Below are 130,525 nucleotides of genomic sequence, written 5' to 3' on the forward strand. Positions count from 1 at the left end.
ATAACAATATCTTCCAGACAATACTGTTGTGAGAATTAAAGGAGAGAGGCCCACACAGGTGGGCTGAGCTGGAATTGCAAGTTTCTAGTTGTAGCAGCTCTGTCTTGTAGAAATACAATGTGAGCCACAGACAGAACTGAACATTTCCTGGTAGCCATATTAGAAACATCAAAAGGAACGGGTGAAATTAATTCTAAAAATGTTTTTAGAAACAAAAAAGAAAGAAAGTTTTAAAAAATTTTCCCACCAAGTCTTTAAGATCGGTATGTTATATACTTCCAGAACATCTCGTTTTGGACCAGGTGCAATTCATGTGTTCAGTAACCACAAGAGGCTGGAGGCTGCCTGGTTGCGAAGCATAGTTCTGGAGAGTATAGGAAGCCACGCTAGAAGGAGACTTCGATTTCAACTCTTCCCTTCCCAAGTCTGAATCTTTTAAAAATGCAAAATCGAGCTATGAAAAGCATCTTTCAAATTCACTTTCCTCTCTTTGAAATGTCTTTTTTTCCAAGTACTGGGTTCCTTGGCTGACACAAAGGAAGGCATTGGGCTCTGGGTGAGCCTGGATGTGGGATGTAGATTATTTCTTTTTGTCTGTGACCAGCAGTTCTAGCAGGAGAGTACTTTCTAATTTTGGAATAATGGAAACCACTTATTAAGTGTCCGGTACAGTGCTAAGTAATTTACGAGTATTGCTTTATTTAATCCTCACAAGGACCCCGTGAAATGCGTTCTATTATGCTGTTTTTACAAATGGAAAATAGGGGCTCAGAGAAGCTAAGTAACTTGCCTGAAGTCACACAGCAGGGAAATGGTAGGGAAACTCGATCTCCTTGAATTTGATGTCAGCATCTAAACTGATGAGCTTTTATGCCATTCTTCATCATTAGCAAATTGCAGAGTTTAGGATTCAAATTCACCTCTGACTCCCAAGTTGATCCATTAAACTACTCTGAAGCCGCAGTTTTCTCAATTTAAAAGGGAATAATAGTCATCACTTTGCAGGGTGATTTTGAGGATTAAATGAACTAATTTATTTGCAAATCTGTCCTAGAAATGGAAGTGCTTTGTCTCACTATGGGAGTTCTAGTTCTGGGCTTGTACTAGAGGCTCACAATCTGGTTACCATAAATTTTTGTATCCTTTACTGACAGTCCCAGGAAGTGTGACCCCAGCGCTTGGCACAAAAGGCCAAGAAGTTAGAAAACCTGCGATGAGACCATGGCCCTGCACCTCCCTATGTGATTATGGAATGCAGTGAGCCCTAGGCTCAGGAGTCAGGGCGCTCATGTTCCAGGAGGGGTTTTTCTCTGAAAGGGTGAGAATCTTTTGGCAAGTCACTTCTCTGGAAACAATGGGAACGGGACCAGAGGGGATCTGAATTCTTTCCCAACTCTGCAGAGCAGAGGACTGCGCCATGCTGCACATGGGCGTGCGTAAACACACACACACACACACACACACACACAGAGTTTAAAGGCCCAGCACAACAGCCATGTGACTGCAAATGCGGGGGAGCTGTGTTCCCCAGTGGGCGGAAAACGCAGGGGTGGCCTTATTATGAATGAATATCGAGCAAAAACCACAGGGTTGAGGCTTCAGAGAGAAGTCACTATGGTGACCAAAGCAGAGAAAACGAGTACGGGCTCCAAAAGCCCTCCAAGGTCTCTTTCCTTTCATTCCAGAACTCTGCCCGGCTCCCTGCTCCGCGGGCTTGGCTATGTTAAGTGCCTCAAGGTCAAGGAACAAAGAGAGGAAGACAACTAAATTGGCTTGTCTATTCCCTTCTTCGTCAGCATCCACCGACCAGGGTGGAGTGGGCTAAGACTGGAAGGAATTCAGATTTGGAAGCGGGAGCCAACTCTCACCAGGCCAGCGGAGAGGAGGGGCGCGAGGGTGCGGAGAGGAGGGGCGCGAGGGTGGGGGGGGGGTCACCCCAGAACGTTCGCTGACGGGTGGGGCGGGGTCGGGAGCGGCACCACCTCCAATTCAGTGCCCCCAACACCCCGGCCTCCGCTTCCGGAGGATTCCTTATGAATCATTTACACTAGACTCTTGAAAAATTCTTCTGGGACTTGTTTCTCGCCTTCAAGCAGCAAAGACTTCAGAGTAAAATATGATGTGCTGTGACCCAAAGGAGAATGGTAACTGCAGGCTGGTGAAGCCACTGGGTTCTGGAATGTGGACTCTCTTATCCCTCCTCCCCCATTAGATCCTGGGCAACGCACTGGGGCCTGCTGTTCTGCACACCGTGTCCAGCGATTCCGTGTTTGGAATCTTCCCATTACAAGACTACCTAGGCCCTATTTTATTCACTTAGTTTTGTATTTATTTGTTAAGTAAGGATTGAAACATTTCTTTTTTCTTTTTTTTTTTTTTTAAAGATTTTATTTATTTATTTGACAGAGATCACAAGTAGGCAGAGAGGCAGACAGAGAGGGAGGGGGAAGCAGACACCCTGCCAAGCAGAGAGCCCCATGTGGGACTCCATCCCAGGACCCTGAGATCATGACCTGAGCCTAAGGCAGTGGCTTAACCCACTGAGACACCCAGGCACTCGGGATTGAAACATTTCTGAAATACCTGGTCCTTATAAAAAAATGAGAAAATTGGGATAACTGGGACATGCAGATGAACGAAAAAAAAACCAAAAAAACAAAACCCACAGGGATTCTACCCCCTAGAAATAACTGTTCACTTAGGCCATTTGCTTAAGAATTGTACAAATAGGGACGCCTGGGTGGCTCAGTTGGTTGGACGACTGCCTTCGGCTCAGGGCGTGATCCTGGAGTCCCGGGATCGAGTCCCACATCAGGCTCCCAGCTCCATGGGGAGTCTGCTTCGCTCTCTGACCTTCTCCTCGCTCATGCTCTCTCTCACTGTCTCTCTCTCTCAAATAAATAAATAAAAATTCTTATAAAAAAAAAAAAAAGAATTGTACAAATATTTTTTGGAAGCTGCTATATGCCGGGCATGGTGATCCACGAGGGAGGTCCAGTGATACACAAGACAGACATCACACGGTTTTTTTATTTTGTTTTTTGTTTTCTACGTATAGCTATACACACATTCCTTCCTAAAAAAATCTTGGCTGTTTTTAAAACAAACAAATACAAATAAAACAGAAGGAATTTGGCATAAAAAAGAACCAATGCATAGAACTGTATTTGCATGTGTAGTCAGAGAAAAGGCCAGGGGTAAACTCTGGAATAGCCGTTTGGAAGTTTCAATAAATGCTAAGGTTAGTGCCTAGTCCCTGCTTCCGGCTCTGAATTTCTATCAGATGCACCAAATGACTTCCATGCTCCCATCGGGGGCCTCTAGAGCTCTGGGAGGGATAATAAGACCTGTTACCACCTCACCGACATGATCTGATTTAATGTAACCTTCACAGCAACTGTTTGAGGGAGAGATGATAATTATCATGCCTATGTTACAGATGAGGAAACGGAGACGGAAACTGTCATGACACAGCCGCAATTCTGTCAAAATGATCATGGGGTGGGGGCTTTTTCAAGGTTGGCTCTCATATTATATGTGCCTCTTTAGCTGAGTTTTCACCTGTTTTTCAGAAAGCTTCACTTGAGGTTATCAGACCAAACTATAGTCTTCCCAGAGAAAACACAGGGGCTCTTTGTAATCAATGTGCAAAATACTGCTTTCTGATACCTGTTCTTTTTAATTACTATTCTTTTTTATTTTTTTTTTAATAATCTCTACACCCAGTGTAGGACTCAAACTCACAATCCCGAGACCAAGAGTAGCATGGCTTCTCCTGTTGAGCCCGCCAGGTGCCCCATCTGATACCTATTCCTACTAGCTACTATTCCTATTACTAGCTGTGAGGCCTTGGACAATTTACTTAACCTCGCTGTGCCTTAGTTTCCTAATCTGTAATGGTGATAATTATGGAATGTCCCTCATAAGGGTATAATACAGTTTAGTTGATTTAATGCCTGATAGGAAGTAAGGACATGATAAAGATTCAGTATCATTATGTGGATAAGCACTGTTCTAAGGAAGCTATAACATGAAGTCTTTATAAGAGTCTGATAGTCTAAGAGCCACCATATTTGAAGCAGTGCAAGAACCCAAATGAGAGAAATGTCAAGTAAAAAAATGTTCGTAGAATTTTTTTGAGATTGTAGGAATAATCAGGGGTGTTTAGAATCGAAGGTCAGGTTTAACCTGTGGGTTTTGAACTAGAAAACTGGACAAAAAGTGCACGTCGATATGCCATTTATCCAAGGATCTGATCCCAGGGGATGGTGAAGGAAACAGAAAAAATAGCCAAGAGATCAAAGTTGCCAAGAGCACATTCTTTGGAGACTGACAGGGCTAGTTCCCATCCTAATCCCAGTTTCCAGCTTTGGAAGCTTTCTTTGACTTCTCTGAGGCTCCCTTTCCTTTGGGGTTGTTGTGAGGATCAATGTTCATTTCTGCAAGACACATGGCATGAAATCTGGCCAACTATTATGGCTTGCCTAGGACCGTACCACTTTGAATGATGAATGTCCTACATTCCAGAAACCCCTTCAGCCCCAGGCAAACTGGAATGGTCAACCTAGAACCATTCCCTCCAAAGTAGTGTCCTTTGAAGTCTATTTTTAAGGAATTTGGTGACCGGGCAGCTGTTGAAAGTATACAAAGAAGGGAGGGGGCGCATGTGAAAAAACAGCAGAGGAAATGTCTCAGGACGGTGCCTACCTTTGCTGTGCTTTGATAGAAGAAAAGTCAGAGAGAAATGGAGCTAACCTTTGATCGTCCCCCTGCTCATCTGGCTGTGGTCTCTGTCTTGTGCAGAGTAGGTAATTACTAAATGGTTAACTCAATGATGGCTTTCCCTATAGGAACTGTTCTCCATATTAGGATCGACCTTTGTAATAGGAGGGCTTCTCCCACTTGCCTGTCCGAGGTGTGGATCTGTTACTGAGGGGGCAGATGGTATGAGATGTAAAACATCCACATAGAACAAGAAGATTTAATAGAGTCTGTGGATGAGTGTGTGGGTGTGGGGGAAGATTTAGGGAAACATCTCAAATATTTTTCCTTTCCATTTTTTTAAACCTTTAAAAAATGGTTTTTTTACCACATAATTAGTGCCAGTAATCCCCGCCTCTTGGAACTCATGCCCTATATAATATTCTCTCCTTGTGGTTGGGCTGGACCTGGTGACTTACTTTTTATTATTATTTTTTAAAAGATTTTATTTATTTATTTGACAGAAAGACAGCAAGAGAGGGAACACAAGCAGGGGTGGGTGGGAGAGGAAGAAGCAGGCTCCCTGCTGAGCAGGGAGCCCGACTCGGGGCTCAGTCCCAGGACTCTGGGATCATGACCCACTGAGCCATCCAGGTGTCCTGGTGACTTATTTCTGAATAGAATTTAGCACAAGTGATGGCCTCTTCTGAGATTGGGATATCAAAGATTGTGATTTCTCTCCTGCTTGCTCCAATTCTCTCTGACTTTTCTTATATGCTTGCTCTGATGAAGCAAGTCCTATGTGGCAAAGAGGTGAGGGCAACCTCTGGCTAACAGCAACCGAGGAATGGAATCCTGCCAAGAATCACGTGAGTTTTGAAGTGGGCCCTTCCCTAGTCAAGCTTTCAGGTGAGACTGCAGCCCCTGCTGGCATGTTGATTACAGTTTTGAGAGAGACCCTAAACAAAGGATCCAGCTAAGCTATGCCTGAATTTTTGCCCACAGACACTGTGATAAAGGTATTTTGTGTCAGACACTAGCAGTAATAGGTAACTAATAAATCTGTATACAGAAAATCACATATAAGTTCATGGCTTGATGAAATTTTATAAGCTGGACATACCTATGTAGCCAATAATAGGTAGATGAAGGAATTGAAAATTATCAATATCTTAGAAAACCCCACTCATATTACCTTTCAGTCATTGGCTGAAATGTCTCTCTTCTCTGGTGAAGAATAACCTCTCTCCTGACTTCTGCCAGCAAAAATTTGTTTTGCTTATTTTGGTACTCTATGTAAATGGGATCACACAATATGTAAAATAGCTTCTAGCAGATTCTCAGAGAGATCCCTTCTTTTTTTTTTTTTTTTTTAAGATTTTATTTATTTATTTAACAGAGAGAGAGAGAGAGATATCACAAGTAGGCAGAGATACAGGCAGAGAGAGAGGGGGAAGCAGGCTCCCTGCTGAGCAGAGAACTTGATGTGGGACTTGATCCCAGGACCCTGAGATCATGACCTGAGCCGAGGGTTAACCCCAGATAGATCCCTTCTTACATTGAGAACCATTGAGACACAAGGAGAGAGAGCCAATTACTGACATGTTTGTCAGTAGATATCCATTGAGGTCTTGATCTGAGAGTAGGTGATCTGATTTTAGAAGAGAAATATTGGGCACTGGATAGAAATCATCCTAAAAGGATGAATGGTTCGCTTAGCCACCGTGGCTTTGCAGCCATGTGCTGTGAGTTTGTTTCTTTTGCCCTGAGTCTCTGCTCCCCATGTTATTTTTTGTCTATAATTTGATTTCCTGAGAGAGTGGGCCCAGAAAAAAAAATAACCACAATTAGCCATATTTAAACCTCTCCATGAACTAACCCCCCGTTGTTTGGGTTTTATGTAGTCTTTCACAAAGTTGGTTATTGGGAGTCGGAGCCCTGAAATGTGATCAACACCAGATGGAATAAGACTGAATTTCTAGGGGTGCTCGGCTAGCTCAGTCCAAAGAGCATTCAACTCTTGATCTCAGTGTTGTGAGGTTGAGCCCCACACTGAGTATAGAGATAACTAAAGAAAGTAAATAAAACTGAAAAAAAAAAAAAAAAAGACTGGGGCACCTTGGTGGCTCAGTCGGTTAAGTGTCTGCCTTTGGCTCAGATCATGATTCCAGGGTCCTTGGATTGAGCCCCGCATCGTGTTCCCTGCTAAACTGGGAGCCTGCCTCTCTCACTTCTCCCTGCCTGTGCTTGCTCTTGCTATCTCTGTCACTATCTCTGTCTCTTTCTCTCTAATAAATAGATAAAATATGAAAAAAAAAAGGACTGAATTTCTAGATCTAGTTGTTAACAGTGATGGAGATGTGCGTACTATGATTTAGGTTCTATGTTAAGCACTTTATGTACTTATATAACTTAAAAACAAACACACCCTTATGTAGTTATTATTATATCTTATATATTTTATATAATATAATATAATATATTTTAGATATTTTATAAATGAGGAAGCAGTTTAGCCAACTAGCCCAAGATCATGCCCGGGTCATACAGCTCATCAGAGGCCAACTGGGGAGTCACATACAGGTTCATTCACTTCCATTCTGAGTTTCTAACTGTGAAACTGTAGTACCCCCACAGAGATCAAGATCAAAGTCTGCTTGTGACAGTGAGGATCCACTTGAGTAGTCAGTTGTATTCCTTATCACTGCCATTTATCTATCCACCCATCTGTCCATCCATTCAGTGATCTGTCCAATCAACCAATTATCCATCTGTTACAGTCTGAATGTTTGTGTACCTCCAAAATTCATATGTTGAAATCCTAAACCCTCAAAATGATAATATTAAGAGATGGGGGGTGTCTTTGGACGGTGATTAGGTCATGAGGGTGGGGTCCTCCTCATGAATGAGATTAATGTCCTAGAAGAGGTCAAAGAGAGCTCCCTTGTCCCCTCCTGCCATGTGAGTATTCCAAAAGTCTGCAACCTGGAAGAGGGCCGTCACCCAGACCATAGGGGACACCCTGATCTTGTACTCCCAGCCCCCAGAATTGTAAGAAATACATTTCGGTTGTTTTTAAGCCTGTTCTGTTGTTTATAATAGCCAGTCTGTGGCATTTTGTTCTAGCAGGCTGACTGGACTAAGACACCATCCAACCTTCCAAACATCTACCCAACCCTCCATCCATTCATCTAGCCGTCCATCTAGTCCCAAATAGCATGTGGCCATCCATTCCACAAATACCAAGGGCTTCTTCTATGCTGATTCTGTGCCAGGAAGAGGCTGAATGCAGGGGTGACTAAAGTACAACAGCACATGTAAAAGTTAGGTTCCCTCTAGACTTGAAACTCCCTGAGGGTAGAATCTCTTGTTTTTATATCTGCAGTACATAAAATATGATTTGGCTCCTGTCTTCTTTTCCAAACCTGTTTCACCTTCCTATCTTCTTGCACACTCCTCTTCAACCCAACTAGTGTCATTCCGTTTCTGGAATAAGCAAAGCCCTCTTTTGCCTCAGGACTTTAGCAATTGCTGTTCCTTTTGACCCAAATATTCGCCCAACAATGTCAATAACTGGTTCCTTCCTATCCTTTGCATTTGATTTTTTATTTTATTTTAAAAAATATTTTATTTATTTATTTGACAGAGAGAGAGAGAGAGCGAGCCAGAGAGCACAAGCTGGGGTGGGGTATGGCAGAAGGAGAAGAAGCAGCAGATGCAGACTCGATCCCAGGACCCTGGAATCATGACCTGAGCCAGAGGCAGATGCTTAACTGACTGAGCCATCCAGACACCCCTATCCTTTGTATTTTACCTAAAATATCTTATCCTCAGAGGATAAGACACCTTTTCTGATCACCTTACCTAAAGAAGACACCCTCTGCTCCTTTGCTAGCAAGAACTGCTTATCACCCCATCCTGTTTATTTCCTTTATGGTATTTGTCACAGTCTGTAATCATCTTATTTATTCATTGCTAGTTTTCTAACTCCTTAATTAAAAAATAAGCTCTAGGAGGCCAGCCACTAAGTTTCTCATGTCCTTTCTGCATGCTTCTGGCCTGGCTAGCCAGTAACTAACTGACACATAGTAGGCCCTCAACATTTATTTGTTGAATAAATGGATGAAAGATGCATGACCAGATCTTTCCAATATTAGCAAGCTTGAAGAATAGTAGAAAACAAATCTGAAAGACAGAGAAGGAACAGAGAAGGCCTTGAAAGACAAGTAGAAGGGGTTATACTTGAAGTGAACATAGTGACCCAGGAGAGGCTCTTCAGTTGCAGAGTGAAAATGGTGATTTAGAAGGAGGACTTGGTATGCTGCAATTTGCCATAAATCCTTAATTTAAGTGATTCACTGCAGTCTTGCAATAAATTACTGCCAGAGTTAATCAGGGCCCAGGACCCGAACTATATTTTTTTCCTTCTGAGAATTATACAGTGTGGGAACTCAGCATAGCTCTAGGAGTTTCATAGAACTATATATAATATTTAATTAATTGACTATGGTGAATTATAGAGCAAGTGATCACGGTGAAAGCCCTGTAAGGTGAGATCCATCTCTGTTTACTGCAGGGATCTGGCCTGCAGGAGATAAATTATTTGTTCAATGATTGAGTGAGTGGAATAGTCACACACTTGGCAGAGTTGGGTTAGGTAGGATCTGCTGCTAGCTGTGTGACCTCTGAGAAGACCTTTAACCTGGCTAAGGGTCATTTTTCTCATCTGAAATAGAAGGAGAAGACTTAACTCACAGGATTTTTAAATGAGAGCTTATGGGAAAATCTTGGACAAAGTGGACACTCAATAATTCAATTTTCTTCCAGTACGTTGGAGTTGCTAAACCTGCAGTGGCTAGGATTTCCTATTGGCTTTTCCCAAGAGTCCCATGGCTTGAAATAATCAGAACATATGGTGATACTTAGCTTTTGCCATTTTCAGTCCGTTCAATGTAAACCTGAAATTCTGTCTCTGAAATTTACTAGCTGACAGCGGGCACCCTCTTTGTGCTTCAGTTTCTTTATCTGTAAAATGAGTATAATAATATTACCTGTCTCCTAGGAATAGCATAAGGATTAAGGGAGATGCTCTACTAAGGGTTTGTACTAAGCCCTCATACAGAGAAGGTGCTCAATAAATGTTAACTATATTATTTAGAATTTCATTTCTGTTCTTATCTCTTCTGAAGAATAGGCTGATTCTGACGTGTATTCTGAAATAAATGGGTTCAGTAGATTCTTCTGGACATAACAAATCAAGAGACTCAAATTGGGAAGGGAAGTAGGAGCATCAGGACATTGAAGAGAAAAGCTTTTTGAACCTGTGGCATAAAAGAGGCCAGGAAAGGAAAGGGCTTAAACAAGGAACCAGGTGCGTCCACTTTCCAGTCAATTTGGAGAGCAAACAATATTCACATGTAACTCCAGTGCCTCAGGACTGCTGTCTGGGGCGTTCCTCAGCTTGATACAGTATGCATGGTGGCCCTCCTCGTTCCATTAGCATTTTCCTACTTTGAAATAAGTAAGTGCATTGTTCCTAGAAAGTGGATAGAAGTCAAGGAAAACTCTCTTCGTGTGGGGGCTGGAGTGTCTATCACGAGGTTATAGAGAATGTCTTGCACATCATTCTATCCCCAGCACCTAGCACAGTGCCTAGCCTAGTAGGCGCTCAAAACAGTGTGGGCAATTATTTTCAAACTTTAGTTGGCCTTCTCAAAGAAGCCTGTGGTACCCACACACGGCCGCAAGCAGGTCCGTGCCTAGAAATAACATTTATTCTAAGGGACCTCCGCGCAGGGATTCTTGGGAAGCGGCTCCCCTCCCGCGTTCCCTTGTTACTCCTCCCCTCGGTCGCCTTTGAAAGAACTGGCACGCCACATGATTTTCTCCTTTACCCCACCTCTGAAAGCCTGACTGATAATGGGCAAGAGCGTAGGCCAACCGTAAAACTTTATTTCCTCTTCCAGCCAATAGAAAGAGGCGATAAGTATATGGCTTCGCTTTTGTGACTTCCCCCGTTCCCTCACTCCTCCTCTAAGATTCAACATTTGACAATTCATCCGGCCAATGAGAAGTTCCTACTCTGTATGGGAGGGAGGGACTGACTGGGTGATAGACGCCCCCATCTGGCCAATGGTGTGTCACAAGTGTGGGAGGGGTGTAGAACGGAACCAATGGCGCGGTGCCAATAACGAGCATCAGGGAAAGGGCGGGACGAAACTATTCAAGGGAGGGAGGGGAAGGCCCAGGGAACCAAGCAGCGTTGCCGCTGCCGCTGCACCCCGAGCTGGAGGAGGGAGAAGCCAGGAAGAAAATGGCGGCCGTGGCTGCAGAGGCGGCAGCGACTGCAGCGTCCCCCGGGGAGGGGGGCGCCGGCGAGGCCGAGCCGGAGATGGAGCCCATCCCCGGCAGCGAGGCCGGCACTGACCCCCTCCCGGTCACCGCAACGGAAGCATCTGTGCCGGACGGCGAGGCCGACGGGCAGCAGTCTTCTCCTCAGGCCGACGAGCCGCCGCTCCCGCCGCCACCGCCACCGCCGGGGGAGCTCGCCCGCAGCCCGGAGGCGGCGGGGCCGGAGCTGGAGGCTGAGGAGAAGCTGCCTGCCCGGGTGGCGGAGCCGGCGGCAGCCGCGCCTCAGGAAAGACCCGACCTTCCACCTTCCCCTGCACCGCCGCCCGAGCAGCCCCCAGCTCCCGAGGAGCGCCAGGAACCGCCGCTGCCCCAGCCCGCAGCCCCGGCGCTCGTGCCGCCGGCGGGCGGGGACTCCGCCGTGTCGCAGCTGATTCCCGGCTCCGAGGTGCGGGTCACGCTGGACCACATCATTGAGGACGCGCTCGTCGTGTCGTTCCGTCTAGGGGAGAAGCTCTTCTCTGGGGTCCTTATGGATCTGTCCAAAAGGTACCGCGCCAGCCCCCAGCACGTCCCCTGGCCCCCCTTGGTCCCCAGGGAGGGAGCGAGCTGGCGAGCCAGGACGGCCCCTGCACCCCGGGCTCTCGCCGCCTGCAAGCCCTCGGGTCCCGTGCGGCGCGGGGCGCGCGCTTCTCGTGGGGGCAGGCGCGCGAGACCGGGAGAGGGCGGTCTCCGCCCCAGGTGCGCGCGGGTGAAGGCAGGTGTGTTACCAGGTGGGGGGCGCGGGTGCCTGACCCGCTGGCAGAGCGCAGCCCACACCCCCGGGCTCTTTCCGCGACCTGGCCCTGGAGCACCCACTCCGGTGGCCTGGTGGGTTAATGCAAAATGCAGTACTTTTGCCGAGAACCTGGTACTGGGCGGGGGACACTGCTTGCTCGCGAGGCACTTTTTTTTCGTGAATTCACCTTTAGCGGGGTTGGAGAAAGGGGTGTGTGCATTTGGGTTCCCAAAAGGTTAACTGTCACCAAAAGGTAACTGTAACCAAAAGGTTAACTGTCACATGGGGGAAGAGTATTTGTTAGAAGTGAACCTCTTAACTGTTACTGTTAGCACTAATTACGCTTAGGTGACTGCTGTAGGGAAGCACAGTTGGCTAATTAAAATGATAGTTTTAAGATTTTCTTACCCTTTAGTATTAGGATGATGTGATATAGGAATGTTCAAATATTGATTTCTGGTACTGTAGATAGAGTTTATGTAAAAGGGCAAGAAGGTGCAATTCACCCCCAAGCCTTTGGCTTAGCACATTTTCATCTTTGATTTAAAATGTTTGTGGGCATTGGTTTAAACAGGTTAAAAAAAAAGGTGTTCTAAGTCTAGAGTTAAGTTAACCTTTTTATTCTCTTCTTTTGCAGATATGAAGTGCAGAGACTCCCATTCACGGCTCTCCATTCTGTTTCCTGCAACAGCACACACTCTGATGGGTATCTCACCTGTTTGGAAATGGCTTACTTTAATATGTTTTATTTTTTCTTTTATTTTAAGAATTTTATTTATTTGAGAGAGAGCGAGAATGCGATCATGAGCAGGGAGAGGGGCAGAGGAATAAGCAGACTCCTCCCCTCCGAGCAGGGAGGCTGGGGATGGGATCGATCCCAGCTCCCTGAGATCAAGACCTGAGCCGAAAGGCAGACGCTTAAGCACTGAGCCATTCAGATGCCCAGTATATTTTATTTTTACCTCTTGTCCTCGCATAAGGACACCGTCGTCTTTTTCACATTTGGGGGGGAAAATTTGAAATACATATGGAAGGCAGTTACGGGGCAGGAGAGACCATGAAAAAAATAAATACAAGTTGAATTAGGATGTTTGGGCAGGGAAATGATGGGAGACTTTATAATTCTTTTTTTTTTTTTTTTTTTTTTAAGATTTTATTTATTCGAGAGAGAGCGGGGTTGGGTGAAGGGACAGAGGGAGAGAAGAATATCCAAAGAGACTCCTAGTGGGGAGGTGTGTCTTCCCTTCTCCCCCACAGCAGGGCTTGATCTCAGGACCCATGAGATCATGAAACCCAGAGTGGATGCTTAAGCGACTGAGCTATCCAGGCGCCCCACTTCTTTAATTTTTTTTTTAAATTTTAGAGCAAGTGTGAAGTGGGGGAGAAGGTCAGAAGGAGAGAATCTTAAGCAGACTCCCCGCTGAGTGTGGAGCCCTGTAATGGCTCCATCTCGTGACTCATGATAGCTGAAACCAAGAGTCCTTCCCTTAACCCACAGAGCTAGCCGGGCACCTCTATAATTACTAATGAAATTGTTTAACTCCAGAAATATTTTGTTTTTCTTCTTTTTTTCTTTCTTTGAGAATTTTGGATTAGAACCTTTGCACTTAGGTTTTCATAGTTAGAAAGCAGAATAAGACCAGTGTGCTTTCTACTGATGTATTTAATAGCGAAGGAGAGATAGACTCAGTAGTGTGTATGCTATTGAATCAAACAGAAGTGAAGGCCAGTGATTGTGTGAGAATCTGGATTTCAAATCTGCAAAAGGAAGGTGAAAAAAGGTAAGTTGTTCCTGGAAATGGAATGGATAGTTCTTTCCTCTGTTGAGGTGCTCATTGTGTTGGTGTTTTATTTTTTTTAAAGTTTCTTTAGTAAATTGCAGTTTATTTTTTGAGTTTTGTTCTGCTTTGCTAACTGTGCTGCTTACAGTCAATAATTTCTTAGGTGGAGGGAGCTATTTTTATTTTGAACCTTTTGCATTTTAATGTTTTGAAGTAAAAGGTCTCTGTCATTAAAGTCTTTTTTAAATGGTTGTTAAGGAAACCTTATCAACTTTTTATTCAATAGTATTGAGCACATCTGTGTGTAAGGCACCCTCCTAGTATTTTATTTTATTTTATTTTTTCCTCCTAGTATTTTAAATGTTATGAGTTATAGTCCCTGCCGCTGGAAGCTTATATTTGGGAGGTAACAATAGTGGAATTGGTGAAGAAACAACACACAAAGGTGTTTTTAAAATTAGCATTTGAAGGAATTATTTTTGGACTAATGATGACTAGTTATCTCTTTTTCGTACTACAGTTGGAAAAACAGATCTACCCATATTTTGTAATCTGCTGTTTACCTTCATTGTGTACTTGATGTACAGTTTTGGGGTTAAATGATCCAGGAGATCCTCTTTATAGATTCTGCCATGACTATAGTAATCAGCTGCTTTAAAAACCGTTTTTATCCTATATGAATTGGCCATTTAATGAAACCTTTGGGTAAAAATAACAAGGGCTCCTATTATGTACCAGACATTGTACCACTTGCTTTAGTCTTTATAACCGTGGTGATATTTTTCATTTATATAGGAGGAAAATGAGGTTCATTTAAATCGGCCAATTATTGAGCTTATAAATGGCAAAGTAAGGATTCAAATGTAGGTTGATCTGATTCTAAAGCCTATACTTTTTCTCCTTTCTCTCTCTCTTTTTAAAAAAAATATTTTTATAATTTATTTGACAGAGATCACAAGTAGGCAGAGAGGCAGGCAGAGAGAGAGAGAGAGAGAGCGGGAAGCAGGCTCCCTGCAGAGCAGAGGGCCCGATGTGGGGCTCGATCGCAGGACCCTGAGATCATGACCCGAGCCGAAGGCAGAAGGCTTAACTCACTGAGCCACCCAGGCGCCCCCTTTTTCTCCTTTCATATTAGAAAGTTGGGCTGGTAGATTTTCCTTTAAACAGTAAAAAATGGTTATTTCTGAAATTTAGTGCCTATTCTGACTTCAGTAGCTGTATGGGATAATACAAAGGGTACGAGTATTGGAACCAAGCAGATTCTTTAGTCAGGTAATAGCCGTGAGACCGACTGCCCTGGAGAGTCCCCATTTCCTAAGCTGTATATTGCAGAACACATAGCAGTCTCTGAAGTCCTGGTTCTTGCCTATTCAATGAGGTACCCAGGAGAGAATTAACATTTGGGAGACTAAGTGCCTCCTTGTATGTGTATGGTTTTCTTTAGTCTTAAGGAAAAGGGCCAGTTACTACTTTTTTTTAAAAATTATTTTATTCTGACATTATCCATGGTACAGAAATGTCTTTTAAAGTTGGAAGAGTTGTTCACTATGTAGAAAAAAGTGTTTATAAGGGGGTGTGTGTGTGTGTGTGTGTGTGTATATATATATGTTGACCTATATAAATATATGGCTTTGTAAGCATTTGCCATTCTTCACCTTCCTGCCATTGTATTATTTTTTGCCTTATTTTTAGTTATTTGATTGAAGAACACATTTTTGCGGAGATTCTTTTTGTGGAAAAAAGAAACAGGACATATGTAATTAAAAAAAGAAAAAAAAAACAGAAAAGGTGGTAGTACCACTTATTAAATAGTTAGGGTCTGAATTCTAGTGCCAGGCTCTCCAGTTGATACTGTGACTTTGGGCAGATCTTTTTGCCTCTATGTCTCTAGTTCTTATGAGGTGAATTCGTTTGACTTGAGGAGGTTCACAAACCCAAACAAGCAAACAAACTTCATTCCTCAGTTTATAGAAAGTTTATAGAAAGTGAATAGGATGACCAGGTGGTCTGGTTTTCCTGTACCATCCCAGTTTGATTGTTACTCCTTATGTCTTCAAAGCAGCTTGCTTTGGCTACTGTGCAAATGACATGGTCACCCTAAAAATGAAGATACTTGAATATCTGATTAAAAATTGATTTTATAGGATTTACTTGAAAATGAAAACCCTTTGAGGCATTCTTTATTTAAAAAATTTTGGGGGGAAGATTTTATTTTCTTGAGCGAGAGCACAGAGGAAGAGGAAGAAGCAGACTCCTTGCTGAGTGGGGAGCCTGATGCGGAGCTGGATCCCGGGCTCCTGAGATCATGACCTGAGCCAAAGGCAGAGGCTTAACTGACTGAGCCACTTCATTTTTTTAGTTTATTTTGGGCTCCTCCACTGGTGTTTTATACCCAGCTCTCTTAAGGTAGTTTGAATTACCTGCCTACGCCTGAACTCATTAGTAACACTTAATGACAATAATCTAATACGAGCAGATAAAAATAATCAACTAACCCACAAATTCGCTTTGGTTCTTACTCCCTTTTCTTCCTTAACCTTAGGCTTTTGAAATTTTGACATAAGCACATTTGTTTCTTTTAGCATTCTATAATAAGCATTCCTTCAGTTTGTTGTTAACCAGTGGTTGTACCATGATTTTTTTGTTTTTTTTTGTTATGGGAATGAACCTCCATGTATGTATGATCCTTGCTTTGACATTTATCAACTATTAGTCATTCTTGTTTCATCATATGCCCTCCTCCACTGCATAATTTTGAAGCAAATCCTAAACACATTCTTCACCATAAGAATTGTAGTATAGGGCTCTGAAAAAATAAGGATTTTAAAGCCATAATGTACTTCTTTTATTGCAACTAAAATAACAACAGCAGTTCCTTTTTGTCATCCTGTGTCCTGCCGGTCAGTGTTAAAATTTCACAGTATCTCAGAATTAACATTTCAATCAACATCTAAGTTTTAAATTAGGATCCAAGTAAAGTTTAAACATTGCAGTTGGTTGATGAGTTTCATAAATTTTTTATTTGTAGTTCTCTTGCCATTTTGTTTATTTCCTTGAAGTTTGTTAAGCCATAGACTTTGGCAGAATTTCCCACATTTTAGATTTTTTTCAATTGTATCCCATTGGTTGAATTTCTGTTAAGTTTTAAAAATAGTTCTTTTCCTTCAGGAGCAAACTGAAGGGGCAACAACCACAGCCCTCTGAGGGCCTCTTTTGCAAGCCTCTCATCTCTTTATTTTGGGTTAGTAGAAATAATAGAACATCTCTTGCCTGCTTGTATACTCTAGATCTATTCCTTAAACACACATCCAACTTTAATAATTCCAAATATAGAAAAATTTTAACCAGTCAACATTATCTGTGAAGGGTACAAGTCTTCAGCCCTAGTTTCTGAAGAGGCAGTGTCAACTTTCTCAGTCCATACCTAAGGAACAATATTTACTGGGACCTATGGTTTCTAACTACATAGAATGATGATTTCAACTGTTTAGGCCTGTTCTCCAGTATCTTGAAAAGTAGTTCTAAAGCCACTTAGAAATCCTGAAAAATTTCTCTTGAATTCCATTTTTTTGGATCTGAGGTGAATTGAGGAGTCATGAAGTAAATGTTTATGCATAAAAACTTGCGCAGTTTAATTTGTGGTACTTGTTTATTAAAGGTTGTAGCTAGTTCTATTTCAGAATTGACCTTTAACAAATACTTTTTGTGTGTGTCTATGGGGTACGGTTGCATTAAAGAGAAATGAGGTGATTTCTTTAAAAAACTTTAGGTTTCACTAAGTTCGTAAAACAATTTGTAGAGAAGTTACTTGTTTTTTTAAGGAAATATAAACCAAGACAATGATTTTTTTTCTTTACAGAGACCATGAAACGTATGGTGCAATAGCTCTACTTTTGGTGGGAAAAATATACAGCCATTCTGGTGAAGCAGTGAGTAGTGGTATTAGTAGCTTATACTAAGCATCCAGGTCAAGAATTTAGGTCATCAAAGTAGTATGCTTGAATGCTTGTATTGAGTTGTACAATTTTAACACACAATTTTTTTGGTGATTATTCTGCTTATATCCCAAGGTGTTGATAAAGGGTTCCCACAGTAAGATAGCGCAGAGGCAAGTGTCAGTCACTTTCTGACCCAGACAGTTTTAGGACACCCACTACTAAAGCAGTGTGTATGCTATATCGAAAGTGTGCTCTTCCATAGCATGTTGGACTGTGATGATTTTTTTTTTTTTTTTTTTGAGGTGAGGAATTGTTGGACATTGAAAACCTAGTTTGAGTGTAAAGAATCCTGTAACAAACATCATGGTATTAAAAACGGATTTTAAAACTCAATTTATAAACTAGACAACCAAATGTTACAAACACAAACTATGCCAGGCATGTTTTAATGGACTGAGGGCTTCTAATGAGATTAATTTTCAGCCTTTTATGTGTAAGACAGACCATACTTCACTGTGTACTCTTTTAAAGCAGAGTTCTTGATGGAATTAGGTTTAAGCTTCATAAGATTCTGTGGGGGGCTATTAAAAGGTTTATGTAGTTTGTGCTCATCTTCTCTAAAAAATGAAAGATGGTCTAAGTACTTATTTGTGCCTATGAAGTGCATCCTTATTTCTTGATATTTATTGGCCTGTTCTCCCCAAATTCCCAGATTAATTCAGGCACACATTAGCAGCAGAACAGAGCTTGCTCTAGTGGCACATCTTGCAAGAAAGTAAGTGGAGGTTAAGTTACACTTTGGGTGGTTTTAATATAGAATGATTTTGCTAGACACTTTGGGGAGTGTTCCTCTAAACAGATGTGCTTAAGATTTCTGAGCTCCACTGCAGTTTGCAGTTTTAACCAAGATGATTCTGATGCAGGTGATCCTTGTACCATATTTGGAGATAAGTAATTTTTAGGGAGTAGTTTTACCAGAATAGTAGGACCATAAATTTGTTAAACCTGTTTTAAAAGTTATTGGTTAATTTTGATTGGGATATCATTAAAAAGTAAGCAATACGTGGGGGGATGGGCCGCTTGGGTGGCAGATCCAGATCCTTATTATAGAAATGGTAGACTTGCAAGTAGGTTTCTGCAATCTGGTTGCCTGCTAGGAGTTTGGTAGTTCATAACTTTCATCTTTTTCCCTTGGGCCAATTTTAAACAGTTACCTTAGTCTTTACAATAGAATAGCAGTGTTTAGCCTTTTAAAACTCATTCCTCCAATAATGTTTGTTTGATTTTCACTTTCTGTATCTTCCCATCATCTAAGAAGGTTGCCAGTCTTTAATGTAATTAACAATAGCTACTATATAGTTCCTATTCTTAAACTTGGCACTGGGCACTTTTAATACAATGTTTTCAGTTTACTTTCTTGGAACTCCAATAAAGTAAATTCCACCAATCCCATTGCACAGATAAAGACACTGAGGCTCAGAGAGATTAGTAAATTGCCTAAAATTACATATTTTTTTTTTTTTTTTTTTTTTTTATTTATTTGAGAGAGAGAGAGAGTGAGAGAGAATGAGCGAGGAGAAGGTCAGAGGGCGAAGCAGACTCCCCATGGAGCTGGGAGCCTGATGTGGGACTCGATCCCGGGACTCCAGGATCACGCCCTGAGCCGGAGGCAGTCGTCCAACCAACTGTGCCACCCAGGCGTCCCTAAAATTACATATTTTATGTTTATATTAAAATGCATGATTTATGTTTATTTTATATTAAAATACAAGATATTAGTAGATAAAGATGCCCTTTTTGAACAGTATGCAGTTGTCTTATGATTTGAAAACAATCCTGTTCTAATAGATTTCTTTATTTTTACCATTACCATTTAGCTTATGATTTTGATGGAGTGTTACCTTGGTAGGTAGAAATGATAGAAGTCTTTGTTCCTCTCTCAACCAGGCAATAGCTGCTTGCTTTTAAAATATGATTGCCCTGGGACACCTGGGTGGCTCAGTTGGTTAAGCAGCTGCCTTCGGCTCAGGTCATGATCCCAGCGTCCTGGGATCGAGTCCCACATCGGGCTCCTTGCTCAGCAGGGAGCCTGCTTCTCCCTCTGCCTCTGCCTGCCATTCTGTCTGCCTGTGCTCGCTCTCTCCCCCTCTCTCTCTCTGATAAATAAATTTAAAAAAAAAAATAAAAAAAAAATAAAAAATAAAAAAAAAATAAAATATGATTGCCCTTCGGTCGCCCCCTCACCTGTCCCACAACGCATGTTCGTGGGGAACGTGGTACTAAACCATTCGTTGACGACCTGCTTGTCGGGATTTCGTATGTAGCAGAGCAGCTCCCTTGCTGCGATCTATTGAAAGTCACCCCCGGGCACAAGGGTTTGTATAAAAAAAAGAAAAAGAAAAAAGAACAAAAAAAACAAATAAAAAAATATGATTGCCCTTCAGTTTAATTTAGTGAACACTTTGGGCATTTTTGGAAATGGGGTTTCTAATTCATACATGGTTTTGGTATGTTTTGCCTTGGTTGGCCTGGCTCTGGCAACAGTGGAGTCCACTGGTTGAGAAAGGAATCACAAAATGTCAGATTTGAAGCTTGCTGAGCACAAGATCAGCATTTGTTAAGTGCTGGGTTTGGCTGAGTTGGAAAATAATTTTAAAGATTAAAACTAAGTTGTTGAACAGACTGTTTTTGGTAAAATAGGAATAGAGAAATAATTTGAATAAATTTTCTTTAAAAAGTTAGTCTGTTGAGAAGTCATTTAGGCCCCTGTGTGGTGGGTTCCATTAAACACAATATAAAAGAAATATTAAAAGTACTTAGAATTCATAATGGAAATCTAGAAAATGTGAAACTGCTTTTTGGTATCTTGGAGCCAGGACCAAGGGAATTCTGTTGAAGAATTTGCAAACTGATGAGTTGTTTATATTAATAATTAGACGCCGGGACGTCTGGGTGGCTCAGTTGGTTAAGCAGCTGCCTTCGGCTCAGGTCATGATCCCAGCGTCCTGGGATCGAGTCCCACATCGGGCTCCTTGCACGGCAGGGAGCCTGCTTCTCTCTCTGCTTCTGCCTGCTTCTCTGCCTGTGCTCGCTCTCTCTCCCTCTCTCTCTGACAAATAAATAAATAAATAAATAATCTTTAAAAAAAAAATATTTTGCCATGTTGTGGCAATTAGTTTTTTGGATGGTTATTTTTTAAAAAGAATTTACTAGTAAGGAATAATAATTTGAATACCATACAGATGTTATTATTTGTACTTTTCAAAAGACTGAAGTATAAATGTTGTCTCTATCTATAGTTGTCTCCACTTTTTAATTTCCAAACCTAGTTATCCAGGTAAATTTTTAGAGGACTGTTTGAACTTACATGATGGGGAGCTTAAACTCTAAATTATTAGTGTTTAACCCCTTGCCCTCTCTAAAAGCTATTCATGATGTTATAAAAGAGGATTGGATAGACTAAAAAGATGGAGTAAATTTTTATGGTTAAAAAGATGTTATTTAAAATTTTTTATGCAGCCTCACTCCCCCATCAGTTCCTTTTTTTTTTTTTTTAAAAAAGATTTTATTTATTCATTTGTCAGAGAGAGAGACAGACAGAGCGACAGAGGCTGCAGAAGCTGTGGGAGGGAGCAGGCAGATCAGGCTCCCCGATGAGCAAGGAGCCCAATGTGGGACTTGATTCAGGACTGTGGGATCATGACCTGAGCCATAAGCAGCTGCTTAACCGACTGAGCCACCCAGGCATCCGCTCATCAGTTACTTTTAAAAGATATTTCCTGGTATTTTGGGTCAGAATTGGTGCTTTTTTTTTTTTTTTAATAAGATTTTTTATTTATTTGTCAGAGATCAATCAGGCAGACAGGCAAGCAGAGAGAGGGAAGCAGGCTCTCTGCTGAGCAGAGCTCCGATGCAGGGCTTGATCCCAGGACCCTGAGATCGTGACCTGAGCCGAAGGCAGAGGCTTAACCCATTGAGCCACCCTGGCGCCCCGCATATTTTGTTTTTATCTTGATAAAGTTATCCTCCCTACCTTCTTGCACATTTGGGTACCCATAGTTCCTACAAATTGCTCTTATAGTACTTGAAGAGTTTTTAATTAAAAACATCATCCATAGTCACAGTTAATAAAATTGAATACACTTTAACTTTGATAATTACCATATATTGTGCCTACTTACTGTGTACTGGGCCCTAAGATGAGCAATTACGCATTTTTTTTTCTTTAAAGATTTTTAAAATTTAGAGTTCCCAAGTGCCTGTGAGTGGGGGAGGAGCAAAGGGGAAGAGAGAGGCAGAGATTCTGAAGCAGACTTTGCTCTGGGGTGCTGCTTGATCTTTGGACCCTGAGAGCAAGACCTAAGCTGAAACCCAAGACTTGGTGCTTAATAGACTCAGCTGCTCAGGTGCCCCTGTTGATACATATTCTTAATTAATGTAGATGACAATTCTTTGAATTTACTTAACTTCAATTCCAATGTCCAAAAAGCTCTGAAAACTGAACTTTTTACAACTTTTTTGGTGGGGAAACCTAACCTGGCTGAATTTCTGTGAGACTGTTATATCTATATATCCCATTTAGTATGAATGTTTTTTCATTTCATTATTGAAGCGTTAATGTGCTTGATGATAGACTGCTTATTATCTCAGAAACCAGAAAAATTCCAAGTTCTGAAGCCTGTCTGTCTCCATGGGAGAAAGAGCATGTGGACCTGTGAGCTTCTGCACTCCCTTAGTGGGGAAGTGGAGGTGGAGGAGAGGGGTTGAGTCACTTGATGAAATGAAGGGAGGCAATAGTAGCGCAGGAGCAGCAGCAACAGCAAAGAACCTGATGTCTGTGTTAACTGCTTGGATTCATACCCTGGCCCTGCTGCTTACTAGCTGTGTGCTGTTGGGAAGGTCACTTACCCTATCTATAAAATGGGGATAGTACAGATACTTGACTAAAAGGGTTGTGGTCATTAAATGATGTAATGTGAATAAGTATGTACTAAAATACTTCCTGGCACACAGTAAGTGCTGTATGTATTAACTCTTAAGACTTTGAAGAAGTAGCTCCTAAGTGGCAGAATTAATTAATGTCATTTGTTTGACTGGCCACTTAACCTAAGTCCTGTTGCATTGCAGTATAATCTATCTTTAAAAATACCTTGAAATGATTTGTGGAAGCTTTAGGTAATATCTGTGAGGTATAACTTTACCCTTTTAATAAAGAAGGATAACATTTATATTTTACTGGGGAATGAGATAACTAGGAGATGCTTGCATAATGTATGGTACAGAATGTTTCTTAATCTTCTACCCACTAACCCCTTGGGGCAGATGGCTTGTGAGGAAGTTACGGGCTTTGTCCTAAAGAAAAAGTTAGTCTCAGAGAAATTTAGTCGTTAGAGTGTCTCTGCTTCCCATATGCTTTTAAAACATTGACAAGGGTTCACCTTTGAGAATGACACATTTCAAAGTTTGCAAAAGGAAGATAATTTTGTGCTTTTCTTTGCACTTACTAAATGATAGGACCAGGCTAGCATAGCTGAGCTTGTTTTTAACAAAGTGATGAAACACATTTAATTCCATCATTGTATAATCAGAAGCCTTCATTGGTCTCCTTTTAAGAGAGTAGTGTTTTCCATTCACCACACTTTGCATTAACCCTTATTAAGCAGTGCTCTCCCTCGTAACAAACACCCTCTCCAACATGCCTTCTCTTTCTGCCAGATGGATGATCTTTATTTTATTGCTTGTTTAAGCCTCTGAATTCTTACCTGCCTCCTAGAAGGGGAAATCAGGTTACTGACTGGTGATTCCTAATGCATCTGGTCATCAGGTGGTTTTTACCACACCTACTCAGTGTTTCACTTTATTAAACTACTTTTTTAAACCACAGAGATGGTTATTAGCATTCAGAAATGTGGAACCACCCTTTACCACTCCCTGTTTTGCTTTTTCAGTAAATCTACCTGTGCCCTTCTAGGTGTGGTCCTTTCTTGAGAAGCTCTTTGCCTGATCACTAATCCATAGTGATTCCTTTCCCTCTCAAGTCTGTAGTCTCTTTTGGCAACGAGTGTTAAATTTTTTGGTCTTGCTTATTAAGTTGGCTTCTAGGGCTGGGACTTAGTTTTATACCCTCTGAATAATTAACATAGTTGTGTCTGAATATAGATTTTGTACCTAGTGGTACTTGAGGTGTGTTTGCTGGCATTTCTGCTTAAGTAGAACAATTTTTTTTTCAATTTCTTATTTTAAGTAGGCTTCACACCCAGTGGGGCTTGAACTCATGACCCTGAGATTGAAGCCTGTGCTCTACTCACTGAGTCAGCCAGATGCCCCCAAATTTTCTTTTTTATAAACATTCTTTGCTTAAAATGTTTCGGTGGAGTTGAGGTGAACTAAATTTAAGATTATATTTTTTAAAAACTAATTGAAAACCAAAAAAAAAAAAATCCCCCACAAAACTAATACTGAAAACCTCTTTATTTTGAAATTTCATACAGCAGAGAACTCTTAATAAGCTTTATTATTATTTTTTAAAAGATTTTATTTATTTGATAGAGAAAGCACAAGTAGGCAGAGTGGCAGGGAGAGGCAGAAGCAGACTCCGGCTGAGCAGGGAGCCTGATGTGAGGCTTGATCTCAGAACCCTGGAATCTTGACCTGGTCCAAGGCGGTTGCTTAACTGACTGAGCCACCCAGGCACCCTGTAATAAAATAAGCTTTATCTAAATTCACTAATTTTTAGCATTTTGTCATGTTTGCTTTATTGTTCTTTCAATGTATTTTTTTTCTTGAACTATTTTGAGAGTGGGTTGCATACAGCATTCTCTTTTACCCCTTAATACTTGTGCATCTATTTCTTAAGATCAGTATAGTTTTTAAGTGCAAGAAACAGTACTTTTACCTAATTTGCAGCCCATATTTCATTATTTTGTTAGTTTTTCCAATAATGTCCTTTAAAGTTTTTTCTTCCTCCAGTAAATGATCATATATTGCATTCGGTTGCCATAGAATATATGGAATAGGGATTGTTCCTCAGTTTAGGTCTCTGATAATTGCTCATCAGAGGATCAGGTTATACAGGTGATGCAGTATTCTCGGGGTTCCACATCTACTCTCATTGCTGATGTTCACTTAGATTCTCCTTCAGGTCACATTGTTGTCCTGTTTCTCGTCAGTGTAGTTACTGTTATATCCCTTGTACTAATCATTCCTTTACTGTCATGAAAATAAACTGCTTATCATCAGATTTCCCCTCTATGTTAGGTAGATACACAATTGAAATGTTAAAAAAAAATGTAAAAAACACCTACATGTGTCATCTTAATCATTTTTAAAAAAAGACTTATTTTAGAGAGAGACCAGAGGGAGAGGTGGGGTCGTGGGACAGAGAATCTCTAGCCGACACCCTGCTGAGCACAGATCAGTAGTTGGATGCTTAACTGACTGAGCCATCCAGGAAGCACTCCTCCCATCTTAACCATTTTTAAAAGATTTATTTATTTTAAAGAGTGAGGGCGTGCAGGGGAAGGGGCAGTGGGAGAGAAACTTAAGCAGACTCTGCTGAGCTTTGGAGACTGATGTAGGGCTCCATCGTGGGACCCAGAGATCATGAGCTGAGCTGACATCAAGAGTGGGCTGCTTAACCAACTGCACCACCCAGGCACTCCCCCATCTTTCTTTTTTTTCCTTTTTTTTTTTTTTTTTTTAGATTTTATTTGTTTATTTGAGAGAGAAAGAGAGCGTGAGTGGGGAGGGGCAGAGGGAGAAGCAGGCTCCCCGCAGAGTGCAGAGCCCAGCAAGGGGCTCAGCCCTGGGATTCCAGGATCATGACCCTAGCCAAAGACAGACCGCTTAACCAGCTGAGCCACCCAGGTGCCCCAGGGCACCCCCATCTTAAGCATTTTTAAGTGTATAGTTCAGTAACTAGTGTTAAGTACATTCACATTGTGAAACAGATCTCCAGAACTTCTTAATCTTGTAAAACTAAAACTCTAGACCCATTAAAAAAATCTGCATTTCCCCTTATCTCCTAGTCCCTGACAACCACCAAATTCTTCTTTGTCTGATTTTGACTACTTCAGTTATGTTATATAAGTGGAATCATACAGTCTCTTTTTGTTTCTGGCTTACTGCACTTAGCATAATGTTCTCAAGGTTCATCCATGTGTAATGTGACAGGATTTCCATTTTAAGGCAGAGTAATATTTCATTGTATGTACATAACCACATTTTATTTATCCATTTATCTGTTGATGGGTGGCTTGGTTTCCACTTTTTAGGTATTGTGAGAAATGCTGCTGTGAACATGGGTGTGCAAATCTCTCTTGGAGAATGTGTTTTTGATTATAAATGCCCAGAAGTGTGTATACTGGCCTGAATCTTTAATTTTAGGGGGCTTAGACATACACTTTTATTTATGTAAAATTTTGTTTGCAGCTTATTAATTTCACTTGTCCTAAGATTAAGTTTTGACATAATAACCAGTCTCCAGAGATGGCATATGAACCAAAATAAGTTTGCTTTACAGTTTTCCCTCCTTTAGATTTAACCTGTTGTTAATTTAAGGCAGAAGTTATTTCTGAAACAACTGCTTGAATTGAAATGAATCTGGATTATTATTTTTCATGTGGTTAATTGCATTTAAATTTTGCTTACTGTAGATTCTTTAAGAGAACATAATTTTGGGAAGGAAAGCTTTCTTTTAAGTTTTTTGGTTATTGGAGGGAAGTCTGGTCAATGGGGCTGTCGCAACTAACCCTCCGGAATTTTTTGGGTGTCAAATTCTTCAGGACCCGTTTCCTTGCCTAAAATACAATACCTTAGTTTTTTGTTTATTTTTTACTGTAAAATATTTTTACAAGAATTTCCTCTTACAGTTGGAATTTGGCAACCAGAATTTGAAAGAAGAAAGTGAAAATCAGTTGTGCACTATTAAACTATTGTAAACAGGAAGGAAAATATTATAATCCTAGGTCAGAGATAAGGTGATTGAGGTTGCTGGGAAGTGAATGCTGGTAAACAATACATCACCATTTTTTTCTTTTTTCTTTTTTTTTTAATACATCAGCATTAGAAAAAAACTTTCAGCATAAGAGGTAAGAGTTGTTGGTAAACATTTTTTGTTTTGTTTGAAGTATTCCTGTGGAAATGGAATTTTGATAATAGTTTTCACGCCAAGAAGTGTTACCTATTTAAGTATAGGAATAATTGGTAATGCTAGAAATCTTAAGCAAATACCATAATTTTATTAGTGGGTGAATAAAAGCTTAACTTAGTCAAATCTAGAATCATCAATAAAATTCAGACCTAAGTGGAACCTAAATACTAGAAAATATTGTTATCCTTACTATAATTATGTCACTTTTTGAATTCTAGTTTATTAAATACTCTATATTACATTTGTTTCACCTTTATATTAGGTGAGAATCCTTTCTCTCTTTATCTTGCCTTGCACAAAATGGCTGTTAAGCCCCGGTATTCTTCCTCCTCAAAATTTTGGCTATCGCCAGTCCTCCGTTAAGGTAGCTAGTTTTAAAACTTTATTTATTTATTTTTAAGAAGATTTTATTTATTTATTTGACAGAGAGAGATCACAAGTAGACAGAGAGGCAGGCAGAGAGAGAGAGGAGGAAGCAGGCTCCCTGCTGAGCAGAGAGCCTGATGTGGGACTCGATCCCAGGACCCTGAGATCATGACCTGAGCCGAAGGCAGTGGCTTAACCCACTGAGCCACCCAGGCGCCCCTTAAAACTTTATTTTATAGATTCACAGGACTTCGTACCAGAGATCTCTGGTACACTTCACCTGGTTTTCCTCAGAAGGTATCTTTTTTTTTTTTTTTTTTTAAAGATTTTAAAAATTTATTTATTTGACAGAGAGATCACAAGTAGGAAGAGAGCAGGCAGAGAGAGAGAGGGAAACAGGCTCCCCCTTGAGCAGGGAGCCCAATGTGGGGCTTGATCCCAGGACCCTGACATCATGACCTGAGCCGAAGGCAGAGGCTCAACCCAGGCGCCCATATTTATTTTTATTTTTTAAGGGTTTTTTAAAAAATCAATTCATTGTTTTGGTGTTTAAATTTTGAGAGCGAGCTCACGAGCAAGCCAAGTTGGGGTGGGGAGGGGCAGAGGCAGAGGGAGAGAGAATCTCAAGCAAACTCCTGTTGAGTGGGGAGACCAACATGGGCTCAGGCTCAGTTCCACAACCATGAGATAACGACCTGAGCTGAAACCCTAGAGTCAGATGCTTAATGGACAGCTACGCAGGCTCCCCAAAAGATTTTATTTTTACGAAAACTTTTTACCCATTATGGGGCTCAAGCTCACAATGCAGAGATCAAGTCACATCCTCCACTGCCTGAGCCAGCCAGGTTCCCCAGACATTATTTTTAATTAAGTCATAATACCTGAATATTTTTCTTGTAGAATTTTTGGATAGTAGTTAATACTGAAAATAGGTAAGGGTTAGGATGAGTCACTGATAATAAATACCTGCGTGTTGCGTGTAGAAGGGGTGGAGCAAAGAGGACAGATGCTATTGCATCTTACTGCTCAAGTCTTACAGAATTTATGAAAAGTTCTCCTAAAGCTCCAGCAAGGCAGGGACTAGTCAGCCTTTCACCTCTGGAATGATTGAAATACTCCTCTGCTGAGGTTGCCCTTCGGTGAGCATTCACATGAGACATAAATACCTTCACCTTAGGAAAACCTAAAGCAAAATAGATTTTGAGATTTTTTTTTTTAAGAGAACATAGGTTTGTTTTTTTTTTTTTTAAAGATTTTATTTATTTATTTGACAAAGAGAGAGATCACAAGTAGGCAGAGAGGCAGGCACAGAGAGAGAGGGGGAAGCAGGCTTCCTGCTGAGCAGAGAGCCTGATGTGGGGCTCCATCCCAGGACCCTGGGATCATGACCTGAGCCGAAGGCAGAGGCTTTAACCCACTGAGCCACCCAGGCGCCCCAAGAGAAGATAGGTTTTGTTTCTTTTTTATACATAGGCTTCATGCCCAGTGTGGGGCTTGAACTCACCATTCTGAGATCAGTCACATGCTCTACTGACTGGATTAGCCAGCTGCCCAGAGAGGGTGTAGTTTTGTTGCTACTTTATATTCTTATTAAGGTTACAGTTTCATAAATTGATGGTTTTCAAAATTTTGAGCATAGTTACAAATGTATTTTATATATGGATGTGTATATACATGCATATATGAAAGTTTCATTGCAGTTACATATAAATAGATTCTGATTTTTAATTTTATTTATTTATTTTTAAATTTTTATTTATTTATTTGACAGAGATCACAAGTAGGCAGAGAGGCAGGCAGAGAGAGATAGAGGAGGAAGCAGGCTCCCCACTTGAGCAGAGAGCCCGATGCGGGGCTCAATCCCAGAACCCTGAGATCATGACCTGAGCTGCCGATGCGGGGCTCAATCCCAGAACCCTGAGATCATGACCTGAGCTGAAGGCAGAGGCTTTAACCCACTGAGCCACCCAGGTGCCCCTGATTTTTAATTTTTTAAAAAAAAATATTTTATTTATTTATTTGAGAGAGAGACAGTGAGAGAGAGTATGAGCGAGGAGAAGATCAGAGAGAGAAGCAGACTCCCCGTGGAGCTGGGAGCCGGATGTGGGACTCAATCCTGGACTCCAGGATCATGACCTGAGCTGAAAGCAGTCGCTTAACCAACTGAGCCACCCGGGCGCCCTGATTTTTAATGTTTAAATCATAGATGTGAACCTGGAAATTGATTTCGCAGAACGTCTCACCATTAGTTTGAAAACACCATCATAATACTAAGTGTTGTCGATGTTAGGAAGACAGCATGATTACTAAGATGGAGTAGTACATTGATATCCCTTTTCCTCTTAAGGTGATTTAATCTTTCCATTCCTCTGAGAAAGTTGTATTGTTAACATTTTAGAAAAGTAGAAAAATATTTTTCTACTTTTGCCAAATATATACCACCCACAGTTACTAGCTTGGCTTCCTCCCCACCCCCTTTTTGGTGTCTTACTAGGACACAATGAAGTGCCTTCCTATGTTACTTAAAAATGTTTAATGTTTGTATTTTATATGCTTTAGAGGGAAAGGCAAGGAACAAACCCCAGAAGTGAAATTAATGTTTTTAGTAAACTCCTGAGGGAGAGCATAATAGATTCCACAGCTTATTTGGTATAAAGTTCTAAAATAATTGGCTAGCTCATCCTCTTTTTGAGACTATTAATTAAGATAGAGAAATGATCCTAAAGTCTAGTAAATAAGTTTAAAATAAGATCAAATGGGGCTCATAGGTGGCTCAGTTGGTTAAGATTCTGCCTTTGGCTCCAGGGTCCTGGGATCAAGAGGCCCCACCCCCCCAGCAGGGAGCCTGCTTTTTCCCTCTCTCACATCTTGCCTCCCTGCCTACTTCTGCAAGCTCGCTCACTCTCTATTAAATAAATTAAATCTTTTAAGAAAAGTTACAAAAAAGTAAGATTAGATTAATTAAATGAAGTAAATTTTAGTCAAGAAAATGGCTGGCATTTTCCTGTTAACCCTTAGTCGAATCCTTTACGGTAGGAAAAAGTAGTGTTAGCCCATTTTATGCATACAAAAACTGCATCTAGAGACATTTAGTAACCCCATGAATACAAAGTTGGTAAGAACAGGTGTGAAAGTTTACCTCTGACATTAGGGGGATTATAGTTTTAGTTACGCCTAATGCCTAATAAAAGGATGGGCATTTTGTATTCAGCTGTGAATAAATTTTTTTAAATTTTTCATTTTTAATTTTTTTATTTTGCCCCATGTGAAAGTGCAGTGGGGCAAAATAATAGCTTCTTAAGAGTTAGAAATTTGATGCTAGTATCAGTAGTGGTCTCACCTCAGATAAGTTATGTTGTTTAATGGACCTGTATGTGAAAATCCAAAAATCTCACCTCTCTTGTTCATACCGAGAAAAGGCTAAATGCTCAAATTGCCCTGCAGGTAAATAGGAAGCAAACATGTAAGTACCAGACCTAGGCTAGAATAGAAAGCCACTTTGCAGATCTGATGTAGAGAAGAGGGTATCCTTTGTGGACTAGCCCATATTCAAGTCTGTCCCACCCTAGGTAAAAGTTTTTCTCTTCCTTTGTGGCTTATATGTATTTTCTTACAAGCTGTTGGTTTGTGGTCACCAAACTAACAGATGACTTCAGAGAAAGAATAAACATAGATATGAGAAACAGAACTGGTGGTGTTGGCTCTTACTACATCCCTGTCTGAGTTTAGGTGTGTTTATAGCCTTAAAACTTAATGTGAAGATTTCTTTTTTTTTTTTTTTTAAAGATTTTATTTATTTATTTGACAGAGAGAAATCACAAGTATATGGAGAGGCAGGCAGAGAGAGAGAGGGAAGCAGGCTCCTTGCCGAGCAGAGAGCCCGATGCGGGACTCGATCCCAGGACCCCGAGACCATGACCTGAGCCAAAGGCAGCGGCTTAACCCACTGAGCCACCCAGGCGCCCAGTGTGAAGATTTCTTCCCAACAAAGATATGCTGAGCCTTTTGGGGGACATAAGGACATATGCCAGAGAATGAGAACCTAAGATTCATTTATTAGAAAAAGACGTGCAAGAACATTGCATCTTAGGAGTTCTGACCACCTGAAGCCAATCCTTGCTGCCTTAAAGGATTGAGATAGAGAATTGTGTTCACTGCTATTCAGACAGCATCAGATAGTGCTTAAAGTTAACATGTTAACATGCACATGATGAAATTATTTGGTAGTGTGATTTTATTTTAATGTGAAGGAATCAGTGTAGCATTTTAGCTTTAAGATGGTTAACCCGGGAGGATTAAATCACAGTGATTTCTAAGTCTACATGACAAACAAGGTTAAGTTGACCCTTGTTTTATTGAAAACTGAGAATCGTGAAGGTTTGTCTTCTAAATTAGTGCTTTGCAAACTGGGTCTGGACCAGTTTTAAAATCCATGTAATGAGTCTGGCTAGCATTAAAATAAATGAAATAGTAGTAGGGGAAAAGATATCATATATCACATAATATAAGGTTAAACATTTAGTGAAACTTCAGCTTAAGTCTGTGTGTATATGTATATATGCGTGCATGTATACATACATAAATATTACTTGATTACAATATGAAAATATTTTTTTTTTTTTTAAAGATTTTGTTTATTTATTTGACAGACAGAGACCACACATAGGCAGAGAGGCAGGCAGAGAGAGAGAGAGGAGGAAGCAGGCTCCCTGTGGAGCAGAAAGCCCGACGTGGGGCTTGATCCCAGGACCCTGGGATCATGACCTGAGCTGAAGGCAGAGGCTTTAACCCACTGAGCCACCCAGGTGCCCCTGAAAATATTTCTTAATGTGTGATACATTTTTTAAAAAGTTAGCCACAGCTCTGTACCTGTCTGCTCATGTGGTAATTTGGGCATCTGAATTTTTCACATTTTTGTGGTTTTGCGGGAAGGAGGTAGATGAAAGAGTTAGGGAGCAGCTGGTAGCTGGTCTTTGGCTCTTTAGTGATTAAGTGAAGTTGAGATGGGATTTTATTGATTCAGTGTTTTTGGGTAGTTAAGGCTAAATTTGTTTTGTGAAGCTTTTGAAAGCTCTTAGAACCAGAGGGAGTTATGTATGTTGTCCAAAGTCCAGCAAATGTAGTATCAAATGATATAAAATGTTAAACTGTCTGATAGAACACCTTTTGATCTAAGACTGAAAGGTCCATTTTAAATAATATCAGCTCTTCTGGCGCTGCTTAGAACGGTCATTTGATTTCATACTTAAATTTGTAATCTGTTTATACCTAAAATGTAGGACCAATAAAAAATGAGGGGCTTTTGGATTTTGGTGGGGAGGTGGTCAGTAGGTTTTTATTTTTATGTTTTTATTCTTTAGTATGAAATAAGAGTTCGGGAAAGGTCATATGTACAAACACTGAGTATTGTTTCAATTTAAGAAATTAAATCATAGACCTTGAGTTAATGGCTTCTTTTTTTCTTTGATTTCTTTCCAAGGTTTGGGCCCCATGGGATCCCTGTGACAGTGTTTCCCAAAAGGGAATATAAGGAGAAACCTGAAGCCATGCAGCTCCAAAGTAATACATTCCAAGAAGGGACAGAAGTCAAGCGTGAAGTGAATGGTGCTGTTCCCGATGACCCTTCTCGCATCTCGCCTCCCGAGCCAGGCTTGGCTGAAAGCCTGTGGACTTCCAAACCACCGCCTCTCTTCCATGAAGGAGCACCTTACCCTCCCCCTTTGTTTATCAGGGACACCTATAACCAGTCAATACCTCAGCCACCGCCTCGGAAAATTAAGCGACCCAAACGAAAAATGTACAGGGAAGAACCTACTTCAATAATGAATGCTATTAAACTGCGACCCAGGCAAGTCCTGTGTGACAAGTGTAAAACCAGTGTTGTTGCAGAGAAAAAGGAAATTAGAAAAGGTAGTAGTGCAAGTGACTCTTCTAAATACGAAGATAAAAAACGGAGAAACGAAAGTGTAACTACTGTGAACAAAAAACTGAAAACTGACCATAAAGTGGATGGGAAAAACCAAAATGAAAGCCAGAAAAGAAATGCTGTGGTGAAGGTTTCCAATATTGCTCACAGCAGAGGCAGAGTAGTCAAAGTTTCTGCTCAGGCAAATACATCAAAAGCTCAGTTAAGTACTAAAAAAGTGCTCCAGAGTAAGAACATGGATCATGCAAAAGCTCGGGAAGTGTTGAAAATTGCCAAAGAAAAGGCACAAAAGAAGCAAAGTGAAACCTCTACATCCAAAAATGCACATTCAAAAGTCCATTTCACACGTCGCTATCAGAGTCCTAGCTCAGGTTCCCTTCCACCTCGGGTTCGTTTAAAACCACAAAGGTACAGGAATGAAGAAAATGACTCTTCTTTGAAGACGGGACTTGAGAAAATGCGGAGTGGCAAGATGGCACCCAAGCCCCAGTCTCGCTGCACCTCTACCCGCTCAGCAGGTGAGGCCCCTTCAGAAAATCAGAGTCCCTCAAAAGGCCCTGAAGAGGCCAGCAGTGAGGTTCAGGACACAAATGAAGTGCTTGTGCCTGGTGAGCAGGATGAACCACAGACACTGGGCAAAAAGGGCAGCAAAAGCAATCTCTCTGTTTACATGACCCTAAATCAAAAGAAATCTGACTCTTCCAGTGCTTCCGTGTGTAGCATTGATAGCACAGATGATTTGAAATCCTCCAACTCTGAGTGTAGTTCTTCTGAAAGCTTTGATTTTCCTCCAGGCAGTATGCATGCACCTTCCACCTCCTCCACTTCCTCCTCTTCAAAGGAAGAGAAAAAGCTCAGTAATTCCTTGAAAATGAAAGTCTTTTCCAAAAACGTCTCTAAATGCGTCACACCAGATGGCAGGACCATATGTGTAGGGGACATTGTTTGGGCCAAGATCTATGGCTTCCCTTGGTGGCCAGCCCGTATTCTTACTATAACTGTGAGCCGGAAAGATAACGGCCTTTTAGTCCGACAGGAGGCCCGTATTTCATGGTTTGGGTCTCCAACAACCTCTTTTCTTGCTCTTTCGCAACTCTCCCCCTTTTTAGAAAACTTCCAGTCACGCTTTAATAAGAAGAGAAAGGGCCTGTATCGCAAGGCTATCACAGAGGCGGCTAAGGCTGCCAAGCAGCTGACCCCTGAAGTGCGGGCTCTGTTGACACAGTTTGAAACGTGAACATGGACAGTAAGGTAGGCAAGAACCATTGGAAGGCGCCACAGATTTTCTAGTCTAGTCAGGAGTAACTTCTGCGAAATAGCTTGGCCTGATCGGAGAGAGGAATTGTACTCAGTTGGCTGCTTTTTTTTATACTTACCTTAATAGCCATTTTTAATAGACTGAGAAGCTTAAAGAACAAGCAGTCAAATTTTGTCTTAAGGAAGTGAGATTTTAGCAGTATTTTTCAGTTTTGAAGTCAAACCATCCCAAGGCATAGGAGCCATAGCCTCAACTGAAAATGAATTTTTGCAGGGACTGTTAATGGCCATTTGTACCTAGTACTGTGTGTATGTGTGTATATTTATATATATGCACATGTACGTATATGTGTGTATATGCATACATACATATATATAACATAGAGCCTGTCACTGTGTGACACAGGTTGTGTATTTGGGATTGCAGTAAGGGCTGATGAGCTGGGTTGGGGGCTGGGGGTGGGGAATAGTGTGGCTATTTAATGACTACTTGTTTTTTAATTAATGAATACCTAGCCTTTCTATGTGCACAATGGCGCCAGAGTTTGATACCTAGGTGTTTGACAAACTGAGATGCTTGCTGTTCAGTTGCTGACTGTGGAAATAGCCCAGTCTTTGGGGTTAAGACTTTTAAGGCTGACATGGTTTGAATCATCACTCTTGTTTAATGGGGATTTAACAAAAACTTTCAAATTTCTGGTTTGGGAGTTTAGGTAGGTTTGTCTTTGGATATGTAAATAGTTGATTGCTAAATTTGGTCAGATTTCTCCTGACTGGCTGTTCCTAAATTCTTAGGATACGTCCTGATAAATTACACTTTGTGAATTGTCATATGTGTAATTGTTGCATTTTGGATGTACCTAATTTGATAATTTTTAAAAAATATTTCATTTAAGGTATCTGTTTGCAGGTCAGAAAATGAGAAAATGTAATTGTGTAATGCTTTGAAATGTAAAAAAAAAAAAAAGCTGTAAATAAAATCGACTAAATCCAAATTATTTGTGTGTGTTTCTCAAAAAGCTTTGAAAAATTTCAAGATGGTAGAAAGTTACTCTTTGTAATAGTTTATAGAGGAGATGAAAAAAAATCAAACCTTTATTTTCCTATTTGTCCTATCAGAATATATTACCTGACCATAGATAAAATTCAAGTAAGTGATTAATCCATATATTTTGAAAATGAGGTTTTACAGTGTAGAGGTCTGATATGCTTCTAAATTGGAGACCATCCTCCCGCCAATTTCTCATAAATGTGTGGGTTTAATTTTCGTCATGTTTAGCCTTGATACTTCATCACATGGCTCTTTTTTTATATTTGGGTAGTTAAAACCAGTCTCTCTTGCCTGGTCTGCCTCAGGTATCCTTGCTTTTGGGACTAGTAACTTCTATCACTTTTTCTACATGATCCATCTGTCCCTCAGATTGACTTATTTTCCATTTTTAGCTTTTTATTGTTAGTGAAAAATATATCTGATTGCCCGTGGAGGCAAGTTTATCCCAAGATTTTTCAAGTTGTTTTCATATTTTTTTGTGTTTACCTTTTGAATTTTGATAGAATATCAGTTTGACACTTCGGAAACTTGAAAATTTTAAAGAGAGCAACTTTCTGTTGTAATTCTGAGTAATCCAATTTGAAATGTCTTAGTTACCTATGGAATTAAATGAACAGATTAATGGAGATTAAAACCCATAATCTGTCCACTTAAAGTTAACAGGCTTTTATGATTTATGTACTGATTTCTGCAAAAGCAAGTAGAATTTCTTCTGGGGAACTCAGTCAATGCTTTTTGATTATAACTAAACACACAATTGAAAAAAACAATGTTTTTCACTTGAGTAGAACATATTCTTTCCTGCAAACAGAAACAACTATACTATTTTTAAAATTCTTTGATTATAACAGGTTGAAAGATGTTCATGGTGTGACTGAGGGGTTTTAAGGAAGTATCTTAAAAGATTGAGTATTTTTTCAGATTAATGAACTTGTTCAGATATTTCTGAGTTTGAATCTAAGGTTTAGAAAGATTTAAGCAAGGCAGAGCAAAAAGTCACTTAAAATAATGTAACTCCAAGGCTTCATGTAATGATCCAGGTGAGTTTTATCTTAACATAGTGGGTTTGACAGTGGATATCGCTAATAAGTGCTTTGGCAAATGTGCTCTGGTGGCATAAACCAAATTTCATTTGTTTTGGAAGCCCTGGTTGGGGTGGGGTTGGGCGTGGGGATAAAGTCATGATTGTTGAATACAAAAATAACATTCAATTTTATATAGTCCATATCACTAAGGGAAAGGTTGAAGCATAATCATAAATGTGCATGATCTCTAATTAAATCAGCCAAATGATCCCTCCATTTTAAACTGGCATATTTCATCTGATGTTTCAGTAAGGAAAAATTTCAAAGAATTTCTTAATCTTAAAATATACATATTCTAAACACTAATCCAATAGCCGCATATTAGTGTTTTATTAAAATGGAAATTAAAAAAATTTTGAGTATAGTTGACACATGATATTACCTTAATTTCAGATACGCTACATAGTGATCGAACTTCTCTACATAATAATGCCAAATAGAAATTTCTTAAGCAGCTAAATTTATCCAGTATTTATTGCAGATGGAGGAGATAGAGTTGAATTGGCTAGTTGTAGCTATTTTCCTTTAAAGTGGTGAAAGGAGGCATTTATTCTTTGGCGATAACCAAATATGTTTTTATCCATTTGTAGAGAGAAAACTAGGCTTAGGCCAAATATCCAGTGATCTGAAAGGGAAAAAAAAAAAAAAAAAGGATTAGCAAGGGGAGAAACCAAGTGAAAGAGCGAGCTGTAACAGCCAAAGAGGTCTTGATTTCTAGAATTGCTCAGAAATTTAAAGCATCAGTATTTTTCTCTTAGTTTCCCAGAATCTTTTGAATAGAATGCTGACTGTTCATTTGAAAGGGGTATCTTTGACTCATTTTAGATATGGAACTAGATGTAAAAGAGGTCAGTGAGATGGAGAAAGTAAAATTCATAGTCTGGAGCCCATTTGCATGACTTGATATATCCAATGTGGTTTTGATGGGAAATTCTATAAACAGTAATTTGAAATTAGTACTAAGTAGAATAGACAAGAATATAGATATGAAGACAGACTTCAGGCAGTATGAAAGTGCACTAAAATCAAATGTGTATCTTAGTGCCTCTGAGTGTTTAATACAAAATACTGACTTGCACCTTTGTTTTGAGCAGGTTGTATTTAATACTGGTTATGTTGAAGGAAAGATACACATTTGCATTCCTTCACCTACATACAGGATTCCTTTACCTACATACAGGATTCCTTTACATAGAATTGCTGAATTGGGTATTGGAAATACAGGCATCCCTCAGAGATCTCGTGGGTTTGGTTCCAGACCACCACAGTAAAGGGAGTCCTGAATGTTTTGGTTTCCCAGTGCATGTAAAAGTTATATTGCAGTCTCTGTGCAGTAGCACTGAGTTTAAAAAATGACATATATACCTTATTTAAAAAAAAAACTTTACTGCTAAAAAATGCTAACCATCTGAGCTTTCAGTGGGTGCTAATATTTTCCTGGTATGGAGAGTCTTATCTTGATGTTGATGGCTGCTGATGGATCCGGGTAGCTTTTGCTGAGGTTTGGGGTGGCTGTGCAGTTTCTTAAAATAAGATGGTGGTGAAGTTTGCTGGGATCGATTGACTCTGCCTTTCATGAAGTTAGTTTCTTTGGCATGCAGTGTTGTTAGATGGCATTTACCCACAGAGGAACTTCTTTCAAAACTGGTGTCAGTCCTCTCAAACTCTGCCGTTGCTTTTTATCAACAAAGGTGATATAACTTTCTAAATCTAAATTGTTTCAACAATCTTCACAGCATCTTCATCAGGAGTAGATTCCATCTCAAGAAATACTTTCTTTGCTCATCCGTAAGAAGCCGCTCCTCCTCTATTAAAAGTTTTCTCATGAGAGTGCAGCAATTCAGTCCCATCTTCGGGCTTCACTTCCCATTCTAGTTCTCTCGCTGTTTCCACCACATCTGCAGTTACTTCCGCCTCTGAAGTTTTGAACCTTCAATTTGTTTAAAAAAAAAAAAAAGGGGGCCACTATCTGCGAAGCATAGTAAAGTGAAGCACAGTAAAACAAGGTATGCCTCTACCTTAAATCTATAATTTGGATCTAAAATTAGGTTTTTCCCTTTTAAATTGTGAATTTTTCTGTGTTACCAGTTTATTTTTGTTTAGTACTCCTAGCAGAGGAGGGACTGACAGTCTAGAAAAGTTGATCAGATGTTTTGATTCAGGATATTGTTTTGATTTAGGCCCAGTGAAAGCCTCCAATAGGGAATTTGCCAGAGAGATTGAAGACCTTATTTCTAAGTTGGGGCATATTTAGCGTTTGCCTTGACACTGTATTAGCATGGTGGCTGTTAAGACCATCTCTCATTGAAATGCCTGATAATAGGCAGTTCAGAAAGGAAGAGGCTGGTGCCATGCCAATGGCCAGGAGAAAAAACAGTGAAGCTGAATCAGTTACTATTACTTGGTTCTGAGTTAATAGGCTCTTCATATTCTGTATCTACAGTTTGCATATACTCACAGCATGCCTTCACTGGACAGACTATGTAGAATTAAAACTGAAAGCTTTAGGGATGCCTGGGTGGCTCAGTTGGTTTAAGTGTCTGCCTTCAGCTCAGGTCACGATTCTGGGTCCTGGGATCAGGCCCCATGTCGGGCTCCCTGCTCAGTGGGGAGTCTGCTGATCTTCTCTTCCTCTGCCTGCCTGTGCTCTCTACCTGTCAAATAAATAAAAATCTTAAAAAAAAAAAAGCTTTAGCAATTAATATGCTCTTGTGCTGTTTTGAATAAAGGGAATAAAGTAATAGAAAGTTTAAAGTCCTAGTGGTATAGATGCTTTCTGTATTTTCAGTTTGCTGGGATGTTGTGGTGGCTCTACCATGGAGAGTTGACACTAAGATCAGAGAGACAGCTCAGCTCTTTGTTTAATCTTTGCTCAAGAGACTTAATATTTATAGACTCAAGGATTTTTTTTCCTTTCCTTCTGACTTTAGGTGGAAATTTCTTCCTGTCATATTAATAGAACACTAATTTTTTTTGTATTTTAAAAAGTGTTAAGAGCACCTAATACACAATTTAACTATTTCTTTTTTTTTTTTTTTTTAAAGATTTTATTTATTTATTTGAGAGAGAGAGACAGTGAGAGAGAGCATGAGCGAGGAGAAGGTCAGAGAGCGAAGCAGACTCCCCATGGAGCTGGGAGCCTGATGTGGGACTCGATCCCGGGACTCCAGGATCACGCCCTGAGCCGAAGGCAGTCGTCCAACCAACTGAGCCACCCAGGCGTCCCACAATTTAACTATTTCAACTGTTTTTTACAAAGTGTATTGTTCTGTGTCATTAATTAAGTACATTGACATGTTATGCACCTGTCATCCTTCCATCTGTAATTTGGATTTTGATAGAAATCTTTTAAATTTGGGCTGATGGGGTGCCTGGGTGGCTCAGTGGGTTAAGCCTCTGCCTTTGGCTCAGGTTATGATCCCAGGGTCCTGGGATTGAGCCCAGCATCGGGCTCTCTGCTCAGCGGGGAGCCTGCTTCCCTTCCTCCCTCTCTCTGCCTGAGTTTCTGCCTACTTGCGATCTCTGTCAAATAAATAAATAAAATATTTTTAAAAAATTAAAAAAAATAAATTTGGGCTGATATTGTTCTAGAAGGTATTTGGAAGTGAAGTCACAGGAGTGTTTTTCTTGGTGAAGCACTGTGATTGGAACATGCACCTGGGCTGCCTGGCTTCCAGGATTCCTTCATAATCAGCTTGCAGTCCTATGCAATGCTAATGGCACTCCATTTTCTTTCTTTCTTTCTTTTCTTTTTTTTTTTAAAGATTTTATTTATTTATTTGACAGACAGAAATCACAAGTAGGCAGAGAAGCACGCAGAGAGAGAGGAGGAAGCAGGCTCCCTGCTGAGCAGAGAGCCCGATGTGGGACTCGATCCCAGGACCCTGAGATCATGACCTGAGCCGAAGGCAGCAGCTTTAACCCACTGAGCCACCCAGGCACCCTCTTTCTTTTTTTTTTTTTTTAAAGATTTTTTAATTTACTTCGCAGAGAGGGCAGAAGTAGGCAGAGTGACAGGCAGAGGGAGAGGGAGAAGCAGATTCCCTGCTGAGCAGGGAGCTCAATGTGGGCCTTGATCCCAAGACCCTGAGATCATGACCTCCTGAGTTGAAGGCAGACACTTAACAGACTGAGCCACCCAGGCGCCCCATGGCACCCCATTTTTAAGAACTGTAACTGCTTCAACTGCCTCTTGGTAAAATTTTTAGGTGAGTTAGTGTGATTATATTTGCCAATTAAAGTCTCATACAAGTGGATTTTAAGTTAAAACCATCCCCTCCCAGTAACAAAAACAATTGTTTTGGGCAGCTTTATGAACATGGAAACCACTTAAATTACTTTAGTAATGGAATTAATTAGCTTCCAGAACTTACCTACACACCATCATACTTTTTGCCGTATTTTCAAATTTGTGTATTGTTTCTCACTTTTTTCACTTTTTTTTTTTTTTTAAAGATTATTTATTTGAGAGAGAGACAGTGAGAGAGAGCATGAGCGAGGAGAAGGTCAGAGAGAGAAGCAGACTCCCCGTGGGGCTGGGAGCCCGATGTGGGACTTGATCCCAGGACTCCAGGATCATGACCTGAGCCGAAGGCAGTCCAACCAACTGAGCCACCCAGATGTCCCACTTTTTTTACTTTTAATGTCAGTATAGTTAATAGAAAACAAATATTCCTTGACATAAAATTCTAAGATTATCTTTATACGACACTCTGGTAGGAAATGCTAAATTGGTTTTTTTAAAAAAGATTTTATTTATTTATTTGAGAGATTACACAGAGGAGAGAGAAGCTGACTCAGAGCTTGAGCCCAGGACCTGAAACCATGACCTAAACCAAAGGCCAACGCCTGACTGACTGAGGCACCCAGGCATCCCTAAATTTTTTTTTTTTTTTTTTTTAAACTTAGACCACGAGTGTGAAGGGCAGAGGGAGAGGAAAGAGAATCTCAAGCAGACTCCGTGCTGAGCCTGGGGCCCAACTTGGGGCTTGATCTCATGAGCCTGAGATTACAACCTGAGCTGAAACCAAGTCAGAAGCTTGACTGACTGTGCCACACAGGCACGTACCTTAAGTTATTTTTATATCATATCTTTAAACCATCTTGGGATGGATCGTGTTAAATTTTAATGCATCTAATCTCTGGGAAAAAAAAGTAATTGCTTAACCTGAATTTTCTTGTAGATGTATTCTGGCACAAATAAAGTTTGGTTGTGGGAGGTGTATAGGAAAAGAAACATAGACTCAAAAATTATAAGGACTTATCAGAATGCTGAGTTTCTGAGTCAGATTCTCATTTTTCCACTGAATAAATTAGATGGCTTATAATACCTTGTTGTCTAACTTATGGGTCTTCTCCTTTTGGACACTTTTATTTGTGCAGCAGTTTCTTAAAACTTAGATGTTGAAAAAGATAAGTTAAAAAATACCTGGTCTTAACTTGGTTTATTTATTTTTTAAAAAGATTTATGTGTTTATTTGTCAGAGCACAAGTAGGGGAGTGGCAGGCAGAGGGTTCCCTTTGAGCAGGGAGACCAATGTGGGACTCCATCCTAGGAACCTGAGATCATGACCTGAGCTGAAGGCAGAATTTTAGCTGACTGAGCTACCCAGGCGCCCCTTAAAACTTGGTTTAAATGTGAATTAAAATGTTCTTCAAATTCCTGATAGTTCTGTAAGGCCTCATTAAGAATGAAAACACAGCCATATTTTAAATATGGAATCTTCCCTATATCATAAAAATGTAACAGCTTCTTTCTATTGACTTAGAAATCTAAGTCTTAATCAGAAATTATGATTTAAAGCTCAATTTTTTCTACCCTAGGGCCTTTATCTAGAAGGAAAACCACATATGCCACAGCTAAAGCTGTTCCTATCACACTTTTCCCCTTTTCATTTAAACTACAAACTTATAATGTGTGTCAAATTTTAGCAAAGGCATTTTAAAAAGAAATGTGTAAGATAACTTTGTAACTTGCAGTGTCCCTCATTAGTTCTCTCCAGCAAAGTTTCACTTAAAAGTTACTTTCTGAAAAAAAGAGGGTGCCTGGATGGCTCAGTCAGTTAAGTGTCTGCCTTGGCTCAGGTCATAATCTCAGCATCCTGGAATTGAGCCCTGCCTCAGGCAGCCTGCTCAGCAGGGAACCTGCTTCTCCCCCACCCTCTACTGTCCCCCCACCCCCCCATTTGTACTCTCTCCCTGTGTCAAATATATTCTTTTTTTTTTTTTTTAAAGATTTTATTTATTTATTTGACAGAGATCACAAGTAGGCAGAGAGGCAGGCAGAGAGAGAGGAGGAAGCAGGCTTCCCTGCTGAGCAGAGAGCCTGATGCGGGGCTCGATACCAAGACCCCAAGATCAAGACCTGAGCCGAAGGCAGAGGCTTAACCCTCTGAGCCACCCAGGCGCCCCTTTCAAATATATTCTTGTTGTTGTTGTTGTTTTTTTAAAGATTTATTTATTTATTTGACAGAGATCACAGGTAGGCAGAGAGGCAGGCAGAGAGAGGGGGGAAAGCAGGCTCCCCGCTGAGCAGAGAGCCCAACTCGGGGCTCCATCCCAGGACCCTGGGATCATGACCTGAGCTGAAGGCTCGCTGAGCCACCCAGGCACCCCAATTCTTTAAAAAAAAAAAAAAAAAAAAAAGCTACTGAAAGAGCCTAGAAGGGATATAATTTTTCCCTAGTAAAACAAAGTTTTTTGCTTGCCTCGGGAGAATGTTTTTGGAGGAATGTCAAGGTTCTCCTGTTGAGTGTAAAATGCAGAAATGGATACTTAGGAGTATATAACTTGCCAGTGACCAGCAAGTACTCCATACCAGGCTTTTATTGAACAAAGAATTTTTTTTTTTTTTTTAAAGATTTTGTTTTTAAGCAATCTACACCCAATGTGGGGCTCAAAACGCATAGCCCTGAGATCAAGAGTTGCATGCTCTATCGACTGAGCCAGCCAGGCGCCTTGAGCAAAGAATCATTCTTTCTCACTTTTTAGGTACGTGGTTGAAAGTACAGGACAGGGTCTTGAGCCAGATTTCTTCCTAGATTCAAGGGAAGATTTGGATCTGTGTCTTACAAGCTAGCTGTGTGATCTTGGGTTACTTCAATGTCATCCTCTGTGATATGGGGAAAATAATAGTAGCTTGTAAGGTAATTGTGAGAACTTAAATATTTAAAGCAGTATATGCCTAGCACAAGACCTAGAGAAATAACTTGCTACTGTTGCCACAACCACCACTTTCTGTGTATGGCATAGGAATTTCATCCTGGTAGCTTTTATCTTTGTGTAGCATATACTCCTTATGAATGAAAAGTGTTATCATGTATTTTTATCTGAGATTACAATAATTGTAGTAAGATTGTTCATAAATATGTAGAAGAATGCATTAACTTTATCTGGCATTTGTGGAGGTCATGGGGATTATAGTGAAAGGAAATCTATATTCACCTCCTAGTTCAGCTCTTGCCTCATTTGTTTATGTATTGCATAAACTCCAACCTATTCCTTTACTGTTTCTATTCTTCCTTATGCCAAGCATAGGGCCTGACAAAGGAGAAATGATGTCTGCCTGTGAATGAATGAGGAAGAGTAACTGGTTCAGACCGTTAAATACTAATGACAAGTTGCCATCCCAGGATTCTGCCTGGCTCATCCCACATCCTTTCAGAGGCAGGAGATGTATCTGCACTGGTGGTGCTCAGTGGAGTGGAGGTCCTCTTAGGAGAGCTTTACAAAGGGATCAGAAGCACACAGCTATGCCTGTCAGTCTTTAAGTGGCATAAATTAGCTGATTGGTACAAATGCTGTATTCCCTTGGGATCCTGGTGTTTTTAGTGTTGTTTTGCCAAGTGGCAAAAAAATGGATATTAAGTTGAACATTCCTTTTTATTGTTTATTGCTACTGGTATGATTGAGTAGATTGTTTTCACATGTTAGAAGGGAAATACACATTCTAAGGCCTTGATCTTTGTGCATTGTGGCCATATTTTCTATAAGGTAGTCCTCTTTACCCATTGCTCATTTTTAGATGCTGTTGATTACAAACATATTATTGCCACCCCCAGTTTAGTTTTTATCAAGGAATCCAGCAGGGAGGGGCATCTTGGTAGGCTGGGAAGAACTATTGAAACCTTATTAGAGTAAGTGGTTAGAAAAATAGCATAAGGGCTAGAAAACCAGAATGAGAACAAGTTGCATGATACTACATTGTATTGAGGGAAAACTTAAAAGAGTGTTTGGTGAGATAACAGGTACATGTCTGAAATCTTATAATCTTAACTCTTTAGTTTTTAATGCTGAACTTTGCTCTAAGAGCATGACTTTCTTCCTTTTTAAAAAGATTTATTTGGGGGCGCCTGGGTGGCTCAGTGGGTTAAGCCGCTGCCTTCAGCTCAGGTCATGATCTCAGGGTCCTGGGATCGAGTCCCGCATCGGGTTCTCTGCTCAGCAGGGAGCCTGCTTCCCTCTCTCTCTCTGCCTGCCTCTCCATCTACTTGTGATTTCTCTCTGTAAATAAATAAATAAAATCTTAAAAAAAAAAAGATTTATTTGTTTTAAAAGATTTTATTCATTTAAGAGCGCGAGAGAGAGCAAGCGAGCACAAGTTGGGCAGAGGGAGAAGCAGACTCCCTGCTCAGCAGGGAGCCTGATGTGGAACTTGATTCCAGGACTCTGGGATCATTGCCTGAGCCGAAGGCAGCTGCTTAACCGATTGAGCCACCCAGGCCCCCACTCCCCCCCGCCCCCGAAGAGATTTAGAACGATTGTTGAAACCTAGCAAGTTTTACTTATGGAGGGAGAGGTTCAAAGTTAAATTGTTTCATGCACTCAGATTATTTTTTTTCCTTCTGTGATTGCTGCTGGGTTACAGTTAATAGTATATTTAAGTATGTAAGATATACTTACGTGGCATATTTAAGTTTTCCCATGAACAAAAGGGTGAATAACCTCATTAAATCTCATTTAGAAAATTGTTCTGAGTTAAAATTCAGAAGTAACTATTTTTATAGATCACGTGTATGAGATTTCTTTCTCAACGTTAGAAAAGCCTTTTAAAAAAGTTACAATTATATGTTACTGTTTTTGATGTACCTTAGTATTTTAAAAATAACTATTTCATTATAAGGACTAAAAATCCTCTCAATCAGTGATCCCAGAGTTGACTACCCTGATGTGAATTGTTTTTACTTAAAATAAGGGAGTGAGGTGACAAATTTGTTAAAATTAAGGCTTAAAACAGCAATCCTTCATTTGAATTATTCTTTGTATTTGAAATCTCTGTTCTGAAAGCCCAAGTGAGAAAGCTTATCTTGTCAAGCTTATTTCAAGCAGGTACTGTCTCACACAGGAAGGTCAGGCCCTGAGTATTTGCAAAGCAGACAAGGATTCAGATATTTTCTGGTCATTCTGCAAGATAGGGTCTTTGAGCTTATTGATGAAGTGACTGACATGGACAAGGATGACAACTTCAGCCGTCACCATGTACTGAGAAGATCAGGACCACTCCAGCCCTAGCTCAGTGGTAGGCTAGAAGGAATTTTTTAGCTGGAACATCATGTGGGAGTTAGCATCTTAGTGTGGACCCCCCAAGGTGTTTTGCTGCTGAACTGACTTGTGCCAGAGAGTGCCCTCTCCTGGCCAGTGCTGGTGTGTGCACACACCTCAAGTCTGTTCTCTTTAGTAACCCAAGCTTCACTTCCTGTGAAGTCAGCAAGTTATCTGGAATACATTCAGTATGAAATTTCAACTGCATTTTGGTCTTATTTTTAAAATTTTTTTTTTGTAAATGGATTTAAAAGAACTCAAATGACTGCTCTACTTTTGTTAACTTGGTTTTTTCTACCATAGGTCTCAACAAATGGCAGCTATTACATCAGACAGTGACGAGTCCTGCTGCTCCCTTACAGTGTCTGACAGACCACTGTGGATTCAGACTGGGAGCATTGAAGTTAACAGTGAGACGGGCAGGTCTGTCTGTGTTAAGCCCTGCCACAAAGTGAAGAGGGCATCATGTCATCACTTAATCATTCTGAAGTAGATTAGGCTAGACCTGAAAGAATTCATTAGTTCTTTTTCTGTAGTTTTCATTGACCTTGGTAGCTGGGTGTACCTCCTGTAGGTGACAGTTTTAATGAGTGAAAATAACTTTCAATTGTGCTAAAAAGAAAAAATAGTAGAGCTAGCCTCCTGTGAGCTTCTGTGAAATGACAGTTTTTCCTAGGGTGCTAAAAATTTGGTATCAGATTGTAGAACTATGTCAAATAGCAACTGAGTCTCCATGGGAAGTCAAATAGTGGATTTCTTTATCTTTTCACTATCTCAGTCTTTCTTTGTCACTTTTATATCCACTTCTTAGTCATTCTTAATGTGTGTATATATAAGAATATATATATATCCATATATGAATATATATATATTTTCTTAGTGAATTAACCTCAAAACCATTGTCATTTACATAAGAAAAGTCAAAACTCAGAGGGGCTGTAATCTTTTTCTTTAATAAAGTGCATTTATCGAGACCTCTTTGGATAGTGCCTTGAAGTTTATTTTGGGCTCTTATACTGATACTGATGGAAAGGTTTAAGGATTTCTGTTGTGCTGCTTTTGAACTTATGATCTCTTTTTGCTTCCTTGAATTAAGGCTATTTAACCCTCTGGTGTTTGCAGCTAGTGAAGAGCCACGATTGGGCCTTGACACTACACAGGAGCTGTAATTTGCAAGCTGGGTCAGAATGGCACAGTTGGGATCAGAGATTGAGGCTGGGAGATTCTGAACTCTGAACTGTACTCTAGAGATGGTAGCTACCCTTATGATTTCTTGAGAGAATGGTGTTTTAGTTCTCTGTACCTCTCGCAGGAATAGTAAGACCTCCTTCAACCCTGGGCTTTCTTGGCCACTTGAATAGGCCTCACTAAGGTTGAAGCCAAATACTGAGTCATAAATAGAAAGAAATGGAATTATGTATGGGATTGGTTGTTAACCTTTTTTTTTTTTCCTCCTTTCAGTTTACTTCCAAAGTTTTGTGTGGGTCTAAAGAGTATTTTAGTAATAGTTTTAAAAAGTAAACGTTTCTTAGTTTAATATCAAATTTAAAGGTGTTAAGCATTCTGTTTCTTCAGAAGCAAAGACTATTCACCTTCTTTTCTGATGTGTGGGGTATTTACAGCTAGCTATTGCATGAGAAAAACATGGCAGAATGCCCTGTTACTGTGTTTTATAGGCCTTGATCCAGTAAGTCAGGAAGGCAACCCAGGAAGCTAATAGAAGATCAAGAGTTCTAGCAAAGAATGGGAAAGACTTTTGAAATCTTTGGAAGTTAAATATTGGGAAGGATGGGGGTGGTTTTTCTTTTTCTGCATTCTGTGTTTATTGTGTCAGTTATTACTCCACTGAACATGCCACAGATCTTTGGTTTAAAAAATACACTTGACCAAAAAAATAATCATCATTCTCTACACGATCACTTCTTTTGGAATTTAAACTCTTATTGGCACTTAGTTTACTGGAACCGAGAGGCATTAACCAAGGATGATAGAGGATTGCAGTGGGGTTCTTACCACTTGGTATTAAAGGGAAGTCGATAACGCTGGGCAGAAATTCTGGTCATGCTGTCTGGGCAGTAATTTTTCTAAGCCTTGTCCTCTGTAAATGTTTTGCTCAGTCTTGCTTCTTGTTGGAGGTATGGTAAAGAGGGCCTCTGATCCTGATCTGGTGTGCTGGTGTAATAAGGGACAACATTGGTCAGTCTAGTGTACAGAAGTTGTCTTCGAGTAGCAACATGGTGCTCTGGATGCCTTCTGGTGTGTCTACCTTGGGGAAGGCACCCTCCACCCCCACGTTTGCTCTTTGTACATATGCAGATGGTACGGTCAGCAGCTGACCGGTGCCTGGCTTGGTTTCGTATGTGAATCGGCTTCAGCCTGTGGGCAGCCAGGGCTTGGAAGGCCACTGGCGCTTCAGAGCGGCCCTTGGCAGTGGCGTGGACTTCCAGAGGTGAATGTGGGTGCCGGGGCGGAAGGGGGTGGGCAGCATGGAGACCCTCACTAGGCAAATCTTCATCAACAAGGATTTTTAAAAACCTCAAGTGCAGCTTGACTCTGTGAAGGTGACAACAGTTTTATGGTGGAATTTGGCCAGTTGTACTTTGGAAATAAAATGAATGCTTCTGCTAGTCTAGAGTGGAAGTAAATTGTCTTTTCAAATGTTGGTTAAGTTTAGCTGATTTTAAGAAACAAGTGTGAACCCATGAATAGGGCTGAATTTAAAGAACGAGGACATCATTTTTCTCTTATTTACTTGTGCTTAACTACATTTTCTTCCTTTTCTTTACTGTATTTCAGCACAAAGACATTAGCAGGATGCTGGTTTCATGGACCGGTCCCATAATGATACCACACCAGAGCATCAGGACTGAATGACATTGGAGACTCAGATTTTTAAAGCTGCACTAAGAAGTTAATGTTAAGGCAGTGGTTAAAACCAACAGTCTATAAAGGGGCACTTGCAAATTTTGCTATATGAAACTGAAGAAAGGGTATTAGGGGAATATTTTATAAAAAATAAACTGTTGCAATAAGTTATGCATGAGAGGAGGAGAAAAGTGATACGAAACACGGAGAGAACTCACTTGAATCTTACGTATCAAGAATCACTGACTGTAACTTTTCTGAATGTGAAATTCTTTTCAGTACAGTTTGGACAGGCCTAAAAGGCATGGGATGATGACAGAGATGCTGAATTATTTTTTAAACTAAAATTTTGTGCTTTCTCCAAGGTTTTGTTAATCCATTTAGATATGAGCAAAGGTATTTCTAAGATGGCTCTCCTATGAACACAGCAAGTGTCACAGCTGCCAGGCAAGGCCAAGGTCTCCTTCAGGGTACCAGTGGAAACAACAGGAAAGATTTCCTAACATCCTACTAAAAGGATGGTGAAGTGCCCTGCCCCACCCCACAGAGAATTTGGATCTTTTCTTTCTTCAATAAAACAGGGCTGTATTATCTTGAATATACGTTTGCTTGTTAGAACATATTAAGATGTATTTATTTGCCACCAGTATTTAACATTTTGTGCACATTTTCATAACTGCATTCTTACCTTTTAAATTCTGACTCAAAGTGGATAGGCTAGTGTTGACCTTAGAGTGAAAATATGTACTCTAAGAGCTAGTTCTTAATTCTACTGTGGTGGAAAGGCTTTTTTCCTGAATTTTGATCTGGACCTCTCTCATGGAGAGCCCTTCCTTCCAACTGCAAGATACCCTCCCAGGTGTCAGGTGGGACTTGACCCTGGGAACAAGCAGTAGGAACAGATCCATAAAGAGCTTTCATGCATGGAACATGAATTCTTATTACTGGAGACCATAATGTTTTTCTTGTCTTTGGAAAATACATATTATGAAAAACCTTAATTTTTCTTTTTAATGAATGGAAAAACTTTCATGAGGAAAACAGATGGACCTATTAGTACTACATTTTTAAGGCATTTTATATTTGATGGTGCCGTACTTTTAATAAAACTGAAGTTTTTTAGTGGCAATACGGATTTATTTTTTAAACCAGAAAGATAGACCATATTGACTACTTAATACAAAAAAGGGGGGGAAAATGCGAAAAAATAAAATACAAAATTCATTTGAAGCAACATAACAGATAACTGAGCATTTGGCTCAAATTATCTGTTAACTTTTCATAATCTTACTGTATAGGTTTGACCCACACTCAGGATTAAGAAAAGGTTCCGAGTGAGAGCTGGAGAACATCTCATAACGCCTGACTAGGACTTGTTTTTACAACTCAAGAAGAAAAGGAAGACAGTCTTCTAGTGAGCTTAATACAAATTCTAATTACACGGCAAGTAATTTAAAGTTTGGAGGACATTCTAAAGTCTTTTGGGCGATCTTCATGAAGTCATTATACACATTTGATCAAATCTGAAAACGTCAGCTCAGGAACTGGAGCAGCAGGGAGCTCTAAAGATTACATGTAGCTCTGTGGCCCCTCTTCACGGCCCTAGGGCTTAGGCTGGAGTCCATCTTGTTCTTTCTGAGATCGAACACCAGCAGTACCTTTCAGGCTCACTTCAAGAATCATGTAACTCCACACCACGGTGACTGTACAATAATGAAGCTTTAGGATTCTTTGTGCAGTGATGGAAATGACCGAGAAATAAAAATACAAAGGCAAAGCCTGATCTCTCCCAATTCCTATAAGTTATCTAAATATTTTTTCTCATGACAAAATTCTCAGAGGTGTTTTGTTATAAACCATGTTTTCGTTTTTTAATAAATGAAATTTGGTGGTATTTAAGATCTAGACATACCATGTTGCTGTTTCACTTTTTCATTGCTTTAGTTGCTTAATATTTAAGCTTTGCTCCATGCTACCTTTGTCTGTATTTCAAATCTTCACAAGCCTATTTCATTTTGTAGACTTGAATGACAAAAGTTGTTTCTCATCTAAAGTATGCTAAGACTTAAATGTTAAAGAATGTTGTGTAACATTTATCCAATAAAGTCTTGATTTTTTAAAATTTAGTTATTCAAAAACTTTTGTTTACTTTTTAGGAGTTAGGTTCTAGAGCTCATTATTTTTTAACTATTAAGTTTCAGTCACTAGTTCTTTAGGGAGCGGCTGTAAGTACTATTGCTTCCTTTGGAGAACATCCTGTTTTTCTTTAATCCTTGGAAGATTTTTAGGGGACCCTCCACGATCAAGGAGTAGAGGAATGGTGAAGAGTTTTATTAGGATCTTGTACACAACATGACTGTTTTCTGATGGAAACAAATATGCTACCCTTCAGAGCTGGATGTAATTGAGTAAATATCTACTGGTATGTTTGTTTCAATTTTTAAGATGTCCTTCCCTTACAGATAAATGGTTGCTTCTTTAAAAGCCCAGCATGTCCGATGTGTTTGAACAGAAACACTACTATCAGGAAAAAACGAGCCTCTTAAAACCTACCAGACAGCTGAGTTTTTTTTAGACTGACCCCAAAACTTAATGTTAGTGTGCTTCCCCCGCACTGCACCCCCATTTGAGTAAAGCAGTCCTTTCGAAGGCTGCCTCTTACTCCAGAGTATACATGGAGTCTTTATTCTCTCAAACATTATCCTATTTCAGTTTATCTAAAATGAGTATAAAAAAGGAGGCCATTGGAGTCTGGCTCTGTTAGTATCCTTTTCCCCCTCAGGCCTCCTAGTAATGAAAATGGAACTAGAGAGAACCAAGGTAGATGATGTGCACATTATCCAGAAGGTCTCCTCAGGACACCCACCCTGCCCCAATACACTCCTGATTGTGTTGCATGCGTGTGTCCCATGATGACAGACACACCTAACAGGAGAGGGAATGAGGGATGAGACCCATGGCTACAACTTGGGATCTTTCTGGGGCTATCTTCATGTAAGAAAATCTAAGTTTGGATTCCTGCCCTGAAATCATGTATGGAATGTGTACCAGTACCTTTCTGGACTGTAGAAAAAAGTAAGCTGTTTTCCTTTTATACCCGATAACTCATTTCTCCTCTTTCAAGTAATGACTGATTCTTCCCTCAGTGCTTTGAATAGAGCACACTGTGTTACCTTTAAGCACACCTTTCTCTAGTGATGAACATCACAATGAGATTTCATGGTCTAACAACTCCTTTGCTGATATCAATAAGGTAATGAACCTGGAATGAAAGAATGTACTTCAGGAATACTGTGCCCGAGAAAGAAAGAGCTGGCCAAACATCGTGGCTAGGTCACTGTACTTAAGAATACTTCTAGGATTAGCCCTGATTTCCTTGTGAGGTACATCTGTCCAGGCAACCTAACACAAAGGAAGCCAAGTTGAGCTGCTGATATTAAGAGCAGGATGTTTCTATACAAATGACCTGCTTATACAGACATGGATTCTAACCTAAGTTCTACGAGTTACCTTCCTGACACAATCACACAGCCACACTGGCCCCAAGACAGGGAAGATGGAATTTTTGTACCATAAGTGAAATGGTCTAATCTTAATGTTTCTGAATTCTGTCTATAAGCTCAGTGCCCAATTCCTGTGGCTCCTGAGTGGACAGCTCAGACCTGTGATCCAAAGAAGGTGAACTCTCAGCAGTGTGAAGTACCCTGAGTAAAGGAGTGCCTGCTGTGTCACTGTTCCAGAAAAGCACAGCCAGGGGCTCCAGTAAGACACAAAGCAGCCTTGCAGAAGACAGGGAGGGAGGGGGTCCTTCACAGGTTTAAATGCAGCTTCTTTAACACCTGTGGAAAACAAGGCAGGCTGGAAACACTTGTAGCAGGAGCTGAAGCTCTAACTCTTGGTTTCTGATGCCAACTCTGCCAATGGCAAGGTCTAATCCGTGTCACACAGCCCCAGGAAACTACCTGACCTTTCCTTCCACTGAACATTATGAAGTACAGTTGCGAACGGCACGTTCTAATTTGGGGTAGTCAAACTATCCCTATAAAACAATGTGGACTTGAGACCGAATACCAGAGACCGTGCACTAAAGCCTACGTTCTTTAAAAATCTAACCCGTTCTCCCCACTTCATTCCCTGTCTTCCCATTCCTGGCTTCCTTGAGGATTTCTGTCTTTAGTCTGTTTGAAGACTTGACTGTGTGTGGATTGCGGACTTGCCACGCTTGGGGAGTTGGAGGGCCCTGGGATGCTCAGGCGGTAGGAGGTGGCAGTCTAGTGAGTCTAGGTGGAGTGCTTGAGGCCGAATTCCCAAATGGGTGCTCGGTATTAACAAGCTAGAGCTCTAGGAGCTGGGACTGAATCATGGCCCTAGATCGTTAGCTAGAGGCTTCCTTGGCAGCGGGAGAGCAGGCCATGCCATGCTTTAGCTGAGAGGGAAATGTGAGCTTCCAAAGTTTCCCCTTGAGTGAGAGGGAAAAGAAGGTAGAGTCATATTTCTAGTTCTGGCTGGTAGAACTTAACTCCTATGTGATGGAGCTGATTCCTAGTTTGCAGGCCTCAGAAGGTTAGAAAATTAGAAGATGGAAATATTCTTATTACAGAGTATTCCAAACATTTGTAAAGGCAGACTGGTAGAACCAATGAACCCCGTGTATGCACCCCTAGCTTCACCATGACCAGCCTGCAGCCAGGAAGACTGAAATGTTTAGTGCTCTGAAATACGAGGCCATCCTCAGAGTTTCCAGAAACTCATGTTACTGGTTTCTCTGCTCGTCTCCTGAAGGGTTTGAAGCAACTGTTGGTTGGTGGCAAGTAATCCATTTCTCATTATCAGGCGCATCAATGCCGCTTGGTCTAGTGTGGATTCAGGGCAGCTCTTCACAGATAGAAGGAAGCAACAGGAAATTACCGCCTCCCTTTTTGGTACAGTTCCCTGAAGGCACAGATTTCTTTGCTGTGCATATACTTCCTCCTTTAAAGGAAAGGAAGGTGACAGAAGGACTAGACTTGTTACTACCATGGCACAGAGGAGGCAGACAGAAAAGGAGCAGACCCATCTCACCAAAATTGCTCCAGGATTTTACTAGGGTTTAGGGGTATGTATCAAGCACAGAGTAGTACACACTGACAGATGTAAGAAATAAGGGAGGGATGAGGTGAAAGGCAGGATCACAGAAGTGATTCCAGCAATAGGAGCATAGAACAAAGGTAAAACCAGGCTGACAGTGACCCCTGGCTGCAGGCCTACAGGCTGCACCCAAAACACTGCTCCCACGGCTCAGTGCTGCCTTTCTGGCCAACAGTGAGCTTAAGGAAGAAGTCAGATACCAGAGTAAGAGGGACAGAGGCTTAAGTCACTGATTTTTCTGTCCTAGGGGGTTTCTCAGATTGGCATTCTGGTCTTAGAGGGTTTACTGGACCCTTCCCTTTAAAGATCTTTCTTAAGGAGATTAAAGCAGCCATTCACTTGCACAGCTGTTCCCTTCGTCCTTGGTCTCCTATCAATGCCTTCCTCTTTGACATTCCAACTTTGGCTAAACCCGAGTCATAAAAGGATTTGTGGTCCTTCTTTTTTTTTGCTGAGCTAAGCCTGGTTAGCTCTTAGGATCAGACAGACAACCCTTGCAAGTCAATCTTCCAATCAGGTTTGCATTTAATACCTGCTGCCAGTTTCCCATCCCACGGCAGTCTATTCAGACCGTAAAATACCTCCAGAATATCCTTGTCTGGTCTTCCTAAATCAGTCTGAATTCCAGCATGACAGCTTTGTGAAATGTAATTCAGCAATAGTCTTAGAGGCCAGCTCAGGGACCCACGGAGCACCAGAAATAATCACCAGGCACACTAATCCTTCCAAAAGCAGTTCCCTACCTTCAAGGATACAAAATGTTGCAGGAAATAGGACTTTTGTCATAGACTAAACAAACATTCATGCCTTTGACTATACCTGAGTAACTCTGAAGGTCCAGTGTGTGAGGTCTTGTCATTTTACTGAAGCCCAATGCCACGATGTTCAGGTCATTAGCTAGTATGCTCGGCCACTCCCCAGCCTCCACATGTTGGCATGGTGTAATAGTCTCTACCCTACAAGCACAACAACTTGTAATCAAGATATGGCATTCTGCGGATGGGACAAGGAACAAAAGGATACAGGGGAAGAACCCAGGGGTAGTGCTTGTGATGGAAGGCAAACCTTGTATGGTAAGTAGTCTTCTTGGAAGAAGAAGGGAATCTTAAGAACAGAATTTAACCATAATTCAAATCCGTGATGTGAGGAAAAGGAACTAATCCACAGTGTCCTCCCCATAGAAAAAGCAGCAGATGAGTAGGACGTTGTTGCGGAAATAGTCCCAGTTTCCCAGGTGAACCTTCTGCAGGAGGCTCCAGTGAACAGAAGTCAGAGGGGTACTTAAGACACAGGTGGAGATACAGAGAAAACACAAGATTCAGTGGAAATGTGATCTGGGAAAAGGTGCAGAGGCTGAAAGGAGAGGACAAGGTGGGGATTCCTGGAAGTCCTGGACATATATAAATCCTTGCAGATATCTAAGATGTAAAAAGAAAATTTAAAGACGAGGAGACGTAGGCTTAAGAGCCAGGTCGAGTGCTTGATACCTGAGGGAATTCTACATGATGGCACATGATGGGCGCGATTGGTTTAAAGTGATTTTCTTTGCAAAGTATCTTTTTAAGTTTCATGTTTACAAAGTACTGGATTTTAAGAAATCCTAGCAGAGCCCTCTAAATTAGCCAGGACTTCACACCTACCCAAACAAAAACACTACTGTAGACACTTAACTGGGACCCTAAACTGCAGGGTGTCGAGGCCATTCTGGGCAAGACACAGGGAAGCCTAGATCAATCTCCTGGTCTTGACTGGGTGAAACCCAGCTTGCACTGCCTCCCACCACATTCTTGGGCAGGCAAAAAAATAGCACATAAACCTTCTGAGCTGACATTTGAATCACTTGCTGGGTCTTGAAATTTTGAGGAAAATGCCTAGTTTCTACTTACCTTGAGATAACAGATAATTGTTAACAAAGGAGACATTTTAAAAACCAGGGACTGATCATAGTGTACAGAAATCTGGAGACTTCTGGATAGTGATGGTTTTTCACACTAAGAACACTCCTTGTAGAATGCCTTTAATACCAATTCACTAGGTTTCTGGTAGAGGGGTAGGTGTTGGTGCTAAGAACATAAATATGGCCCTTACCTTCTAGGAGCTCAGAGAGGCAGACAGGGAATAGTAGATCATAGTAATTAAATAAAGTGTGTCTTATAGTCTTCAAGGAAATTCTAGAAGGTGATCCAAAATTATTTTGATCCACTGCAATATTGTTGGAGTAAGAACATACACAATATTAAACATTTCTATTCCATCCATTCTATTGTCAAACATTTTCAAAAGGTTTGTATCTATTTTTTTTCTCCCAGATTTGCAAGTAGAGAACTGTGGTTGACTTAAAAAAAAAAAAACAAAAAACAAAACACAACAAAACAACATTCTTTGGCTTAAGAGAATTAAGAAATTCACAATTAATAAAATTAAGAAAATTCACATCTAGTTAGATTCCCTTCCTTTCCTTTCCAGATGCATTAGTTGGCCCACAGTGAGATTTCCGTATGGTAGTGATGGAGGTCGTGGTGGAGGAGGTGGAGGAGAAGGGAGAGGAAGAAGGGGAAGGCCTGAGAAGCAAAACCTCTGGGGCCTGCAGCAAGGGTAGGGTCTTAGGGCAGGCTGTAGGTAGGCAAACACGTCTATCTCCCCACTCCCTGGAGGGTCAGAGAGGTGCTCAGGGATCTCAGCCCCTGCCTTTGCCACGTTTCAGCCATTACACTTAAAAGTCATAATCTGACAAAGTAGCTCTCAAGATGTGGTCTGAGGGCTGCGTCTGGCTCAGTCAGTAGAGCACGTGACTCTTGATCTTGAGGTCAAGAGTTCAAGCCCCACAATGGGTGTAGAGCTGATACTAAGAAAAACAAACAAGTGGGCTGAGGCTTCTCAGAAGTTCCTGAGACCCTTTCAGGTCTCCACAGGGTCAAAGCTTTTTTTGCGACAATACTAAGGGGGCATCTGCTTTTCTCACTGTCCTGCTGTCATGGGTATGGGCAGTGTAGGACTTTCCAGACTCTGGGACATGATACCGTAACAACCTGAGTGCAGAAAGATCTGAGAATCTTGCTATATTCTGTAAGCCCACATGTGAAAAGGATTTGCAAAAATGTAGAATAATGTCATTCCTCTAACTGACAGCTTTTGTTTTTGGAGGTATTTTTCTAAAAATATTAGTTATACTAACAGGGAATGTATTTGTTATTTTTAAAGGAATTACTTAAATATTTAAGAGAATCTGTTTTAATTTCTCATCTGGTCGACATCAATGGATATAATCCACATAAACTAAAACACTGTTTAGACTTTCTTGAGTGTGAGGGGGTCCCCAGGGCGGGGGGCGGGGGATGGGGAGGAAGAGCTGGGAGCTGCCATCCTGGCACTGCCTGCCGCACGGAAGGCCCTCACTGCTGAGGCTCTGGCAACTTCTGTGATTTCACACGCACACTCTGATTATTAGATGCCAGACTTACCACAAAGATAGCAAAGCAAAAGTAACCACGCTCTTTCTCCCTCTCCCTTATCCCTTGTTAACTCCACAAAGAATTTCATTTTCACAATCCGGACAGGCTCGGGGTATCACAGTTAGGACTGCATGTTGTTCTGCTACTGCGGACACTTGCGAAGGGGCTTTAAGGCACAGATCAAAGCAGCACTGCGTGCTTCACGCTGGGAGGCCACTGCAGCGTTCCTCACACAATGAGACGGGCACTTCCTTTCTAAGATGAAACCCGCACGTCACTGCCTTTGACATTCAAACCAGAGCAACGGGAAGTTTCTCACCGGCAATCCATGACTAGGGAAAAACCTCAACCTACCTTTGAAACCTCTGGGTTCACGTGGCCTAAACAATGATGGTTTGTTCTGGAATTTACATACCACCCTACCTGAAGGAAACTATTTTAGGTTGACACCGTTAAGACTGATTCTTGGGCAAAGACACTCACTTCATAATGATCTGCACAAACCTGAGGAGGCCCAAGACAGTCTGTGAGATGGAGTTTCTTCTGCATTCTAGTATGCGGTAGAATGGTCACTTCTTCAAGATCATCTTCGAGGTGGCAACCAAGACTTTGGGCAGATTTGTGGGCTCCAGTAACACTCAGCAACACTGCTCTTGAAGCCAGAGAAGCCTTCTGCTTTAGCTGTCGTTATGGGGACAAAATTCACAAGCCAGCTCAGACTGTCACAGAAAGCGTTTATTTACCACAGAGGAAACCAGGAGCTGCCGGAGCCCATGCCCGGCAGCCTGGGCAATGTGAGTAATCAGGGAGAGGGGACAGCAGGCAGGAACCCCAGGAATCGCATCTGGGTAGTCTCCAACCCGCAGGTCTGCTTGGGACGGGAGATTCTCTGGCTGGGCTCGCGTGTTATAGCTCAGGGAAGTCAGCTTGGACAAGCAGGCTTCATCCCAGACAAAGCCGAGAACAGCCAGAACCAAGGGCAACAGCTGCAGAGACACCACCTTAAAATGGGAATCAAATCAGGCTTATGACATCAGAAGTGCATTTCACCCTGATTATAAAACAAGAGGGAAAAGGGAGCACTGGGCCCTAGGAGATAGCCTATTTTTGAGATAAAACGCTTTTAAAAGTTAAATACTGGCAGGGCCTTCCCCCTTGCTAAATAGTAAGCAGCACATAATCTCTAAGCCAGCTTTACAAGCTACTGTTAACATTGTTATCTATTATTATTTGGATTTTGAACAAAATTGATGGAGTAGGAACCAGTAGAGGAATCCTGTTTGATCTGGAAATTTTCTGTGGAGAGTCCAAAAGGTCGAAGAACCAAGTTCCCAAGATCTTTTAGTTTACCTGCAATGTAAAAGGGAAAATTCAGATAAATATGGGAAATAAACAGAAGACCCCAACTGATCCTGCCTTATTATCTGATTATAAAATATAAAAAGCAGCTGCAGTTAAAGCAACTGCTGCTTTTAAAACTATGAAACTTTCAGTCCCCTTGGCAATGTCATCACTTCAGTACCCCCCACCCCCACCCCCGCGGCCATGCCTGTGATCTCAGAGACGATTGTGAGGGAGCCCTGCTGGCTCCCTCTGGGAAAGCACAGCTTCCTGTCCAGATTGGCTAGAGAACCAAGGACACAAACCCTGGGATGAATCATGGCCAAACTGACCACCACGGAGTTTGTATGCCTCAAGCTGGAGTTTTCAGGACTTTTGAGAGATTTACAGGGACTTATGCGGCAATATTTGAAACTAAGAGTGTTCTGGAAAATGTTGACTGGGATAGAATAATAAACAGTTTTGACCCTGTCTAAACTGTTATAATTTTTCTTGCAGGTCTGTTTCCAATGGAGAGGAGAATGGGGGTCAAAGGGAAAAAAATCCTAATCATCGGAGCTATAGGTTCCTTCCTGCCCTCCCACGTGTATCAACTTTATCCCTCTGAGGCCTCCACCTTGAAGTAAAGCCCAGGTAAAGAACTTACAGACACATTGCCTTTAAACGTCAAGGCCTTTTCTAATAATTCACGGAAAGAATTTTTGGTCTCAGTCTAAGATTTAGCCCCCAGAAGCTCTCCATATTCTGAGGAAGCTCCCAGAACCCAGGCTGACCATTCTGCAGGCAGGCTTCCCAACCCTAACCTGAACACATGTGCCGGGCGTGCCTGTTTACCGAGACTCGCCGGCACAGCCCAGCCCTGCACACAGGTGCCGGCCAGGGCACGGTCTCGAGTGGACGGATGCACAGGTAGGGGCCACAACAAGCACAAAAAGGAGGGGGCGTCCTCGGGCAAGTGGGAGGGACCCAGAGCGTTGGCAGTCTGTCCTGGGGTTGAGGAAGGAGGACGGGGAAGGGAGCAAGCAGTTCAAGAAGCCGAATGAAATGTCACCGCTGGCACAAGCCTTGGCTCTTCGGAGTGAGTGACGTGAGACTGAATCTCAAGACGTCTTCACATCACGCTGCCCGGGAGCAATAGCACCGCATCGCCCGAGCCGCTGGGACTGGCAGAGGCCGGGGCGCTCCTGGATGGAGGCCCACCGCAAGGCCATTTCGCGGCGCGGTGACCACGGAGCAGCCACTGTAGAGTATCTACCCTGTGGTGCAATGGGAGCTACAGAGTAAAGCTGGTTCTTGGCTTTTGGGATGCTCTCAGTCGGCCAGGACACACAGACACTAGGATGGGTGTGCCCCAGGCAGGAGAGCTCAGCGGCCCGTGCAGGGGCTGAGAGGAAGGCGTCTCAGGACAGACCACACGCGTCAGTGCTCAGAGGTACCGACCAGGCGTTACCGGGCGCTGGCGTGCCACCGCGTGTCACAGATGGGAAGGGGCCAAGCATTCAAGCTGCAGATGGAGAGGGACGCTGAGGGCCTTCAGCAGGTTTTCCCTCTGCCTGACTGGCTGCAGACCCGGCCCGCCACCACGAGCCTGGCCTTTGAGCCGAACTGATCCTGCGGAGACGCGCTCAGGAAAACGCGCTTCTCCCACTGCAGGCGGCGCGCACCCGTCCATGACCGAGCACGGCAGGGGCAGGCCAGGAACTCTGACAGGCGACTGTGGCTCCTCACGGTCTCTGCTACAACTTTCTTAGCACTGCACCGCTCCGAGACTTTTCCTGCGGGCTTCCTCTCTCCTCTGCAGGCACCTGACAGTTCTCTGCCCGTCCCCGCTGTGGGCACGTCCCCAGTCAGTCTCTCATCCTTCTATTCCAATCATGGTTCTGCTTCTCTGTGGGTCCAACCTACACACGGAGCTATTAGTCGTCTTCCTTCCTTCTCAGCCTTTTTAACATTCCGCAACAGTTTTACTCTATTATCTTGTGACGAGAGCACAGGCAGTTCCGCTTGCTCAAGAACACAAGGGACGCCAAGTGCCTGAGACACCTACTAGAGACACACGGTAGGAAAGTCTCCGCATCAGAAGACCACGGATTACCAGACCTGAATTTGACCCACAGTCCCAAGTTCACATGTGGGGCATCTTGCTGTGTGTGGTGGCACCAGAAGCGGCTGAGATGCGAAGGGGAAGACAGCCTTGCACGTGGAAGCCGAAGGTTCAGAGGTAAGCGGAGATACAGTGTGCCAGGAGAGCTAGTAAGAGGACTCCTTCCCAGGGGGCAGGGAGGAGGGGAGACCCGGCAGATTCCCGACTAAGAGTGCGCATCTGAATCACCACCCAAGGACCGACAGGACTGTAGACACTTGAGACCGAGGGAACGGACAGTGCAGGCAAACATGGTTTGAATAAATGCATACAGAAGGGCAGGCCAGGGCGAGCAGCGTGTCCAGTGGGCTCAAAGGCAGGTGGAAGGGCATGTCCTGGAGGGATCCTGTGAGCCAGGCCACAGGTCTCTGGTTCTTGTGCCATAGGGAAGGCCGCTGACGGTTTGAGAATTGAGCTCTCAGTTAATAACACTATGGCAAAGGGATGAATGAATCAGAAGAGGAAACCCTGGAGGTGGTTCTCACAGAAAGTTAGTACAACATCACAGGAAAGAAGGCATTTATTCACCGAACAAGTCCTGCTCATAAACAGGTACATAGTCACCTGAGTTTCCCTGATGCTGTTTAGAGTCAGGCTGGACGCTCGAGACTAGTGCGGCCACCTAGTCCCCAAGACAGGATCATCTGCCAAGTTAGCCTCTCTGCTGTCCTTTGCACTGGCTGCCACATTCGACACCTTCCCTATCTGGGTAGTACTCAATTGGGTTTCTTGATTTCTACTTCCAGCAGATCTGGCACCATCACTCAGCCAGAACGTGTCAACATGTCCCTGACTTAGAATCTCCTCTTGTTAGCTTAGATTGCATGCAGAGAGGAGTCCAGAACTGCTTGTGCTCAGACAAGAATGTTTAGGACAAGAGATCCAGATCTGATAAATATTAGTTTCTATGCCTCTAAGCATCACTGTATCACAATAACCCAATGGACACATCATGTGTAACTTGTCTTTGGAGATACTCACTGTGGAGTGGTCCATTTACTCCGAGGGGAGCCCGGAATGCCATTTATTTTCACCTCAAGATCCCTGGTGTTTGGGCCTAATGGGATACAGCTGAATCCTGACACAGCATTTCCTCTTATGAGGCAGGGCCTAAGCCACAAAAGCTATCTCTTGGTTTCTCTAAGTAAAAGGCTTATCAAGAGACAGCACAGAATATGGAAGATAAAAATCATAGCCAAATCAAATGCCTAGATGAGCTCTTGCGTGAAAGTGGAGGCTGACATAAGCCTGACAGAACTGTCAAAGAAGCGGGAATGGTTCTCCTGAGAGGAGGTGAAGGAGTGACAACAAGGAAATGAGGCAGAAAGTAGTGAAAATATACACACTGATACTCCCTGAGGGAATGTATGGCTTCAGTAATTTTAAGAGTCAGTGACAATGTCAAGACTTTCCTGTGACCTTGGGTAAGGGAGCTGGTTCTACAACCCTGTACCCCTACCCACTTGGTAAATGGTGACAACCCACGGTGAGCTGACTCATTTCTCCAGTGACAGCTTGTCCTAATAAACACCAGAAATGGAATGTGCAAAGGAATGGCTGGCCACAGAGAGCTGTCTGCGATCTCAAGTCTAGTGCATTGTGAAATATCTGCTTTTCCTTTTTTCTCTGCTGCAGCTATAGCACAAGAGGGGAAGGCAAAATTCATGACACACTGCTTCTGCTCAGGAGGAACTGCTCAGAGCAGAGAGGCTGACCACTCCTGGCCGCATCTCCGCAAAGCACCTCCATCACTCCCTTTGAGGTCCTCTCCTGGGCTGCCTGGACTCTGTCCCCACACAGCAGTCACATGGCCACACAGTGCTGGATAAACTCCAGCGTGGCCCAGAAACACGGAGAAGGGTTATCAGAACTCTGAGTGCTATGCTCTACCACCCCGCCCCCCGCCATCTCTGATTCAGCAGGATGGGGATGGAATCTGAACAATGTGCATTTTGAACGAGTTCTCACGGGAAGCTGGTCTGAGCAATGCATTCTGCGATCCAGCCCCTCCCAAATAACTTGCTTTTGTATCTGGCCAGTGGAATCAGGATGAGAAGCCTGGTACTGAAAACTAACTGTGGACACCTGTCTCTAGTGACTGGTGGGACAGGCTGCCTGGGCGGAGTGTCCCTCTTACATGATGTGAAAATAGCCCACGTTACTTTTTGGAGAAAGCAAACTTTATCTTCCACCTCGCAGTTCAAACAAGGAGATGACAGGAGATTAAGAAAGAACCGCAAACATACATGTACAGATTTTTAGCAATTCTACTTGTTTGAGATATCATGGCCAGGCCAGGATATAGGACAAAACAATTTACAAATGATGATGACAAAAGTCTTCATCCCATTCTTTTCTGTTTGCAACTGAGGTTTATCCAGAGATCTATGTCAGCATCATCATCTGGCCTCCCAAGTACACAGCTCTCGCCCTCATCTTGCTGCCAAGATGAGGCTCAGCTCATCACCCAGTGTGTACAGAGCTGAACCCCAGGAAGGCACTGGTCTGTCTCCCCTACAAGGTTAAGCAGCCAGGCTTCTCGAGGTGCTCCTGCATGCGGAGCAGACACTGAACCTCGGCCCTCGGTGTGCGCCAGCTGAGCTGAGGAGCTTCAGGGATTCTGAAAAGGTCTCATCAGTTCTACCTTTGAAATTGTTTTTACCATTTACCTAGGTGGACAAAAAATTTAAGGTTGTGAAGTGAAACTCAGAAATAAAATAGATACAGATACTCAGGAGGCTGTGCCTACCATCCAAATCCCATTTCAAATTATTACGTTCCTCAAACTTGCCTGGTTATTCTGATTATAATAAATGCTATACATCTGAACTGATACAAATAAAATACCACTCTTTTTTTTCTACTTTGTGGTTTCATGTAAGTTTTTTTCCTTGCTTTTATTTTACTAGCTGTTCTAATTTGGTGTAATCGCTAAGATCTTTAAAAAAAGAAGTTCTCTAGGGCACTTGGGTGGCTCAGTCAGTTAAGCGTCTGCCTTCAGCTCGGGTTGTGGTCCGAGGGTCCTGGGATCACGTCCTACGTCAGACTCCCTCCTCAGCGGGGAGCCTGCTCCCCCCTCGCCTTCCTTCCTGCTCCTGCTCTCTCTCTCGCTATTTCTGTCTCTCCAATAAATAAATGAAATCTTAAAAAATAAAGAGAAGTTCTCCTATTTAAAAAAAAAAAAAAGTGAAAATCACTAGATTTGAGCAAAGCCAAATAAATAGGGCATTGATTACTAACCAGTACTACCAGTCCCTTAAAAAAGCTTCGAGCTTCCCGGGGTGCTCTGGCCAGCACCACTGATCATACCCTAGGTCCTTTTAAAACTTACATTTCCTACCTCATCACAGCCACAAGGGTAATCTTCCAAGAGAAAAGGACAAAAGGAAACATAACAGTTGCTGACCGCTTTCCTCAAATCTGAAGCTGTTCCCTGTGACTACAAAGGGCTGTAGCACTAGGACTGACAGCCACTCTGGGTCTCCATGCCTGTCCTAATGATATTTCAAAATGATAGGCTAGAAAGGGAGGAGTGATTATGTTTAAGTATGTTTTTGCCCCCTTCTTTATTCCAATTGGGATTTTTTTTCCCATGGAGGCAGCTACATGGCTCTTCTAACAAAAAAGAAGTCAAGTTACTTGACTTGAAAAAGCAAGTCAAAGATTATTGAACAAACCTAAATAAAAGCTCACCTTGCTAAATAATTACCTAACTTCGTAAATGCCAATAACAAGCAGTGTTGAACAGTTTTTCAAATCTTTAACTGCCAATTTTTCAGCAGAGGCCAGCGTTTCCAGAGAAACCAGCGCTAAAAATTGTGCAGTCCACTGCAAAGCTTGCTCGGAATGTCTAAGGGATGGCATTATCTTGCAGAGTGAGTAGCCTCCAAGGATCTCACAGCACATGAAGCACAGTTATGTCCTCTGTAACAGGGAGGGGAGAACTTTAGGAAGCTTTTGTGGGGCTGAGGTTCCATACAGAGAGAGGTTTCTCCCTTTCAGGCTCTCCGATGGTGGGGAATGCCTAGAAGCAATATCTTGTTCATGATCATTATACTTAGGAAGAAGATGAAGGAATTCAGCCATTCACACTATTTCTGTGTAACAACAAACTGACATCATATTTACCACACAACGTAAACTGCTTACGTCTGATGAGAGGAGAATTCCTCACAGAAGCAACTGAGAATGGATTCGACTTGAATATTTCAAATGAAGAGGGCAATATAAGTAAAACCCAAAGCGGAGTAGAGAGAAACTTTAGCTCATGAGAATTTAGAGTGACTGAGCCAGCCAGGCAAGGAAAAATGAAGTTTTGATTCCATCTGGAATTGACAACGGCTGCAAGATTCAGTTTATATCCATCCCTTTAGGGTTTCATATTGGCTCAAAAAAATGGACCCATAGAACAACGCCTATGGGTCTTCTCCAAGTCCACCACGGCCACCCCGACATCATCTCTCTCAGCATGAAACACAGCTAAGTACATATACTATATTTTTTCTAGAACAAAGAGTCATTGTTAGAATAGGTAGAAAATGCTCTTTTCCCTCTTCTTTGAGAAAGAGCACCTCCAAAATAATTTTTCTGCTCCAACATGGTGTCAAATTTAAATATGTAATTAGGGAGTGTCTTTTGGAAAAACTGGGGTGGGCTCCAGACATCTCCCCAACTCTAAAAACAGTTCTCAGCAAGGGCCAGAGGTTGTGGACTGTCTATGTTTAATGGCTTCTCAATCAGCTCTGCTAGCAGAGTGATCCTTTGAAAAATATGTTCTCTTTCTCTGGATATAATGCCTAAAGGACTTAAGTAGCCAACCTCAATTTAAGATTTTTCCTTTAGGACCATGTGATTGCAATATATTAAATTCAGTTCACATGGTAATTTTAGAAAATACTCATAAGGAAGAGCACAAAACAGATCTTGAGCAGGGATATCTCAGGGTATGAGCAGAGTATGTTGGGTAGGTCTCTGTCCAAGAACTTTTACTCCCCTTGGTCAAGCAGACTATTCATGGAAGGGCTTCTCTGATTCCAACTATAAAATGCTTTGTCAGATACGAAACTAACCCATGAGTTCATCTGCCCTGCACTCCACTCACAGTCTTCCGTCCCCTCACTATTTACTCCTAATTGCTGCTTTCTCCAAACACTAAAGGAACTCTCAATGCCATTTTCAAAACAAACATTCTGTCGGTTCTGACATGATTTTGACTTGCAGTTTCTGTATTCTAATGAAATTAAGAACTAAAGTTGTTTACTCAGTGAAGAAACCCAACTGTTTTCATGAAACTCATGATTTGAAATAGAGGTTAGTGGGATCCCAGGTTGAATCACGTTTGTATTCCTGAATGTAGAAAAATTTCTCAAGAAAAACAAAATAGAAGTTTTGTTTTTCAAAAGCTGGCATCCTCTCTAAGCCACTCTAACCCTTCTGGAGTCAAAGCTCAGACCTCACTAGCACCATGGTAAGGTTCACACAACAAATGATGGACCCCAAAGCTACTTCTTCTTCTTCTTTTTTTTTTTTAAAGATTTTATTTATTTATTTGACAGAGAGATCACAAGTAGGCAGAGAGGCAGGCAGAGAGAGAGGGAAGCAGGCTCCCCACCCAGCAGAGAGCCTGATGCGGGGCTCGATCCTAGGACCCTGAGATCATAATCTCAGGCCGAAGGCTGAAGGCTGAAGGCAGAGGCTTAACCCACTGAGCCACCCAGGTGCCCCTCCCAAAGCTTTTTCTTTTCTTTTTTTTTTTTTTAACATTTCATTTATTTATTTGACAGAGAGAGATCACAAGTAGGCAGAGAGGCAGCAGAGAGAGAGGAAGGGAAGCAGGCTCCCCGCCAAGCAGAGAGCCCGACGTGGGGCTCGATCCCAGGACCCTGAGATCATGACCTGAGCCAAAGGCAGCGGCTTAACCCACTGAGCCACCCAGGTGCCCCTCCCAAAGCTATTTCTAACTGTTGTATTCTCCTCCAGTGAATACCAAATCCTGCTGTTCCTCACCCCACCTCCTAGCTACTAGGATCATGGGGAAAGGGAAGCCAACTTACCTAACATCTCTGCCTTTAGCCTTTCATTACGTTCTTCAATCTGTTTAGGTAATCTCTGAGGGGAAAAGAGGAGAAACAAGGATTGATGAAAAATCATTTGGCTTTATTTTGAATTAGATAAACAAGCTTAATGTGAGAGATCAGATGATGTACATATTAAGATCCTATTAAATACAGAAAAAAAAAGTATTTGTGGGTGAGCTACACAAACACAGGAGTTTTGTTTGGCTCACTGTTATATTCCCAGTTCTTGGCACACTGGCCCAAGGAGGACCTCAATAAAAATCTGGTAAATATACAGACAAAAAAATTTCTGAAAGAATGCATTCCAGATGTTTAGAGTGGTGTATTTAGGTGGTAGGACTACGGGTTACATATTTTAAATTTTTTGGCTGACTTGTATTCTTTAACTTGAAGTCCTTTCTTACTATAATCTAATTTGTTAAGAGGTGGTCGGATCAATATTGGCTATCTCTAAATGAATCGCCTACCTAGGATTTTTCAGTCTTGACACTACTGACATTCTGGACTAGGTCATTCTTTATTGTGCAGTAGGGGGTTTACAGCATCCCTGGGCCACTAGATGCCCAGAGTACCATTCCAGTCACTGCCGATTTCCCCGGAAACTAAATCATCCCACTTGAAAACCAATGATCTAAATTAGAGTCTTATATAGCTGCTTTTAGCTCTGTAATTGGCCACAAGTACTCTGCAATTTTAGTTTTAACAACCCAGTTATAATGATTCAAAATAAGATAAATTCTTTATGCACATAACAACCAATATAAAAGGCTCCCTCTTACAGAAGTTTAAAACCAATGTTGACAAGAATAAAGGCTACCAAGAGTTTGGCTAAGATTTTAAGAACTATTCCTCTTCCTCATTCAAATTAAAGTCAATCCTACCACCATTCAGAGATATTAAAAGTCAGATAAAGGATTAAAGCCGGTTTCAAACTGCTTATGTCTTTTAATGATCCAAATCAGTCTGTCTACCATTATTCCACTTCTCGATAAACAAAAGGTCAGTTATTATTGAAGGAATTCATCTCAAATGTAAAAACAAAGCAAAACAAAACCCAAATCACCTAGGACAGATCAGTCACCATTCCTCAGGTCTGAAATGAGTGGGAAATCCTGCGTTGCAGGGGCTCAAACACTCTCAGCAGCCAGACAGGAAATGTAAATAAGGAAAGGAATCCTCGTTTGGGCAGGCAATAGAGAGTGGTGTGGTCAGTGATGAAGTGACGAGTTCCAGCTGAATGCCAATATAGCTGGTTTCGGTTCCTGCTCCTCCTCCCCTCCTCACAGGGAAGACCATGTGAGGACCTAGCTACCATCTATAAGCCAGGAAGAGAAGCATCACCCAACAGCAAACCCTGCTGGAACCTTGATCATCCCTTCCAGCCTCTGGAACTGAGACGCTTTCTGTTCTTTAAGCCATGTAGTCCGTGCTATTTTGTTATAACAGACCAAGCAGACTGAGACAGGCTTGGACACAGGAGCATACCTCCCAGGTTTGGGGAAAAGCAAGCAGGTCAGTGGGGCTCTAAGAGAGTGAGAGCGAGTAAAGTGGTGGAAGTGAGGTCAGAAAGAAAGCAGGGGTCAGACTACGTGGGGCTTGGAGGGCTCATTCATCATTCCTCAATTTGTAGTAAACTGTTATAATCCACACGTGGTGCTGGGCATATAACAGGGAACAAAATCCTCAGGTACTGACAAATAATCACATAAATAAATGTGAATAAGGTACACCAATAAATAAGCTATTTAAAGAAAAATTATAGGGCCCCTTGAAGGTTTAGAACAAGGTCACCCAAACCCAGGGACCAGGGAGGCATCAGAAATATCTCCCTGAGGACAAGACCTCTCCACTAAAATCTGGGGGTCAACAGGATTTAATCAGGGAGGCATGGATGAAGAGCTAAAGGAGGGAAGAGGATTTAAAAAAAAAAAAAAAGCGCCTCTGTCTTCAACTCAGGTCACGATCCCAGTGTCCTGGGATGGAGCCTCGCACAGGGCTCTCTGCTCAGCAGGGAGCTTGCTTCCCCGCCTCTCTCTGCCTGCCTCTCTGCCTACTTGTGATCTCTGTCAAATGAATGAATAAAATCTTAAAAAACAAAACAAAACAAAAAAACCCCACATATAACAAAAGTCTGGCTTAAATAAAACAGGTTTGTGGCTTCCTTTCCCCACTGCTGGAGGCCTGCGATCTCTGCTGTGCACAGGCGTTTATGATGGACCTCTCCATCCTAATGGCTCTCTGAAAAGTCTGGCATGAAGAAACCTATTTCATGAAGCCCGTGTTTCCCAAACTTATTTGAATACCCACTATTTGGGAGGCAATAATGCTTATACATCCGATTCTGTAGCATGTCTTTTAGAATATATGTTGCTGTGCATGTTAGAGATTAAGAGCACTGCTAAACTAGAGGCACAGATCTGGAGAGTTAAAAAAAAAATTTTTTTTAAAAGACTTTATTTATTTGAGAGAGAGTACGAGTGGGAGGGGCAGAGACAGAGGGAGAAAGAATCTTAAGCAGACTCCCTGTGGAGCCCAGCGTGGGGCCTTATCTCAAGACCCTGAGATCATGATCCCAGCTGACACCAAGAGCTGGACACTCAGCCGACTGCAACATCCAAGCACCCCTGCAGTTACTTTGAAGGGGGAGAAAATCAGTAACATTTAGCTAATTCACAAGTGACATAAAAATATTATGATGTTTATTAGAACCAAGAGGATCTGTAGTGTCATGGACAAAAGTAATTTTAATAAAGATAAGAAGGCTAATCTGGAATAAATTTAATTGGAAGTATGCTGGCCATATGATAGTAAATAGAAACTTGGTGACTGAGAAGGATGGGCAGAAAACCAGAAGTTTATTACCTCTAATATTCAGACTCATTTTGGACTAAAATTGTACAAGATTTCTGTAGCCCAACAATGAAACTGAGTTCTTGTTAACCCTATGGATTAAAGGTTTACACAGTTAATACTTAAAGAATGGAGATTAAATGGTACATGGTCACAGAGGGTCTGTGACCACCACTTCAAAGTTAGGTCTCCCATATATTTGGTACGCCCTTAAAAATATAGAAAGGGAAGGTAGTTTGGTCCCAGAGGATTATTTAAGATTCAATGAGTAGCAACACAGGGAACAGAACAAAAAATATTTTTTAAAAATCATGTTTACCATGCAAGCTTCTCTTGCTTGATGTATGGATGGATCTTTTTCTAATATGGATTTATAGTCCTCCAGGGCTTCATCTAGCTTGTCCGTTTTCTCATACAACTCCGCTCTCCTCAATATTGCCCTGATATAGCCGGGGTTTAACTGAATTGCTGTAAAAAGAGAAGAAATCATTGTTACCATGAAGAAAAAGGGCCTTTGTGTCCAGCGATATTGTGTTTCTTTATTAACCATCCTCCAAGGGTCTAAAAGGAAAAGTCATTTGTCAAAGGCCACACCTGGCACTGGCACACTTTCTCTGTAAAGGGCAAGACAATACATAATTTCCATTTTGCAGGACAGACCATCTCTGTCACAACTACTCAACCCTGCTACCACAGACCATATAGAAGTAAATAAAGATGGCTGTGCTACAAGAAACCTTAGCTTATGGATACTGAACTTTGAATTTCATGTAATTCTCCTATGTCACGAAATATTTTGATTTCCAACCATTTAAAAATGTAAAACCATTTTCAGCTTGGGGCCTGTCCATAAGCAGGTGGCAGGCTGGATCTGGCTTGCTGGCTGTAGTTTATGAAACCCCGGTCTACATCTGAAGTCCTGTTTTCACATACCTGCCCTTTGTCTAGTTCAGAATAGGCGAGAACACAGAACCCACGTTCACAGTGGAAAAGTGAGAGAGAATTTTAAAGTACAAATTAAAGAATCGAAGGAAAAAAGAGTTTGGTGGCAGACTCTGTTATCATTCTCTCTTTTCTAGGCCTCAACAACCGAGGTTATGCCTTGACTACCAAGGTTATATTTTTGGCTAAACCCTCACTGTTCCTTCAGACTTCTGTTACAACACCTTTAGGTCACTGATGCTTAATATCCTTTCCTTTATCCAGCAATGCCTGCCCTTCTAAAAATCCAAGCCCACGTTTTGGATCAACTATACTGCATTTCTCCTACTCTTTTGAGTTGTTTCTTTTTCTGTTAGAAAGCAAGGTCAAGCCTCCATAACTTTTTTTCCTTCAAGTAATATACTCAGTTTTTATTCATATATGTTTTCAGTAATGATTTCTTTAGTATCTAATATCTGTATCTCATGTAGTGTATCTCTGGAGTATAGTGGTAAATAAGACAAAGTTCTCCTTCACACAAAGCTTTAAGCTACTCTAGCGGGCAAGAGGAGACAGCATACAGGTATGTAATTTCAGAGTCACAGTGCTACAGAGAAAAATGAAACAAGGTAGTAAATGCAAGTGAAAGGGAAAATAAGGTAACTTCAGACAGTGGTGAAAGTCTATGAAAAGGCAGTATCTGAAGGAGACCAGCCATTTGAAAGGAGAAATATACCAGGGAGAGGGACCAACAAGACTAAAGGCTCCAAAACAGTGACAACCTTGGCATGTTAGTGATGCAAGCAAAGACCAGATCATGGAGGCCTTGTTGGCCAGGAAGGAAGTTACACTTTTTCTTAAGAGAAAAAGTCATTCCAGTGGCTTTCCTGAGAAGCCACTGGAATGGTTTCAAGCAGACTAGAGATATTATCTGATTTACAGTTTTAAAGGACTTCTCCCCCTGGCTGCAGTGTGGAGGCCAAGAATGAAAGCAGTGAGGAAGCTGACAGCCTACTGTAGTAGTCCAGATGACAGAGAATGCTGGCTAAGCTGGGCATTGTGGAGAGGGAGAGAAAAAGCCAGATTAAGTACATGTCTTTGAATTAGACCCCACAGGACTTACAATTAATTTAACTATGTGGAATGAAAAAAAAGAGAATAAGCAAGTGAATGGGTGGTAATGCCATTTATAAGAATGAAAAAAAGCCTAACTGCAAGTTGTTTATGGGTATGTGGGTGAGTAGACTGGGGAGGTTCCAGTCTGTTCTAGATACCTTAAATCTATAATGCTTACCAGACATCCAAGAATCTTGAGATGTCGAGTTTGCATGGAACAGAATTAGTTCCAGCCAACATATAATAGGTAAAAAGAACTTTGCTAGATTCAAAGGTACTAGCAGTTTCATTCAGATATCAAGAAATACCAAGTAAAAAGAAAGAAAGCCAACAGAGAAGGTGATTAATTAAAGAAAAAAAAAAGAACAGGAATTCATGCCGAGCATAAGTAGGACTAGATAACATACAAAGTACCTACTAACTCTTGAATTCTCTCAGAAAGTATTATCCAAACGATGGAAGACTGAAAAAAAAATTCTAAAAACTAGTAATTTCCTAGAAACTCAAGAGTAAGATATAAAGAAAGGTGATTATGTGTGTTCTCCAAACCAAGCTGGTCAGAAAGGAAAGACAGTCTGGGCTATCTGCAAAATTCTGGATAAAAACCCAAACCAACCAACCAACCAAAACCCAGAGATCCTACGGCTGGGAGCATCTCTATAAGTTAGTGGGATGAAAAGACCGTAATAGAATTCAGGTATCAGAGAGCAAAGTCTCAGTTCACTGTGTGGAACCTGAAAAGGTAATTCAAATGATGGCAAGTGGGTCTGGAAGCATTACTGCATGTGAGGGGAGTACCAATTCCGTAACAGAAGCTGCCCCTCACCACAGCTAACCCCCTTTCTATGAACACACAGATATAGATGCCCTAGTATCACCTAAGATCCTCAATTTCAATCCCCAAAGAAAGTAATTTAGACACTAACAGGAAGTGAACTCTGTTCCACAGGCTTCTGTTGCCAAGGCAGCTTTGAATTTTTCTTCACATACTTACTAATATAGGATACATTGACAGAACTATCCGTTCACATGCGTGTTTATGCTAAGATGACTACTATACAGCACCTCTAAGAAGGCTTAACTATAAAAGCTTCTTTAAAGGTCCCAGAGCGAGGGTATACACATATGCAGTTGACCCTTGGACAACGAGGGGCGCTGACCCCAACCCTCACACAGCCAAAAATCCATATACCTTTTGACTACTTCAAAACTTAACTGCTAATATAGCTGACTGTTGACCTCAAGCCCTACCAGCAATAAACAGTTGATTAATATGTACAATGTATGTTCTATGTCTTATATACTGTACTCTTACAGTAATGGAAACTAGAGAAAAGAAAATCGTAAGAGAAAATACATTTCGGGTTCTTTACTGTATTTATTGGGAAAAAAAAAGCCATGTATATGCAGATCCATGCAGTTTAAGGGTCAACTACACACACCTGACTATTTGTCCAGCTGAGGTAATGCTCTTTTATATAACATGTAACAAGACTAAAAAGTTGTACCTTTGTTGCAGTCACTGATGGCCATCTCTTTCTTGTCCTAAAAGGAAATATAACATTAATATGTGACACTCTAGTTCAATCTTAATGGCTCAAAGGCTCAATGACATAAGCTGACCATTAATAACTGCTTATGGAGATGCACAATGCTCTTCAAAGAAATCACATGGAAACATGCACGTTATTTACAGTAAGCTTAAATTCAAAATAGTGACAGCTCTGATGTGCAAGCCTCCTAGCAACAAATTATTCAAGTTGTTTCTTCCTAACATCTTTAAAGACTGTTGGAATTGACCTATTATATTGTAAGGTACTTCACATTAGAATGCTGATACTGAGAGAAAGTTATGATCAATAAGCAGGGCAAATGAGTGAATATGAGTAACTGTTCATAACTCTCCTCTCTGGCTAAGCTGTTATGTTATCACACCCAGGATGGTATCTTCCAGAAAGCATACAGATGGTTCATTATAGACACACAGTGTGGCTTGTCATTAGTCTTGGTTACAAATTTTTTTTTTTTTAAGATTTTATTTATTAATTTGAGAGAGAAAGAGAGAAGTAGGGGCAGGAGCAGAGGGAGAGGAAGATAATCTCCAGCAGACTCTGACGCTCAGCTTAGAGCCAAAGGCAGGGCTCCAACCCTGGACTCTGAGATTATGACCTGAGCTGAAATCAAGAGATGGATGCTTAACTGACTGAGCCACCCAGGCAGCCCTTGGTTATAAATCTTAATTTAGCCACTGGTGAAACAAAAATACAAAACATTTCACAAAATAAGATATCTAATTTACCTCACTGAATCTAGAAGCAAGGCACAGTGAGAACAATGATGGACATCTAAAGAACTAGACTGTAATTCCAGTTCTGACACTGACCTGCTATTTAGCCCCTCAAGCTCTAAAGTGTCTATTTTCCCCAAATTAGAAGTTTTCTACAGTATTACAGAAATGTTAATTCAAATAAATGTTCAATAGGGAAGGAGCCTAGGGCTCAGTGGGCTGAGCATCCAACTCTTGACTTTGGTTCAGGTCATGATCTCAGGGTCATGAGGTTGAGTCCTGCATTGGGCTTTATGCTCAGCAGGAAATCTGCTTGAGATTCTCTCTCCCTCTGCCCCATCCCCTCTCAAAAGTGTGCACACACACTAATAAGTAAATCTTAAAAAAAAAAAAGGAATAAACGTTCAACACTCCCATAATGGCTACTATAGAAAATACTAAATATTTTGCACAATACTTTAGAACAATGTCTATCAAACTGAGTTTCAGACTTCAATCAAAATTCCAGGATGGGGAGAGACTACCTAATGGGTAGAGGGTCTCTTTCTGGGGCCATGGAAAAGTTCTGGAACTAGACAGTGGTAAATGGCTGAATACTGTGAACATACGTAATGGTACTGAAACATATAGCTTAAAATGGTTAAAATGGTGAATTTTAGGTCATAACAAATAAAAAAGGTTTTTTATTTGTACCAAATAAATTTTATTTTACCCATAACAAAAAAGTTTCCAGAGTCATCTGCGAGGCACTAACTACAGTATATCTCTTCCAACGTTCATCATTAAAAATTCACATATTACAAGCTCTATGAAGTCCTATGGTAAAGAAATCTGTATAACTTCGGGTAAGTCAGTATTTTCTCAATTTACCGACTCCTATAAATCTAGGACACACAATTTCACAATTTAAAGTCTTTAGAATAGGAGTAAATGTTTACAACTTCTGTGTATACTTGGGCTGGTATTCTCTGGGCCCTTAAGAGACCACTAAGTTGTAGTGCAGCTTATCAATAATCAGCTTCCGCAGATCAAGTAATTATGGTATTTTACCACAGAATCCTTTGCAGTCACAGTCGCCCTCAGGCGTTATTTGCAGCTAAGAGTGGTAGTCTCCAAAGGGCCGTGTATAAAAAAAATCAGAACCTATTTTCCACCCTTTCATAACTTATATAAGATACACATACCATAATGTACACAAAACTTTGGGCCTAAACTTTTAGGGCTTTGTCTGCTCTTGTGTAGCCTGGCTTGGAGCTGAAACTCTACCTTAACTCCAGTTTGCCTTTTCTTCCCAGATGTGAAATGTAAAGCTTGGTCAGGGTCACTCAGTCAGGGATGCTGAGCCTGCAAATGCGCCTTCAGAAATTCTTCTTAAAGCAGTTAACCCACCACTTCTTGAAAGCCTCAGAATATGCTCCTTAAATCACTTTAGTGCATTAATCCTGAAAGTACTCATGTCTCTAATTATAGAATCTTCTTAAAATATTAAGAGTACAATTTAAAAGAATAAAACAAAACATGCACCAACAAACCTATCCTTCATATAGGAAATAGGAAATAGTCATAAAACAACTTCTTCTGAGTTCTCCTCAGATGTGACAGACAAAAGACCAGCAAGACCATACACATTTTCCTAACTTAAGAACTGGTCGATTATGCTAGCTCAACCTAAGCAGTATCAATAACTTAGCAACCATGGAAACAAAGAATCCCAAATCTCAGGCGCCAAATGGCCTTTTCCTCAAATCGAAGACATCCCTGATCTTATTTCATAATTAGTTTCCAATCTGAGAATGTGACAAGGTATCTCTAAGAAGCAAAAGCAAAAAAGATTTTTTCTAGCTAAGTGTGAATTCCGATCAGTGGTAGAATATATTAATGAAAATTGTTCTATGTAAACTTAAAACAAGCATCTTATTTTATTTTTTAAAAGACTGCACTTATTTGACAGAGAGAGCAAGTGTGGAAGGGGGGAATGGCAGAGGGAGAGGGAGAAGCAGGCTCCCCACAGAGTGGGCATTGAACTCAGGTTCCTGGGTTCATGTCTTGAGCCGAAGGCAGATGCTTAACCAACTGAGCCACCCAAGCGCCCCTGTATTATTTCTTCTAACAAAAATGTCTGTTTGTATACTCTAGATAATTATTTCTTCTCCCATTCAATATGAATCACTCTAAAAATACTTCACCTTAGAAACTGAATCCAATAATAAAGCATACAAAAAGAACCAAAAAACAAAACACAAACCCTTTCCTGATGTGCAGTCATTCAAGTATTCCCTATCCCACCCCTTTAAAAAAAAAAAAACAAAAACAAACAAACAAACAAAAAAAAAACCTGGTCATCAAAAATGACTTTGGTAGAGGCTGTAGAGAATTTCAGGCAACAAGAGAAAAGTGACATAATAAATACCTGATACAAACAATAAAAAAAAATTTAACCCAATCGTGACCTTGCTTTGTGGTTGCTTAAAGGTATGCTAAATAATCTCTTCTTTGTGCTTTGGATATAAATAGCCATATTTAAACAAATGGTTTCCACCCCACCCCCTGCCAAAATTTCACATCATTTCAATCCACTTAAATTGACATGTTGACTAAATAGGAACAGCAGACAAATCAGCAACAAATCTAACTTTTATTTTATTTTTTAAAAAATATTTTATCTATTTGAGAGAGGGAGAGAGTGCCTACAGGCGAGCACAGAAGGAGGGAGGGTGGGCGCAGCAGAGGGGAAGCAGGCTCCCAAATGAGCTGGGAGCCAATGTGGTGCTCAATCCCAGTAAATAAGGACAGGGTTAAGGTATAGGCAGGGAGAAGTAGGGGCCCTTGGCTGGGCTCTGACACTATTCTTGGCAGGCAGAAGTGCTAAACCAGAGTGAACAAGAGATAAGGAAATAGACTACCTGGCCTCAGGTGTTAGGGAGTACTTTTCTTTGGGGGCTACACTATCACAGAAAATGGCCAAACCTCAAGGAATTAAGTCATTAAGGCTGTTATCAGTAGTCCATGCTCAAATCAAGGCGTCTCGAGAAGCTCAAGGCTACAAGCTTCCCAGTCGGTTCTCAATAAAAGACTGCCACTAAAGCCCTCAGTGAGGCCCTATCAAGACCTCTCTACCTCTAGAGAGCTTCTTCTGTGCTTTCTGCTCTCCCATTCACTTAATGAACTTCCACTTCGCCCTTCTGTGTCCGTGGATTCATTCTTCGACTCCGTGAGACAAGAACCCTGTGATCCTGTGACACCAGGACCCTGAGATCATGACCGGAGCCCAAGGTAGACACTTAACCAGCTGAGCCATTTAGGTCGCTAACTTTTAGTACCAATGTTGTACAAAAACAGTACACCTGAACATTTGCCTTCATTAACTCGGTTCTCAATCCTTTAGAAATATAAAATGCGGGACGCCTGGGTGGCACAGTTGGTTAAACGACTGCCTCCGGCTCAGGGCGTGATCCTGGAGTCCCGGGATCGAGTCCCACATCAGGCTCCCAGCTCCATGGGGAGTCTGCTTCTCCCTCTGACCTTCTCCTCGCTCATGCTCTCTCTCACTGTCTCTCTCTCTCAAATAAATAAAATAAAATCTTAAAAAAAAAAAAGAAATATAAAATGCTCTTGAACTTTTCCTGACACCTATTTTACATTTAGGGGCACCTCTCATCCCAACTGTTGGACATTTCTCCCTGTGGCCACACTTTTTTTTTTTTTTTTTTTTTAAGATTTTATTATTTGACAGAGAGAGATCACAAGTAGATGGAGAGGCAGGCAGAGAGAGAGAGAGAGAGAGGGAAACAGGTTTCCTGCTGAGCAGAGAGCCCGATGTGGGACTCGATCCCAGGACCCTGAGATCATGACCTGAGCCGAAGGCAGTGGCTTAAGCCACTGAGCCACCCAGACGCCCTGTGTCCACACTTTTGGCAGAGAATCAGAATCCTAGCAATAAGCATTTCAAGTCCAGAGTTTTGTTTATTTATTTATTTATTTATTTTTTGGGAGAAGATTTTGTTTATTTATTTATTTGACAGAGAAAGACCCAGGGAAAGAGGGATCATAGGTGGGGGAGTGGGAGAGGGAGCAGCAGGTTTCCAGCTGAGCAGGGAGCCCGATTCAGGGATAGACCCCAGGACTCTAGGACTCCAGGATCATGACCCAAGCTGAAGGCAGACACTTAACGACTGAGCCACCCAGGCACCCCCAAGTCCAGAGTTTTCATCGGTTTCCTTCTCCCTTTGAGTCTTTATTGAGAATTCCAGAGACCTAAATTAAGCAGCTGTAGCTCTTCTAGGACATGCACTACTTGGCTTTTTGCTTCATTAACCTGTCCTAGTTTGGTGGAGACTTTGTCAGCCTTTCGCCATGAAGGTGTTCAATCAGCCACTCTCATAAGGAATGTTAGCAATAATCTGACTCAGGTTTTTTCAAAATACTTTCCTATCTTCCCTATGCCCTTTACATCAGGGAAATACATGTGCAGGAAAACGGAGGCAGCAACTTTAAGCCCCTTTTCTTTTTTAAAAAGATTTTATTTTTAACTAATCACTATACCCAACATGGGGCTCAGACTCACAACCCTGAGATCAAAGAGTCACAGCCCCTCTGCTAATTTGAAACAGAATCTATCCTATGAAAACACTCCAAGTTCATGTGCTTCTTAAAAAGAAAAGGTCAAAGACACATACCTGTTTCATCCTTGCAGCAGCTCTATTTGAAAACAAAATAGACCTGTCTTTCTGGAAGCAGGATGGGCACATCTGAAGGGCTTGACTATAAGAACTCTCAGCTTCTATATAATCTGAGGATAAGGTAAAAGATGAGAGGTCATTATGATTTTATTCCTGGTATTACTGTATTTGATAGTATCTCAGAATGCATAACTTTCCATTCATAGAACAAAGGTCTCAAGTAGAATGTTCTGTATGTTTAACTTTTATTTGGCTTATCAATTTAGTAAGAAATAATGAAAGGGGATCAGAGAACTGGACAGATGAAAGAGACTAAGATCTGGGATTAATGGTTTGGGATAAAGACAAAAAATCTATGTACATATTTTCATTAAAGAGATGCTTTCATGCAATCAAGCTGGCCAAAACTGCTTCCTTAAAATGTCTGGAGACACATTTTATGGAGCTAAGAGCAACAATGTAAAAATCAGTAGTTGGCTACAGACCTTAAAAGAGAAAATGGTGATAAATTTATTTACTCACTGTCATTCACAGAATTATGGTCGGGGTACTAAAAGAAAATTGCCTGTTCATGCCTTTCTCAGGTCTGAAATATTTAACACTAAAATACGAAGAGATAAGCTTTCAAAATCAGAACCATTAGTACTTAGGAAAAAAAAAGTTATGATTGCTAAACCAGATATAATGAAAAAAATTTTAAATCTAAAAAGTAGGGGATAATGTTACTACTTCTAGTTTTCTAAAGCATATGCATTTTTAAAAAAGATTTTATTTATTTATTTGACAGAGAGAGAAATCACTAGTAGGCGGGGGGGGGGGGAAGCAGGTTCCCCACGAGCAAAGAGCCCGACTTGGGGCTCGATTCTAGAACCCTGAGATCATGACCTGAGCTGAAGGCAGAGGCTTAACCCACTGAGCCACCCAGGTGAGCCACCCAGGTGCCCCAAGCATATGCATTTTGATATGCATTTCTTTTTTTTAAAAAAGATTTTATTTGGGGCGCCTGGGTGGCTCACTGGGTTAAAGCCTCTGCCTTCAGCTCAGGTCATTATCCCAGGGTCCTGGGATAGAGCCCCACATCGGGCTCTCTGCTCTGTGGGGAGCCTGCTTCTCCCTCTCTCTCTGCCTCTCTGCCTACTTGTGATCTCTGTGTCAAATAAATAAATAAAATCTTAAAAAAAAAAAAAGATTTTATTTATTTGTTAGAGAGAAAGACAAGTAGTGGGGAATGGGAGACAGAGAAAGAAGCAGGCTTCCGGCTGAGCAAGGAGCCCTGCTGCAGGGCTCCATCCCAGGACCCTGGGATTGTGACCTGAGCCAAAGGCAGAGGCTTAACCTACTGAGTCACCTAGACATCCCAGTTCTGATATGTTTCTAAAGCATATACACTTTACATATGTGATAGAAGGTTATTATTATTATTTTTTAAGATTTTATTTATTTGCCAGAGAGAGAGAGAGAGAGAGAGAGTACACACAAGCAGGCAGAGAGGCAGGCAGAGGCAGCGAGAGAAGCAGGCTCCCTGCCGAGCAAGGAGCCCGATGTGGAACTCGATCCCAGGACCCTGGAATCATGACCTCAGCTGAAGGCTGCGGCTTAACCAACTGAGCCACCCAGGCATCCCTGTGATAGAAGGTTATTATAAGATCAAATAGTTCCCACAAATTAACTGAATGAACACTAATTATTCTTAAGCAAATATAAGAAACACAGAAGGACAAGCAGAACATCTCTCTACTTAAGGCAGCCAAAGAAAAAGGCACACGAAAGACTAAAGTACAAGCAAAACACTTTCCAGGCCATGCTAGAACCACTGGGCCAGTTTTCACAGCACTGTTGCAAGTGAGGAAGGGGGACCCTGCTTTTACATCAAAGAAACAGCCAGCCTCTTAATGTCCCAGATTAGTTTTCCAAAGCATCAGCTGAAAAGTCGGCCCTACCTCTGGTTCTATAGTGGATTACATAAAAGAAAAAGTATGCAGGTGCCAAGAGACACAATGTAACTGGTCACTGTTAGGTGCAGGTTATCTGGGCCTGGTGAAAAATCAAATTCCAGGGCGTCGGGAAGCAATGTTAGCAGTTACTGTTAGCAGTTTAGGTTTGATGTTTACAAATATTTTTGGTGTTTCTTCACACTCCAAGACAGAATGAGGAATCAAGATGATCAGACATCAGTGCTGATATAAATGTCTTACCTCCTCTCTTAAATTGCGCATTTCCCTCTTCTTTTAGTCTAGTGCTCTCTTCTCTTCTCTTCTGCAAGAGATCCGACAATTACATCATTTCCCACAATATAAGCAAACAAAAAGGTTAGCTTTCGTTAGGCTACTTAATAGGCAGCAACTTGACTTTTGTTTTTTTCAACTTGACTTTGAGAGCTGGGTCAGTTTTATCTAAATCTCAGACATAGAGAAGCATGTGGCCATATGGCTAATCATCAATTGCATTCTTTTTTTTTTTTTTTTAAAGATTTTATTTATTTATTTGATAGACAGAGATCACAAGTAGGTAGAGAGGCAGGCAGAGAGAGAGAGAGGAGGAAGCAGGCTCCCTGCTGAGAAGAGAGCCTGATGTGGGGCTTGATCCCAGGGCCCTGAGACCATGACCTGAGCTGAAGGCAGAGGCTTAACCCACTGAGCCACCCAGGCACCCCATCAATTGCATTCTTGAGGCTTAAAACACAAAACCTAGGTTTCCTATGTTTACATCTTTTGCATGGAATAGCAATTTGGGTATCACTTAATTTCCATTTACTCAAAATGAAACTAAACACCACGCCCACTGGCATGTACACCACCATAAATTCAAATTCTGAATCTGCTACTTATTTTTTTTATAATTTTTTACTTTTTATTAACATATAATGTATTATTAGCCCCAGGGGTACAGGTCTGTGAATTGCCAGGTTTACACACTTCACAGCACTCACCATAGCACATACCTTCCCCAATGTCCATAACCCAACCACCCTCTCCCAAACCCCCCTCCCCCGGCAACCCTCAGTTTGTTTTGTGAGATTAAGAGTCTCTTATGGGTTGTCTCCTTCCTGATCCCATCTTGTTTCATTTATTCCTTTCCTACCCCCCAACCCCTCCACGTTGCCTTTCAACTTCCTCTTATCAGGGAGATCATATAATTGTCTTTCTCTGATTGACTTATTTTGCTAAGCATAATACCTCTAGTTCCATCCACATCATCGCAAATGGCAAGATTTCATTTCTTTTGATGGCTGCACAGTATTCCATTGTATATATATACCACATCTTCTGTATCCATTCATCTGTTGATGGACATCTAGGTTCTTTCCATAGTTTGGCTATTGAATCTGCTACTTATTAAATGAATGATCTTGGACAAGTTCCAGATCTTTCTAATCCTTAGTTGTTGTTGTTTTTTTTTTAATATAGAAGAACAACCACTTTATTTTTTTTAAAGATTTAACTTATTTACTTGACAGACAGAGATCACAAGTAGGCAGGCAGGCAGAGAGAGAGAGAGAAAGAGAGAGAGAGAGGAGGAAGCAGGCTCCCTGTGGAGCAGAGAGCTCAATGTGGGGCTTGATCCCAGGACCCTGGGATCATGACCTGAGCCAAAGGCAGAGGCTTTAACCCACTGAGCCACCCAGGCGCCCCAGCCTTAGTTTTTTTAATCTAAAATATGAGGTTTTATAGTTTTATGGATTAATGTGATAATATACATAAAGCTCCTAATACAGTGCCTGGAAAATAAGGGTTCAATAAATATGAGCTATTACCTTCCTGTAAAATAATTTACAAAAGGAAATGGTTTATGTGGTTTCTGTCATGTTGAAGACAGTCAATATGTTGGCAGAGTGCACTACAAGAAGCGACTTCACCTATAGGGTCAGAGCAATAATTTTGTTCAGGCTACTACTGGGAAGTCTGAAGAAACCCAGATACATCTCTCATTTCTGAGCTTCTTCTAACAACTCAGACATTCACACAGATGGCCAAACACCCATCATACTCAAGGGCAGGCAGAATGAATGTTATTCTGCCGAGCCACGATGGCACCTGCTGAGTCCCTGTGTGCTTTCTGCCCTGAACATCTTAGCAATATGGTCGGCACAAGCAGAACTGACACAAGTGACTACTACCTGCCTCCTTTTCAAAGAGCTTAAAAAAAAAAAGAGAGAGAGAATCCAAAAATCTCCACCTTCATTCTTAAAGCTTCTGACTAAATAAAAACTTCAAAGGAAGGAAATATAGATAGCAGGTATTTCATGCACAGGAGAAGTCGGGAGCCTAAATGATTGGTACTCTTAAGATTGGGGAACCAAAGTAAAAATATTATATCTCTGTAGATTTGTAGAAACACTGCTAAAACAAGGGTGTTTCCCAAATACCTTATTATTATACTCTGGATGATGAATCTCAGTAAAAAAACTAAAAGGTAGGTATAAAATGAATCTCATTTTTATGGTATCTACCATGTGCCAGATGTACAGCAGATACAATAATTCATTTTTATTTTTATTTTTTCTTTTTTTCAATTTATTTGACAGACAGGGATCACAAGTAGGCAGAGAGGCAGGCAGAGAGAGAGGAAGGAAAGCAGGCTCCCTGCTGAGCAGAGAGCCCGATGCGGGGCTCGATCCCAGGACCCTGGGACCATGACCTGAGCCGAAAGCAGATGCTTTAACCCACTGAGCCACCCAGGGCCACTATTTTTATTTTTTCATTTTTAGCTAGAACATATCTGGAACAGGGCTATCCTAAGGGAATAAATAAAAAAAAAAGAATAATATGGGTGGTGGTGATGAGAATCAAAATGTAAGACTATAGTCATATTTACTTAGTACTACCTAGGACAGAGGTGCTTAGATCATAATGTTCTCTATGCTATCAAGATTTCTGGATGCAAGCAAAAAGACTATATCTTAGGTAAAAATTTAGAGGGAAGAGGCGCCTGGGTGGCTCAGTCGTTAAGGGTCTGCCTTTGGCTCAGGCCATGGTCTTAGGACCATGGGATAGAGCCCCACATCAGGCTCCCTGCTTGGCAGGAAGCCTGCTTCTCTCTCTTCCACTCTCCCTGCTTGTGTTCCCTCTCTCACTGTGTCTCTCTCTGTCAAATAAATAAATAAAATCTTCAAAAAAAAATTTAGAGAGAAGATTCACTAGAAAGATATTGGGGCTCACAGAATCACCCGGAGGCCTGAAACACAGGCTAAGAAAAAGGGCAGGACTCAGGTAACTCTGTTAATAAAGAAGCAAGAAAGCATTCATTATCTTTTAATGGAAGAATATGCCCAAGACAGGGCTGTAATAGTAGCAAATAAATCCTATTTCCTTTTCTTTGCCCCAGTTGCGATTCAAAGTCTCGGTCAGAAGCATCCAATGAGGGTACCTGGGTGATTCAGTTGGTTAAGCGTCTTTCTTTAGCTCAGGTCATGATCCCAGTGTCCTGGGATCCAGCTCTGCATCAGACTCCCTGCGTTCTCTCAAATAAAAAGAAATAAAAAGAAAAAAAAAAAAAAAGAAAGAAAGAAAAGAAAGCATCCAATGATCAAGCATAGCTCACAGGCCTTGGCTGTCAGAGAATGGAATGAGGAACATGGGGTACTGCCCACAAACAAGATTACAATGCAGCGAAGTTCCTCCAGATAGGAAGGGAAGTTGGATGCTAGAAGCCAAGAAAACCCTGTAACAAATCCAGTTAAAAGTTATTTCAAGAAGATGTACAGATGACCAACAGACACATAAAAAAATGCTCAGTATCACTCATCATCAAGGAAATGCAAATCAAAGCCACAATGAGACATCTCCTTATACCTGCTAGAAAGGCTAAAATAAAAAAGATGAGAAGTAACAAGTATTGATGAGGAAGTGGAAAAAAGGGAACCTTTTGTGCATTATTGGTGAGAATGTAAATTGGTACAGCCAGTGTGGAAAACAGTATGGAGGTTCTTTGAAAAATTAAAATTAAAAACATCATATGATCCAATGATTCCACAATTGAGTATTTACCCAAAGAAAAGGAAAACACTAATTCAAATAGATATATGCACCCTTATGCACATTTACTGTAGCACGTATTTACAACAGCCATGATATGGCAGCAACCTAAGTGTCCATCAAGAGACGGATGCAGGGGCGCCTGGGCAGTTCAGTTAAGCATCTGAATCTTGATTTTGGCTCAGGCCATGATCTCAGGGTCATGGGACAGAGCCCCATGTCAGGATTTGTGTGTGCTCAGTGGGCAGTCTGGCAGATTCTCTCTCCTTTTCTCTCTGCTCCTCCCTCTGCTCATGGGCACACTCTTATCTCTAAAATAAATAAATAAATCTTAAAAAAAAAAAAAAAAGGACAAACAGATAAGGAAGTCTTATAGATACATAATGGAATATTATGCAGCCACAAGAAAGATGAGATCTACCATTTGAGATGATACGGATGGACCTACTAGATATTATACTAAGTGAAATAAGTCAGACTGAGAAAGACTAATACCATATGGTTTCATTCATAAGTGGAACCTAAACAAACAAAAACAAATGAATAAACAAACAAAAAGCAGAAACAGACCTATAAATACAGAGAACTGACAGTTGCCAGCAGGGAGGGGGTTGGGGGTTGGGCAAAATGAATAAAAGGGAGCAGGAAATAAAGGCTTTCGGTTATGGAGTGAATAAGTCATAGGAATAAAAGGCACAGCCTAAGGAATTAGTCAGTGATATTACAGCAGTGATCTATGGAGACATATGGGAGCTACACCTGTGGTGTACACAGCATAACAGATAACACTGTGCTGCATCACTATGTTGTACGCCTGAAACTAATGCAGCACAGCGTGTCAACTAGACTGAAATAAAAATAGTGATTTCAATCCCAAGCAGCCAAAGCAACCCTTACAAAGAAAAACAAAGCTGGAGGCACCAAGGTCCCTGATTTCAAACTATATTACAAAGCTACAGTTATTAAAATAGTGTGGTATTAGCATAAAAACAGATGCATAGATCAATGGAACAGATTAGAGAGGCTAGGAATAAACCCATGCATGTGCCATCAGTTAATTTATGACAAAAGAGCCAAGAGTATACAATAGGGAAAGGATAGTCTCTTCAATAGATGGTGTTGGGAAAACTGGAGAGCCACACCGTAAAAGAAACTGGACCACTGGGATGCCTGGGTGGCTCAGTCATTTAGGTGTCTGCCTTTGGCTCAGGTCATGATCCCAGGGTTCTGGGACTGAGCCCTGCATCGGGCTCCTTGCTCAGCAGGAGGCCTGCTTCTCCTTCTGCCTGCTCTCCCCTGCTTGTGCTCTCTGACAAATTTAAAAAAAAAATTCTCTTTAAAAAATAAAAAACCCTGGACCACTGTCTCTCATACTATACACAAAAATTAACTCAAAATGGATTAAAGACTTTTTTAAAAAAGATTTTATTTATTTATTAGACACAGAGAGAGGGAACACAAGCAGGGAGTCTGATGTGGGGCTTGATCCTAGCACTCTGGGATCATGACCTTAGCAAAAGGCAGATGGTTACTAGCTGAGCCACCCAGGCACCCCTGGATTAAAGACTTTAACATAAGACCTGAAAACATAAAAAATTCTAGAAGAACACATAGGCAGTAAGCTCCTTGACAGGTCTTACTGATGATTTTCTGAACCTGACACCAAAAGCAAAGGCAACAAAAGCAAAAATAAACACATGGGGACACGTCAAACTGTAATCTTCAGCACAGCAAAGGAATCAACAAAATGAAAAGGCAACCAACTGAACAGGAGAAAATATTTTCAAATCATTTATCTGATAAGGGGGTAATATCCAAAATATGTAAAGAACTCATACAACTTAAAAGCAAAAAACCCAATCTGATTAAAAAATGGACAGAAGATGTGAATAGACATTTTTCCAAAGAAGACATACAGATGGCCGACAGGTATATGAAAAGATGTACAATATCAATCATCAGGGAGATGCAAATCAAAACCATGATGAAATGCCATCTCACACTTGTTAAAATGGTTATTATAAAAAAGACAAGAAATAACAAGTCTTGATGAGGATGTACAGAAAAGGGAACCCCTGTGCACTATTGGTGGGAATGCAGATTGGCACAGTCATTATGGAAAACTGAAAGGAGGTTCCTTAAAAAATTAAATATGGGTGCCTGGGTGGCTAGTTGGTCAAACATCCAACTCCTGATCTCAGCTCATGTCTTATTTTTAGGGTCACTAAGTTCAAGTCCACATTGGGCTTCATGCTGGGCACAGAGCCTACTTAAAAAATTAAAAACAGAACTAACATATGGACCAGCTTCTGTGTATATATGTATATATGTGTGTATGTATTTTGAAGAATTTTATTTACTTGATAGAGAGCACAAGCAGGGGGGAGCAGCAAAGGCAAGGGAGAAGGAGGCTCCCCACAGAGCAGGCAGCCGGACATGGGACTCAATCCCAGCACCCTGGGATCATGACCTGAGCTGAAGGCAGAGGCTCAACCAACTGAGCCACTCAGGCACCCAGCTTCTGGGTATTTAGCTGAAGAAAATGAAAATACTAACTTGAAAAGATATATGCACCCTTAAGCTCACTGCAGCATTATTTACAACAGCCAAGATATGGTAACAACCCAAGTGTCTATCAGTGGATGAAGGGATAAAGAATGGTATAGCCATCACTTCCAGCCTCTTTCTAGCTCCCGTCTATTCACCTAAATCTCAGCTGGTCTGCCTGAGATCCTCTGAACGCCAACCCTAGTCCCCTGCTCATTCCCATTTCCAGTCCAACAAAATGAATGAAACTCTCATGACCAGGAGAAACTCACCAAACTCTAAGTACAGGTGTGCAGTGGTGGGAAAGGAACAGCCTGATGAAAGAAAGTGGCTCAGGAAACAGTTATGGCAGATGATAAAAAAACTTCAGTTTGTCTTAAAGAAGTTGGGGTAAACACTATCTCTTGTACTGAAGAAATGAGTATGTTCAAAGAACACTGACCCACTTTAACAATGCCAAAGTTCAGGCAACCTGGGAAGTGAACGCCTTCACTGTTCCAGGCCATGCTGAGACAACAGCTGATAGAAACGCTACTATCTCACACCAATTTCGTGAAGGCAGTCTGACTAGTTTAAGAAGACTGGCTGAAGCTCCGCCCAAACAATGTGTGGATTTGAAAAGCACCACTTTTCCACCAGAAAGGATGAGGATGACGAAGTTCCAGATCTTGTGGAGAATTTTGATGAAGATGCCAAGAATGAAGCAAACTGAACCGAGTCAACTTCTGAAGGTAAAACTTAAAAAGAGTTATTGGGAGCTGCTATTTATTTTATTTTATTTTTAAATTTTATTTATTTGAGAGAGAGGGCACCCTAAGCAGGGGGAGCGGCAGAGGGAGAGGGAAAAGCAAGCTCCACACTGAGCAGGGAGCCCGATGTGATTCAGGGGATCATGACCTGAGCTAAAGGCAAACGCTTAACTGACTGAGCCACCAAGGTGCCCCGGCAGCTATTTTAAATTATGACTGTTTTAAAAAATTTTTTCAAGGATCTGATAAATCTAGATCTCTAATATTTTTAAGCCCAAGCCCCTTGGACACTGCAGCTCTCTTTGGTTTTTGCTTCTATACAATTCATTCTTTGCAGCTAATTAAGGTGAAGAAGCCTGGGAATAAACTTTGAAATAAGGTTAATAAAGTTCTTTGCCTAGTTAAAAAACAATATTGTGCCATATAGATACGTACAGTGAATATTACTCAGCTATAAAAAGATGAAATTCTGCCATTCACCATAACATGCATGGTTTTTGAGGGCATTGTCCTAAGTGAAATAAGCCAATTAAAAAAAAAAAACCAGGGGCACCTGGGTGGCTCAGTGAGTTAAGCCGCTGCCTTCGGCTCAGGTCATGATCTCAGGGTCCTGGGATCAAGTCCCACATTGGGCTCTCTGCTCGGCAGGGAGCCTACTTCCTTCTCTCTCTCTGCCTGCCTCTCTGTCTACTTGTGATCTCTCTCTGTCAAATAAATAAATAAAATCTTAAAACAAAACAAAACAAAAACAAATAGCTTATCATTTTTCTTAAATATGGAATTTAAACAACAAAAAAAATCACAAGCTCACAGATACAGAGAACAGATTGGCAGTTGCCAGAGGCAGGGTTAGGGAGTGGGAGAATGGATGAAAGGGGTATGAAAAGAACATTAAAAAATTATAAAATAATTTCAATTAAAGTAAACTTAAAATCCTATAATAGCAAATTCTTTGCCAATTTTAAATCATACACCCATGCATAATTGACCAATAATGTTCTAAAAGTGAAATGAAAAGCTAGTTTGATGTTAGAATATATATTAATGCCATGTAGCATATTAATAAGTTAAAAGAGAAAATTACATAATCATAAAAATAAATGCAACATAGGTCCTAAAGGTCTTTAAAATATTTAGAAATGTTATTTCAAAAACAAATTTTCTTTTTTTTTAAAGATTTTATTTATTTATTTGACAGACAGAGATCACAAGTAGGCAGAGGCAGGCAGAGAGAGAGGAGGAAGCAGGCTCCCTGCAGAGCAGAGAGCCAGATGCGGGACTCGATCCCAGGACCCTGAGATCATGACCTGAGCCGAAGGCAGTGGCTTAACCCACTGAGCCACCCAGGTGCCCCAAAAACAAAAATTTTTTTAAACAACAACTCATCAAGTTACTAGAATTTATCATCTATCCTTTAGGAACTTACATTCTCCCCTATTTTAACTCTAATTTCAAGCTACTTTCTGATTTATAATCTATTCTCCATTTCAAATTCATCAGAAATGTTTTATGAACACAGATGAAGCACTCAGACCACCAGATTAGACGTGTGTGTGTGTATGTAAGGAGTTTAATCATTCTTTGGTAAATTTATAACATTAAAATACCAGTAGGCAAAGCTTAGATCCAGGTATACCCAGAAGGAATTACCTGTAATGGCCAGCCTGAGCAGGCAGCCTGAGAAAAGTTCAGTTTCTTTCTCTCCCTATTTTTTTAAATTAATTTTTTAATTTGAGTGTAGTTGACATACGTTACATTAGTTTCAGGTGTACGAAGTAGTGATTTGACAAGTTTAAATGTTACACTATGCTCGGTGTCTTTGTAACTAGGACTAAGAGTTGAACTGGTAAAGGGAAGAGATCCTGAACATATTTCTGATGCCAATTATTTGAAGAAAGGCATTTTATTTTTTTTGGCTGACAAATCACAATTCAGTGGCTCATTAAGAAGTAAACACTGGAAAAGAGCTGCTGCTTCCACACATTGTGTAAATTGAGGATTAATGCAATTATCAATATCATGCTGAACATCTCCTTGGAAACAGCTAAAAATAGCACTTTTAAGAGAAAGCTGTACTATCTCCCAGCTGTGCCAAGAGACTAACTTGATCCCAGTACAAAGACTAGGGTTTATGCTGCTGCCGGAACTTTCTCTTTCTCCAAAAGATGGCATGCATACTGTGTAACGTCACTGGAACCCAAAGACAGATTTTGTAGGAGTAAGTGTTACTTAGCATGCTAACTGCCAAGAGTATACACACGTACATGAGCTGATAGCGCTGACATTCAGCAGCATTACCAGGTTCAAATCGTTCCTGGTTCTGGTCTAATGTGGTCAGGAGTCCTCTCATGTCTCCACAATGTTTTAAGTAATCCCTGTGCCCAATGTGGGGCTTGCACTCACAACCCCAGAGATCAAGAGTCGTGGGGTCTAGAGACTGACGCAGCCAGGCACCCCTCCAACAATGTCTTTTAACACACTTCAGAGGCCTCACAGAGAAACATCTGCTCTAGAATTACATTTCCATAACAATAGAAACCAAAGAAATTTTACAGGGCTCTTTTACTCAGTACTCCTCCCCACCACTGAAAACTCAGGCAGAAATAGTGGTATTATTCTGCATTATAAATCATCACAAGAGCTGTCAAGAAAACCCCAGAGAGAGAATGCTCTTGATGAATAGAGTTTATTTCAACAGTTACTACCACAACTGCAAACTTTTCAGCCTGGAGTTCAAAATTTAATATAATCTACATCACTATAGCTTCTTAAAATCTGTATTCACATGTATTAATTAGCTCATTGCTTTTGCAAGGCAATTCTGAGATGTAAGCATCAAAGTATTAAACTACCCATTTTACAGGTAAGAAAATCAAGATTCAGAAATCTCTTCATTTCCTTTCTTTTCTTAACACTACACCAAAATTCTATTCCAATCGATTCAACCTTATCTCTCATTACCACCCAACAAAAGTCCCTCCTCTAGACAATCTGATCTCTTTATGGCCTCTCAACACTCACCCCCTTATCCTTCATCCCAATCCTTTGTTTATGCATCCTTACCCTGGAATACCCGTTTCTCTTCTGTAACTTCTTCCTAATTGCCCAAATCAAATTTTCCTGTTTTCAGAGTCCACCACAAAGCCTACCTCCTCCCCAGAGACACCTTTTACTTCCTTCCTTGCACAATCTTTCTTTGAACACACTGTACATTAGTACCTCTAATTTGGGGATTCAATTCTGTCTCACATTATATATATTTAAAAAATGTGTATATATATGCAATAAAAATATTGCACAATGTTTGGAATATTACTTAATGCTTAAATGATTTCCTTGGTATAAAACACTGTGCAGCCCTTAGACCTAGCAAGAGGAGCCCCTGTCCAGGCCCTCAACTAATTGCACATTTCCTCCCATGGAGCCGTTTTAGACCACGCTCTGGGGTTTCCTGCCTGAGTCTCCCCAGCTGACTTCCAGAAGCTGCAATCATCTTTGCCTGGGTCTGCCCTCCTAAGGGTGGACTTTGCTGCCAAGTATATATTGTGTTCTAGGTGCAATACTTTGTACTATGCCTGCTCCAGTCTTGGAATCAGCCATTTCTCCAGGGAGTCCTGGATCCTTTTGATGGGGAATGAATGGTATTTAGAAACCAAGATCTGGATGCTAGTATGTTGCCTGTTACTAGCAAGTCACTGCTTTTAGGCCCTCTCCATAAGAAAGGCCGGAAAGACATCTTTTTTTTTTTTTTTAAAAGATTTTATTTATTTATTTGACAGAGAGAGAGAGATCACAAGTAGGCAGAGAGGCAGACAGAGAGAGGGAGGGATGTAGGCCCCCTGCTGAGCAGAGAGCCCGATGCAGGACTTGATCCCAGGACCCTGGGATCATGACCCGAGCCGAAGGCAGGGGCTTAACCCACTGAGCCACCCAGGCGCCCCCGGAAATACATCTTTAAAAAAGGAAAAAAAAACCCAAATCTCATGAGTCAAAAGAATACATACACACGGAATCTTGTATGTATTCATACAAGTGAACACCACTGGATTCCTGCTCACCATTTCCCACACTGGAAACCCTGGTTCCAATAATAACGTATTTACTCATTCGCTCTATCCTAAAATCAACAAAAAAGGTCTGAAATTACTACACGAATATCATTACCTATAATGAACCTATTATGTATAGTTCAAAATTTCACTGCAGTTCTAACTTCAGAATATATCCTACTCAGGGTTAACAGTCAAAGTACTGTATCCAAAGTTACTGGAATTGTTTTCTCTATGTAATCAATTTGATATAGTTATATTAATTTGCTTCTATGTATAATCCATTTTAAGGCTTAATTTTTTCCCTCATCTGTTCTGGTTTAATTTTAATATTTTAATGTGTAAAATACTTACACAGATCAAAATTCAATACTGGGTGGGATTTCTGATGTGGCAAAATGAGGTTGTTACCAAATCCTCTACCTAAAAAGCAACTATAAATTGGACAAAATGATAAAAACCAATCACTTTGGTGTCCCAAAAACTGACTAAAAGCTTATAACAAAGTAATGCTCATGAAAAATTACTGAACTTTAGGAAACAACCCTGAAATCTGTGGCTTATTTGCCAGTGACTGTTCCCCTTCTCCCTCTGATCACGTGACACTGTGGTTCTGGAACGTAGGCCATGAATAACCAGCAGTTCCACTGTTTGAGGAGGCTGATTTGATTCAAAGCAGAAGATGAAATAACCCATGCCCAGTGGTGGTGTCAGTAATAAGTAGCAATCTGAGTGGTAAGCAAACAGGGAAGGTCAGAGGTTCTACTAATCTGTGGTTACAGCCCTGGCTGTATCATAAATCTATCAGCAGCTCTCTGCTTCCCCCTGCAGCTTTGTAAAGTAATTGCTACAAAATAAAACAAGTCAAGCACTGTGGCCGGAGATCAACTACCATAAGGGTCAAAGAGAGTGTTTTAAACAACAACAACAACAACAGCAGCAACAAAACCCTCAAAAAACAAAAACAAACAAACGAAAAAACCCCACCACCAACAAAAAACCCCACATACTTGCTAAAGGGCTGGAAAACGGAAGCACATGCAACAAAACTTTGCTGCTTTGCTCTTATCCAGGTGAGATGAGAAAATTACACATTGAAAGGGCTGGGGGACGCCAGTCCCTTATCATTAAAAAGGAAACAAAAGCTTCAGTTTTGTTTTCTTTGAAATTAGACGTGGAAGCCTTACACAAACAGACACACTTGTTCTCTTAACAAGTCACTTTTAGAAACCGTCTAGGGGGCCTGGAGGGAAGATCTCTGGATTTCCTCTCATTAAGTTCTGAATTTCTCAGGAAATACGACTGCTCTATGAGGAACTAACCTTGGAAATATTTCCTTCTTAGCTCAGAAAATTCTATTTGCAAAACTCAATTTAAAAGACCTTACTTTAGTGCTGTTTAAATTCTGCCCAACAAGTCTATTTGAGACCCCAAGCACAGATGAGGGTAAAAGAAAAACATCCCATTTGTAAACTATTCTTCTGATGTTAGATGCAGTCAGTATACTGGTTACATTTGTGTTTTCGAAGCTTGGTCGTGTGTCAGTCTGGCTTCCTGTCTCTCAAAGAGTGACACAGTTCCACCTATATCAAAATGACCCCGGTTGCTCATTAACAAAGCAGATTCCTGGCTGCCACCTAACAAGTCTGTGCGATCAGACACGTCTCAGGACTTTGCATGATTAATATATTTCCTGTGATTCTTAGATATGATAAAGTTTGAGAACCACTGATCTATATAAGGTGATCTTCCTTAATAAACACAAGGAACATCGAATATCACTCTGTTGACAGTCTGCTTGTCCCTCTCCCTCTAGTTCTCCCCCTGCTCTCTCTCTCAAATAAATAAATAAAATCTTAAAACAAAACAAAAAAACCCCCCCAACAACAACCCACTAACTTCCAAATATTTTGGAGTAAACATTTCGGAAATATTATTTCCCCTGACTTAAACTCAGGTCAGAAATCTAAGGTCCCTTCCAATTCTTAAGTTCTAGGATTTTATTTGATCAGTTGTCAATAGTGTTCATTAAAAAAAAAATAGTGTTTATTAAACCCAATACTAGTAAACTCTAAGAAATTAATAAACGTGGCAACCTTAGTTCAAAAGAATGCCCATTAAAAATTAAATGAAAGGGAAACAAATCAGAAAGAGTTTTCTCATAAGGTTAACAGAATATACAGGCCATTACAGAAAAGTCACTGAAAACTCTCTGGAAGCGACTAAGAGAATGTTCCCTGCAAACATGCTCATTGTTATAGCAACACTGGAAACAATTATAAAAATAATGCAAAAAGGTAGCAGAAAGGTAGAAATCAAAAGGATTAAGTACTGTGGGAGTTAGGAAAAATGAGAGGTAGGAAAAGAACTGATAAAGAACTCCTGCTCCAAATCAATACTTCAAGAATGGTTCCTGGTTAAACATAAATGGTCTTGAAGGAACGAGCAATTCTTTATGTTTTCAGAGACTAAGGAAAAGGTCTTAAAATCCCAGAAACTTGCACTCCGAGTACATGTTCACCAAACAACAGACTTTTGTATTCCTTACTTAAATGGATCTATATGTGGACCTATTTGCAAATGAATACCATGTATAAACAACTGGCAGGAGGCAGCAAATGACTAAATCTTTTTAAAATGACTAAATCTTCATTTTGGCTTTTACAAATAAACTTTTTTATTTACAGCAAGAATTAAATCACTAGAGCGCTAATGAACTCAAAGTCCCCGCGTCTTCTCTGTATTTATAAACGGTATCACCATCCACCCACAGTAGCCAAGGAACTGGTTATATACTACTTTCTCCCCTTGCATGGAATAGTTCCCTATCCGACTGTCACATATTTAACTCCTTTTTCCCTTCCAGTCTTTGCTGATACACCTCTCCAGAGAGGCCCTTCCTGACCAATCCAAAGTAGTCCTTCCCATCCTTCCAATCCCACCCCTCATCATTTCATCTTATCATTTATTTATTTTTATTTTAAATTTTAAAAAAATATCTCCCAGCTATGAGAGAAGAGAAATCCTCTTGTCTTGTTTACCACTGTATTCTTAAGAGCCTCAAACAATGTCCAACAAATGGAAGAAATACAAATATTTCTGGAGTAGATAAATGAATAAGATAAACTGTAACTTGTAAGATCAATTACTGGCCCTTACGGCAGAGATAATCACACCATTTATTCAACAGCTACTTGATGAAGGAAGATGATATGCAAGACAGAGGTCCTCAAACTTCAGTGAGCATGTAAGAATTACTAGGGAGGCACGCCTGGTTAAGCGTCTGCCTTCAGCTCAGGTCATGATTCTGGAGTCCCTGGATCAAGGCCCACAATGGGCTCTCTGCTCCGTGGGGAATCTGCTTCTTCCTCTGCTCCTCACCCCCCTCATGCTCTCTCTCTCTCTCTCTCAAATAAACAAAATTAAAAAAAAAAAAAAGAAAGAAATCACCTAGAGAATATACACATGAGTACTGAACTCCATTGTGACAAGTAGCCCATAAAAAGTGATTCTATTATAGGATCGACAGCACCAAAATCCAGTATGTTCACAGGTCCCCATAATATAAAGTATCTTTGCATCTAATATTATAGCAACAATTCTCATGTGCTACCAGATTTGTCCTTTACTTCAACCAGGCTTTTAATAATCACTTACTTGCTTCACAGATCTAGTACATCTCAAATGTTTGCTGAAATCCCATTCCTCTGGGTAGTCATGTCAACTTTCAAATTTTCACAAAAGGTTAAGATATACACACACATATACACAGTACTTTCCTTAAGAGATTTTGCCTGTTTTAAAAAATTTTTACTGCCAGGCAACCCTCTCAGGTCCCCACCCTCTTTGGGAGCTTTGTACTATTATCACTCAATAAACTTGACTTTGCTGCCCACCAAAAAAAAAAAAAAAAATTCACTGCCTTCCTCCTCCATTACTCTTGTTTTTGTTTTTGCCTCTCCCTTCCCCTTCTCTCCATCACTCTTGATTTATGAGTTCTGCTGAGAACTGGAACTCCTCCTGACCCGGGATTATCTTCTCAGCACAGGACAGGTCAAGTCAGCTTGAATGATAGGCTTTAGCTATTGATACTTGATTCTTCCTGAAGAGAAACATTTATCAATACACAGATCCTATAATAACATTTCTTTCTAAATCCTCAAAGGTCAGCTTTATATGCTTCTTGGTAAAAAGTTCATGCTGGTGGTAAACAATAAATTTTTATTTATTTATATTCTTAAAATGGAGTAACTTGTGTTGTTTATTTAATGCATACTTATTTTAAGAAAAAAGTGGGGAATCAGAAAAATAGGTGAAAGGGACTAAGAGGTAAAACTTCCAGTTACAAGCCACAGGGATGAAAAGTACAGCACAGGTAATACAATCAGTAATAGTAACTTTGTATGTTGACAGTTAGTAAGCATTATCATTGTAAGAAATGAGTAACATATAGAATTGTCAAATGAGTATATTAAACATCTGAAACTAATACAACACTGTATGTCAACTATAGGTCATAAAAGTGTATAAATAAAAATTAGTCAATAATCACATCCTATATCAGTCCAAACTTCTCTGTATGAACATATTTTCACATAGGTTTTTAACTTAAAAGGAAACATCACTGACTATAACTTGCTGGAAAGGGAAAACACATCTTGTGTGTCTCCTCTCTTGTCAAAACTCCCATGGAACACTTCTGTGACCCGATGTGTAGGAGTTTCCCCCACACCCAGCACTTCCAACTCTATAGCAGACACCAGCTGCTGTCCTGCAACTTAGCTCAATTTGGACATGATTCACCTGAAGATAGCGTCAGATCCTACAAAATAAAGGCTCGGTGATACCAGACTGGCCCCAATGCCACCCCTACTACTTCAGATGCTAACTCCAAGTCCAGGTTACCAGTTTATTCTAAAGACTGTAACTCTGGCAACAGGCAGAAGGGATGCATAGGACAAGCTACATGGGAAAGGGCACTGAGCTTCCATGCCCCCTGGGGGTGTCACCCTCCTTGCAACTCTACATGTTCACTCAGTGTGGAAGCTCTCTGAACCTTTCTTTTGAGTCTTCAATGTAGGTTTCAGTACAGAAGCATGACTGGTCAAATCACTGTTCACAAGTGATTAATTCAACCTCCAGCCCCTGTCCTCTTCCCGGAGGTGGGGGCAGGGTAGGGTGGCACTGAAAGCTCCAAACTCTGACAACCAGACCTCATCTTTAGGGGCTTTCCAAAAAAATCACCTCATGTGTGGTTGAAAGGGACTTGTTTTAAATAACAAAGTATACTCTTATCTCTTATTAGGCAATTCCAAGGGTTTTAAGATCTCTGTGCCAGGAACTGACAAAAACCAAATACATATCTCTTATTATAAGCCATATTATCACACCTCTTTATTTATTTTTATTTTTTATTTTTTTAAAGATTTTATTTATTTATTTGACAGACAGAGATCACAAGTAGGCAGAGAAGCAGGCAGAGAGAGAGGAGGAAGCAGGCTCCCTGCCGAGCAGAGAGCCTGATGCGGGGCTCAATCCCAGGACTCTGGGATCATGACCTGAGCTGAAGGCAAAGGCTTAACCCACTGAGCCACCCAGGTGCCCCTATCACACCTCTTTAATTCATTTACATTACAGGCATTTTTTCCCCTGTCAATATTAAGATTTATCTTTCTTTTTAATGACTGCATAATATGCTACCATGTAAAAATGGCAAAATTGTTTAAAGTAATACCCTCTGTTGAACATTATTTCTAATGTCCAAAATTATGGATGCTGCAACACATTTTTTTTTGCAACACATTTTTATATATATCTGTACACATCTCTAGTAACTTCCTTAAAATAAATGACTAAAGAGAATCAGAGGTTTAGCTGTGCTGTCCAATATGGTATGCACTAGCCCCATGTGACTATTAAAATTAAAGGAAATAAAAATTTTAAAATTCAGTTCCTCAATTCTACTAGTCACATTTCAAATGCTCCAGCTCATGACTATTAAAACATGATAGCTGATGGCCAGTAGCTACCATATTGAACAGAGTAGACATAGAACATTCCCGTCTGGGTGGCTCAGTGGGTTGGGCCGCTGCCTTCAGCTCAGGTCATGATCTCAGGGTCCTGGGATCGAGTCCCGCATCGGGCTCTCTGCTCAGCAGGGAGCCTGCTTCCCTCTCTCTCTCTGCCTGCCTCTCCATCTACTTGTGATTTCTCTCTGTCAAATAAATAAATAAAATCTTAAAAAACAAAAAACAAAAAAATTAGAACATTCCCGTCATTGCAGAAGGTTCTATTGATGGCCCTGGCCTAAAGAAACATCCATATAAAAATTTGACACCTGTATCCCACAGAAATGACATAGCACTTTAAACTCTCAAAATTAGTACATGCACTCCTAGTCCTCTCATTGTTGACATCAGATAAATATACAAGACATAGTGCTTTAATTTTTTTTTTTCATAGTGCTTTAATTTGCATTAAAGGATTAGTGGGGGGGGCACCTGGGTGGCTCAGTTAGTTGAACCTCCGACTCTTGGTTTCAGCTCAGGTTATGATCTTAGGGTCATGAGACTGATCCTCACGTGGGGCTCCACATTCAGCATGGAGTCCACTTGATGACTCTTTCCTTTTGCCCCTACCTGCTTGGGTGTGTGCATGTTTATGTACGCATCCACTCTCTCTACCTCTCCCCCCAAAATAAAGAAATAAATCTCAAAAAAAAATTATTAGTGAGGCTGAAAGTCTTCACATATTTGGCCATTTGTGTTTATTTTATTGTTGCTGATTATCTCAATTTTGTCCTATTTTAAAAGAATCAAGGGTATCCTGTTTCAGATGGCCTATAAAACCAAAACACATGTGCAGTGAAGAGACATTTCTTCATCTGTTCTGCTTGCTTCCTAAAAATTTCACAAGGTATTTATCAAAACAGCATAAAAATATCTCATAGAGTAGAACCACAATTAGGTAAAGGCAGTCTGTACTCTCGGAGGTTGTTTCCTTAGTGGAGTTAATATAACAATGGCTAATATCGCAGCACATTGTTTCACAGCATATTGTTTCACAACAATGAGATTGTTATAAATTTTCAAATTAAGCTATGATAAACATAAGTTTATATACAAATATAAAATGTTTATATTTGAAACTAGATTTACACTAAAGTTTGGAACAGAAAAAACCAACCTATCAGGAAAGAGAACAGTGGGCCCTTGGGTTGGTAGGGCTGGAAGAATGGAATGAGTGGTGAAGCACAAAGGGAGGTTCTGGAATGATGGAGATGTTGTGGATCCTGATAAGGGTGAGTTACACAGGTGCATATGGTAGTCAAGACTCCCTGAACTGTACACAGAACTTGAACAGTTTCACTATAAGTTACATCTTAATTTTTAAAAGGAATAAAAAAGTTTAAAAGGCATTGTGCTATTTAGAATATTCAATTTATAGGTAATAAAATTATTTTAAATATTTGTAGAACTTAAAATATGATTCCTGACCAGGAGACACAAAGTTTTTACTAAACTGGGAAATGGGAAGCTGAGCCAAACCACACAACTGTCAAACCAACGGCACTGTAGAAAATTCAGTATCAGGGCAAAATATGTTAAAAAATATAAAATATATTAAGTATTAAGTATCAGAAAAACAAGCTAACATTTTAACACAGACATTTAATGTTTCTAAAAAGTCTGCACAAGTGAAATGAAAGCTGAACCAAACGCTTCCTGGAAAATCACCTCCCTAATTATCAAATAGTATATGATTTAATTTACTGAGCCATTTCTGCTGAGGTAGTTTATGAAACTGACTCATTTTTGCCTTTTATTCTTCTCTTCTGATGGTACACATTAGCACAAAAGCTAATACATGCATGTTAAAACTAACAGACTTACAGACTTGAAAATGAAAAATGCCTAAGGAGAGATAAGATGCTCCTCTCCATGTCACATTACCTCCCCACTCCCACTGTTAATAATGCACATTAGTATGTTGGCCCATTACCCAAATAGCATACCCTGTTTTGTAAGTGAGTTCTTCAGAAGCCTAAGCTACAGATCTCATTCAAGTTCTTTGAGACAAGCTCAGATATTATGGTAACTCTTCAGATGACCTTGCTTATGAGATGAGAAGGAAGGGTATGTGGGCGGATATCAAGACTTCTGTCTCCAAAAGTGAAGGCTTACCCAATTAAGAATGTGGCTCAGGGGCAAAGAAGCAGGAAAGTGTACATTTTATTAGTGTACCTGCTTTGTAGAAAGAACTATTTTTGCTATTAAATTCTACATTATACTTTAGATTCAAACAGATCTGAGTTTGAGAATCAGTTCTACCATTTATTAGATGTGAGATCTTAGGCAAGTTACTAAGTTTTGTTCTCCAGTGGGGAATGCTAACAGTATGTCTCAAGGCTGTGTTGTGAAGAATACATGAAAACAGAAATAATTTTTTAAGCTCAGTGGCTGGTACACTATAGGTGCTAACAAAAATAACTACTATCACACACAATTCTGTTCCTCAAGGATGTTATATAAATAACAAAGGCCCCAGCCATTGCCCTCTGCAACCAAACTACCACTAGCATATTCAGGTAGTCATTTATTGCTATCAAAGAATTAACACAAATAGGCAGCATATCATAACTCTAAAGTCTCACCAGAAAATGTCCCTTACAAGAATTTCAGCCTGTAATGGTTCAGCCAACCATCAGTAAAGTCATTTTTTTTTTTTTTTTTTAAGGGCTGGGGCTGCAGAGAGGGATGGAGAGAGAGGGAGAATCTTAAACAGGTTCCAAGCCCAATTTGGAGCCTCAGCAGGACTGATATAATGACCTGAGCCAAAATCAAGAGACAGACACTTAAATACTGAGCCACCCAGGCACCCCAAAAGGTCATTTTTTTTTTAAGCTAGAAGGTATACATGGGTGTTAGAAAACAAAATTATATAAAACAGACATAAGAACTTAAGGCTGACCAAAAAGAAAAAAAAAGAGAGAGAGGAAATGTTTATTAAGCAGAGACGGAATGCTTCCCTGCCATACTACTGATTTATCTGAGTTCCACCACCACTAAAGTGAAATGGACACAGATGGGCACGTAACTCTTCACCATAGATATGACCCAATCTATGACAGTGTAGCAACTACATTTATTCAATTTAAAAAGCAGTTTATGTTGCAGATCGTGCACAATAAATATTTACCTGTTTCTCCTCATCTGGCATGTTTTTTTCCAGTTCTATTAGGTATTCTTCATCAAGTTCAGAAGAATTCACATTATCATCAGGTTTGTTCTCAACCTTGTCCGCTCCTGGCTCCTCCTTCTCAAATGAGGCACTAAGGTCATGAAAACACTCCTCTTCTCCCTGGTCTTCCTGGGAATGAGACTCAACATCCTTGAGCAGCTTGCTCTGTAGATGGTGATCTCTGGGACTGGAAACCGGAGGGGTAGCACACTCTGCTTCCTGGGGATCTGAAACTTTCAAACCATTGAAGAGATCCTCTGGAGCCCCACAGTTTTCTGACTTCTCCCCCATGCTGTGTCAGTGAGGGAGGTGAAGCTGAAGCTCTGGGAAAAAAGAAAATATGTTAGGTAATGGTGCTCATGCAAATATCCACCACTTTCCAAAAGTCTGCCTTATGCCACTTAGCTTTCAAGATATCTACGTTAGGGTGCCTGGGTGGCTCAGTGGGTTAAGCTGCTGCCTTCAGCTCAGGTCATGATCCTGGGGTCCTGGGATCGAGTCCCGCATCGGGCTCTCTGCTCGGCGGGGAGCCTGCTTCCCCCCTCTCTCTCTCTGCCTGTCTCTCTGCCTGCTTGTGATCTGTCAAATAAATAAATAAAATCTTTTAAAAAAAAGATATCTACGTTAGTATTGAGTTTTCATAAAAGTGAAAATCCCCTTCAGATTTTTTCAATTAGTAAAAACAGATAAATATTAATGTAGGTTTTTCATAAAAGCTAAGTAGTATAACTCCACCTTTTGAAAAGGGGGGCGGTGCATGTGGATAACCTTTGCTTTAGGCCATTTCAGCTTAGGAAAGGCTTGACAGGATGCTCAACTTTCAGACAGCAAGGGAAACCTTCATTTGAAAAAAAATCCTATCTATTACACATAAACTTCTGCATCAAAACCCAAAATACACCCTAATTTTCTTTCACCAAAATTCATTATAAAAAAGTTGGTTATCATAAGCCCATAAATAATGCCAAACATTTTACTGACTCTCCTTTCAGAATTTCATATAAGCAAAAAAGAAACGGTTTTTTTTTTCCCACCCTCCCACCCGGAGATGGGTTTTAACGTGGCTCTTCCTCTTTCCACCGCTTGAATTTTGTCCGCGTACCAAAAAAGAGGATAAGCTAAAACAGTGGCGAGAAAATGAAACAGCCCTAACCTTTATTCAGAATTAAGAGCCAGGTCATAAGTAAACAAAATGCCGGCCTGCCTTTTCAGGTCGTATGAAGCTCAAGCATAAGTTTTCGATGGGGCTCAAAACGCAATCGGTGCCCAGTGATCATCTACTTCACTCAAATGTGTGCTGCAGAACCAACGCAGGTTATAGTGGGAGGAGAAGTCTGGCGCAGCTGATCCTACTCAGAATCCCCGTGAGGGTCAGACTCAGACACTGAAAGAGTGGTTCTCAACCCTGGCTAGACTACATAACACTTCGACGCTTTAGCAAGTACTGCTGCCCGCACCTTATTCTCCACAGATTCTGATGTGTTGGTCTGGCCTAGGCCCAGAACACCTGTATTTTTAAAAAGACATCACAGGTGATTTTATGTACAGCCAATTGAAAACCACTGCTGCAGAAGCTGAGTCAGACCGTCAGCCGCCCCGCCCCTCGGGTCGCAGCAAAATCACGCCAACGACCCCTTGTGTCGCGACAAGGACCCGAATTCGTCCCAGCTCGTCCCAAGAAAACTTCAAACAGCAAGATCTTAATACTAAGATTTCGCCTCCACAGCAATGTTCTATTTCTCCCTGCCGCCAGGTCTAGAGGAAGAACGCGAGTTTGAGGTCCCCAGAGTACGGAGGGGCCACCCTACGTTTCCCAACAGTTCGTCCTGTAGCTGAGTCTCTCACAACCAAAGCGGACAATCCCAAGTAGCTACTCACAGTTCCCAGTCCCTCTCGTCCTCACCTTCCCAGTCTCCGGGATCTTCTATTTCCGCTCAGTCAAGTGCACTTCCCTCTACACCAACCAATGGCGTCGTCGTTGGCAAAGCATTCTGGGAAGTGTAGTGGAATTCTCCGGGAGAGAGCGCGTCGCTGTCGCGTTGTGTGACGTCAGTGTACGGACTGAAATGCCAGTGACGGTTGTCATCTTGGGTTACGGCGACATTCTGCATTACTCAGCACAGAAGAAAGAGACTGCCTCCATGCCGTTAACTTTTACTCCTTCACTGTGATCTCTTATGCTAACAATGTATAGAGGAATCCTGAAGCATAAACCTTGTCCAAATAGTTTTTTCTTTAATGGTTCTCAAAGTGTGCCTTTCCAGTGGTCCATTACTAGATCAAAACAGTTTTCATCATAATACTAAGTTAATTGCCTTTCCACATCCCTTTCAGGAATACAGTGTTTTGCAGAGGCGGTGTCATGTGATCGCGCAATTTATTAAACGTAGAAGGAGCTATGAGAATCTAGCGGTCTTCTATTAAGCCAGATATTTGCATAAATGCAAAACAATGCCACTCTTCTCACTACTCGGATTTTTTGTTTTGGAAAATACAGTGATTTATAAAAAAGAGTACGTTGGCATATAATAGGTGTATTGTTATATTAAAGTAATAAATATTAAATATTTTTCAGCTCTAACTTCTTATTTTTTTTTTAAGATTTTATTTTATTAATTTAACAGGGAGAGAGAGAGTGCCCACAAGTAGGCAGAGTGGCAAGCAGAGGGAGAAGGAGAAGATTTCCTGCTGAGCAGGGAGCCCCAAGCAGGGCTGGATCCCAGGACCCTGGGATCATGACCTGATCCGAAAGCAGACACTTTATGGCGTCTTTTATGGCCACCCAGGCACCCCTCAGCTCTCACTTCTAATACAATGAATATTGATAAGTATAACACACACACAAACAAAAGCTCTTTGTGGTCTTCACTAAAATTAAGAGAGTTAAGGGATCCTAGAACCAAAAGTCAACAGTTACCAGACGCATTCATTCAAGAAATGTTTGTTGAATCTTTAGACTCCATTAGATTCCCATGCTGGGAATATAGAACTGAAATATTGGTTGAGATAGCCAGATAGGTAATCAGCGATAACAGCAGAATAGTTTTCTGTAATTCACAGAACGTATTGTAGAGATAGCTGAGAGGAACTTTTTTCAGGAAGGATGTCAAACATTTTTTTAAAAATTTATGTCTAAATGAGGTTATGCACACCCTTGCATTTTTGTGTAAGTCAAAACTTTCCATATACAAAAACCATTAAAAATATATCAGAATTTTGGAAACTTTTAATATTTAAAATTTTAAAAATATGGCAGGAACTTAAAAACTGTTCAATAGTTAGGTTTCTTATGACTTTTAAGAAGTCTGGTTAGGTGCTAAGAGATAGAAACTTCCAGTTATAAAATAAGTAAGTCAGAGATGAAAAGTACAGGAAATATAGCTAAGGAAGTATAGGGAATATAGCTAATAATATTGTAAAAATTTTGTATTGGTGATAGATAGGAGCTACAGTTATGTGGTGAGCACTGAATAATGTAAAGAATTGTCAAATCGCTATGTTGTACACCTGAAACTAATATAACATTGTATGTCAACTATACTTCAATAATAATAAAAAATAAGTTCTGGGGCACCTGGGTGGCTTAGAGGGTTAAAGACTCTGCCTTCGGCTCAGGTCGTGATCTCAGGACCCTGGGATCGAGCCCCGCATCAGGCTCTCTGCTCCGCAGGGAGCCTGCTTTCTCCCCTCTCTCTCTCTGCCTGCCTCTCTGCCTACTTGTGATTTCTCTCTCTCTGTCAAATAAATAAAATCTTAAAAAAAATAAGTCCTTTTAATTAAATTCTGGTATAATAGAAAGGCTATGAATTTTGGAGCAAAATTGATAAGTAAATAAATAAACTTGAGTTACAATGTTGGCTTTTTTACTTTACTAGCTGTCCAACTTTAAATGATAATTCTAGTAACTAATATTTACTGATTATGTGTTTATTAGGTGTAACATGCTGTAAAAAATGTTTTACGTGGATTATTTGATTATTTGAATTCTAATTCTGCCACTTGACTAGCTGTGTGACTTTGATGTAAATTACTTAACGCTTCTAAACTTTGATATATAAATTTGCCCCACATGTAAAAATTGGGTTAGGTAAGAATGGTACCTCTCCCTTAAGTCTGGGAGAAAGAAATGATATAATCTAGAAGACAAGGTGCAAGGGGCTTGACACATAGTGTTTAATGAATGTTAGAGACAATAACAATATGTGACAGGCCCTGTGACAGTAGCTGGTTATAGGAAACCTAATACGGCACTGCCCCACCCTCCCCATTCTGGGAAGCTCAGTGTCTTTTGGGGGGAGGAGGAGATTGGGGATAAGATAAAAGCACTACTGAGCCTGAAGGAAGAAGCAATCCACACTCTATTTTTTTTTGGTTTTTAAACGATGAGGAGCCAACATCCAATTGGCCTAGTTTGGTAAGTCTTCACTAATAAGATATTTGAGTAATGTTGTGGGAAGAGTAATAGTTCATTAAGAGGAAAAAAACCAGGGAAGGCTAAGGGGACATCCTAAAAATCTCAGGAATATTTTTGGGAACGATGCATAGTTGGATGTTACTGAAGTATAGAACACAAAGCAAACAAATTTTTACAAATGGAAGTTCACCCATCAGAGCCTGGAAATATGGAAATTTTGTCTTAGTGCTCATAGTCACTATGTAAAAGGAAAGAAATGTTTTCCATCTAGAGGGCTGTTCTGTTGTTATTTTCCCAGGGCAGAGACCATGTCTGTCTTGTTTCCAGTTGTACGGGGTCAGTGAACATCCTGTTATCACATGAGTGAGTGATTCTCTTTCAGAAATTTACGGCCAAAACATTGGGTAACTCGGGGCTCTGGTGAGTTGTATAAAAAGATTCTGAGGCTTCTGGAATCATCTTATAGGATTATTGTAGGATTTAAATGGTATCATATCTTATCTAAAACACAAGTGAAGTGCTCAAGATAGAAAAAAATGCTTTAATATTAATAGCCCTTAGTATGGATGTAAGTTCTCAATAAACATTTGTGGTCACTGAATTACTATTATTAATGAAGTTCTCACAGTATTAGCAATATTATGATCAATTACTAAGAGTACTGGTAATTTGATTAATGGCGTTACTCATGATAATCAATATTAATAGTGATAATATTTCTGAAGTTTTTATTTACACCCTGCAGACAGAGGATGGAGCCCCTATGTATGTTGAGGGAATGGAAGCTGCACATGAATGAATGAATGATGAATGAGTGCTAGGCATCATATAAGACCTTTGTGCATACAACAATGAACCAGGAGAATAGCAGAGGAAACATTTTCTCTTTGCTTTTCTTTCTGGAGCAGCTGGGTTAATTCTTAGTGGCATGAGATGATACAATGGAAGGAGTCTTATACACACTGGCACAACAGAATTACTGTCCAATATAGTGGTTAAGTGTATAGGCTTTGGAGTCAGACTTCCTTGGTCTGAATCCCTGCTCTCCCTCTTAGCAGTTGTGTGATCTGATCTTGGACAAGTCACTGAACCTTGATACCCATTTCATAAGATTTCATGAAGCTTATTTTTTTAATTTGAAACAGTTTATTTATTTACTTATTTGAGAGACAGAGAATGATCAGAGGGGCAGAGGGAGAGGGAGAAACAGACTCTCTGCTGAGCAGGAGCCCGACGTGGGGCTTGATCTGGGGGACCCCAAGATCATGACCTGAGCTGAAGACAGACTCTTAATGGACTGAGCCACCCAGGCACCCCGGTTTCATGAAGCTTAAATTAAATAACAAACCTAAAGCACTTCCTACAAGCCCTCATACAAACTTTAACACAAAATAAATTGCTTTGTGGAGAATCTGCAGGCAGAGATGGAAATCACTCCTGCTTCCCCTGGTGACTTATGTATACATCGTGCTAAACTTTTGGAAAGCTCTGTGCATCTATTCTCCCTGGAGCTAGAGATTTAAATCCATGCTTGACTGACTCAGTCTCTTCTGTGCCCAAAATGGATCTATTCATACCATGGGGCTTACTGAGTGCAGCTTTAAAGATAAAGCTTTATGTCCTGGTATCCTCTGAGTCCTGAACTCTATTCTCCACATTCCCCCAGAGTGGGGTGGGGGGGAACTTGCCAAAGCAAGGTCTGGCATCCAGGAATAGCCAGGGATGCCAAAAGAATTCCTTGAGGATGAGCGGTATTATATAAAATACATAATTAAGATATAGATCACGTATTTGTACAGTGTTTCCAAAGTACACTATTGCCTTTTATTTTTGCCCAGTTCCAAACTTCAAACTGAGATTTTTGATAGGAAGCACAATCAAGAGCTAAATTCTGTGCATTTAAATTTCTGGGTTTCTGTTTTCCCTTAGACGAGCGTGTCTAATAGCAATACAGTGTGAGTCACATATGTAACTTTCTATTTTCTAGTAGCAGCATTGAAAACAGTAAAAGAAGGGAAGTTAATTTAAACAATATTTAACCCAATGTGTCTAAAATATTCTCATTTGAACATGTAATCAGTATAAAACTTAAGAGAATCTATTTGGTTTTTCATACTAAGTCTTTGGGATCATGGGAATATTTTACTCTCATAGCACATCTCAATTTGGACATTAGGCTCTCATCAAAAATACTTGAATCAGAGTTCATAAGATTTACAGTTACGTAGATTCGCAAATCCATGTTTTTTTCAAATATACTTCCCAATGACTGAATCAAATATTCATCTTTAAATTTTGTTAAAATTAAATAAAATGAGAAATTTAAGTCCATGGTTGTACTAGCCACATTTCAAATGCTCAACAGCCAAGTGAAGCTAGGGTCTACTGTATTAGGCTCAGACTTTCCAGAACATCAGCTAACTAACATTCATAGTGTCAGGGGCTGTGCTCGTTATTTTACATTTGTAATTATAGGTAATCCTTACAATGACCCTGGCCTCCTTTACTGTTTTTTCTTGTAATTCCTTCACCATGCAGTAACCAGACTGATCTTCAAAAAGATGAATCCTGGGGTTCTTGTGTGGCTCAGTCAGTTAAGAGTCGAATTCTTGATTTTGGCTTAGGTCACCATCTCTCAGCCCGGCATGGGGTTTTGTGCTGGGCGTGGAGCCTGCTTGAGATTCTCTCTCTCCCTGCCTGCTCATGCTCTCTCTCTCTCTCTCAAAACAAACAAACAAACAAACAAACGAACAAACAAACACAAATCTTGTACAAGTCTTAATTGTTTGCCTTGACTTCTTGCTCTGATTAAAATAAAATCTAAAATTCCTTATCATGATTCATAAGTCCCATGAAATCTGGTCTCCACCACTTCTCTGACCTTCTCTTGTGGCCACTTTCACTTACTATACTACTTTCTGTTTTTTTGACTTGAAAAGAGTCAAGGAACAGTATTTGCTTCACAACAGTATTTGTCCCATCTCCAAACCTTTGTACTCAATATTCTCTCCATCTGAAGACATTAAAAGCCTTTCCCGTGGTTTGCTCGTTTTTATTCTTCAGGTTTTCCTTAGTATCACTTAAGTAGCTTACTCTATTATGTCACCCTGTGCTTCTCCTTTATATCATTCATCTTGTCTGTAACAATCTTGAGTATTTACTTACTCCAGTATTATAACTCCCTTTACTAGACTGTCAGAACTACAAAAGATTTGGCTGTCTTTTTTTGCTGTGAAATTCAGAGAGCCGAGCACAGTGGCTGGCACTCGGTAGACAATCAAATATTGTATCAATGGATGACATTTGGTAGTTATCATTATTACAAATAAGACTGAGGCTCAGAGAGGTTAAAAGTCTTCCCCAAGGTCACCCCGCTAATAGAACAGAACAAGAACATGAGGCTGGGTCAAACCACAAAGTCTATGTTTTTCTAAAGAAGAAAGGGGGTGAGGAGATAGAATAAGCTTAACTGCAAAAAGGAGTGATTTTGAAGGTGATTTATATCTATAAAAATACATGTGGGTATATCCTTGGCAGGAAAACTCAGTAGTTTTTTAGTGTCAAGCAAATGGCTCAGAGCCTGGCTAAAGATGAGGCCTTTAATACTTGTGATGGATGGATGAAGGTCCCATATAAAATAGGAGACTGATTGTCTTGGAGTGAGTCATCCAGAAAACTGCCAAGGTAAGCATCCTGCACCCACTGGCCTGACTGCCCAACCCCCCTTTGCCCTCAGCCTTGGTCATTTGGACCAAGAGAGGGAATTTGTGCTCCAACCACAAATGGAATGACTGACCTCGCACATTTTTTCTCTCGGGACTCATCAGCTAGACCAAACAATTTTTTTCTGAGTTAGGAACCATACTTCCAACCTCATTGTGCTATATTAAATTTCAATGTCCACCTAAAAGCTGAAAGCACTGTATTCATGATGTACAAACCTTTCCAAGTTCAGAGAGCCAATTTTGATCCATCAGATGGCAAGGACAGGAGTCAGAAGGAAGAAGGGCATGTTTGTTGAGTGCCAACTGAGTGTCAAGCACTGTGCTGAACATTTTCATCTGTCATTCCCCTCACTGAATCCTCCCAGGCTCCCTTTGAAGGGGGAAGGAAACCCTTTCACTCCAGAAAGGAGAACAGTTCCTTTGTCATCCTCTGTTCAGGTCAAGGCAGAGACAGTTGATACTTGGACAGCTAAGTAAAGTACAGATTCCTCAGCAAGAAGCTCAACCCAGGATTCAGATCTCAGCTTGGAGGCCCCTGCTCTGGGGGCTCTCATTTTTTAAAAAAATTTTTTAATTTTTATTTTTTAAAGATTTTATTTATTTATTTGACACACACAGAGAGAGAGATCACAAATAGGCAGAGAGTCAGGCAGAGAGGGGGTGGGAGGAAGCAGGCTCTCTGCTGAGCAGAGAGCCCAATGTGGGACTTGATCCTAGGACCCTGAGATCATGACCTGAGCCGAAGGTAGAGGCTTAACCCACTGAGCCACCCAGGCATCCTGAGGGCTCTCATTTTAAAGAGGACACTTCTAATCTTACCCTACCACTTCAGTTACTCTCTCATAGTACTCCATTTCACAAATCATGGCACTTTAAAAAAATTATTTTCAATTATTTTACTTACCTCTTATGTGTGTCCCCCCCTTTATTCTAGAGAGAAAGTATAGTATAGTTTTAGAGCAGAAGTTTGCAAACTTTTTTTGTAAATGGCCAGGAAGTAAATATTTTAGACTCTCTGAGCCATACAGTCTCTGCTGGACTGCTGTTGTCACATGAAAGCTGTCATAGACACCATGTAAATGAATGACAATGTCTGTGTTCCAATAAAACTTTATTTACAAAAGCAGACATTGGGCTGGACTTGGCTGGAGGGCTGAGTGTTTTTGAACACAGATTGTAATGTCACACTGGGCAAGACTGAGTAACAACTCAGCCCCTGACCAGCTTTCTTTTTTTTTTTTTTTTAAAGATTTTATTTATTTATTCGACAGAAGTAGGCAGAGAGGCAGGCAGAGAGAGAGAGGAGGAAGCAGGCTCCCTGCCGAGCAGAGAGCCCCATGCGGGGCTCGATCCCAGGACCCTAGGATCATGACCTGAGCCGAAGGCAGAGGCTTTAACCCACTGAGCCCCCCAGGCGCCCCCCAGGCCAGCTTCTTAACCTCAGTAAGGTTCGGATTCCCTGTCTATAACATGGGTATAATAATAATATTTTCCTTCTAGGGTGATTGGGAAGCATACATAAATTAACATGTGTAAAGTACTTAGAACAGAGCCCATCTTTAAGAATGTTTAATGTTATCAACATTAGCCTTTACATTTCACAAGGGCAAGGGCCAAAAAGTAGGCAGCCAGGAAACACTCATCAAGAAGTGAATGAATGAATGATACTCTATTAGCCTCAGAATGAAAACAAAAAACAAAAAACAAAAAACAAAACAGGGTTTACTCTCTGTTGATTTCTTTTTAAAACAGAAAGTAAGTTTTTCTTTTTCTTTTTTAGTAGCATAAAAATTTTCCCCAAGTCTAATTTCTCACTAGGTTCTCTACATAGCTCAGACCCCAGCATCAGACTAAAATTCTCTCCAAGCCAGAAGAAAAGGCAGCTTCCTTTGTGAAAACTGACTATTCTCCCCACATCCCAGGGTATGTATTTCTACACCTCCTCAGGAAAATTGATCAAAGTACCAGCTTTGGTACTTAGGAAGAGATTTTTTGGCTAAGTACCTTGTGTTTTTGAGTTTAAGACTGTGAAAGCAGGGTGAATGCCAGACTCCCCTTGTGCCTGGAAAATATTGCTGGGAGCTGAACATCATATGGCCCAATCAGGCTCTCTCGTGCCCTTTTATATTTCTGTTCTGCTAGTTTATGACTCTACAGGATTCTGAGTAACAATAAAATATCCGAACTGAAGAATGGCTCATTTTCTGGGTTAAAAAAAAACAAGACTGTGAAAGCACTCAGTACTAACCCAACCATAATTTAAGGTCCTTTCTAATATATAATTTAATAAATAAGGTATTTGTAGATCTTTACTTTGCTGTTTAAAACATGAATTATGGCTGCCTTGGAAGGCTTCTTGGATGAATAAGAAGGTAATAAGTATTCACAGATATTTTAAAGGCACAGATTAGGAAGGAAACCAACTTTCTCAACTTGCCTGTTATTTGTCTAATTATCCCTATGTTTAGAGATGGCAGAGGAAATGACTGGTTGTTCCATGACTTTTTTAAAACCATGGTATGTTGGCTCAAATGTTTCAAAAGAGTCTAAGATAATTACGGCTGTATGACCCATTGGTGAAGTCTCATTTTGTCTCCTTGTGGTCTTAAGTAGCTTCAGCTAAGTGCACTTAAGGTGCATTTCCCCCATTATTATTGAATTTTATACCAGTTCAATCCAAATCTGGCACTAGAAAATATATGGCTTGAGCGGGATACTTATCCAGGAGTGATAGAAAAACATCAGCGTCTCTGGAAAATAGGTTTAAAGTTGGATAATTAAACACTCAGCATTTACTTAGCATTTCAGAGAGTGATTCTGAGTCTTGAACACGCATAAGCTTTGTATTTGAGTGTGCTTACTGTAGTTACTTCTGTTCTTCTAGCAGCTCTGAGCTAGGCAAAGCATGCATTATTCCCATTCTACAGAAGACAAGACTGAGGGGATGTGTTCAGCATGGCCATGATAACTAGTGGCCGAGTTTCATATATAGCCAGAAGGACATAGAAATCTCATAGTTCAGGGGTTCTTCACCTCATTTGTTCTATGGACTCTTTTGGCAGTCTGCTGAACCCACTGAACCCCCTTTTAGAAAAATTTTTAAATGCATAAAACAAAATACACAGTGTTATGAACAAGATAAATTGTATTGAAATACAGTTACTGAAATATTAAAAAATAAATTTTTGTGATATACATGTTATATATGTATATAGTTAACCCATTAAATATAGCAGGTATAATAACTACCATAATTTTGCGGTGGTGATGAGCATAAACAATATTTTAACATATGTAAAACAACTATAATATGCTATAAAAAGTCTATGATTTCTTTTGCTGAAGAAGTCACAGATTCTAATATTACTGTGGTCTGTTGCCTACAGTCATAATAAAAGGAAATATTAAAATTCAAGTAGAGGTCAGTGAATACAAGAATGTAATATTTTTCCCCATTCGAATTCCTAACTCCCCCCCCCTGAATATTATCCATGGCCCTATAGGGGTCTGTAGACCCCAAGTAAGAACTCTTAACTCTAGCCCAATCCCTCATAAACAGATGAGGAAACTGAGGTCCAGGGAGAGAAAGAGATTTATCTGGGACGACTTGGCCATGTACTAGCAGGGACTAAGCTAGAACCCGGAGTGAGGGCGCCTGGCTGCTCTGTCAGTTGAGCATGTGATGCTTGCTCTCAGGGTCATGAGTTCAAGCCCTCCATTAAGCGTGGAGCCTACATTAAAACAAACAAGCAAACAAACAACTAGAACCTAGGGGTTGGAAAGACCTTCCTCACAGGGGCTTTTATGAAGGATAAACACACTAATATATGTAAATACTTTGCACAATATCATACATACAAGAGCCATCTTGCAGAAAAGAGTGTCTAAGTGACACAGCAGAAGCAATCAGATGGGACTTTCTAGAAATCTCCTTAAAGGGAGGACAGAGCCAGCCCTTTGACCTTGTGCTTTTGCCCTTGTCCCTTTCCAGTCTGGGAGTGGGAGAGGGACATGATGGCCGCATTAGGAGGATGGTACAGGCAAACACTAGAAGGGCCTTTCCCAGAAGTATGGGGCGGCGACACCATCCCTGGATGACCTACCTCCAGACTCCCCACATGAGAGAAAAACGATATCTTATGAGTATTCAAGCCTCTGCTACTTATGTTCTCTTATGTGCAGCCAAACTCACTCCCTCACTGACACGGTCCTCTTTCTGGCTGGGTGACAGAGTCTCTCCAAGTTCTCCTCTAGAAGAGCCCCAAGCAAGGTTGCTTGGTGAGGGTTCAAGGCTGAGAGGACTTAAGGCTGTGTCTGGCTGGATTTCAGGTGCACAGAAGGAGGCAGCGCTTACTACCTTCACTGTTTCAAGGCCTCACGGTTCAGTATGCTTTCCGGCAGATTGGCTCCAAGCTTCCAAACCACACACAGCCTCACCAGCCCACCCCGGCCTCCCGTCGCGGCTCCGCTACACAGGCCTCCAGGTCAGCCTTGATTGAATGCTTGTCATGTCTCAGCGCAAGGAACACTTGATGAAAAATGCTGACAGAGACAAAACACCTAATAATTAGTGGCTAGCAAATACAGACATGGGGGCAATTAGGCGGTTTGTATAAATTCAGGGACGAAGGCAACTTCTTCGTATTCCTCAGGTTTCTTGCATCAGCCCCTGAGAGTGGTTCCTGCCAGCAGCGCTCACTTTCCAGGAAGAGTGTGGTATGAGAAATGATTGGAGGGGTTGTGGGGAGGTTGAGAAGGGCCTTCAACACCAAATACCGCCCCTGCCCCACTCCAGTGGCCCTTGTGCTGTTTCTTCCCCTCGCAAAGCTAGGGGGTTGGTGGCAGTCAGGGCGTGCAGAAGCCCATGGGCCTTGGTGGGGGGGCGATGGGTAAAGATGTGGTTGGGTTTCCCAAAGAAACGCTTGGCCTACAGGCTTGTCACGGGACAGAGCTGTTTCCCCAATGGGTCCTTTTCCTTCCCTTTGCACTGATGGATTGGGGGGACCGAGTGGGATGCTAATGTCTGCCAAAGCAGGCTTCCTTCTGTGTGGGGCCTAGAAGTGAGGCCCGTGGCTCTCCGCACTCCAGGCTGGTGGGGCCTCTGTAGATGGGCTGGGCAGGCTAACACTTGGCACTCCTTCCAATTAATATCTTTTTATCATCATTGTCTTTTAAAATAACACCATTTAGCAGCACCTGGGTGGCTCAGTTGGTTAAGTGTCTGACTCTGGATTTGGGCTCAGGCCATGATCTCATGATTGTGAGATTGAGGCCCACATTGGGCTCCATGCCGGGCATGGAGCTTGCTTAAGATTCTCTCTCCCTCCCCTTCAACACTCCACCTCCCTCTTTCTTTCTCCCTCTCTAAAAAAAAAAAAAAAAAAAAAAAAAAAAAAATTAAAAAAAATAACACCGCTTAAAAATTCGGTAGAAGGGCAGACCTAACTTGGAATCCCAGTGCCATATCCCGGAAGTGACATTAACAACAGTGTGCTCTGTATCCTTGCAGAAGATTTCAATACACCTTTATGGATGGAATTATGTCCTCCTCAAATTCACATGCTGAAACTCTAACTCCCAATGTGACTGTATTTGGAGACAGGACCTATAAGGAGGCAATAAAGCTTAAATGAGATGGCAAGGGCGTGGCCTCACTCCAGTAGGACTGACGGCCTTAAGAAGAGGAAGAGACAGCAGGGGTGCATGCTCGCTGAGAAAAGCCCATGTGAGCACAGCAAGAAGGCGGCCATCTGCAAGGCAAAGAGAGGCTCTGTAGAAACCACGAAGATGTCTTGATCTTGAGCTTTAAGCCTCCAGAACTGTGAGAAAATAAATTTTTCTGTGATATTTTGTTATGGAAGCATGAGATGACTAATACACTAACTTATTATGTAAAAATATGAGCAGGACAATTCATCAAAATATGAAATATGTGCTCAATCTCTTTATTTCCCCCTTCAATCAGATTTTGAAATTCCTTGGCTCAGGGGTGGCTAATGTGTACCTTCTCTTAAGAAGTTTTGTTTCCAGGGGTGCCTGGGTGGCTCAGTGGGTTAAAGCCTCTGCCTTCGGATCAGGTCATGATCCCAGAGTCCTGGGATCGAGCCCCCACATCAGGCTCTCTGCTCGGCAGGGAGCCTGCTTCCTCCTCTCTCTCTCTCTGCCTGCCTCTCTGCCTACTTGTGATCTCTGTCAAATAAATAAATAAAAATCTTTAAAAAAAAAAGAAGTTTTGTTTCCATTCCCATGAATACGTCACTAAAATAATTGTTTGCCCACATTCACCCCAAAAGCAAATTGTCAAGCTTTGCCCTGTAGATGTCATTTAGTGAGGATGAAGAAGAAGAACTGATTTTCTATAAATAAAAATTCATAGAATCAGATAAATCACCCAGTAGTGCCCCCTTGCACTGGTAAAGCAGAACTAATGTTCCAAGAAGAAATCCAGGAGAGCATCTCTCATTGTTTTCCGGTCTTATTCTCTTTCTCAGTCTCTTCTGTGGGTGTTCTGAACTGTATAACTTCTGGGGATGCAGGTTAAACGGTGCAAAATTAAGATAATGAAACAAATCACCCAGTCCTCAGAAACAGGCCCAAACTATGCATTGTTTGGTTTCAGAATTTCAGCTACGGTGAGATACCCATTGACTCTGTGAGCCTAACATCAATTATTTCGTGTTCTTGTTCTAGCCCACCCATATGGTTCAAGTGAATCAATCACTCTTTACCAGCAGGCACTTAAGAAGAAAAGAAATTCATTATTTTCTGGTGTGGACAAAAAGGAACAGCAAAAAATGAGCTGACTAATGTCAGCTGTCTATCTTTCATTCTCCTGTCTCCTGACTTCAGGGCAGAAGACACCCAGGGACTGGGGCCTATTTTGGTGGGGAGAGCTATTTTTTCAAAGGAGTTTTCTTACCCAGAGTTGGTGGCTTCTGCTGGACCAGTGTCAGAACTTTGATCTTCCCTCTCATGTCTGCGAGAGTTGGACGACAGGGTTGGTTGCGAGGAATGATGCTGAGGACCAGGATCACACAAAGGAGCCGTACAAGGATGTGGCAAGGACCTCCACCTATGCCTGAAGTCCTTGTCTTGTCCCTCAGTCTGGAGCCAGCTTCTAACAGCCCATCTCTTGTACATTTATAAACACGACTATTCTATCCTAGGAGCTGAGTTTAATTAGTGAGGGCTTTTTTTCGGCTGGGCTCCGCTAGGGGGCTGTACAAAGTTATATTTTGATTTGTGACATGTTTTGAGCCAAAATACAATCACTGTTTGAACACCTATTTTTTTTTTATTTTTAAAAGGAGCAGAAGCATTTGTATGAGAATGTTCCCAAACACAGGCAGAACTATGCTGTGATATGCTCTATGCTGTGGTTACCAACATTTTCATGACTCTAACCAAACATGTACAGAGTTAGGTCTGTGTTAGCAAAGAGTTGATTTTTTTTTTTTTTTAAGTCTCCAAGAACTATCTTCTGGAGCAGGAATGAGACCAATTAGCTTTTCTACGAATTCATCCCAGTGACGTTTTAGCATTTCTTCTATTTTTTTTTTTTTTTTTTAGCATTTCTTCTAGAGTCCCTTCTCCCCCAGGAAGCTACACAGCTGGTCATCAGTCTGAATGAACTGGGAAACCTTCACAATGTTTTCTCTTATCTAGGAAGATTTTTCTGAAGGGTAAAGCACAGACAGTTGTTTTTTTACGACTTAAAATGAACAGCCCTTTAGATCTTAGATATATAGAGATGGTATTCATTTGGGGGCTTCTTAGGAATCACTGCTCTGAGGGTTCTTGGAATAGAATGGAAGACAAGAAAAAACTTGAGTACTCGCAAAGTTATCTTGACCTCACTTCTCCTGGGGACTGATCCTGCCAGTGGCATCCTCTTGGGAAGATAACTAAAACTAGTAATGTGAGCCCAACTCATGAATATCTCTTTCTAGAAGATTCTTTCATGTCTGAAGGGTGAGGGAGGATTTTTGGAGGCAGTGAGATTGGCCAGGCATTCATTTTGCTGACTGCCATCCCTTCCCCTGCTGGGCCCTTCTATGATGGATTCACAGCAGAGTTCCCCATTACCTACCTACAGGGTCAGCTCAAAGAGCCTTGGACCAGAAGCCAGCCCCTGTCTGCTCAGCTTTAATTTCCAAACCACAGACGGCCTTGGTTCACTCTCCTTGTTCCATTACAGTGACACAGTGACAGCGTGGGGGAGAATGGGGACTGGTAAAATCGGAGTCTAAACCAGAACTCTGTCCACAGCCTATAATTTCTCAAGGTCTGATGGGCTACGGTTCCTGAGAATTAATAGCAGTAATTGAACAGTGTTCTAACCATCTCCCAAAACCACAGTCCATAGTATATCCACATCATGATTTTTGCCATTTCTGAGGTCCTCTATTACTTATGCAAATTGAAACTGATTTCATCACTTAATAAAATTTGTTTTAAAAGGAAAATTTTATGTCATCCGCATAGTTAAAACACCAGTGCCACTTGCTCTAAAGAGAAGTGTTCAGTAAAACTGAATACAGTGAAAACAGAACAGCATTATTATTATTATTTTTTTTTAATTTTTATTATTTTTTTTAAAAGATTTTATTTATTTATTTGACAGAGAGAAATCACAAGTAGATGGAGAGGCAGGCAGAGAGAGAGAGAGAGGGAAGCAGGCTCCCTGCCGAGCAGAGAGCCCGATGCGGGACTTGATCCCAGGACCCTGAGACCACGACCTGAGCCAAAGGCAGCGGCCCAACCCACTGAGCCACCCAGGCACTCCCAGAACAGCATTATTAAACTGGAATTCTGAAGTGGTCTGCTGAGAGCTCTGCCACCTCTTTACTTAAAAAAAAAAAAATAGGGGCCTGGGGTGGCGGGGAGAGATTGGCAAGTATGAGAGGGGGTGTTAAGGATTTATGAGCACCGAAGTGAGACTTCTAATATCATGAAATCAGAGGTAAAAGAGGCTGAAAAGAGAGTACTTTCTCATTCTGTGGTTCAGTATTACGGCCCGTTCAGTGTTTTGCTTAAATCATCATGAAGTGGGCCCAGGGCAAACCACCTGAGCACTTACAGCATCTTAAAAAGAAGCAGGAGGGCATAATGAGATTGATTTCCTTCTTGCATAGCTGAGGGGAGACAAGGGTAGACAGTTCATCACTTCTGTTTCTCTCTACTGCAGGCCATGCGTCATTTAACACCCTGTACATCTTTGTACGCATGTAGCACCGTCTGTAGGTCAGGGGCCTACATGTACTCCTGAAAGGACGTTCACTTAAAATGGTTTAGGCAGGGGCACTGGGGGGTTCAGTCGTTAAGCTTCTGCCTTCATCTCAGGTCGTGATCCCAGGGTCCTGGGATCGAGCTCCACATCGGGCTCCCTGCTTAGCGGGAAGGCTGCATCTCCCTCTCCCACTCTCTCTGCTTGTGTTCCCTCTCCATGTGTCTTTTTCTGTTAAATAAATAAATAAAATCTTTTAAAAAATGTTTTAGGCATTTAGCCAAGTTGCCCTCCAAAATATCTGTACTACCTCACACCCCACCCTCCAACCCCGGCACTGTATGCAGTTGTCTCTGTCTCTACATGCTCAGTAGATGATCAATGGAAAAAAAATATTCCCTGCTGTGCTTTCAGAGGCTTGCCGAACCCAGGCCACTCTGCACGTGTTTTTTGTTTCTTTTCTTTTTTTTTTTTGCCCCCTAAGGACACAGTAGCCAACCTGCAAGGTTGTGTTCTGGGAATTTCTCCCTCCAGGAATGCCTTCCCTTCTGCTCTGTTTGCTTTTTCAGATCCTTCAAGGTGGGCTGCAGTCCCCCCTTCCTCAGATGCTCCTGCCGCAGCCTCTTGGCTTGGAGGCCTCTGTGTGGTCCAGGTTTATCCAACTGCACATTCCACACTTTGCCCAACATCACTTAATCTGGAGCTTTTTGGATTTTCCCACCAAAATAGCCCTAGCCTCAGGATGAATGTATACCTGGGAAGCACAATTGCAAACGGCTAAAGGGAGAGGAAAATGTCTTCAAAGTTTCTTATTTGATCTTAAAATTCTAGTTTTATATTGAAATGTTTTAAATCTCGTCTCATCCAGTAAAACTGATGCTCTGGGAGATGCCCAGCGTTTGTCCTCCAGCGCTGTGGGGCCTCTAGCACACCTCCACATAGCCCAGGTAGAAAAAAGCAGCCTGGGCTTTAGCCTCCTTTGTAGTCTCCAGGCTCTCTGGGAATGGAACGCAGCCCAACCCAACCTCTCCCTTCCGGGTGGAAGTTCAGTAAATCACTGTTACTTGCACTTCCTGCCTCTTTGACTTGTCTCCTCCTGAAGAGGGGAAGGACCAGTCACACACAGACCCTCAGCCTTGTAAATGGCTGTTGAATGTGGAGTCTCGAATCACTTTTAGGGTGTGATGCCTGCTAAGATGTGCTTCCTATTATAATTAGTAATTCCTAATTAGTTTCCTATTACCGCTGTAACAAATCACTACAAACTTTGTGGCATAAAACACTAAAAACGTGTTCTTTTGTATTTCTGGAGGCTGGGATCTGAAATTCGTTTCACTGGGTTAAAGTCAAGGTGTCAGCAGTTCCTCTTGGAAGCTCGTAGAAGAGACTGTCTCCTTGTCCTTCCCAGCTTCCAAAGGCCGCCAGTGTCTTCCGGCTCCCCTTCTCTCATCTTCAAAGTCAGCTGCCTCTCCAAATGTCTTTCTGTCCTAACTCAGATTTCCAGAATGCCTGGTTGGCTGAATCACCTCTGCAGGGCTCAGAGGAAGCGGACAGAGCCGGGCAGACTGGATTGCGAAGGAGCTTTGTTCTTTTACACTCCATCGCTTAGGCGTGCGGGACAGCAGGTGGCGCCGGGGTCCGCCTCAACACCAAACTTGTCCCATTCGGAGCACCTGCTCAGGGAAGGGAGCGTGGAGTGGTCTCCGTCACTGCAGTGTCTACAGAACTGTTTCCCAGTCTCCGCACGTACGGAGGAAGGACGCCTGGCTCAGGGCTGCCTGGAGCTGCCCCGGGAGGCTTCGTCCTCTGGTGTGCGTGGCTGGAGACGCCAAGGCGCCCGCGCGCTGCGCTCGCAGGAGAGACCCGCGTACTGGAGTGGGCACTGCGCTCCCGTCCTGGGCTGGCGATCCCAGCTCTGTGCAGTGGCAGTAAACGCCAAAACCTAATGCCAAATACTATTGTGAGCCTGCAAAAGGAGCAGATTGAAATCTCTTGGCGTGATTTAAACTAAAGCATGAAAACAACTGCTGTTTGATTTCTGGAAATGAGCTCCTGGAGCTTCTTAGGACTCTGAACTTTCGCCTCCAGTCCTGGCTCTTTCCTCGATGGAGATTCTGGGTCAGATGAGAGGCTCATTTTCTCTGAAGCCATTCTGAGTTTAACAGATGGCAGGCATGTCACCCCTGGAAGCCACCCCATCAGGACTTAGGGAGAGAGGAATTGGCTCATTCAACTGGGTGTTTAGCAAAGTGGGTCCCAGCAGACAGTAGACATATAGGGAATCCTGAGGGAGTAAAACCTAGTCCTGTTCCTGTCTGGGCGGTACTGAAGTACAGTGCTTCTCAAAATGACCACCTAGACCATTTGCTAAAAATGCAATTATCGGGCTTTACCTTCACCTGTTACATCAGCTGGAGGAGGGCAGAGGTGAGTGTGTATTCTTCATAAGCCCTTGAGCGGTTCTTCTACTCTGAGTTTGAGAACCAGAGCCGGAGCTCTTGCTACCCAAAGCAGGGAGTTTCTCTACAAGAGCACCCGTCCCCTTCCAAAGTGACTAACTCTAGTCCAGCCCGTGGCAGGGTCCTGTGAGTACGAATAATCAATATTTCCGTCGAGTCATCCCCACCTATTACACTTCAGATTCTCTTTAAAAAGTCTTCCCAAGTATTTCTGCGGGTCTCTTGTGAATCCCTTTCCTCCTTCCACCTCCTTAACAATTGCTTCCTGTAAGCTGACTGAGGGAGTCAATGGAAAGTCTAACTACCCAGCTCAGTCTCCTCAGCTCTCGCCCTTGGGACTATGGCCCAGCCCTCTCAAAGCTGCAAACCCTCTAGCGCCAGCTGGAAGTGTCTTCCCTTCAGATCTCAAGGGGCCCCAGCCAGGCTTTGTTCCAAGCAGAATGCCCCTGTTTCTAGCTCAGGGTCAGATTTTGTCACCAAGGCCCAGAGGTGGCATTGCTTGGGGTCCCAAGTGACCCAAAGTCCTTTGAGGAAAGCACTTCTTCAGAGATTAGAAGTGGTGTGCTGGTAAACTGCCTTCCAAAAAAGAAAACCAAAGCCCTGATTTGCAGTGTTTGTGGGTTTCTGTGGCATAAATATTCCCAGGGCTGCAGGCTTTAAGTCACGGGTGTGATGTCACCGAGTGCAAAGCTGGAAAGACATGCTGATAATCAGCCTCACGGCTGGTAAAAGGCAACTTCAGCACACCACTACCTGAGGCCTGATCAGGGACCAGACACGAAGATGTCATTCATTCACTGAACAGATTTTTAAAAAATTTAATATACTTTTAAAAAGATTTTATTTATTTATTTGAGAAAGGGAGAGAGAGCAGGAGTAGAGGGAGAAGTAGACTCTCCGCCAAGCAGGGAGCCTGATATGGGGCTCTATCCCAGGATCCTGAGAGTAGGACCCAAGCCAAAGGCAGATGCTTAACAGACTGAGCCACCCAGGTGCCCCACTCAACAAATTTTGAGTGAGTGCCTGCTGTGTGCTGATTACTACTCTCTGATTTGGGGATCCAGAAGTAAAGAGAATGGGTCAAGTTCTTGCCTGGGTGGAGTTCACACTTCTGATGGAGGAGACAGCCAATAAACAAATAAGTAAATAAATAAACAGGATCAGTTCATGACAAGTGCTGTAGAAAAGGGAAAGCCAGGTAAGGAGCCGCAGTGAGAAGAGATCTGTTTTAGAACAAGTGATCAGGGAAAGCCTCTCTGAGGTGATGACATCTGATCACCAAATGGAACCAGGGGAGAAGCAGTTGTGGAAGAGAAATAAGAGATCAGTTGGGGATTTGTTAAGTTTGAGATGCCAATGAAAGGCCTGGGCTGGTGACACAGTTGGGGAGTGGTCACTGTGTGGATAAATTTTAATGCCACAGGAGTGGAGGCAGTCATCAGGGAGTAGAGAGAAGAACCAAAGAACTGAGCTCTGGGGGGCTTTGGCACTGAGGGGATGGGAGGAGAAAGTTCTCTGCTGTTCAGAAGGAGAGTGATCAGCCAGATTGGAAGCTGTGTGACAGAAGTGTTAAAAAAAGAGGAGGGGTGCCTAGGTGGCTCAGTCCTTAAGTATCTGCCTTCGGCTCAGGTCATGATCCCAGGGTCCTGGAGATAGGGGAGCCTATCTTCCCTTTGTCTTTCCTAATTTGGGTGGGGGAAAAAAATAAAACCATGTAGTTGTATATAAAAGAATATTATTTAAACTTAAAAAAGAAAGAAATCCTGCCATTTGAGACAATATGGACGAACCTGGAGGACATTGTGCTAAGTGAAATGAACCAGACGCAGAGAGACAAAGACTGTATGACCTCACTTGTCTGTGGAATCTAACAAGTTGAAGTCATAAAAAGTGAAGAGTCGAATGGTGGTTGCTGGAGGGAGCAAGAAAGGGAGATGTTGGTGAAAGGGTACGAAGTTCCAGGTATGCAGGACGAGGAAGTTCTGGAGATCTTGTCTGCAGCATGGTCACTATAGTTCAAAAGATTGCATTGTATACTTGAAATTTGCTGAGAGTAGACTCCAAGTGTTGTTGACCCATATACCTAGGAGGTAACTATGTGAGGTGATGGGTATGTTAATTAACTCGAGTGTGGTAATCCCATTTCACAGTGTATTTATGTATCAAAACATCAATGTGTACACCTTAAATACATATAATTTTTATTTGTTAATTACATCTCAGTAAAGCTGGAGAAAAAGAATCAAACCACAAAGCACATCCCTTCCTGGCCCAATTTCCTGTTCTTTCCTATCATCCTCCATCTCCTTGGCAAATCAAGATCAGAAGGTGCCAGACTTCAAATCTTGCCCAGCATTTCATTAGCTCTGTCAAGAGAGAATGAATTGCATTTGGGACACCAAGTGAGGCACTAAGGGTAATGGTTATAAACAGGGGTTCCCAGGTCAGACTGCCTACGCAGAAATCTTTTCTCCTTTCTAGGTGTCCGCTGCTGTGAAGAAACTTGTGGGAAACAGCAGCAGTGATTGATTGTTATCTGTCATGATTCTTGGGGTTGATGGGGCTCAGTTGAGCAGTTCTCACTTGAGAATCACTTACAGGTCTGATGGCGGAGGCTGGCTGGGCCCTCAGTTGGCAGAGACATCTACACATGGCCTCAGCTTCCTCATAGAACAGCAGATGGCTTCCCCTGCTCCTATTTCTTGCTCATCACTACTTAGCCACGTCTTCAGACCAAGCTCTGATGCCACTGCCTCCGTGAAGCCTTTCTGATTCTGTGCAGATGGACAGGAACCCTTTCTCCCTCAAATTCCTGAAGTCCTTTATTTCCATGGCTCCAATGGCACTGAGTATCACAATGGCCTTTTGCTGAGCAATCACCAGGTGCTGCAGGCTATACTAAACACACAGCATGACCTATTGAAACTGATCTTCACAATGACCCTCTGATGAAGGGTAGTTGGAAGAAAGGCAGGCAGGAACAAGGGGCTCCCCCTACCCCTCCCACCCCTGCCCTAAAAGGAAACCACTCTTACAAGGATTTTACACCACCCAGGAAGGAGCCCTCCACCCTTTCCCATGTGATAGATAGGTGACAAAAACCTGATTGGGTTAATAAGATTATACCTGCCCATAACATGCCCATAAACAAGCCCATAAAAACCAATCCAGTGGCAACCCTTTTGGGTCCCCTCCCTCTTCCGGAACTTTGTGCTATCACTTTACTATGGCTCAGTATGCCTTGCTTTGCTGCCCACCACTCTTCATCTGGTCTACCTCTTCATTCTTCCAAGTGGTGTGACCAAGAACCATGGGCACTAAAGGAGAAGAAATCCTGCAACCCCTCGAAGACAGGTATGATTATTCCTATTTCACAGGTCATGAAAACTGCCCCTCCAAGACAGCAGATGATTTGTTCAAGGAGACAAAACTAATAAATGGGTGAATCAGATTTCACACCCGGTTCTGTCTGATTCTCTGGTTCTCAAGCTTAACCCCTGTGCTACCAGAACCTCTTTCTACCTGGTGTATACTAAGGTTTTTTGAGTCCAGCGTCCTCTTCCAGACTGAAATTTTCATGAGAGTAAAGCTGGGTGATCTTCTTTGTATCCTTGGCTCCCAGTTTGTGTGGGTGCTCCAGGATCATTTGTGAAATAAAAAAGAGAACACACGGGTGAATGAAGTAGGGTACGGGAGCCCGTGGAGTGTACGGGGTGAGCGCTTGCTGGCTCAGGGGGCACTTGACTGAGACGGAATATGCTTCCCGAGGGGGTGCACTACACGTGAGGACAGTCACCAGATTTTAGTGCTGTCCTCTTCTCTCAAGCAGGCCTTTTATAAGGACACTACTTCTCTGAATGAGCTCATTAGCAGGAATCAAAGCTGTTTGTTTTACTAATCCCATAAAAGTTCTTGCCCCAAAAGCTTGTCCCTGAGGAATGTGCCTTGTGGGAGGAGAAGAAAAGCTGGAGTCACAGTTAGGCACAGTTCAGCGGTCGTCTCTGGTTCAGTGTTCCTGATGGTCAGTCAGTAGACAGAGGCCTAGAAAGGGGTGGGGACCTAGGGCCTGGCCTTGAGACTCCCATCTCCCCTGATGGGCGTGTGAGAGCACTAATGACGGAAACACAGGGACTGTCAGGCAGTGGGGGCCCAGCTGACATTCTTTAGATGTCATTTCCTACAGGAAGCCTTCCCTGATCAGAATTGTCCCTTCCTCTGTCATCAGACTAGAGGCAGGAGCCCCTGCCATGAGCTCCCCAAGCCCCCTGTTCTGCTATTATAGCACATCCATACTCATGCTTGGGACATAGATACTCATCCATTCAAAAATATTTGAAAAAAGATATTTGAGCAACTACCATGTGTCAGGCACTGCTTTAGAGGCTGAGACTATAATAGTGAACAAAATAGACAAAAATCTCCACCCCCGTAGAGTGTGGGATTTTAGTGTTTGTGTGTGGGACAAATAAACATGTCAACAGGTGGGCTACATAACACGCCAGGTAGTGCCAAGAGCTATGGAGAAAAATAAAGTGCAGGAGAGCCACAGGGCGGGCTGGGTGGCATTGGCGGTGGGGTCAGAGAAATCAGGTGACCACCGAGAAGTGACACTGCAGCACAGGTGTGAAGGAGGTGAGGGAGGAAGGGGCTCTAGGCAGAGGGACCAGATGTGCAAAGGCCCCGAGTGGGGAGCTGGGCTCCCCTGGACCTAAGGGACAAGAGAGGTAGCCTGGCTGCAGGGGAGGGAGGGTTGGGGAGAGGAGCAGGGGAGAAGGGGAGAGAAGGGAGGCAGATTACACCTCTGTCTCTGTCTCACCATCCCACCTCCCAACACCCATACTTTAACAAATTCACTGGCAAACCAAGGCTCTCTGACTCCAGCCAAGCCAGCGAGGAGTAAGTCACTCATTTCCTAGGGGAAGATTTTCTAGGGAAAGCCAAAGAAACAGTGTCAAGTTCTTGACTTTAGAGTTTCAGAAGGCAGGGCCAGGTATAAGATGGGAAAACCATAGAAGGACACAAGCTCTTCCACACTAACCCAAGCTTCCCTCTGTATCCTCCCCCTACCCTCAGCTGGGCTCTATAAAGATTCCGTGGCGTGGTGAGGTAGGGTCGAGAGGGTCCTGAAGGGACTTGTTGAGAGGCGGTGGGGCAGCAGGAGGCCTCCACATCTGCTTCCAGGAGCAGGCGGAAGTTAACTCCGAATCTGCAGTGAGGAGTGGTTGCTGTTCTACTTCTTGCCACCAAGAGGCTGATGGCAGCCTGGACAAGGCCGTTCTTCAGGTGGAGGAATGATGCTCAATGCTTCACCCAAGTGCCATCCAACCCCTTTCCAAGAACCCAAGGCACTTAAGGCATCACCAAGCTCCAGACCGAAGATGGAGCCTGACACTCAGGGGCTCACTAAGGAAGGAAGCTTCTAGTTCCCTGACTCCAGTTGTACACTCCAGTGGGATTGCTGGTGCCTGCCCACCTCTCATCCAGGCTGAGCTCTGGGAGGGCACGGTTGAAGACGTGCTTCTCTGTGTGAACCTCGCTCTGTATTTGACTACTTTTGTATTTTCAGAGAGTCAAATCTCTTGAGAAGTTTATAACCCGATTTCATGTGTTGAGATTTGGGGGGCATGAATTGTAGGTGAAGTTGGGCTGTTACACTCAATTTGTTCTAGTTTGCATCAGATTCTTCAAGGAGCTGCTGATGCAGGAAAAGTTGAGAACTGCTGGAATGGGGGATATATAACATCACCCACAAGTAATAAAAATAGTGCCTACTCTGGGCCAAGCTCTTTCATGTTTTGTTGCATTCCAAACTTGTGGGGCATGTGCTAATTATATTCTCAATTTACATGCAAGGCAGTTGGCCACAGGGAGGCCAAGGCACCTGGATCAGGTAGTAGAGCTGAGCCTTGAACCCCGGTGTGTGCCCAGAGCAACTCTGTGCCCCACAGCCCCTCCCAGCACCCTGCCCTTGTCCCCCATCATAGGATGCACAAGCCTTAAGACATCCAGACTTCCCTCATGCACCCATTCTGGTTTTGTCACCCTGGAATGTTCTATAACTTTTATCCAATTTCCTTTTTTCCCTCCAAATTTGGGCTGATCCCCTCTTCGAGTAATATGTTTCTTCATGCTGTAGGACACAAAATTCTTTTACTCTGTCATAAACTTGTCTTTCTTCTTCAAGGTGGACACTGAGTCCTAAAACCCTGGACTCTAGTGAATGACAGAGAATTTATTTTCTTTGTCCATTTATTCAGATTTTCTAAACTTCATGTATTAAAGTAAAGACTGAATAGTTAATGCCTCTGCTAATAGCTATCGCTCATCAGATACTTCCAAGTGACGGACAAAGTGTTGATTTCTACTCATGAACCCATTTGATCTGCCCAATGTCCCTCCGAGGTAGGTACTATTATTATCTCTATTTTATAGTTAAAAAAACCTGAGGTTTAGATTGGTAACATGAGCTGCTCAAGGTCACAGAGCTATTAAATGGCAGAGTGGGCTTTGAACCCGGATCTGCAGGATCAACTATTACCCCACCTTGCCAAGCCACTTGCCTCTTTACTTTGTTTGGCAGATGTATTCCTGTGCCTGTCCCAGGGGAGACAATGACCCAGGAGTGTTTGAGTGGCTGGAGAAGATTCAGTAGGACTGCTTTGCTGCTGGTGGGGCGGTCAGAGTAGAGAGGCCATTTTCCCCCGAGGGCTCTTGAATTCCATGCTCTCTCTCACCCTGGCCACAGTGAAGTAACCTGAAGATGTAGCGTGATGCAGACTGTGACTCGGGTCCGATCTGGAACCAAGCACCGTATGAGGACATGAGCTACTGCTGGGCCAACCCTCCTTCTGGAAAAAGGCAGGATGCTGCCACTGCCTTCCTGTGCTGCCTGAGTGGCCTCCAAACACCAGTGGTGTCTGAGGTCATCAGAACTGAGCAGCTCAGGAAATGCCTTTGGTGTCTGTGGCTTCAGATATCTCTGGTCCAAATTACAGGTTGGTCCTGCCCAGCGAGCTACAGTTTGGTGTTTATACCACAATTATTTCATTGAATCCTTCAGGTTTCCTGATAGTCTGTGATGATCATGTCCTTTTGACAGATGGGAAAACAGGCCAGGAGAGGCAGGGGTGAATTGCTCAAGGTGACACAGAGCCAAGAGTTGAACCCAGGTCCAACCAACTCCAGGTCCCACTTGCTTGCACTAGACCAGTGCTTTTCAAACCTCATTCTGTGGAACCCTTGGGTGCTTAGGGCAGGCCAGAAGGAGCAGCTGGGGAGGAGAGCAGTCAAAGGGTTGAGGCTCTGTTGTCCTTTCCTTCTTCACTCCGGGCCACAATTATGTTTTCAGAGGACTGCTCCAAACTGCTGCTGCTTCTCTGGAAATTAGGTTTAGGCTTTTCTTTTCCTAGGACTCTTATCCGTATTGAGGCAATAAGACATCTGCTCTCTATTAGAGGATGTACTCAACCCCAACATGGCAGCACAAGGGAGTGTAAAAGGTATTGGACAGGGAGGCAACAGACTGGAGTCCTAGTCCTAGTTCAGTGTCACTTAGTCAAGTTATTTACTGTCGTTCCCCTATCTGTAAAGATGAAGTGATTGGCCCAGATAATTCTGAAAATCCAGTTTAGCTTGAATAACCTGTGGATCTGGGATATCATGCTTGGTTCATGGGATTTTAAACAGGGATGAGTCATTTGAAATTGTATAAAAATATATATAGTATATATAAATATATATATTTATATATATATAAATATATATAAAAATATATATAGTGCATTTTTTCTGGCAGAAGAATGTAAAGCTTTCATCAGTCTCAAAGGGATCTCTGACACATAACATCTAGCTTCTCAGGACTTTTTACTTCTTTTTTTTTTTTTATATTTTGTCAGAACTGGTGGGAGATATTTCTCCTTTTGGGGGAGTTTCAAGTTGTAAGAATGGTGTGAAAAAGTTATCTGCAAAAAGGAAATGAGGAAAGATAAGCAGAGCTAAGATGAAAGCTAAATGAAAGAGTCAGAACCTTCTGAGCAAGCTGACAATCTTGTTTAAGCTCCTGGATGCAGCCATACCTGATACCCCTACACTTTTCACTGCTCCTTTTCACTAAGCATTTTCTATTCAGTCACCTATAGAATAAATGTCTGATGCACTAAAAAGTCTCCTACCATTTGAGAAAGTATGAAGCTCAGCAAAAAAAAAAAAAAAAAAAAAAAAAAAAAAAAGCAAAGTGGGAGGAGAAAGGGATTGAGGTGGGTATGTTCCTGTCATGCTTTTTTTGAATTTCCAGGAAGAAAAATGCTCTGTTTTGTTCCCTAGCTTATATATTTATATTTATTATTACTACTGTTATTGTTATTATTGTTATTATTATTCTTTTAGTTATTATTATTATTATTATTATTATTCTGGAGGCTTTCAGAGGCAGAGAAGACCCTGGAATCAATTCCATCATTACACAGATGGGAAACCAAGATGCAGAAAGGGAACGGGACTTTCTCTAGGTAAAGCAGTATATCAGCAGAAGACCCGAGGCTAGAATGGAGGTTACTTTCTCCCAGGTGTGCTCCACCTCTCTGTGTGACTTTCGTCAGTGCTTCTTCCCCAGTCTTCCCAGTTAGCAGAGCTTATGAGGGTTCTTGTGCTCATATATGTTGCTTGGTCACAGGGATCCATATCTTATCCAGAAAATTCTTCAGTCTGCATTTCTTTATCGGGCTCCCTAAACACGGGTGAACAATGGAGTGTTTGGCCTAGGGATGCAGGGAGGAGGTGAAAGGAACCAAGCCAGCTCTCTGCCTGAGTCTCATCCCCTCTCAAGTGCCAGGCCCACCTTACCCTCCCGGCTACAGAGCTCCAGCTAGGATTGGGGTCCCTAGGACCAAGCCAGGCATTGCCCACAGTGTTGCCCACAGCAGGAGGATTAGATACCAGTGAGGGTCCAAAGCAGGCAAGGAGGATTTATGGGACAAATCCACCCGCTGACGTCCAGCCACAGGGTCAGATCTGTTTAGCCCTGGAGGGCCGTAATGGCAAGGGTAGAAGTGGGGCCAACGGGCCCCAGCACAACTATCGCCCATAGGTTCAGTGGGACCGACGCAGACAAACCTGAAGGGGAAGGAAGAGGAGACTCCAGATCCTACCCACCGCCCTGTTCACAAACCGCTCAAAGGCGCACAGGAGAAATGACCTTTAATGTCCGATGTGTTTCCAACCCCGCCCAAGTGCCATCATTCAGTAAAGTACAAGGAGGGGCTTGAGAGGTACTAAGTCACGAGACAAACACCGCCCCCGCTGCCTCCCGGGCGCACACTCACTCTGCCCCCGCGCGGGCGCCCACACACGCACACATGCAGAC

General features: G+C 41.6%; 2 protein-coding genes across 10 annotated transcripts; one reads left to right on the forward strand and one right to left on the reverse strand.

Annotated features, from left to right (window-relative positions):
- Positions 1–10,988: 10,988 nt before the first annotated feature.
- On the forward strand, positions 10,989–50,913 carry PWWP2A (PWWP domain containing 2A). Of its 8 annotated transcripts, XM_044230332.1 has the most exons (5): positions 10,989–11,598; positions 12,465–12,533; positions 32,543–33,507; positions 46,226–46,345; positions 48,719–50,913. In XM_044230332.1, exons 1-5 carry the CDS (start codon positions 11,015–11,017, stop codon positions 48,730–48,732), a joined length of 1,752 nt encoding a protein of 583 aa, XP_044086267.1. In that variant the 5' UTR covers positions 10,989–11,014; the 3' UTR covers positions 48,733–50,913. The 8 variants fall into 8 exon arrangements, with proteins under 8 accessions (XP_044086267.1, XP_044086238.1, XP_044086284.1 ...); XM_044230303.1 differs by lacking the exon at positions 46,226–46,345 and having other exon boundaries at positions 32,543–34,240; XM_044230349.1 differs by lacking the exon at positions 46,226–46,345.
- A 7,170-nt stretch (positions 50,914–58,083) lies between these two features.
- TTC1 (tetratricopeptide repeat domain 1) lies at positions 58,084–103,333 on the reverse strand. Of its 2 annotated transcripts, none has more exons than XM_044230375.1 (8): positions 103,244–103,333; positions 101,299–101,663; positions 80,976–81,036; positions 78,778–78,890; positions 73,323–73,359; positions 70,097–70,245; positions 66,904–66,958; positions 58,084–58,716 (listed from the first exon to the last, which is right to left on the reverse strand). In XM_044230375.1, the coding sequence occupies exons 2-8, from the start codon at positions 101,629–101,631 to the stop codon at positions 58,583–58,585; spliced, it is 882 nt and encodes a 293-aa protein (XP_044086310.1). In that variant the 5' UTR covers positions 101,632–101,663; positions 103,244–103,333; the 3' UTR covers positions 58,084–58,582. The 2 variants fall into 2 exon arrangements, with proteins under 2 accessions (XP_044086310.1, XP_044086300.1); XM_044230365.1 differs by having other exon boundaries at positions 103,219–103,311.
- Positions 103,334–130,525: the final 27,192 nt, after the last annotated feature.

This window comes from Neovison vison, chromosome 1 (genome assembly GCF_020171115.1).
Source record: "Neovison vison isolate M4711 chromosome 1, ASM_NN_V1, whole genome shotgun sequence".
NCBI classification, from domain to species: Eukaryota; Metazoa; Chordata; class Mammalia; order Carnivora; family Mustelidae; genus Neogale; species Neogale vison.

Coding starts and splice junctions, on each gene's coding strand:
- TTC1 (XM_044230375.1), bottom strand. CDS start 101,631: ATGGGGGAGAAGTCAGAAAACTGTGGGGCTCCAGAGGATCTCTTCAAT. Junction 78,891..80,975: donor TGCGCAATTTAAGAGAGGAG/GTAAGACATTTA, acceptor CCTTATCCTCAG/ATTATATAGAAGCTGAGAGT. Junction 66,959..70,096: donor AAGCAAGAGAAGCTTGCATG/GTAAACATGATT, acceptor TTTTCCCCTCAG/AGATTACCTAAACAGATTGA.
- PWWP2A (XM_044230303.1), top strand. CDS start 11,015: ATGGCGGCCGTGGCTGCAGAGGCGGCAGCGACTGCAGCGTCCCCCGGG. Junction 11,599..12,464: donor CTTATGGATCTGTCCAAAAG/GTACCGCGCCAG, acceptor CTTCTTTTGCAG/ATATGAAGTGCAGAGACTCC. Junction 12,534..32,542: donor AACAGCACACACTCTGATGG/GTATCTCACCTG, acceptor TTTCTTTCCAAG/GTTTGGGCCCCATGGGATCC.